Raw genomic sequence first — 144,179 nt, forward strand, 5'->3', positions numbered from 1 at the left:
TCGAACCAAACACAACCACAATCCTTAAACGCAGAAAACCGCACAAACTTCACTACACTGCAACAACAAAACAAACCGCACATAGTCTTGCACAACAGTACACAATGACTACCGACCATAAAACACCCCAATCCCAACCAACGGACCCACCGGGCTGAGGTTGCCAACAGCACATCACTGCAATCTTGCACTTTTCCAGCTCATTCACACTACCTCACCCCCCTCTCCCTTTTTCAGAGCCGCCAGAGCACCAGGGGACCACTTCGGTGGTGATAGTGCATGGTACAAATATCCTTTAACATTAACATTAACTAATTAACTACTCATCCCCCACAAGCATCCCCTACCCAATAGCTGCCATATGATACCACTACGTGCACAGTTGTTTGATGCATCCTTCATGTGGGTGACCCTGCTTTGCTAGACATGTGCATGTGTCCCAAATTCTTGTTACACTTCATGCCATGCAGGGTATTAAATCTTTTTTCACATGTGTACGTATGTGGTGCCATGCCATATAGACCATTGAAGCTGACGCACAACACGCCTTATGGCATGCCATTAGTGAGTGTGCACCCCAATGGCAATGACTCCAGATGCAAATTGTTGTGACGCCTGCTTCCAGTTACCCTCCCACACTCAGCCCATATTCCATGTGCCCACACACCTCTCCCTCTTGTAGGTCACTGTACCTTTGTCCTATCTATAACTACATTAACTTACTCGCTCCACTTCACAGACCTTGCAAAGGTGGTCTCCTTACAGCCATACATCAGCTGGGACTATTTGCTGTTTTGTTAGGGCAATGTCTGGTGGTCGGCAGAGCCACACCTGGGGTCCGTGGACCTCCACCCCTCGGAAGGCCCTAACTCCTTTTGCGTCCCAAAGAAGTAGAGGGGTCACACACGAGCAATTAGTTACTGTTGTTTATTAGAAGAAACAAGCAGGGACAGATACGTGGAGCGTAGGTTCCATGCAACTTCTCATCATACTCGGGCTCGCAGGCCCGTTTTGTACCTGAGTGACGTAACAGTTTGCGTCATCTGCGAATGCTCATTCCCAAAACTATCACCACTCCGGGTTGGTTCCCCGAGTGGTAGGGTCAGTATAGGACCATATAGTGAAAAGGGTTATTGGTGGAGTAGAGGTCAGGTGGTACGCTTGGTTCGTCACTAGAAATTGTTACTTCGAAAAGGATATATGGAGAGGGTTAGTGATTGGTGGCGTGGTAATGTCATCAGTGGTTAGCCACCCATGTCCTGATTGGTCCATCAGTAAGCCCCCAAGCCTGGGACCATCGTCGTTCCCAGCCCACGGTGTACCTGGTGCTGGCAACTATGTATGACTATGTATCCATGAAAGACAATGGACAGGTCGTGCTACTGCCATTAGAGCTCTCCTTTCCCATCGCCGCCTGTGTTTGAGTTGTTACGACTTTGTTGCAAGAGGGGCCCCAGATGTGGCACACCAGTGCTTATTCAGTCTTTGGGAACTTGGCATTGTATCAGGTCGGTCTGGTCATGGCTGAGGAAGAATTATGGGGGTTTGATTTGTATTTTGCTTCGGGTAGTCTCAGCAGTGGCCGGTGTCACCTTGGTTTGGAGAGCGCGGAATGTGGATTGCAACATCGCGACCTTGGCTGCGGTGGCTCCAGCCAGGGGCTGTTCTGCATGCTCAGCACCTTGTAGCTCCGTATGAGCTGCTTCTGGCCTGGCAGCTCTGGTTTGAGGCCTACTTTGACTTGGTTGCATGCTGTGGCATAAGGTCCATAGGGCAAGGGGGCGTGGGGTGCGGTGTGGCTCCTTGTAGATCGGTCCATCTATAGGGTCTTATCTCCAGGGTTAGTAGCATGCGGTTTCTGGCCTATGTGAAAAATAAGAACGGTGCACAGGTGCGTGGTCTGCTCAGTCATAGCACTGATCGTGTTCTTCGTGGGTTGGTGTGTGAATGATCCAGGTGCACGGCAGCACATGTGTTTCTGTCCATCGTGGCTATGTCGCCATGTCATCTCTAACAATGGCAGCTTAGGTTGCGGAGCGTTTAGTCATGCTGGTACATGCGATGGGACCCAGCCCTAACTTGGTTCCCGCCACGTGTCATGGGCTGGATGCAGCCTGGTTTCGCAGGTGGAGCATGGTCATTGTGTGCGCTGACACCCAGGGCCGTGGGCAAAGGTGCGAACTCGTGGGATCGGAGGTTCTTTGGTCGTGATGCCGTCTTCCACAGTTTGTAGGTGGGTCGAGGGAAGGGACCATCCCATTTTTCCTCTTCAGTTTCCATAACTTATGGCATTCTCTCTTTGTCTAGCGTCCCTGTACCAAGACAACACTGGTGTGGCATGTGATGCATGCAGCCTTGTATGTTCATATGTGTGGCTGCCTGTTGTCATGTAATATAATTGCACATCACAGAGACACATGTCCATGCCCATTTCACTGGCATTAGTCAACAGTGTGCGGTAATATGGCCCCTAATGTGTTTCTTAATGACCCTGTTGGTTGGCGGCAATGTGTCCAATGGCACCATGACACTGTGCAGGGAATTTGTTGGCAAGTCTGCATATGCCATGTTCACATTGCTTGTTGGCCATAGCATGTAGATGCTGTATTTCTTCTGACTACATGCCCTGCATTTAGTTGCATGACAGCTATGTGATACACATGTTTACTGTAGACATGGTGCAAATGTCTCCACATGCCTGTCCATGTGCAGGTGAGGATGCAACCGATGCAGAGGAGGAGGATGATGAAGAAGAATCTGTGGTGCTTCAGGCCACCAGTGGAAGGTGTGGCATGGCAGGCCGTGAGAAACCACTGGTGCTCGAGACCATCCTCAGCCGTGCAGCAGACTCTTCAGAATCTTTGGACTCAGCTGACTCTGATGCTGAACTGGATGTGCAGTCCTCAATGCTGGCAGAGGTGAGTGCACCAATGCATGGAACAGTTGTGGCCTGTGAGTCTGCAGGGGGGTCAGGTGCCTTCACAAGGCCAGTCAGTCGTGGCCCCCTGGTCTGCAGTGGTTACGGCTGCAAGGCCACCCTCCCACGTATTGGTTTCTGGTCCTGGGACAGATGTCCAAGGGAGTGTTGCAGACCTACAGCCAAGGACAGGGGCATCACAGAAAGGGCCATGTTCCCTTGTATCAGACAGGTGTGTGCCATGCACACGTGATGAACATGTGCAGCCTGGGCAGGCTGAGTGGGAGCATCAGATGTTGTGCTCTGCACACTGACAGGGTGCTGCCTTTGAGAGTTTGGCAGAGGGCAGGCAAAGGGTGGCCACTTCCATGACCCCCAGCAACACAGGTGGCGCAACAGTTGCAGGTCATACAGTTCACATGCCGCTCTCACAGACTGCATATGAAGGAGAACATCAGGGGCCGACGGGCAGATCTGCAGTATCTGCAGGCATACATGCTTGCAAAGGGTTGTGCACATGGGGATGCCCTGAGGTATGTGATATTGGCATATTGGATATGAGGACCATGCAGCCACCAGAAGACTGTTCCATCAGGAGGTGTTAGCATTGAGGGAGACAATGTCAGAGAAACTCTGTGCAACCCATGAGGTTGTGCATAGTGACTTTGCAGCCCTCACTCTGTTGGTATATTCGTCAGTGTCACGCATGGCGGCTGCCACTGAGGACCAGATCAGGGCATTGCCTGGTGATCCTCCAGCACCAATTCCACCTGAATATTCAATGCAGGATGGGGGTGCCAGCACAGACATGCCTCCCGGTCCGCCATAGCCATGAGGTCCACGATCCCATGGCGGTTTTTTTCTTTTTTAAATGGATGTCCCCCCATGTGGATGTTGTCATGCACCCTACCCCTTCCCCTCCTAGGTGGACCCCCCTGTCCATGATGGACATTTTTGATTTCTTTTTTTATTTTTGCCCCTTTTGTAGACCCCAGGCCTGGATGTTGGCATTTTATTTTTGAGTTGCTCGTTCCAGGGTATTTTTTAGGGGGGAAGCATATTTTTTACTTCAGTTGTGCAGTTGCCCTCTCAAGGCCATGACGTATACAGTGGTGGACATGCAGGCATGCAGAGTGATGTCAACTTGCATGTTTGCATGGTGGTTCTCAGGAGGACATGTGCAGGTAACTATGGGTTCAGTTTATCCTCAGGCGTCTGCTGTGTGAATGGTACTTAACTATGCCTGTTGTAATGTCTTGTCCCATGTTGTTTCAGTAATCTGTAATGAGGCAGTAACTGCTGTCCCAGGGGAGACACCCTGCACTCTTTGAAGTCCATGCTCCCCATGCCCTACGCCAAGCACTGGCCCTCCTGTCACTCATTCGGAGGCATAGTTCATGGTGAAGGTGATGTGGAATTCACACCATGCCGCCTCAGTCTGCAGGTAAGCATGAGCACTGTCTTGCATGTTCAGCATGCATCATTGTTCCCCGTGTTTTCTGCATGTGGAAGTTTCCTTATATGTACTTTGCATGCTGCCATGCCACTATGGTTTTTTAAGTGGTACTCATGTCACTGTCTTCCTCGGTCAACTTAGCTATGCCCGCACCTACTGTGGTGTAGTGCATGTCCTTGGCCATCTCTAATCCAGACAGTGTACTCTTTGATGTGTTTTTCACTTGGTGTTCCCTCTCACTGTCACTCTCTCTCTGTGGTGCTGTGCTGCACTCGTGTGCAGATCACAATCTATGTCCTGTCATCCTCTTGCACCCTGTGGTCCTTCTGCAGTGGATGGTCTCAACATATTTTCATGCTCCATTCATGTGTTGCCATGGATATGCAGGTTCTTTCTGTTGTTATTATGTACGTCATTGCATTTAGGGGATGTGTCTCCCGGTGGGTTGCATCGTATGCAAGGCAGGTGGGTACCCTGTGCAGGTAAATGAAGGCCATTGGCAGACACTTGTGTGGTGTTTGGCTGGGAGTCTTGAACTGTGCATGATCACTTTGGATTGACTTCTCTTGTGGGGCACCGGTACTACTTCATGGGTGCATGTGTCACATGGTGTGGTTCTGCTGATAGGTCTGGGCATGGTGTGGTTTCTATGGATTAATGGGCCACAGGGTTCAGATTCATAATTGTGGGAGTTCCAACTCTGTGGGCCTTTCTTGGGTGTTTGGGGGTGGTTGGCAGGGCCAGCTGTTTGTGGCCTGTGACAGGTGTTGGTGGTTGTGCTGGTATGTGTTTCATTGCACTTTGCACATGTGCACTAAGTGACACTTTGCATCCCATGCAATGTTTGTGGGGTCATGGTTCAACGGCACATGTGGCCTCTCTTGTTCAGGGTTCCACTTTGATGGTGAGCAGCCCCAGTTAAGATCCACAAACATGGAACCATTGATGCAAATTTTCGGGATGCTATGTTGTCAACAGGCACACAATGTTGTGCACTGTTTGTGTTTTAACATGCATGTCCCATGCATGCTGCAGCATGGTGTTTGCAGTTTCAAGTTGATTACAGCTGGGTGAATTTTGCTGATGCATTCAATTGATTGCACAATTGAACCAATTGTATGCTGTCACAATGAAGTCTGCATTGACCTTGCACCTTTCTCTTGCATCCTGCCTTTTGCATTCATTTATCCTTGCTTTGTCATGTCTGCTTACGTCTTGCATGGCAGTTTGACTCGGTGGCCAGCCTTCCAGTCTGACATCAGCCTCTGTGAAATCCTGCCTGGAGTGCAAGAGGTGAGTATTTGTGTACTGGCCTTCTTGTGCTTTGCATCATGGGCTCCCATGAATGGATTCCCAGCACTGTCCCAATTCTGCACTGGTGATGGCAAGCCTTATCATGTCATTACTTGTCTTCCAGGGGTGTCCCTGCGTTTTTGGGGGCTCAATTATTTGCATATCGGATGTCTTCTCATTTAAATGCAGCATGTTGCCTGATGTGTATGTTGTGTATGTGCCATGGACTTTTGAATGGGGATAGGTGACACGCACATGTGCTGCATGTCATTCAGGGGGTCAGGCAGTGTGGGAGTTGTTGTTTCTCAGTGTGTGTGTTTTGTGTTTGAATTGTATGCAGTGTGCTGGTCTTGCTGCATGTGTGCTGGGACAAATGTTGATGGATGTCTTGTGAGTTGTTGTTTGCATGTGTTGTATGTCACTGAGGGAGACACGTGGGTATTGACTTTTTGGGTGTATGTATGTGTTGGCTGCACTCTGTTTCATTTTTTTTCATTTTCTGCAGATCCTTCCATCAGGGAATAATGGCTGTTTCATGGGATGAATTTTGAGTGTCAACTGCATGCCCAGGTGAAACGTAAGATGTGAATTTATCTTGATCCTTATGGAACGGTTACGTTAATTGCAGCATGTCTGGATGTGGACATTCTGGTGTGTCGACCATTTTGTAACAATTGTCAATTACCTCTTGGTCATTGGTTCTTTTGGGATGGGGTTTATTGTGGTCATGTTGCCAGATTCTGTCACATGTGAATCCTTACTACACTGCTTTTCAACACCCCGCAATAGGGACATGTTTATGCGTATCATGCACATTTTCGGACATATGTGCAGCAATAAGCCACTGTGCTTCTTGTATTTTGTGACCATGTTACTTTTGAAGGCCATGCATGTCTTGCAGCTCAGACATGATGGTTGATGAGTTTCAGAGATGTATCGCTGCTTACACATTTGGCAGGTATATTAGTCATATGGGATGTTTTTGGTGCCAAAGGGGTGATTTAATTCAATAGTTGACATGATATGATATGATATGGCATTTGTAATGCGCCTATACACAAGTGTTTCGAGGCGAGACGAGGCAAGGAAGGGGGGACAGTGGGAGGAGAGAAAACAATCTTACTAGCCAAGTGACATTGAGATTGCGCAAGTGCACTGGAGGTGGGAGGGGAAAAGTGCCAGGGGAAGGGGCAGTGCTGTACATGGGATCAAAACAACAATAACAAGAAGTGCAGCCAGCAGGTGGCAGGTGCAAGGGTAAGTGCAGACAGCAGGTGTCCAAAAGTGCAGGTAGGGGGACTGTGGGGTTAGAGATACAGACCTAAGTACAAGGGTTGCTGGGAGGCAGTGCAGGTGTGCAACTGAGTGGGCAGGGTGGCAGTGGTGTCCTTCTTCTGCTATGTGTTTCTTTTGGAAACACAAAATGGAATGTCTTTTTAGTTCTAAGGGATGCACACAAATTTGCACTTCCAACAGCACTTTCTGAGGTGGTTTTGTGGGCACAATGGATTGGCCCTTTGTCATCATTGAATGGCACCTGGGATTTGGCAGTATTGTGTGCACTCCACAGGGGAAGGATTTTAGGTGAAAACAAATTGCACAAGATGGGGACGTGCAGCCTCTCCACATGCCTTCGCCCAGCAACCAGTGGGTGTGGAGGTGTGCTACCACCATGTCCGCCGGGACACCACACCATGTCGTAACCTTGTGCAGGACACATTCTGCCACAATGATCCTGCAGTCTACTGGTGGTGCATATAGCAACACACCACCAGAGTGGTCAAGGGAGCAGAAACATGACTTGAGCACTCGGAATGTGCTCTCCACTATGCCCCGAGTCGCAATATGGGCAGTGTTGTATCTTACCTCAGCAGGTGTGTTGAGGTTGCGTATGGGTGTTATCATGTATGTGCTCAGAGGGTAGGCACTGTGCCCTGTAGATGTGAGATTTGTTGCCTGTGCCATTTGTTGACAGTGTCTATGGGTCTGTGTGCAACATGCATGCATGTGTATGGCCATTCATACTCACCAATGAACCATGTGTGCCACACTTCCCAGATTGCAGGGGTCGGTGTAGCGGGGACATCCTGAAGATGTAACTATCATGTGTGCTACCAGGATAGTTGGCATACACTTCAGTAATGAGACCCTTGGCATCACACACAGCCTGAACATTGATGGAGTGCCAATGTTTCTGGTTGCGGTAGATGTGCCCTGTTGATCTAGGCGGACATAGAGCAACATGGGTGCAATCAATAGCACCTAGCACTTTTGGAAGGTGTGCCACCCCATAAAACTCCTGGACCACTGTGTGCCTTCCTGCCGGTGTTCTTGGCATATAGATATGCAGGCAGACAGAAGGATGTGCAGTTGTGATTGCCAACACCTGGTGTGAGAAGCAAGACTGTGTGGCCTGGGAGATACCAACTATGGCGGTGGTCCACTGGAATGACCCAATGGCCAAAAATGCAGAACAGTGAGTAACTTTTGCAAGGGCCTCAGTGCTTGGGAGTACATGGTGGGTGATGTGGGGTCATCTTCCCACTCCTTGAGCAGGTCTAGGATGAAATGGGGGGAACCTTTACCTGCCATAGACCTTGTCATCAGGCATCCCAAAAAGACTGGTATATGGGTGATATATCTGTGTCCTGGCCATCCTCCTCCTCTTGCGGTGTCCCTGGATGATTGCTGCAAAAAATGGTGCATTCATCGTGATTGTATCTGTGTGTTTGGTATTCGCACATGTTTTTATGCATTTGTTATAGTGCGCGTTGACGTTTACGCCTGCTATTGCATAGCGCAGGTGTTTTGGGATTTGTGTGTGCTTTTTCTCGACCCGGCATTCCCTGTTCATTTCCACAAATACGTTTTTCTGTGCGTTTATGGGTGGTGTGACTGTTTGACGGTGGAACACCCACATTTTTCTTGTTCTTCCTCATTCCGCATGTTGCACCCCCTTTGTAGGTTGCTGCGTACGCCGGGCACACCCTCTTCTTGGAGTCTCGCACAAGGCGTTCATCGAGTCGCAGTGACGTGCTGGACTGGCACAGATTCCTCGCAAGTCCCAGGTAAGCCCCATGCATTGTTTTCCATGAATCGACGAACAGCGATTTGGCATGCAAAGTCCCTATTTACCCTGCAACTAATTCCATGAATCGGGGCCACAAAGTTTGGAAGCTTTAGATTGTTCCCATCATGTATGAGCCATAACGGTGAAACTGTACAGTGTCAGACAACACGCGAGCCAGATAAAGGGAAGAAAATGGATACCACACAAAAAGTCTACCGCAAATGTCAGACGTTACAATCATTGTTTTAACATACCTATCACAAACACACCCATTCACTAACACACGTGCACACCCTGTGCGCAAACTTAAGTCACACACGGTGCTGCCATGCACGCTGACAACACACGCGCGCCCACACAGTGCACCAACTACCACACAAACACCACACGCACACTATACAACTCTTACACACGCGCGAAGGCAGATGCACAAATGCATACAGTCACATGTTAAAGAAAGAGCCCGCAAAGGAGCCAAGGAAGCAGTTTGGAAATGAAATCCTTTGATGGCTACAAAGTATGCACAGGAGAAAAAGTGTAATCTGTCTTTGTGGCATTCTCGAAACCCCCTCCCACCCCTGACCCATAAAACAATGTTTGGCCGCTTTCATAAGGTCTGTGATCCCTCATATACAAAAGGCAGTGCGATCAATAGCCAGGCCGATCGACAGCGAAGAGCGCCTCTGCTCGTGCGCATCGGGCTGCGAGGCTCTGCGCGCCTCGGAGAGAAGAGGGCTGCTTGAATAATTGAGAAAACAAAGTTAAGAGCAAGCAAACTCTCTTGCTGTCAAAAGGGCTTCGGCGCTTCTCCCGTTCCCCCATTCCCTGAAGCAGTTGATGTGGTAATTAAGAATTTGGTGAGAGCCCGGTCAGGTCACCTCGCTTCTCTGATCAGAGATGCTTTCAAGTGTCCTTCTGCGTCGCCAAAGATGACAACAGCGGATCGATAAGTGCTTGAAATGAAAGGGGAGGCGAGGCGAGCCCCCGAGGCGAGAGCTTTCACGCCGGCAGCCGGGCTCTGCTGCGGGGCTGAGCTCCGGGCGTGCATCTGTGCAGGGCACGGCGCCCCAGAGGTGCCTGCCGGCTGGAAAGCGCGCCCGGCTCTCGGGGGAGAGGTAAGTGTGCCGAGCCGGGGTGCAGTGCCTGCAGAAGCAGCACGGTGGTGGTGCGGGATGGCAGGTCGAGTTTAGGGGTCGACTTCTGCTCGGTGGGGGGAGGGCTCAACAATCGTCGCCTCGGTCGCCCTATAGTCATACAGCGCAACGACTAGTGCTGATATAGGGGTCCTATGATACCCCCCCCCAAAAAAAAAAACACTGGAGCTATACCCCACCACCCAGAGAGTAGAGAATGCACCTCCCTATACAGACGAACATAAGCTGTACTCGGCCCTTTGAATAAAAATCTTTTTGCACACCTCGGAGATGAAAGGCTGGGTCAGACCTGCCTAGATTCGAACTTTTGATCGGCCGATTATTCGCAGACTTCCCCTGCAGAAACCTTTACCTAAGCAGCGGCCATGAATGCACGGCAGGTGCAGAAACAGTGCTGCTGCTTCTAATAAAAGGGCTGATGGGCCTGGCATGGGCGCAGAGGCGTGTGAGTCTCGCGCAGACCATGTCCGCATTGGCCCTGCCCTGACCGACCCAGCAATCCGCCCACGTGAGACGAACTCCGCCGCTGAACTCCGCCTGTAAGGCCGCGTGTTCCGAAAGTCACGCCAGGCGTCGCTGCAAGTGGCAGGCGGGCGCCTTGGCGTGACCCCGAGGTTTAGTAGCTCTCGCCGCCTGTGCGCGCGCTTTACTTACGCGCCAGTAGCGATTGGTGGGGAGTGTGTGGAAGCGCTGCTCTCCCTGTCTCTGCAGGGGGCCTGCTGTGGTGCCGCAAACCAGTAGGGGGAGCCCCCACCCACTACCCCTTAGTCTCCCTCTGTTTTTCACCGGGCATCGGAGTTGCTTTACCGGCCAGGAGGGCGTGACTGGTGGGGTGGGGGGGTATAGCATCGCCCCGTGACTCTACGAGCGCGCCGGGTCATTCATTGATCTCCGCTCAATGACAATTTGTTTCTGGTTGTTTAACCAATTAGCTTTGCGTTGTTCGGTGAGAGGGCTGGTTAAAAAGAGATTTGTGTGGTGGTGGCGGGGAGGGGGTGCAGCCAGGCTGTGAGGGTAATAATTGTATCTTCCAAAAGAGCCTCCTTGTCAACAGATTTCGGGCCTGTGGGAGAAGGCGTGGTGTAAACAGCTGCGCATGGTTAGTGCCTGAGGGTGTCTCAGAGGGCGACTGGAAGGGAACCGGAAGTGGTCCGGCTTGCCCAATGACTTCCAGTGTCCAGGCGCTCCGGTTATTTTGGGGAAACGTATTTTCCTATGGGTGGCAATCGCCTTCACCACAGGCGTGTTCACAAAGCGGCTCCTGTCCCTACATGCAGAGTAGTGCCATATTACTCAGTAATGCCCAGGCTGGCACAGTGCTCCCTTGTGGAAATTCCAGGTACCCTCAGAGCCGGTGTGTAATGTCCGCATGTGTTTTGCTGGTGCTGTTACCTTTAGTAGTTGGTTTCCATCGGTGTACACGATTGGCCAGTCCCTTGGTTTGTTCAGTGAGGTCGTTGTGTAGCCGAACTCCATAACCCCCCGGAGAGAGTGTCCAACGAGCCGCCTAACATGTTTATTTGTTTAATTATTATTTTACCAAAGAGAGGACAGACGGAATAACGTCACATTACTCTTAACCTTGGAAAAATCTGACATGGAGTTCCGTTCACCCAGGTCACATGTTTAAAGCACTCATGGGCGCATTACGCCTTTAAGCTCTAGATTGAGAATTGGACAGAAAAGTAGCCCGGTTGGCTAACGTGCCAACATGCGACCAGATTCACTTGGGGACACCCAGGATACATACCGCTAAGTGGGGCGGTAACAACGCCTGTTACCCGCGCCTTCTGAGGGCCTCCCCTCCTCTGATAGTTGCGCACTATAACGGTGAACTACAGTGCCGGCTGCTCCCCCCCCGCCCCCGCCCCCTCCGCGTGTAGCTTTCATCCATCATACCCTCCCCAAGCGGCCCTCGAAGCATCACCCCCTGACCGTAGTGCAACAGCAATGGAAGACGGCACCGCTTAACTTTTCATTGACAAATTTTAAGAAAACAAAAACTACGCGTTCAGTCCATATAGGTAACCGTCAACCGGATTACAGACCTAAGAACGAATTGCATTAAAAGTGTAAAACAGGTGCCCTGTGTTTGGCAGCCGGTGCTTTCATTTTCAGGCGTCAGCCTGCCGCAGAATTTGCCAATCCGGGGGTATTACCTACACACGGTGACTCTCACAGTTGGGTGCGGTGCGGCAGGAAGTGCGAGGTGCTTTATGTTACCCCTGTTTAAGGCTACTGCTCAGTTTATAGCGCCCAATAGTGTGGGCCCCGGACTTGGCGTGTTTAGTGCTACTCCATGGTCACATAGGTGAAATCTGCCGCCTTGCACCCCACCCTGACCCCAGGTCACATCGTAGTATCTCGGGGTCGGTTTAGTAGTTATGGTACGATAGGTTGACGCCGATGAACAGCGCCTGCCGTTTCTCCTTATCTTATAAGTATACTTCTTGTATTTTTTTTGTATTAATAAAATATTTTTATTACTGGCGGCTTTAAGGATATTCACCGCCTGTTAGAATTACTGGGACTGCTTCATAAAGCGTGTTTCAATGGGTGCATCCCATTGGAAAATGTTGTGTGCATCACACCCATTGTTTTGTTTCTGTACCATGTTCATGTATCAAGCGCCCACTAGCTGGAATTCGCTCGCTTCTAAGCGCTGTTATTTTTGGCAGGCCGTTCGTTTCCGGCTCCTGCCCAATGGACTAGTGTGTAATGGGGCTGTTTGGGGTCCCCTGGTGGGATATTTCAACGTCCACAGGCAGCCAGGACTATTGTTGGTTTTTATAAATATTGCATGCATTCGTGTGGAGGGCATTAATCCCTCTTGCATTCAGGCTGCTCCCCACCCCCCACTCCGCAGCAGGCCTGCCTAGCGCCGTATTCCCCGGCGGCCCGGGCATTAATTAGTTGTGCGATGGGAGTATGACTCCAAATGCAAGAAGCGGATTAGGAGCGCGCGGGACGTGGGTCCAGCTCCGGCGAACTCTCGAGAAGCTTCGCCTCCTTCCTCCAGGAGGCTTGCGCCGCCGTCGCCAGCTGCTCGCTTCAGCTGCACCCGGCGCTGCCCGGCCAAATGCCCCGCAGAGGCCCCTGCCAGGGAGGACGCGGCTTCGCACACGCCACGCAGATTGTTGTCTTTTATTTTATTTGTACATGTGGTGTATTTCGTTTTCATTTCACTCAAAACTGATTGAACATCTCATGGGAGGGGGCGGGGTGACCTGGGCCTGTGTCCATCGGGGTGTCGCGGGGCCGAAACAGCGTCTGTGGCGCTCCATAATCAAAGCGAAATATCGCCAGGACGCAGGGCAGAAACTAATCATTCTTGCTTGGCAAACACCTGGACACATAAATCACTCCTAACGAGAAGCGGGGCATCGGGTAGAGATGGCCCTCTCTTCTGCGCGTGTCCAGTGAGAGGTCTGTCCGGCGCGCCGACCAGATAGCTCCGCAGGTCAAGTACTCGCCAATGGCACCCACCCGGCAAGGCAGGCTCAGCCTTTCATCCTTCCTAGGCACCGCGTAGCAATTGCACGGAACCTTGCGACCACTGCTGATTGCAGTCCTAAGCCTCCTTGCAAACATCAATAACTATGGAATGCTGGGAACAATAATGAAATTAATATTTTTAAAAATAATAATAATAAGCCCTGGTCATTTACTTAGCGAGGGAATCTGGATCAAGGGCGCTGCCATTTACAGATGTTTCTGTTTTCTTTGAAATAGCCTTTCTTAGTGGGCACACTCACGTATGGGTATCATCATAACACATAAAAAAAAAACATAAATACATATATATATATTTGGGTATCATCATAAAAGATGGGTGTATGGGGATCATATATATATATATATACATATATATATATATATATATATATATGTATATATATATATACACACCGATAAATCTCGTTGGCTCGGAGGAAACGAGGTGGTTCTCAGTGGGTGTATGTTCAGGGCCCGCACTGACACCACGGCGAGTGTCCCTTCACTTCGCAGGAATTGGACGCCCCCCCCCCCCCCCCCTCAGGCGCCCGTTCCAGACGCAGGTCGAGTGAGGTGAGGCCTGGGCACCGGGCACCATTTTTAAGCGAACACAGGACTCATCGTAACATGGCAGCCCCTCCCCACATATGCCCCCCGCCCCCACCCACGGGAGATACTCCCTTCGATAGAGGTGAGCCTATTTGATGGAGTTATTCATTTATTTGCTTTAATGCTTGCATTTTTTTCTTAAATACATTATGTATTTTGCTGCTGGCTTTTTTCATATGGAAACTTAAAAGAGCGCGAAGTCAACGTCAGTTCGTGAATTATAACTACACAGGAATACGAATAAGAACAGGAAAAATAAGTGTTTTTATTTTGAGCATACATTTGGAAAGTTGAATATAGAGAACGGTGTTGCGAGGTCTCTTGGTGGGACAGACGTGCGATTGCCGTGCCCGTGACCCCGTGCGTGGTGCCCAAACAGTCGCTGCTTGGCTGATTTTTGCGCTACGATGCCGTGCGCCATTCAGTGACACGCGAGCGTGAAATCATCAAAAAGACTATACAATCGCAACTATTCTAGCACCATTATCACTTCCTCCCCAGCGCTCCTTGCCAATCCTTGCACCATCATCACTTCCTCCCCAGCGCTCCTTGCCAATCCTAGCACCATCATCACTTCCTCCCCAGCGCTCCTTGCCAATCCTAGCACCATTATCACTTCCTCCCCAGCGCTCCTTGCCAATCCTAGCACCATTATCACTTCCACCCCAGCGCTCCTTGCCAATCCTTGCACCATCATCACTTCCTCCCCAGCGCTCCTTGCCAATCCTAGCACCATTATCACTTCCACCCCAGCTCTCCTTGGCAATCCTAGCACCATTATCACTTCCTCCCCAGCGCTCCTTGCCAATCCTTGCACCATCATCACTTCCTCCCCAGCGCTCCTTGCCAATCCTAGCACCATTATCACTTCCACCCCAGCTCTCCTTGGCAATCTTAGCACCATTATCACTTCCTCCCCAGCGCTCCTTGCCAATCCTTGCACCATCATCACTTCCTCCCCAGCGCTCCTTGCCAATCCTAGCACCATTATCACTTCCACCCCAGCTCTCCTTGCCAATCCTAGCACCATTATCACTTCCTCCCCAGCGCTCCTTGCCAATCCTAGCACCATTATCACTTCCTCCCCAGCGCTCCTTGCCAATCCTAGCACCATTATCACTTCCTCCCCAGCGCTCCTTGCCAATCCTAGCACCATTATCACTTCCTCCCCAGCGCTCCTTGCCAATCCTAGCACCATCATCACTTCCACCCCAGCTCTCCTTGCCAATCCTAGCACCATTATCACTTCCTCCCCAGCGCTCCTTGCCAATCCTTGCACCATCATCACTTCCTCCCCAGCGCTCCTTGCCAATCCTAGCACCATTATCACTTCCACCCCAGCTCTCCTTGGCAATCCTAGCACCATTATCACTTCCTCCCCAGCGCTCCTTGCCAATCCTTGCACCATCATCACTTCCTCCCCAGCGCTCCTTGCCAATCCTAGCACCATTATCACTTCCACCCCAGCTCTCCTTGGCAATCCTAGCACCATTATCACTTCCTCCCCAGCGCTCCTTGCCAATCCTAGCACCATTATCACTTCCACCCCAGCTCTCCTTGGCAATCCTAGCACCATTATCACTTCCTCCCCAGCGCTCCTTGCCAATTCTAGCACCATTATCACTTCCTCCCCAGCGCTCCTTGCCAATCCTAGCACCATTATCACTTCCACCCCAGCGCTCCTTGCCAATCCTTGCACCATCATCACTTCCTCCCCAGCGCTCCTTGCCAATCCTAGCACCATTATCACTTCCTCCCCAGCGCTCCTTGCCAATCCTAGCACCATCATCACTTCCTCCCCAGCGCTCCTTGTCAATCCTAGCACCATTATCACTTCCTACCCAGCGCTCCTTGCCAATCCTAGCACCATTATCACTTCCACCCTAGCGCTCCTTGGCAATCCTAGCACCATTATCACTTCCTCCCCAGCGCTCCTTGCCAATCCTAGCACCATTATCACTTCCTCCCCAGCGCTCCTTGCCAATCCTAGCACCATTATCACTTCCTCTCCAGCGCTCCTTGCCAATCCTAGCACCATTATCACTTCCACCCCAGCTCTCCTTGGCAATCCTAGCACCATTATCACTTCCTCCCCAGCGCTCCTTGCCAATCCTAGCACCATTATCACTTCCTCCCCAGCGCTCCTTGCCAATCCTAGTACCATTATCACTTCCTCTCCAGCGCTCCTTGCCAATCCTAGCACCATTATCACTTCCACCCCTCTCTCCTTGCCAAGTCTTGCGTTGTTATCACTTCTGCCACAGTTCTCCTTACCAAGACTTACACCATCATCACTACCACAGCATCTATCGTCATCGTCACTTCCTTCTAGCTCTCCTTACCAATCCTTCCATCATCATCATCATCTCCGCCCCAGCCCTCCCTGCCAAGCATTTCACCATGTTCTCTTCCACCAGAGCTATCCGTGCCAAGCCTTGCACCATTATCACTCCCACCACAGCTCGCCTAGCAAACCATGCACTAGAATCACTTCCACTGCAGTTATTCTTGCCAAGACACCACAGCTCCCTTTGAAGAGCCTCATACCATCATCACTTCCACCCCAGCACTCCTTGGCCAGACTTGCACCATAACCACTTCCAACCCAACGCTCCTTGCCAAGCATTGTATCAGCACCACTTACACCACCAGCCCTGAGGAACTTGGAGGTGGGGGGAGAGATAGCGCGCGAGAAGGAGAGTGGGAACGAGAGCACACATACCTAGGATGTGGAGAGTTCAAGCTTCAGTGGAGACCCACGTGTGGGCTTGAGGAACACTGCCCTGTGCCCGGACGGCTCACAACGTTGCCCTTCCCATGTCTCCCCTCTTGCCCCTTTCTTTTCTTCCCCCATTTCTCTCTCTAGGTTCCTCTTTGCTCTTTCATAACAATGAACCTCCCAGACCCAGCCTCGCGCGTTGCCACTATATATCTTTTACAAGCAATGTATGACTAGACATATACGTCTTTCTTTCTTTCTTTCTTTCTTTCTTTCTTTCTTTCTTTCTTTCTTTCTTTCTTTCTTTCTTTCTTTCTTTCTTTCTTTCTTTCTTTCTTTCTTTCCCTCCTCTTCAGTCAACCTTACCCCCTCAGCTCTCCACACACAACGTGCATATAAAATGCATGTACTATGCGTGAATGTATTCGTTCTTGATAGTGTTTCATTTACCCACTGCGTGGGATATCGCCTTCTGCAGCATCCATCTATCCACACATCTGTCTGTCACTTGGCACTTCTCCACTCGTCTGTGCCCCTCTCTCTGTGCATCCGTCTGCCACTGTGCTCTACTCCTGTACCTGTCCAACGCTCTGCCATCTGGCTGCCTACCCTTTCGGCCTGCCCGGCCACCTTTCTGTCTGCCTCCCCCTGCCTGCCTCTGCCCGTCCTGCAGCTCGCCCCCACCCTCCCTTCCTCGGCGGTGCAGAGCGAGTTCGGTGGAATCTCGGCCCGTGACGTCACGTGGCTCCCAGCGCAGAAAGAGAGAGCGACGGAGCGAGAGACCCAGAGTGCAGGAAGGGGACCGGCCGCCGGCGGGGGAAAGAGCTATCCCAGAGACCACGCGTCCAGCTAGACCCGGCTGCAGAGGGGCACTCGGCCGCCCGAGGAATCGCTGCTTTGACCGCAGCCTGCTGTGGGAAACCGGAGGACTGCCCCCACTCGCCGAGGAGCAGGCTGCACCGCAGAGCGCTTGGGCCACAGCCGGTAAGTAGCAGGCCCAGCCTCCCCACCAATCGCCCTCCTCCTCCCCTGAGATGGGAGATTAAGTGGCCGCCGGGATTCGTTCCACCGTGGGCTCAACCGCGGGGAGGTGTGTGGCTTTACTCCTCCTTTTCTCAACTCTGCCCTTTCACCGAGAAAGCTCAATCAGCACCGGGCAGCTGCAACCCCTGTATGCCTCCATGCAGCTGTGCCCCCCCCCCCCACGCAGCCTCCTGCGAGCCGTCCGCGGAACTTGTGCGGTCCGTGCGTGCCCCCAGAGCAGTCCCTTCGCATGCACTATTTACGCACATGCAGTGGGCTCCCACGGCTGCAGCATGCGTGCAGCCTGTCCGCCCACGTGCACCGCCGCGTGTGAACCACGTGCAATGGGAGCAGGACCATCTGTGGAGCCCATGCGCATCTTCCGCGCAGTTCCGGGGCCCCCAGTAGCCTACGCGCTGCCCACCAGCCACGGGGAGCACTGTGTGGCCCTGGGGGGCCTCCTTTCGCCCATAACCCCCTGGCACAATTTCAAACACAGAGTTTCCTGTCTGAGGAAGCGACGGCACCCCAGGCCACGAAAATCTGAGAATTGCTTTTAATGATGACGCAAGGCACCCACACATGGCACTATGGTCGGCCGTACCCCCTCCCCCAAGCACCCCTTGCGCCAATGCCCCTGCTTAGCGCGGATTACGCCGCGCGCGCATTATGTGCTTAGGCGCCTCAGCCGCTTCTAAATTGCTGCTAAATTAGCCAGGTGTTTATTTACTTTTCTGATGCCACGTTCGCCGCCCAGATAATGCTACGCTGGGGGGAGGGGGGGGCGCTGCGAAACAAGCACTGGTGCCCCTGACACGCCATCCCGCCAGGGGCTGGTGCGGGGCACGGCGAGCGTGCCTTGTGTTGCTGGGAACTCTGCAATTGAAGCCTCTTTGACATGTGAAGGGTCGACAGCAGCTGGAATACGAACATTGATATGAACGCCTCTCCCCGCCCGAAGGATTTCCTCACGCTTCACACTCATAAAGGCGGGTCTTCCCTGCCACAACGGCACTAGGCACGCTAACACATACACCAACCACAGCGTCGATTTATAATGTTTACATCTGTTATTGCCCTCTGTTCAGGTCAACATTCATTTCCAAATGCATGCTGCGAACTGATGGCAAGGAAGAGGCAAAGAGGCCGAACTCCAGCCGAATAGAAGTGGTTGCTGCAGGCCTCGTGCACAAGATACCATGACGCTTGGCACCCACGCAGCAAGGACACCCCTAATCACCGTTCACGCGTTCTGCCTTTGCCCCAAATATCGCCCGATAGGTATAATGCAGCAAGGATCAGTAACCCTGTCAGGTTTTTATGAAGCGCCTTGTAACGCTTCCTGTAGCTATCAAAGCCCAGTTTAATCGACCTCGCAAAAACAAAGGGCTGGGTCGGTTCTGACGGGTTTCGCTTTTTTGGGGAGTGAAGGCTGTCGGGGTCACGTCTTTGACGATTGCTTAACTCGTGGGCGCGCCCCCAGAATTTCCAGTCCCACAGTTTGTGGGAATATAATGTGCATATAGACAGGCGGCCCTGTAAAATTGTGTATCAAAGGCCCGGAAGCAACGGGTCGGGTAGGTTAGGAATATCGGAAGAGGACAAGGGGGATTATCGATTCAGCGCGTGTGCCCCCTGTGGAGCCAGGCCCATTGTTAATTAAACAAGGACAATTATTGTCTGACTGGTGGCCACGCGCGCGCGATCCATTATTAATTGAAACGATTCACATGAAATGATTGCTTTTAAACGGTGGGCTTCGCGCGCCCTGCATGCGAAATGCGCAACCTTCGCGCCGGCTACAGCTCGGGCACACACTTCACCGCAGAGATGGGCGAGGGCGGCACAGACTCGTCGCCACTGTAGATTGCACACAATGGTGTTCTGGTGGTTGTGGTACGCGAATGTTTCCACAACCACGTGGTTCTGTCAGCGTGCCACAGGGACCTGTTTTTTTTTTGCTTAAATAATGTGTTTATCTGAGCTGTAAAATAAATCTTATTACAGCCAATGCACCGCTGCTTGAGCCCTGCTCACACCCAGAGGAGATGGGCCGGCGCCCGGGGCCCTGCCAGGAAGTGTCCTTTGACATGGGCACATTTGCCATGGATCCACCAACACACCAAGTGGGGCAGAAGTGCGCAAGATAGAAACGTCTCTGCAGCCTGCGCTGCTCTGTGCTGTGGGATAGGCGTGCAGGATCCAATGTGGGCTTGTCGCGAATATTTTTAACAAGCCACCATTTTCTCAAAGGGCAAACTCGACACATTTTAAAAGAAAACAACAGCAAAAAATGCAAATTGTACGGTTTGAGTGAAACACGTAGGACTGGTAGTCGCCAGCCCTCTCCTCGCGAGCGGGTGGACTTTGCAGGCAGGAGGCATTTCTGACACCAGCTCAGATCCAGGAGGGGGGTGGGGGGAGGGAGAGGAGATTACTGGCGCGATGACATGCAAATTCCCCCGGAAATTATCATAAGTAAACAGTTGAAGCCCGGGCTAATAAAATGCCATCTGTGTTACTTCATATCGAGTTAGTCGAGGGCTGTGATAATGAATTTTGTAATATCTCACGAACAGACATCTCAATCAGCGGCTAATCCCGCGATTGTGCTGCGGCTCACTCAAACCTGCAGCCCGGCCGCCCCCTCGGGCAGGGGCGGGGGAGAGCGGGGGGAGGGGGGGGATCAGGGCGCTGGCCACAGCCAGACCCCACCGGCACGGAAGCGCCCCCGCCCGCAGCCACTACGGTGGGCCTGCCTGCCTGCGACCAGACGCAGAAGAGGGGGTACAAGTCCCACACCTCTCAAAGCCTTCACCACTCTGTCACCCATCCACATGCCAATCGCGCTATCGACTAATATTCAAGCTACGGCCGGCTTCCAGTTATTCGCCTTCCTTTGGATACATCTATCTAGAATTGCGCGTATCTGCCTATCTATCCATCCATCCATCCATCCATCTATCTATCTGTCTATCTATCTAATCTATCCATTTGAAAATACATAATTACAATGTTTTGATATCCTATCAACTCCCTGTGGAATCAGCTTTGTATAATTACAGTCATGTCACATCTACCCGTCTATATACCTACCTATCAATCCATCTGTTTATCTGTCTACTTCTAATCCATCTATCTGAAAATGCATAATTGCATTCATTTGCTTTTCTATCAATGTGCAGGCAGGTGGGCATATATATATATATATATATCATCTATCTGGAAATGCATAATCATATTTATTTGCTATTTGAACCATCTACCTTTGGGAACATCTCTCCATAGGTGCATGCATTCCATTTATTTTTTTCTATCCATGTTTCTGTATATATCCACAACCTAAGGCGTGCATAATTCGGGACTCTCTGGCCATGATTTATTTACAGAAGCCTTGTTCAATGGGAGAAACCCATTGAAAAGGGCTTTGTACATCAGACCCCGTGTATCTAACAAGCTACCGATAAATGTGTTCTTCGATTTCATTGTTTCTGTCAAATATAATCTTGTCTGTTTGTGAACGGACCATTGAAATCGCATGTCTGCCTGGCATTGTCCATTTTACACCCCATAACATAAAAGGCAAACTCTCTGTCATGGCTCCTATGACATTGCTAGGCGCGCTGGGGGCTGATTCTCAAAAGAACGACGGTATGCACAGCCCCACTTCATTTGGGTAATTTAAGCACGCACCTGATTCACAAAAGGAAACAGAAGAGCAACCAGCCGTCATTTCCACGGGTGGGGGGTGGATATGAGCACTATTTCACAAAGATGTCGTGGAATGTGAGCATTGTACTCAGGTGTAAATGGAACCTGTCCAGTGTTTGTGAAGTGTCTATAACGTTGCGTTCCTTTTTGTAGAGCAACCCTCTGCGCTGGAGCCGCTCCCCGGTCCCTAGTGTGCGAGTCATGCCGCAGTTGGGTCAGAGCGGTGCGTGTTTGTGTCACGCACCTCTCCCCTGCCCCACAGGACACTTGGTGCATAATGATCCGCAGACCAAACAGCACACTTACACAGCAAGTGGGGAATATGTTCATTCAAGGAGATGTCGCTCGGAAAGAAATCTGATTAAGTGAGCTTAGTTCTGGGTGGCATTTGGCGTTTTCTAATTATATCAAGATTGCTGAGCAGGTAATTGCATAGGCAGTGGCTGAAGCGGCTCGCGGTGTCTAATTACGTGGCACCGAATGGTGAGAATGAGGCACTGTACAGGGCTGCTCGAGGCGCTCCATACGTCATCAGCACCACGCGAAAACACAACAGGGCAATACATGGGTGTTTCATCACTCACAACGAGGACCGGCTCAATGGGGCGGGGGAGGGGGAGAGGGGGGTTCCTTGGAGAGTATGAAAGAAATACGACGATAGCGATAGTGTGTTTGGGAGTGGAATGAGATCCAAATTAAATTATTTTTTAAAACACTGTTTGGATTCGGTAACTTATTGGTTCCATGGGTCGTCCCATCTTTGGTTGGGGTTGGAACAAAAACTGGGGCATTCAAAAGAGGGTACCGTAGTATGAAACCAGTGTGGCATTTAGTGTAGGTGTTAAATATGTCAGGACACACACACACACCAAACACGCTTCTGGAAATTGAGGGCAACGAATGGCTCAATGTAAGGCCCTCGGCCAAATGTGTATTTATTTGCCTGAATGTGTACGAAGTGTGACTATTATAGAACCATGTAAACACAACGGGCTTAAGCGTGTGTCGTCTCTTCCAGGTGAAGGACGAAAGCGGGAGAATGGACCCTAACTGCCGGAAACTGGTCTCCTCTTGTGTCCAGCTGGGTAAGTCTGGGAGACGAGGCTCTGGTGGACGGACACCCTGAACAAGAGAAGGGTTTCTGGGGGCGCACCCGGCTCGCCATAACCCCCCACCCCCCAAACTCTCGCCATTTATTTTCTAATGCTGTGCGGCCCTCCACACCGACGCTGCCTGCACTGGGCTGAGTGATGCAAGGGTCGGTCGGGGGTGCTATGGAAGAAGGGTCAGCGGGTTGGGGTACCCAGGGCATGATTTTGGTGGTTGCTACTGACGACCCACAGTGGCCTGGCTCCGTGCACAGCACACCGGCCAGGGCTCGGGTCCCCTCTACCAGGGGACGGCGGGAGAAGGACTTCCCCTGCCGGGGTGCGGGAGGGAAGTGGGGCTCCAGCCTCTATCTGACCACTGCCCTTTCTCTCTCTCTCTCTCTCTTCCCGTCTTTAGGGGTGCAGCCCCCCTCCGTGGAGTGTCTCTTTCCCAAGGACTCGGAGCTGAAGAAGGCGCCGGGGTTCAGCCCCGTGGAGTCGCACGAGGCGGGCCGCAAGGAGGCGGCGGGGGCAAAGGCGCTGTTCGGCAGAGCGTCCCCGGCCCACGCGCACCAAGGCAGCGGTAAGCGGCGCGCGCTCAGGCCGCCGGGGTCACGGGGTGTGGAGGGGGCGGGGCTGCGCGCAGCGCGAGGTCAGGGCCGCTGGGCCCGCCTGCAGCTTCCAGCCGCGGTCCTCCGGCGCCCCCTGCTGGCCGGTCGGGGCAGAGCCGAGCTACTGGTGTCCGGCGGGAATACTGCTGACACTCGCATCCGCCGTGGTTTGTGCGAGTGGCTTTTCATTGTCGGTCTTCAGTTGTAAACCCGAAGGACGGGGCTTTGTTATTAAGTGGATGTGCCTGCCTGCCGCCAGGGTCGGACTGGCGCATGCAGATTGTCTTGGGAATCCATGAAAAAGTGGCCCACAGTTGCAAAAGGCAATTAATTCCCTTTGTGACAGACTGAGTAGTAGCCAAGGGGGAGGATTTTGAGTGGGTTTTGATAACATGTGATACTAATTGTGCATTTAAAAGACTATACATTGAGTAACACTGATCGAAACTACTAGTTGCATGGGGAAGTCATTTACCAAATTGGCCCACATGGGTCAGAAAAGTGGCCCTCTTGGACCCAAAAAACTAGCCCACACTAGCATTGAGCGGTTTTGGTTCTGGCACTGCCCTATTGCCATATAGGCCAGTCCGAGCTTGTCTGTCGTGTTGTGCGAGGGTGTGTATGTGCTTGTGTCTGTCAGTGGTTGTGACTGCGTGGTCGTCTTCCGTGTTGTTCGTTTAACCCGCCCTCAGTAGCACAACGTATACTGTTCTTTCTTGTCTGTCCTTCTCGCTGTGGTGTTACACGCTTTTCTCCTTGTCGTTTTTGTCTGTGGTAGGCCTGCGTGTTTATAGCTGGCTGCATACATGTTTGCGTATTTGCCTACAGCTGCATGTTGCTGCAGTTTTCAGGAATGTGCGTGTGTTTTGTTTGTGTATTTTTTCTCGTACTGCCCTCCCAGGTTTACTTGTGTGCAATGTGTCCACTGCCGACACAGGGACTGGCGGATAAATCACGCCCAGCGCATGTGAAGAAATACCTCGCCGTGTATTTTGGCGGGACACGTCGCAGTGGCAAACAGACGCCAGCGGGGATGTTTAATATTCCAAAGCGTCCTCGTTACTCTGTTAAAATATGGCACCTACCGACCCTTGAACCATAGCATGTAGCCGGTGCATGTTTCTTCCAAGGAGAGCTAGTGGAAGGGGGGTGGGTAGGGGGGCGAACATTCTTGCGGGAATAAAAAAAAATACATTATCCGTACATGTTCTATAATCTTGTAATCTTCGAGGAATTGAAAGGCACGAGACTCACTTAAACAAAAATTAAAGACTACCTCAATACTTGTATTATAATATGACCCACTTCACACGTGGTCGTTATTTTTTAAAAAAAAACAACGACAACAACGAGTATTAAAACAACATATTGTGTTAGCAGTGTTTTGGTTCAAATTGTAACCTTTTCACATTGAATCAACATTTTTAAAAAAGCATTATAAAATTCCTAGAAACATTTAATTTCCCTCAAATTATTTAAAAAGTGAAGAGAACAACACAAACATAATAAAATAAAAATTGATGAAAATAAAAAAGCCATATATCATTGAGTCGCACTTGCGTTGGGGATCATTCCAATATACTCCCCGACGCCCTGCCTTTGAAGCGATATTTCCAGGCAAAACTCATTTAGCAAAGGCATTCCTAGCCACTCAATGACACCAAATCGACCCTGGCCACAGCACACATCCACACCCTTTAAGCAGCCACGATCAGCAACATATTGCTGGCCTAGAACGCGAAACGGAGCCCTTCCTAACACCCCTTCAGTGCTTTGTCGCGAGGTTTTGTAAATGCGCGTGTATAATGGCAGTGAGACATTTTCGAACTTATTGTATGAACCAGATGAACCAGACCCAGTGTCTCAATAGTTTGTAATTTGGTGTTAATAATAACACCATCGATGGAGACACACACATTCAATCCAGCAAAGGTTTACCACCCTGCTCTAAAAGGTGGCTAGCACAGAAGCCCTTTGTGGGGTTTTTTTTGTTTTTTTTTGTGTGTGCAAACTATGTCAACGTTGAAAGCTCCACACTTTTAATGGACTCTCGCGACGGGGGTAAATGGGGCGAGGGGCTGCTGGTTGGGATGTCGGGTGAGTGCGCTTGGAGGGTTGTAAACAGCAGAGAAAGGTTTTTTTAAAACTTTTTTATCATATCTGTTTCAGGGGACAGGAGGCCCCCAGCTAAGGTTATTGCGATGTTGCTAGGAGAAGCAGGTCCCGTCCTCCCGCGAGAGTTCTGATGAAGTGGCCGGATCTTGCGGCGTTGGTTTATTGGGCAATGCACTGGCGGGAGTGTAGCCGCCCAGAAGCCTCGGCCCGCCAGACAATGCACGGTTTCCTTTATTTATCCTTTCGTTTTATCAAAAGTCCCGTTTCAAAAACTTTCCTCGACAGTCATGTGTAACATCCGCAAAAACGCACAGCATATACATCAATAAATACATAAATGGAACACAAGAAACATGGCAACACAAACAGCAAGGCCATGGCCTGCCATGGATTTGCAAACAGGACGGTGACCATTGCAATGCAGGCGCATTCAGATGGGTGGCGGCTCCCAGACTGAGTTTAACACCAGGGGAGGAATATCCGTGACAGATAAACACGTAAACTGGTCGTTCGCCGACTTAAGTGTGTCGGGCACTCCTGCGGCGTCTGGGATTTCCAAACAAGTGGAAAGTCTGCCTTTTAGTGCGCCTTAAATCATATCTCGCTATACTGCGGGTAATCCCTTAATCTGCTCTATCCCCTTGCACGTGGGGAATAAGGGGCGGCCGCGGCTCCACACCACCGTCGTGCGGACACTCCAGGGGGGGGCACAGGGAGCTGTATAAAGACGGCGCCGCGTGTGTCCCAGGGGACAGGATGGGTACCTGGACTCGGGGCGGGCTTAGGAACCGCCTCCTGTGCTTTGCAGAAATGCTGGACTGCGCCGGGGATAATGCGGGGGGGAGGAGAAAAGGAGTGATGAGGGACGTGGGGGGTTGGGGGGCAAAGGGAGAAAGCAGGGCTTTGAGAAAAGGGGTGAGAGAGAGCCGCGGAGAGGGGGTGAGTAAGGGTAACGAGCAGCGAGGAACGTTTGGTGGAGGGGGGCAGGTGGAGAAAAGAGGGTGCAGGGGGAGAAGGAGCTTTGGCAGAACCGGGCGGCAACGAAAGGAGGGAGGGTGGTCAAGAAGGCAAGAAAGGCGGAGAGGAGGGACGCCCGAGGAAGGAAGGGAAAGTTAGGAGGGGTGGGGGCAGACAAAGAGAAAGGTAAGGGTGACACAGAAGAGGGGGAGAGTAGAGAGACTTGGAAAGGGGGACACAGAGAGAGGCGAGAGAGATAGAAAGAGGACGGTGGAGCGAAGTGAGGGTTGGATGCATAGAGAGAGGCGAGAGAGATAGGGGGTGGACGGGAGAGAGACGCGAGGTGTGGAAACGGAAGGGAGAGAAACAGGCACACATAGAAGTAAGGCGCGGGGTGGCGTAGGAAGAAAGAGTGAACGAACGGGAACAAAGAGAGGGGAGAATACGGAGCAGGGGGAAAGAATGGAGAGAGGATGGGGAATGAGCTGTGGAGGGAAAAGGCCAAGAGAGACAGAGCACAGGGAGACAGGGCAGGGCGGGATGAAGCCGGAGCTGGACGAAGCAGTAACAAGAGGATAAGAGAGACAGGAGACGGAGGAGGTAAAAGAGACACCCTTTGGGAGAAGGGCAAGGAAGAGAGAGGCAGAGGGATGGAGAGAGGTGCCAGCGGGGCCATTGAGGGTATGAAAGAGGGGGAAGGAGGCCGATATAGAAAGACACGGAGCGGGACGGCGGCAACGAGGGTGGAAAGTTGGCAAAAGAATAGGGTGACCAGACGTCCCGGTTTTCCCGGGACAGTCCGGGGAAATCACCCTCCGTCCAGGGGTCCAGGTTGTTTTTCCATTTTAGAAACCCAGTCCGGGGTTTGCAGGGTTGGGTGGCTCCGGTAATTAAAATTGCAAATATTTTTTACAACACTATTAGAATTTTGAAGTTGAAGCATTGGCGCCAACCCACATCCTTCAGGCACAAGTCCCAACACTTACTGACTGTGCCACAGAGACTGGCTTGGAAATCAGTGTACAGCAAGCCATGCAATATCAATTATAGCAAACACTTGTTTTGAATTAACATGCTAAGATTCACAGACAAAACTGCACAAACGAGATCACATACAGTTTATAGAAAGGAGAACAGTTGGAAATATAATTGGGTGGTGCTTGTGGGGGAGGGGCAGTAATTGGTGGGCTGTGATGGTTAGTCCCTCTTTTATGTTGTTGGTCGTCCCGGTTTTTCGTTTTGGAAATCGGGTCACCCTACAAAAGAAGGGATATGATGGCATAGAGAACAGGACAAGAGTGGTGGACACTAGGACCCAGTTGTTCTTAAATCAGGGAGTGTGCCCACCAGGCCGGGCTGCCTCTCTTTCTTGTTCACAGGCCACTAGTTATTGCCTGTAACTAATCCACGCCCAGCCGGACCCGCGACCAGGTGGCCTATGCGTCTGTCTGCCCTCCCCATACGTGCCAGTGACTGGCTCGGTATTGCTGGGAGGGACGCAAAGGGGGGACGTTTACTATCGCCCTCCCAATAAGCATTTTCCTCTCAGAAGCTTAAGCAAGAATATTGCCAGGAAACTATAAAAGGTGCACACCTTTTAAACATAAAAATATCTCTTTAAATACTTCCAGAGTACAATCCATCCTAACAAGTGTTTGTGCAACACTCTTGATCAGATGTTGATCAGATGTTGAAGTGGTTTTGTGTCTTTGAATCCCAGCTTTGGCACAGAACCAATACACGAATTGAAGGTTGGACATGGACTTTTCCGGAACAGACATTTTCTGCTGATTCCGGATCCGGGAAATCTGGCCCCAAAGTCTATATTTTAAATAGGGGAGGCCCACGCAAACGCCTGTCTCCAGGAAGCCTCTCAGACATCAGCAAAAACCACAACACACACTTACCGACCTGGCAGTGGCTCGGGAGGCCTGATAGCGCCCCTGCCAGGGGCTCTATGACACCTGCAGGGCCTTGGGGCTGGAAGAGCGCCTCGTGCGTGGTCCCCAGAGCCGCTAGAAGCTCTAAAGCCCCCCGCCCCATTGTTTGTGGGAGAAAAGAGGCGCCGGGTGTGCTCTTCTCCCCCAGTCCGCTCATAATATATGCAGCAGTTGCGAGGCTCCCTCGCGGGAAAACTAAATGTATAACGAAGGCTCCTTCGTGAGCAGGAATATACTAATGGAAGAGTCTGATGGCTGCTTAATCCTATGTAAAAAGCGGTGTCGTCCCGCTAATATTGACTGACTGGATAATTAACGCAGCTTCAGCCAGAGAATGCCTGGCACAGCCCTGGGGTGCGGGGTGGATGTGGGGGTGGGGGGCTGTAGCATAAGCACGGGCTTACTCGTCTAGGAGGGCGTCCAGTGTACTTAACTGCCCTCCATGGGCATTGATGTGCCAAGGAGATAAACAGTGCACATTGAATCGCAGCGCACGTCACACTTGCTCTCTGTAGCATAGAATTCACAATTAAGATAGTGGCATGTAACCATAAAGTTGTGCCGAGTTTGCACGCCACCTCCCCGATCCCACACCATTCAAAACATGACAGTCTAGATAGTGCGCAATGACGCCTGTTCCTTCTTCTCTTTCCATTATCTCCACCCCCGGCCATCTTGCGCTTTCCTTCCTCCACTTGCCATATCCACCGACACAGCGCTCCCATCTCACCCACGGGGGAATTAAGCACTTCCCAAATATTGCATACTGTGACGTAACGTCACGTAATGTGACGTTATAAGATACGACTTAACAAGAATAGTCAGCGTCCCATCACCTCGAGTTTTAGTCACACCCACGTGGATCGAAGGCAAATACAAATGGCGGCTATGGCACGCGCTAGGAACCGTCCCACGTAGAATAGAAGTTTAAATCAACCGCGTGATTGCGTACCACCTGATCCGTCTCCAGTACCAGAAGTGTCCATGTTTTCGCTAGTTAAAAAACCTGTCCTGTTGACATGAGTCCATTTTTCTAACGTTAATAGCGCTGGAGTGGACTTTTATCAGGGCAAGTTCCTAGATTCGTACCGAACCTCTCAATTTTCCCAATGGTTTTTCTGATGAGAAAAATTCCTCAACACAAAATGTTTCCTACGTGCTGTATTACTGCATGGGTAATATCGCATCACCCCAATAGGGTGCCGTGGACTACAAAATCGCAGTTTATGCATCTCTCTAAATCTAGCAGACCCGTCCCGTTTCTGGTAACTGTGTTTGACAGTATTAAGAGAGGTCAAACGACCAAACTCGTTATGACCCAAACCCCGGCTAAAATGCTGGGCTCTGAGTACTCTGTCTTGGTACAAGACCAAGCCGACTCGCGGTGGGTAGTACCCACAGCGAATTCCTACACGCTCTTTAGGGTCCAGCTTTCCTAGGAACTTGCTAGAGGCTTAGAATGCATGGAAGCCTGCAACATGCGTACGCATGGCGACCTGTGCCTAATACTCGTATTGCAGCGCCGGACGTGTCATACGAATTAATTCCATGCCTACTCTTATCACAATCAAGTGGCGACATCAGAGTGGCTGCCGCCACAGCCCACGCCCCCCACCCCACACACTGGCTGAAAGGCAATGCCCAGTATGATTCCAACTGCTAGTAAAACCTCTCATTGCAAAGCCACAGCACGGTCTTCAGGGTCCTTTCTTTTCCATTTTATTTGTCAAGTCATATCCATCAGCTGATACACATGGAGATATTTGTTGGTATATTTATTTAGTGCACCCCGTGGATTTACCATTTTACCATAGGAAAGCAGGAATCTACAAAATGTGCATGGTACTGCTTATTAGGAACCAAACAGCCAGCTTTCAAATGGATTGTGTAGTAAGATGATCACACTATTTCTTTGTAACACGTGAAAAGTTGTGTGTAGGTGTGTTTTTCCAGATCGATGGATTGTACATGTGTCCAACATATCAACAATTGGACTATTTCTTACATTAGACCAGGTCTGATTTACAAAGCGTTTGTCAAAGGGGTTTTCACATTGAAAAAACGCATTTCTAAATAAGGCACCAAGGGCCAGATTACAGAAACTTTGCACCGGTGCAAGGGTAAAGTTGCACGGTGTTAGCACTGGGCCAAACTTTGCCCTATTTTTAAAAACACTAGGACGTGTTAGAAAACTATTGCACTATGACAAATGCACCTTGACATTGTATAAGCACCTGGGAAAAAATTGCCCTAGTGCAAGAAAGATACATTTTGGATGTGTTTTTTTCACCAGGGCAAAGTTTGCCCTAGTGCTAATACCATTCCGTATTAGCACCAGGGCAAACTTTGCCCTGTTGCAATCATGCAGTGAAAATCTATCTTTTTTGCCCAAGAACAATTTTTGCCCCATGCCTACACTATGCCAAATTGCACTTGTCATGGTGCAGTCGTTTCCCAATATGTCCTAGTGTTTTAAAAAATAGGGCAAACTTTGCCCTAGTGCTAATACCGTGCAACTTTGCACTTGCACCGGTGCAAAGCTTCTGTAATCTGTCCCCAAATATCAAAGGAGACAACGGTGTGATTATGTTTTCAAAGAAATAACGCGTCCTGTGGTGTAGATATAAGGATATTGCAAGTCTCCTATGGGTTTTGTGACCTTTTAAAGGAACTCAGATCTATAAGTCAAGGAACTCCTCGGTGACCTCCAATATCCTTACAATGTACAAGAGGGGACACTATATCCCATATATTTCTGTCCAGAGTGTCCTGGAGACGCTATCAGCAACTGCTATCGCTTGAGTGATATATTGGAGTAAGATACCCTTGTATTTTATTTTAAACCTAATTGTGAAATTTACTTTAAAGTCAATGAAGCTTTGCTATTTTTTGTCTACTTATTATTCATAGTTTTTATAAAGTGTACTGTGTGATATATTTCTATTAGTGAATGGGACGATTAAAAAAAAAAAATTGCTAAGACCCTTTTGATTTTTTGAGATTGCATCTTGTGTTACTGCAATTGGAGCCAGCCCACCTACCTTCAGCAGAGCACAGTTTGAGTGCTCCACCTTGCTACCAAATGGTGGACCATGTATTCCTGTAAATCCCTTATTCGAACTGTGACTAATGGCCCGATTCATAGAAAGATTTGTGCACCGCAAAGGCACATTGCGTGAAAAAGGGTACTTTGCGGCACGCAAATCTCATGTCGCCGATTAATGGATCGGTCTTTGCGCAGGTCTGCACTCACTGGTAGGCAAATTGTGAATAGGTATGGCTTGGTTTCAGATGACTTTTGCAGAATGTGTCCCTCTAATGAAAAGAGGAATTATTATAACAGATCAGCTTGTCTTGTACTGGATTGACAACATTGCGTACTCGTCTTCTGGGCAATCTTACTCAAGGTAGATATTCCCCTGAGGTAAACGTGATATGGGAATGGATCTTGCCACGTGAAAATAACTCCATGATGTTTGGAGTGATCCAGTTGTTGAAAGCAGCATTTGCATGGAAACCGAATGGGAATGGAAATATTAGCAGGAATGTGAGGATGTTGATTGAAGATGCTGAGAACAATGAGTGAGACTAACATTGGGCATCTAAAAGGAAAAAGGGATTTGTTGCGACTAGAGAAAGAGGTATGGGTTGGAAGAAAGTACAATGAATTGGATCTCTTTTATTATCTTATGTAGGAATCAAATGTGATGTGAGTTGCTTTTTTTATCATATAAACGTTTGTGATAAACCATACATTTTTTTAAAAAAAGAAATAGGTTATTGAACATGCATATTCCCCATTCTTTGTGCAAAATCAGGATGAACGAGGCATAACGTGGGAGTGTTGAGCGACATGCCACGTAAAAAAAAGAGCAAGCCCAAACCAGTGTAAAAATAACCCAATTCATTGATTACCAACCACAAATTCCCAGAGCGAAAAAAGGCACACGCAAACCTTGTGATCTCACCACTACATGATACGCGACGCAACATACAAAGCACAAAGGCCATGTATAAAAGCACGCACTGCATTACAAAATTGCACTTCCAGGATGAATCCCGCTGTAGTGGCAGCGATTGTACATGTTCATGGAAGTAGGAGGAGGAGGTTGGTGAGGGACAGGATTTTCCATCATTCTACAACGCTTTTTGGGATGCCAGATCACAAGGTGTATTCAAGGTAGTGATTCCCTCCCCATGTCATCCTAGGCATGGTCAGGGAGGAGGAAGACCTTTCATCACCCATCATCTGCTCCCATGCACTCACAACCCTGGAGATGGTGCTGACAGTCCTACGTTTTATGGCTACAGGCTCATTCCAGCCCATTTCTGCCATTGTTAGGGGCATATTGCAGGCCATACAAGCCCGGTGCCTACACCAGATCTTGCACTGCATAATATCACATGTGCATAGACACATTTACATGCCGCAGGTGAGGCAGAGACTGTGCTAGAAGTATAATGCCATAGCACACTTCCCACGGGTACTGGGAGCCATTGATTTTACGCATGTTGCGCTACTCCCCCCTCCCAAGCGACCAAACACCTGTACCGCAACCAGAAGTATTGTCATTAAATGAATCACAGGTCATCTGCGATGCAAAGGTAGTTATCATGCATGTGAATGCAAATTTACCGAAACCACACCTGATATCTTCAGTTACCGATGTTCTCCAGTATACTAGGCCCTTGCATCTGGAACCTTTGGCAACACCTACCTCATGGGTGTGTATCAACTATCACGCTCGTGCAAGCAGTCACATGACACATGGAAAAGCAGCCCATAACAATCAATGGTAGCTATAACCATGTCCACATTTGCAGGGGACAGTGCCTACACACTCTCACCATTCCTGCTCACACCATTCTGGAATCCTGCCACCCCAGCTGAGGTAAGGTATAATGGAGCATCCATAGCCACTAGGGGCATAGTGGAGCACACGTTCAGGGTGCTCAAGTCACCCTTCTGCTCCCTTGACCACTCTGGCAGCATATTGTTATATGCCCCACCACTAGTATTAACCATCATTGTGGCATCTGGTGTCCTGTACAATGTTGCCACACAGCATGGCATACCAGTACAGTTGCAGGAGGGACATCATTATCAGCCACTGGCACTATCCATCTCTTTGGCAGGCCGAATTGCACAGGGACAGGATGCATGCAATCAGGTTGTGCAAACCTACTCCACCTGAATAGCAGCCCTTGTGGAGCATAGTTTGCAAAGGTAGCGGGCGCCCCTCTCTCGACAGAACAAGGCCTGATAACCTGTTCAGTGGTTATTAACCACTTGAGAGTTCGCAGCCACTGCTTTTACTCACTGTGCCTTTCACAGATGGGAAATATCCATTTGCATATCAGTCTTTGTCCTGCCCAGGGGCAGTCCAGCACCGAAATGCAATGGCAATTCCAACCTGAACGAGAGTACCACCAGCAACCCCATACACGTGTTTCACCCTTGTTGGGGATCATCAGTGAGGTGAAGCTGATGCCTCTCTAAGCACAGTGAAGCCACATCCATGATGCCCTTCAATTCTGAATCAGGGCTAATCTGCCTCGCCCATAGCAACACCCTGAGAATGTGTGTCTGGGAGAGGCAAACGGTGCGTGTCCATAAGCATCAAATCAAGTGCACAAACCACTAACCCAGTCATAGCAAGTGAAAACAACAGTATCCTTGTCACTCACACAAAAGCACACAACACAATCAATGAAATCTCTTACCACTTTCACATGCTCTCCACCAATTGTGCACTCAGACCCCCAACAACACCCAGGAGAACCCAAGCATATCAAATAAATAGAAACAAACACGTGTGGTAACTGCTCTGGCCAGCCTATGCGTGTCTCACCCTAATATACAGGTGGAGTGGCTACTCCATTCCCTGCTAACAATACAGGCCATACAACAAATCTTCATACAAATAGCCATACAGACTGAGAAAAGTGCAAGTTCAGTACAAGAAAGATGCCCATCTCACCTCAGCGTTTTCCCTTGAAAGTATGTTCCAGCTGTCCTCAGTCATGTAGCAATGCACTGCTCCGTAGGTGCTGAAACCAGCCTAGACTGATGAGGGGGGGCATGAAGGTATTCCACAGCCCTCTGTCCTTGCATAGCATCAACTATCTGCACTAGCAGAATGGCTCAGAAGAAAGGAAAACACAAGGTCAGATCAGGTAACACGTCCCTGCACACAATGACACTGTACCATGTGTCCCCCTGTACCCCACTGAGTGCCATGCAACAACTGAAAGCAATGGCTCGCCAGCCTCCCATCTCCATGTCTCCCTCTGCACCCATGAACCTGGCCCTGCTCACCTCAGGCAAATGCACAGAAAACTTACAGTAAACAACAAGTGACTTGTATGTGTAACACAGGACAAGGTTGACAAGAGTCCACATGTACCACGCAACACAATTCTAGATGGTCCAAGTGCTCTAAATCGGTCATGTTGAGTGCAGGGAGACATATGGGCAGGCTGCCCTGCCATCCGTGTACAGGTGAACTGATGAACATCCTTTGGCCAGGCACTCTGCTGGCCAAAACAAACACAGCCATGGCATACAGTAGAACACTGCCATGGGCCAGCAGGGTGGGTCCAGCCAGGCATTCTTGGTTGGAACATTGCACGGGGTGTGGCCTTTGACTGGCTGGGCAAAGGAAGAGCCAGGTGTTTAGTGGCTTCTGGAAGGTAAGGTGGTCCTACACTTGGCAGATCCAGAGTGGAAGGGAATTTCAGAGTGTGAGTGCCTTGACAGAGAAAGTGGTACATACAATTTGAGTGGGATTGAGAGAAGGGAACACAAGGAGTGGTGCAGAGCCTGATGGGAGGTTTCTGTTGTGTTGGTAGTCTGTGAGTCAGTGTTGGAGGAAGAAAAGGCACATCTTGTGGGTAGCGCATTGGTGATGCGAATGGCCCTGAAGGCGGTGCGTCAGACAATGGGAAGCTAGTGGAGCACCCGGAGTGCAGGATTCATGTGTACCCTGGAGGTAAGTGCAAGGATGAGGCAGGCTGCATTGTACTGGAATTGTTTAGCTTTCTGACCTTATAGTCAGGAGCACCCTTGTAAATGGAATAGGAGCAGTCTAGGCAAGAGAGGATGATTGCCAACATTGCCATGACTCAGTGAGGGCAGAATGAAAAAGCAGAGGATCATCTGAGGATGTGGCGGTGTAGATGACAGGATCTGAAAGCAGCATCAAAGTGGTAAGCGAGTGATCTTTCAGAATCCACAGTGCATCCCAGGTTCTTAACTGAGCTGGATGCTGTGGGAGTCGGGTCTAGGGAGAACAGCCAGGGGGTGAGTTGGTGGAAGAATGGTGTATCATCTCAAATCATGATTCCGCTTCTACCAGGATTTTGGAGGAGGTGGTTAGCTGCCAGGCAGTTGTTTGAAATCTGTGTGGTCCAAGGTGAGGTCACAATGAGGAGTAGCCAAAGTCTTCGGGACCTAGGGAAGGATATGGGTGTCATCTGCATAGTTGTAGCAGGACTGCTCATGTGAGCAGATAAGGGTAGGGAAGGGTTGAAAAGTAAGTTGTTTAGGGAGTCCTCCTTCAGGGCCCTGTTGGAGACACGGCAAGGGGTGAGAGGAGAAGGGTGTTAGGAAGAAATTTGTGAATGGTCAGTGAGGTAAGAGGTGAACCTGCTTAATGCAGAGTCCTTGATGCCTAGATAGCGGAGTCTGATGATGAGGATGCCGTTGTTGGTGGTGTCAAAGAATGCCGATGGGTCAAGGAGGTTATATGCAGCACAGCATCCTGAGTTTGGTGTCCTTTATGGAAGTGCAACCAGAAAGCCAAAGCACAGGCATGGATGATCAAGGGGGCACCCACACCCACAGGCATGAAGACCAACTCACATCTTTAGTGACAGTCACCATCACCAAATCACATGATCCATGTAAACCCTATGTGTGCCACTCCATGCCACTATTGCAGTGCAAATGTCACCAGCCATGAACATGATTGACAGTGTACAACCCTACCTGTTGGCAGAGATGTTCTGCGGTGATTCCCTCACCACCGCCATCTAACACTGTGCCTCTGCATTAGTGAATGGAGGGTCAGTTTCTGTCAGATGGTATGGGACTAGGGTGGAAAAAGAGTGCTGGGTGAACCTCCCAGGGAGTGCAGGTACTGGATGGGGCAAGATACCTGCAACATAGGACATTGGATTGGACCAGCTAGAGGTGTAATTCATCAATGTAGATTGCTATCTGCACCTGTATGTTTGAGGCTGTTGCAGTCCACCTAACAATGGCAGTTGACTCCAATGCACATGGCTTCATGTCCAGTCCCCCACTCAGGAAGGCCTTGCAATGGGCAATGGCACATCACTCATGGTGAAAAAAAGATAAAAGAAAAAGAGTCTGTCTTGGATGGCGGTAAATCAAAACATGTCCACCCTCGCAGGGAGTGGTATGTCGACATAAGTGAACAAAAGAAGTCAACAGAAATAAAAATAAAATCCTACCTCCTCCATGGACTCATGGGCATCGGGGCACAGGTGGTAAAGGTGGGGCGGGTGGTCTGGGACTGCCATCCTGTGGTGGATACTGTGGTGATGGTGCATCCTGCCAATGCAGTACCAAAGCCTGATCTTCATTGGCTAGGGCCATTTGTTACAGATGCATACATGAGTAACCCATGGTGGAGAGGTCACAATGAACTTCCTCCCGAGTGGCCATAGAGTCTGCATGTGTGCTCCCTTGTGATGCATCAGCGTGCTGGGAGAGCGTCTGCCTCAAGGCATCCATCTCTGCGGAGGTGGGACCTTGTTGCCAAAAGCTCATAATGCAGTGAGCCCCTCCATCTCACCGTGACGGGAGGTCAACACACCAACATCTCCAGGTGCAGGCCTTTTCACTGTGGCACCGCATCTCAATGCAGGGAATCCCACAGAGATGCCAGATCAGCCTGCTGGCTTTTGATGTTGCCCTCAATGCCCAGTTTGTGGGATAACCTTGAGGACTGCATCCCAGCATGCAGTGTCTTCCTCAAGCTCACCAACCGCTGCTGGTGGTCCTTAGAGGCCGTTGATGTGCATACAGTGCAGCCGGTGAGGAGATGTTCTCAGCTAGGCGATTGATATCCCTGGCCACTTCCAACATGATCTCGCCATTTCAGATGGTCGTGCGCAGCATCTGCTCCCACTCTGACTGGCCGTCATGCACACGTGCACACGACCACCATGTGTGCAGGGCTGACAGATGTGTAATGCTGGGGTGCAGGCCCATCACAGTGTGACCCCTGTTGTTGACTGCAGATTCCAACACAGGTGAAGGTGATCTTGCAGCCCATACCACCATAGATGCTAGGCGTTCCACTGACCAGCCCTGGCTGACCTCCTCGGACTCAACAGCCCCATCCGGACTGCCCATTGGGAGCCCTCCATGTCCCTCAGTGGGTCCTCCATATCTGATTCAGCAGCTTCATGTGAAGAGTCTGAAGAGTCAGGAGAAGAGTCTTCAACCCTACCGAGGAGTGCCTGCAACACCTTGGGATTCTCACGGGGCACAACAACCCAGCCTTCACTGGTGACAGACAAACACATTCCGTGGTATGAGTACCTGGCAGAACATGCATATGTGCATTACAATGCATACAGACACAAAATGTCTGGCCACACATACATCGCACATTGTGGCTGAGCACACTGCGAGCTGTACAGCACATATCAATGGCATTCGGTGACCTGTGCAATCATAGCTGGCAGGGGTGTTGCTAGGTCTGGAAAAGATCCTGGGCTGCACTAATGCTAGGATTATCAGTACTCGGGGATAGCTAGCCTTTTGGTTGTAGACCCTGAGATTCTATCCAGGGCTACAACCAAAAGACCCGGGGCTATAGCCCCCTAACACTCCCTAGCAATGCCTCTGATGGCTGGGCATATTAGGCTGTGCAACATGGCATGGTTTGTGGAATCAAGAGTACATACATACACAAGGACATGATTGAGAGTGATTCCCACCAGTGGAAGGATGTAGGTCTGTGCATCATCACTGAGCCCCTACTCTACTCAGACCGTTTCTTGTTGCAAAATGAGGACCTGTAAATCTGCGTAACAAAATTTCATACATGCATATGTGTTGTCCCGATCTCCCCAACCACCAATGCAACATTGCCCCCTTCAAAATACGTGGCAGGTCATAATCACATGCATCGCAACCATGTGTGCAGCGTGTGCAACATGGAAATTACCAAGGCGCGCTCCATTGACACTACAAATGTGGAATGTACTACACTGAAAAAATGACACACAAAAAAAATATAGGCTATAGATGAGTTGTCCAGCAAGGCTCGAAGGCACCCAAAACCCCAAAAATGCTGTATGCAAAGCATTTACGGCCCCAAAAATATAAATGCATATGCAATGCCGTTCAGGTACCCCAAACCCAAATAATGCGGTACACAATGTGTAGAGGAAACCTCAACCAAATAAATGCATAAGCGATGCCATATGGCACACCAAACCCCCAAAATGCGGTACCCATAATTTGAAGGCAACGGCTTTATAAGCACTCCCAAATGTGTGTCAGCGATAGTAAAACCTCTGTCTCTGTACCTTCTCGTGCACAACTGGTAATCCATGCCACACCTCTTAAATCTCCTCTTCACTGCTGTGTGCAGCATATTCGTGCCATGTAGGTGTGCTGTGTGCAGCACATAGCACGTAATTTACGCCCCAAGGCCCTTTACTATGTTATCTGCTGCCTCAGATGGAACATGAACACATAACCTCCTCCTGCCCCTGTGCCATTATCTTTGCCTCCTCCTGCCCTGTATTGCTTCCAAAGCACACCATCTGCTGCTGCCTGGCAGAGTGTAAGTGCCTGCTGCCCACCAGAACTGACTTGGAGTGCCAGCTGTTCTGCCGTTTCCTGTTCTCCAGTGTTGTGACCACCTCATCTGGCTACTTGTGAATTCCAACTCTCTATAGCACCACCACAGCTCCACAGCAGATTGTCAGGACCCAGTCACTCACACCAGCCTCAGGAGTTGCCATGTCTGTGCCATTCTCCTCCTTGGCATCGAGCAGCATTCCCATGGCAGTGAGGCAGAGGGCTGCCAACTTCACCTGCACTGTAGTTGGCATCCTGGTGGATCAGGTCCTGGCTAATTATGATTCGGTCTACAATCCAGCAATGCATCACAGCTCAGGAAAGACAGACTTCTTCGGATATGGGATCAAATCACAGCTGCTATCAACATGGGGGAAGGAGGGTAGCAGTCCATTCCACCAAGACCATGAAGAAGCGCAGGGACCATGAAGAAGCTCAAGGACCGGAGCCATGATACGGCGAGGACAGCCCTTGAGGAAAGTACCACCGGGGAGGTGCACCATGTGGGCTGCCATCGGATGTCATCCATTCAACTCAGAGTGCTCGAGAGGTTCTACCCAGACCTCCACTGACTGGCAAGCACATCTGGAAGCTGCTGGTGAGTACCCATGGGGTGCACTTCAGTACATTGTATGTGTGTCGTGCATGGTTATGCATGATTGCAGTTTCTCCCTTCTGTACACAGCATGTGTATTGCACTGATCTACACGGCTTGCAGCCTCCTGCCTCTGCTGGGTGTGTGATGGCAGACATCTATGAAGTGGACACAAATAGGTATGCACACTGTCCGTTATTGGTGAGTTGGTGCACTTGTGCACATGCGATTTGAGTTGGTGACAACAAGTGCTCTAACAGGTACAGATGGCAGATTATGATGTTGGGGGAATGTGGGGGACACGCATGCACAACACCTCATTGGAATGCCCATTTGCAAGTGAAGATTTCATCATCCACAGACAGCAGCTGAGACTGACACATGTGTATGGATGTTTGGGAATGTCTTGTTGGTGCACTGACCTCTCATGGACAGGAATGTGATCTGTCAGTCCATTGCATGGAGAGCCAGAGATGACGTGTGATCATGGCATTTGTTTGGGGTGGGAACAACAGCATCGGTGCATGTACCTCAGCAATGTGTACTTGTATGTGTTGCATGCTTACAGGTCAAACTGTCAGGGATGCATGTTGCTAAATGTGATTGGGTGTACTGGTGCCCAAGCAGGTGTTGTGAGAACTCTCCTGCCACTTGCATGGCCATGCTGTGCATAATCAAATCATGCCCGGCTTGTGTGGTCTTGCATAGATCAGGGTGGTTTGACAACTAAGGTGTTCCTAGCAGTGCACCATGCATGCCCAGGTTGGTACCCAGTCCAGTTATGCTCCCACACATTCAGTGTTTACCCACCCTACCAAGGTACCCACTGGCCAACCCTCTGCACCTGTGTTGTGCCTCCTGGGGCCATACAGTGTGGGTGTGTGGTCTTTGCCTAGAGACCAGAGCCATTGGCCACATGTGCCCATCATGATCCTTTGGACTGCCCGGTCATCTGATGCTAGACTTGAGGAATGCATGTTATGTCCATAAGGCAAGCCGGCACTGGGAGTCCGGATGGGCTACTATCTGGAATGTGCTCCTGTTTTGTCCATGAGGAGGCATGACACTTTTAGCCAGTGCTCCTCCTCTGTCGTCACCTAGGATACACAGTTTGCAAGTAAGTATAGTCGCCTTCCTCTGGCCCATTGTTGAAAGTGTGTAAGGGTCCTGTGTGCCCTCCACTTGCAAATCACAGACACAACTAGGGTCTGCACCTCCCCAGGATGGACAAGGGCAATGCAACACCTAATGTGTGCACACAAATGTGCATGCTGGGGGGATTCTTTTGAGTTGGAGAGTACCCTTGAGGCACAGAAGGGTGCCTGGCCGTCAAATTACCCTCAAGGACTTGCACCGCAACAGCAGGACAGACTGCCTGTCTAGCTCCCTGAATTCCACTGGTTAATCTTGCACACTTGGTACATCTCAGGTTGGATGCTGTTCTGGCCATGGCCATTGAGACAAGCATTTACATGCCACCTGCGTTGGGACGGTGTTGACTCGAGGGCATGCCCCCTCTGGGAATGCCCCCTTTCATGGGTTCTCCCCTCCCCCCAAGTAGTACAGAGAAAGAGCAGGCCAGCCATTCCCCAATTCTCCAGTGCTCATGTGAGATTACAAGGATGGTGGTCTGACCACAGGGCCTGGCCAACACACAGTGAGTGTGTGCCCGCTTCTCTACTGAGTTTGGCTTCTGACTGCAGTCCCCTTCCCCACACCAATGGTGTGTCCATGGGCAGCAGCCATACCCTTCTTGCAAGGTTATTGCCTGGTCCCAGACTCTTCTTACCACCCATCCAGCTGGACGTTAGTACATGCGTGAAAAACAGATCTGCCACCCTGCAGCATTGGCCCATCCACTAACACTGAGGTCACACAGACAGGCATAAGGGTATGATCTCATCCCAGTCCACCCACCTAAGCTCCTATAACCTCGCTGCATACTCATATTATAGGTGGCAGCCTGCTACAGTAGGGCATAATACTTGAGTGGACCATTGTTAGATGTCCAGAAGACCATCAGTCATATAGAGTGATGTGTGAATTCCACAGTGCTCAGTGCCATTTCATCATCAGACAGCGGACACAGGGCATGTGACATTATGTGGCCATCTTACCTGCACCGCTCAGGGGTCACAAGTCATTTTGATGTGCATCAACCCACAGACAGTGTTTTGCCACTAGCAGACCATAGCACAGTGTTGGTGGATGAAGGCCACACCCTGGACGGTGATGGTATGGTTTGCATTGCCTCATGGCCACACATCCATCAGGTCCTTCGGTCAGTACCCTCGGCCAGGCTCACCTACCCATTTAGCAGGGCCATGCCCTCCAGATCGCCTGAGTCGCAGCAGGCTCAGCTGTGTGCCACAGTTGTCTGCATCCGTGCTCCACGGACCCCACTTTCTGCATGCATTGTAGTCTTGGGGGGCTCCTTTGTGCTTGTACCAGGGCAAAAGAGAAGGTGTGTGACTATAGACCTGGATGCTGTGAGTGGCTGAGCAAGGCCAGCAGATGAAGGTCCACGCTTAACACGGGCCCCAGTAGGTGTCCCAGGGAAGTTCTAGTGGGGCTCCATAAGGCAGTTGGGGTCCCCAGGAGGGCAGTGGTCTAATGCATCAATGCCACTGACCCAACTGGGCACATTGTGGCCACAAACGTTTGTGTCACTGTGTAGGCCAATGCTGTCAAGTTTCCCTGTACCATGCATGACTCCTCATGGCCGTCCTGTTTGTAGCCTTTCCCACTCAGAATTTGTGAGACATGCAAGGGTGTTTTGGTGAGACATAAGCCCAGGTGCCCTTCCCATGGCCCTGGCTTCGGGTTACGCTTGGGTCACTTTGGCATTGGTATTGTGCATTGTCATGATTTCTTGCAATGTGCTTGTGGCGACACATCAATGTTCCGATTTGACATGTGCGTGTGGCTTGACTGTGAGTCATTGTTGTCCCTACACTTGTGTGTCAGTATTCATGCTGATTGCATCGGTGTGTGTGTGGTAGTTGATCCGTGCCTAATTAATGGTACTGTTTATGTTTTGTACAACACGCATGCATTGTCACTGTTGACTTATGTCAATGATCTTTGTCCACTTTTTCCACAGTTGCTGCAGTTGGTCTAGATGGAGAAAGCAGTACTTTGGAGCAGAGAACCAGGAACAGGGCCTTCAGACCCAGCTGTAGACGCCAGCCGTTCACTCTTGACACCTCCTCTTCTTAGAGTGATTTGGCTGGGGGAGCACCAGTACCCTCAGGCAAGGTTGCTGAGGGTAAGTCCCAGGAGGGGCTTGTGGTGGGAGACACCTCAGCAGCTGTGGGACAGGGTGCTGCCACACAGGGGCCATCAAGGGTGGAAAACTCTCTGGAGTCATCAGGGTTGATGGAGGTGGAGGTGGAGGAGGAGACCATTGCAGGCCAGCCCACACGGTCAGGTGAGGGCCCCAAGGAGGGTGTTCAGGGTGCACCCCTGGCCTAGAGGCATGAGGATGTGCAATCCACTGTGGAGGGTTCTGTACAACCACCTTTCCCCGGGCCATCTGCTGCAGCAATGACCGCCTTCACAGATGCCTCCACCGAGACTGAGGCCCTGCTTGAGACCGAGCTGGCCATCCAAGTTGTGATGCAGCCCTTGCTGGCTGGTCTTGTGAGGTGGACCATATCTATTCATGATTCTGTTACAGTTTCTCACAAGGAGCTTGCTCAGCATCATAAGCAGATGAGGTGCTTCCATGGGCCAGCTTGCAACTGCACTGCTCTTGGGTGGCCCCATGCAATTGCCTCTTCTTCCACTTACTCCTCTGTGCCCCAGTCATCCACCAGGGAGCCCTCCATGCCACATAACAGCACAGCCCCCTGTGCACCAGTCCCACCAACACTGCCAAGTCTGATTGTGCCTACATCCCTGCCTGAGGTGGAAGCCCCAAGAACACCACATGAGGTGGTCACTGTGCCTGCCCAGGCACATACACAGGAACAGGCAGTGGAAGGACAGCTGGCACTTCAGGACAGTGCAGGTGCTTTACCCCCCTGCCCCACCCCCCCCCACTCCCTGACAAGTGTCATCAGTCGGAGGGGGTACCTACACAGCTTACACTCTGCCAGGTTTTCCATATGCTGAGATTTCACGCCAACTAGACTGGAGTTTTGACCATCAAGGTCAGTGCATCTTTTGCTTTATTGTATTAGTGTGAAGCATCACATTTTGATCATTGTGAACATTCTGGTTACTTTCATATTGGTTTTGGGCAGTTTTCTGTAATTTTCGGAGTTTGCTCAGTGGTTATACAAACATTTTTCTGGGCGTTTTTGCAAACTGGCGTATGGTCCCAGGGAGGGGTCCCAGCCCACAGGGACCATCCCCGGTATTTAAAACATTGTATCACTATGCATGAAGCATTTACATCTTGTAAAGTATGGTTTTCCATTTTGAGTTGCACCAAACTGATGTTTAATTTATTGACTGAAGCCACGCCTTATTCACATACTTTTTCTGTAGGCATTGTTTTGATGCCCATCTAGTCTTCTTTCTTTGCTGAGTCTGCACTTGCCCTGACAAAGGCTTGGCCCCTGAAGTTCCTGTGGCCATTTAAGCCAAAACTCGAATCTGCATTTCTTTTACTACACTCTGTTGTTTTGCCAACCTCTTTGAACATCAGCCTGCGCACATCACATAGCACCTTGGTGTGCAACGGGCCAACACACAAGTGTGGCCTCAGGTGTAAACTCGCCAGGTTTTATATATATTCTGATATTGTCCACAGTCACTCTTCGATGGGCACATTTATTTAGTGCACCGACTGCTGTCTTTTCTTTATTCTCACCTAGCCCTGGCAGCACAGTTTGGGCTTTTCTGTTTCTGCTTGTTTGCCACTCCTGTAGGGTACCATTTTCGTTTTCAACATTCACTTTAATGTTGCTTATTTGTTTACAATGTATTGTTTGTTTTGACACCTGATGGTGTAAAATTTGTCATACAATAAATATTCATTTGCATTTGTTTCTAAGCATTTGCCTTAAAATTAATTCATATTTGCTTCATTAAGTGCTCTATTTTGATGGTACCCCTTGCCTTTTTGTGTTTTAGTTTATTGAGCCCCCTTGTGACTTCAACTTTGCTTTAGCCCTTTAGGTGGGTTTCCTCCTGTGTTGTTGGTACACTCTGCCAGGCAGCAGCATATGAGGAATGTGAGGATGCAGTTACTGCAGGGCCATTCCAGCCAGAGGAGGCAAAGTGGCAGACAAATGGCTAACATCTGGCAGGAGGAACAGAGACAACTAAGAGCAATGCTGTGCGTACGTGCACAGTAAGAGAGGCAGCTGATGGTGGAGTAGCAGCGGGCTAGGGAGGCAGCCATTGCCAGGGCCGAGGTGGTGGGGAGGTGGACAAGGATGAGGGTAGCCGTTCTGGAGGACGCTTGCAGGGATGCGGAGGAGGAGGAGGAGAGGTGGATGGTTGAAGGCCTGCAAGCCCTCCAAGCAAGATCAAAGGCCCGCATACAGGCAGCGCATTAAGCGAGTGACTCATCCCTGGTCGAAGCATTTTTAGACGTTGGAGAGGAGTATCCCGCTGCCAGTGTATATAGTTTTATATTGTTAGGTTTCATTTTGGACTTTTATTTTATTTTCATCCTTGGACTGTTTGTTTGTATCAGTTTTTGTCCTACCCTGGGGCAGTCCAGCACCGAAATCCTAGGCAATTCTCCTCTGAACAAGAGTACCCACAGTAACCCCAGACATGTGTTTCAGTCTGGTTGGACCTCCTCAGTAGGGTGGAGCTGTGCCTCTCTAAGAATAGTGAACAAGGGGTCCACGTCTGGATTCCCCTGGTAACTTAGGGTGAGACCCAAAGTTACTTAAATTATGTAAATTAACGAAGGAGGTCCTGGGATTCCTTCTGCCAGACATTAGTCCTGTTTACGAGAGACTTACCCCGAGTCTTTAGCTCACTATCTTTCACAGAAGAGAAATATCCAAAATGAGTATGCCCAGACGTGGGCCCAGTGCCTGCTGGGCCCAGAGACCCAAGCTACCTGCTGAGGCCAAAAACGATATTCGGGAGGGTTGCCCAGAGCAATGTCAGAGGTTAAGATTCATTCTAAACCTTCCAATCATCCCCTGTATCATGATTGGGTTTGGGGTCTCTCATTGGTGATGAATACTGATTTGTTCATGTGTATTGCTACTTGATCCACATGGTTTAGTGGTGTTTTGTATGTGGTTACAGCTCATGAACCTCTGCACATTTTCTACTGAAGGTTGAGTTTACGGTATGTTGTGTTCCTATCTGGTCCACTGAAGTTTAGGTGTTCCTTTGGCACTTACCTAACCATGTGGATGTGACCACACTGCATCACTGGTATGGGTTTTTGGCATTGTGGGTGTTGAGGAGGGATGTTGCCTCACTGTGAATGTGTGGGCTACACTCATTTGTGCACTCGGTATTCGATAGCTGTATCCCTCCCAAAGCATGGCCACCTACCGCTCACACCTGCAATCACCCACTACCCCCTCTCATATCATGCTGCACATCTGCCACTGAAATGCTGCATATTCACATGATGGATTTTATCTATCTGGCTGTACACATTATCTGTCTCCTTGACTTACAAATTCTCTGACAGCCTTCCCATCACCTAACCATAAGCCTGTTCTACTTGTGTCACTTTCAGGGAATTTGCCACCGCAACCTCCCTCCCTCCCTTCCTTCCTTCCTTCCTTCCTTCCTTCCTTCCTTCCTTCCTTCCTTCCTTCCTTCCTTCCTTCCTTCCTTCCTTCCTTCCTTCCTTCCTTCCTTCCTTCCTTCCTTCCTTCCTTCCTTCCTTCCTTCCTTCCTTCCTTCCTTCCTTCCTTCCTTCCTTCCTTCCTTCCTTCCTTCCTTCCTTCCTTCCTTCCTTCCTTCCTTCCTTCCTTCCTTCCTTCCTTCCTTCCTTCCTTCCTTCCTTCCTTCCTTCCTTCCTTCCTTGTACAGGCTGCAATGCACACATTCATTTCAAATGATTCATAACAATTTCTGATAGCTCGGACTTGGGTCCTCCAAGGGCAGTCACCTACATTGCTTTGGGGCAATTGCAGTGTCACATGGGCTTAATGATGTGCAAGATTGCATTCCATTGCATTACCATTTCACAAGTACATGGAGTGGTCACATTGTAGCTGATGCTACATTATGCTGTCCTGTTGATGTGCAACTGAGTGTGATGCATAAGGGAGTCCTGTAAGGAGCAACAGACCTGGATTCAACAGCCACTCTCTCAGTTGTTCATAGTGGAGGAGGGTATGTGGTAGGTGTACTTCATGTTGGAGGCAGGCCAGAGGAGTTGAGGTAGGTTGTTGTTCAACATTGGACTGGTAGGGGTGTAAACTAGCAGGGTACTTGAGGGGCAACCTGGGGTAGTGGGCCGAGGTGAGCGGGATGGTGGGAGTTTTGAGGACTTGAGGGGCAGTCTGGGGTAGTGGGTGTAGGTGTGCGGGGTGGTGGGAGGTGTGAGGACTTGAGGGGGCAGCCTGGGGTACCGGGCTGAGGTCACTGGGAGTGGTGGTTGGAGGGCAAGCTAGCAGGGGGCTGCCCGGAGTAGCAGATGTAGGTGAGTGGGGGTTGTGGGGGTTGTGGGAGGTGTGAGGACTTGAGGTGGCAGCCTTGGGTAGTGGGCCTAGGTGAGCGGGGTTGCTGGGAGATGTGAGGACTTGAAAGGGCAGCCTGGGTTAGTGGGCCGAGCAGGGGTGGTGGAAGGACTTGAGTGGGCAGCCTGGGGTAGTAGGCCGAGGTGAGTGGGGGTGGTGGGAAGTGTGAGGACTTCAGGGGGTTGCTAAAACTTCAGGGTGAAGCCTGCAGTTTAGATGCCTTGAACTTTGATGTGACGGTTCATAGTTTCGTCTGGGTGCTGCTTTCAGTCATGGGGGCCGGTCTGCAGTTTTGGCGAGATGCTGGCTTGCATTGCAGGGGATGGTTCTGAGTTTCAGCAGAGTGCTAGTTTGCTTTGCCAGGGACGGTCCGCAGTATAGCCGGGGGCAGGGAGGCTGGACGGTGGATGGTGCTGCAATGTCAGGTGCAAAGGTTGTTTATTGGTGCTAGTTTTTGTGGTGGCGTGTTGTGAACATACTGTGCGCAACTCGTTGTTGTTTGCGCTGCGGGTTACTTTGTGTTTAGAATCCAGGAATCAGCGAACAGTGCGAAACCTTTCACATGCGCAAGTAGGCGCAATGTTATTTATTGCGCAAAGTATTTTGCAAAGAGTTAGCACTGTTTTAATGAATTTGGCCCTAAGAGTTATGTATTAGCGGGTATTAAAGAGATTTAGATCACCTTTCTACCCCCTTAGCATATAATTATAATAGTCTCTAAGCACGAGACTGGGCTTCACGCCTATGTTGCTATGGGTTATCTTGCTTCCAAGACAAACGTGTTGCCCCTGGGCTATCCTCCGGCCTATCAATTGCCTACAGCCCAACTCCTGGTTAAACAGCCCATTTAGAATAAACTGATTCGAATATGTGTGCTTGCCTTTTCAGAGCACAAGTGGTTCTTTTCTTAAATGTGATTTAGTGATTTATAAGATATTCCCATAAACTAATGCTGTGCCTAACTATATATTTGTATTACTGCATTACAAAAGCATACAAACACAGCATTTGAGAACACAGTCCTACCAGCAGAAGCCATAGGGTTGTGCAGCAAAACCTATCAAGATAGGCACGCCTAGCACAATAGTTGAGACCTTATATTTGCCAAATCGAAGGCTGGAATTAAGTAATCCCATTCACGTTGTTTAGGATATTCTTGAAAATGGTGTCGTGCCTACGAGTGCTTGTTCCCGTGTGGATATGTGTCTTACCTGAAAAGTAATCTTTCGGCTGCATTAGTCAAGAACAGTACACACTTCCGGCCTGGGCCGGCCGCTGATGATGCCGAGCAGCAGGGGTTCGATATCCGGTCCTGTGCTTAGAGGCTGCAGTCCAGCAGGAAGCATGTTCGGATAAATACAATTACCTTTTTTCTTTTAAATGTCTCCAGGCCTTAATATATGTTAGTGAACTAATCAGAAAAAAATATACAGAGGTGCTTCAGTGCATACGTTTTCAGACCCGCTCCACCTCAGAGAAGTGTAGCACACTTTCACTTCCGATTATTTCACTGTTTTTTTTAATGATGTTTTAAAGGGCCCCGTGAAACACATAAAGTGAGCAGCAGGCAGCTTGCCTAGAGACGAGAGAAGCAGGCCTGTAATGCGGGAGTATTTCCTCTAAATATGCAGTTATTAATGGTCACTTGAGATCTGAACATATTTGTGGAAGTGCTGCACAGTTAATGCCAGCTTACCACACACTGAAGCAAATGAATACGCATACTTTGGAGGGCTTATCGTCCTCCACATCACGCCTACAGAGAATAAGGGATGGCTGCGGAAGGGAGAAGTGTTTTAGTCGCCTTTTTCAACGGCGACTCTGGAAACGTAACATGCAATTCAAACCCAACTTGCGAATGAGAAACCAAAAGCCTCAGAAGCTTAGATTCATGCATAAATTATGCAAAACAGAAAGTGGCATTCTGGGTAAGAACCCATTTTAGAAGGACAGCCTTCCATAGTAAATATCATCTACACCATCGGCATGCCATACTTTACCACTCCCTTCTCTGTGCTGAGGCAAAGTCATGAAGCATTGGACTCATCAAGAAGCACCCAAGCTGGACCAGAAAGTGACATAAGCACACGAATTTCCATTTGCACATTTTTCTTAAATTGAATTTTGTCCACTAGTGCCAAGAAGGAGTTTATGCAACGGTGCACACTGCATAAAAATCCTTAATGCACACTCCCTCAATCACACGTTAAAGCTTAATTCAATGTGTTCACTTTCAAAAGCAGCAAAGGTCTGCGCCTTTGGAAAAGTTAGACAAGAATATTTCGTGAATTTGCACTGTCCCAGAAGTGGCCACACTTGGAGGTCAAAACCGAGGGTGACTAGGGAGCTGGACCAAGGCCCTCTGGCCTTGGACATATTTAAAAAGACGCAAGCTCCCCTCAGAAGTCTAGCGAAGAAAGAAGTAAACATGAAAACACGACTTTTTGCATTTTTGAAAGTTGCTTTTTATTAAAGGTTAGAAAATAAGTACACCTCTGTTACAGGCAAGGCGATACACAGCACATTGGGATCACACAAATTAATATTACACAACTTTCTTAACAAAGTGTACCTTCCATTTGAAGTTTGGTTCAATAGGAAATTAATCTAAGAGCTCCCACAAGCAAAACTTACAACAAAATAAATATATATTTATCCTAAAATCCTGCAATCGTAAAAGTAAATACACACGGCAAGTATAGCAACCCAGGTGACATTAATCAACTAACTCAGGCAAACACCTTGTACTATGCATTGTAAAGTACTGGTGGTTATACAGAGAGCTTCACCCAAGAAGTCTTTTTGACAGAAACAAATATCTAGCTTCTCTGGGTCTGATTTACAAGGCATTTTTCAAAGGGTAAATTCCACTGAAGAGGGCTTTGTAAATCAGTGCCAAAGTGTTACTTTCAGTCACTTTATCTAACATACATTTTGCAACAAAAGCCCCTGTACACCTACAAAAACTTAAAAACATGAAAGTCCATCTGCTGGCAGTTTACATGTGCAGACTATTTAGAAGTTAGATCATCTCTAGGGTGACCAGACGTCCCGTTTTTGGTGGGACTGGCCCAGTATTTAGTGCTCTGTCCCCCTTTCTCAAGATTAGGCTCCCAGTGGAAACAGTAGTGGTCCCGTTTTTTTGTAGTAGGTCTTCATAGCTTGCAAGCAGGAATGCACAATCTCGCACATAAGAAATGCTGCATTTTACAACGTAAGATAGTGTTAGTTGTGATACATTCATTATAATATGTGTTTCTTTGAATAATAACACTCAAACCGCTTTCTCCTCCAAATGCTACTGAAGTGTAATGCATTGACAGCCACTTTCAAGAGTTAGTCCTACTTTCATGTTAGTTGCCCTGTCCCGGTTTTTTACTTTTAAAATCTGGTCACCCTAATCATTCCCTCATGGTGACATGCTCTAACATGGGACATTTTCCTAGACTCAAGGTGCATGATGTCCCAGAGACGGGCAGCTGCTGCTCTTTGTGCAGTTAACTGGCATGGCTGGTCTGAACAGGCCCCGTGCCATCAGGCTCATCGCCCCGAGTCGCAGCGTAGGTTTTCGGCCTGGGAGACTGGCGATACAGAGAATTTAGTCTTGAACAACTCAAGGGGTTGCATCCTACTCACTAACATAACCTCTGTATAAATCCTAGGATTATTTGATACTAGCAAGGCAAGGAAGAAACTACACACCAAATGCCTGCTCGATGGCTTTTATACCCTGACTGTGAAACCTCAAGAGCGTAGCATCTAAAACATGCATGAAAGCCTGTTCATTGCTTGCCAAGGGCTGCTTCGATTGTGGGGTCAGTAGTGCTAGCCATGGTTTTAGCCTCAGGTGCTTCGCTGGGCCAGAGTGTGGGTGCCCCTCTAAGGGTCCTGACTAAAACAGCGACTTGCCTTTCTCTCGGGCTGTTTATCAGAACGCATATTAATCTCAGTTGACGTTCAACCGAAAATATCAAAGCAAACATAAGTAACACAGATAGTAAAAAGGGGCGGGAGGGGAAACCATAAAGGGGAAGAAAGATGCGGTTCATGATGGGGTTTCTCCAGTATAATTTAAAACCACTGACCACAGCCTGCGCCGGACATCAGCACGCTGCAAGTAAAAGATGGCTGCCATCAGAGGAGCTTTGAATAGTTCCTTTTGGGCGGAGAACGGTTGGGATTAGCCATAGGGAATAGCATAGCTAGGGGCAGGGAATGGGAGAGTTTATAGTCACTGAGAACCTTAGAGGGATGTTGCAAATCTAATATGGACCTCCGCCTACCCGCTGCCTCAACCTCTGACCCCATTACACGTGCAACTGATTGGGCGAGATACAGCGTGCATAACGAGACTGCTGCCACCGAGTGCAAAGGGACAGTCAGGGCACGGGTACCCTGTGCAGAAGTCTGATTCACAGTGGCATCTGCAGTAGGACTGAAGCCTACATCCATACATCTAGGACCCCCCCAAGAAGAGAAGACACCAAATAATTGGGGGACTGGACCGCCTGCATGTAAGGAAGCTATTTCTAGCCCTATAAACACCAACAGCAACATAAATGGTTAAGCTGTTTTCAGCCCTGATGAAAGTGGTCTCCTACCACTGAAACCGGTCGGCTCATCACAACACTGTACCTGCAGACTTGAACGCAATATGTCAGAATACAGTACGATCAACCCTAATGAAGATAAGGACTGATCAAGGATCATTGCTGTGTATAAAACACACAGAAATATAGGAAAAACTTTCTATATTAACAACAGCAAGACAAAAGAAAAAAACAAAACAGAAATAAAAATAAAAAAAGAAGCTGACGCGAGGACTGTAGGTCCCAGATATACGAAATATACCCACCTCCCAGAAAATACATTAATCAGGGATAAGTGGGGGTCTTTTAAAGCAAAAACCTGCCCTCAAGGGAAAACCTAATAAAGTCAATGTTGCTTCATCTTGAGGACAGCCTTTTATGACAAAACAATAGAAGTGTTTCCAAAACCTTTTTGTTTTTTAAGGAACTATCATGAATAAAATTGCCCAAATCCTAACGTGAAGACACAATATCCAAGGGAAGATTTGGGTATTTGACCACCCTTATGGTCCAGTATGTGGATACCCAGAGTTTATAGTCAAACAATACTAAGACAACACTGGATCTCTCCTCAAATGTCATTCCAGCGTGTGCCCGTCGTCAGAAGCCCTTCTCGCTATGTGTACATGAATCAGTACTTAAATGGAATAGTTTTAGGAATTATAGGTGTCGCTTGCCAACTCAAAAAAAGAAACAAGGAATAAGCGTTTCCCATACAGCACGAAACAGTAAACTATATATATGAAATATATATCATTGGTTATTTATAACGCACTTAATACCCAGAGGTTTCTAAGTGCAGACCCAGTGATTGAACCTGTGTTGCTCTGCGTCGTCTTGCTTCCAAGTCGGGCATGTTGCCCCTGAGCTATCCTCCCAAGACAACTACAAGGAAATGCTTCTGAAAAACTCTAGCTTGAAGGAAGTGCTGCAGGTCCAGCGCTGTCATGGTGTCCACCTGATAATTCCAAGGGCATCCCGGGTTCCATTCCCTGCCACCTTGCGCTTGAGCCAAAGGGCACACCGGTGGAGGAGAACGCTGAAGAGCAGCAGCTTCATCTCCACGTAGAAGGATGGCAGTCGCTCCCTGGAGGTTTAGCTGATTACCTGTGGAGGCCATGGGAGGCCAATTCCCAGTGGCACCAGCTGAAATGTCTTCAGACCACATCTAAGTGGTTAACCCTGTCCTGGGTGCAAGCTTGCCAGCCTGTCTGCGGACGTTGATCTGCAGGGCACCCGAAGGATTCAGAACTTCATCACACAACGCTATAGTGTGCCGATGGCTGACTAGGCTGCAGTCCAGCCAGCCTGTAGGACTGCAGTGCCCCACTGGACTTTATTTCAGATGACAAAGACTTGCACCTGTTTGAAGCTGTTGTCATATACACTTGCGCAATTTTCATTTACCCAGTTGTCTGGACCTTGAGTTATTTATCTCTTGACTGGTTTGTAATATGTTTTTTTTGTTTGTTTTGTTGTTTGCATAGCCCACCACCGCTGGTGAGCTTAAGCCCTGAGCTCGGTCAGAGGTACCAAAGGAGAGTCAAGGATATGCAAGGGCATCTTCATTCCCCTTTGTCATGCTGGATGGGGGTCGTTATGTAAGACACTACTGTATACCATTTTCACTCGTAATGGCTTCCCAAACACATCTCCTTGTGTATTAAGTGATATATGAAAATAAAATCCAACCTCACGCCTGTTTGCCTAACACAAAATAATACACAACTCCCATTTTTGTTACCCTTTGGTTGTGGTAATACTTGGTTTCATGTTCTACTCTGACGGGAGTCTGTAGGATTTGTTGTTGACTGTTGAAATGACGCCTCTCCACCCCTTTGAGTGACCAGTGTGGAGTTGTGCGCTGGACCTCCAGGCGCTGTTGTTCACCCCATTCAGCGTGGGGAGTAAAACCGAACATTGGAGTATTGATGTAGGCGGCACAATGAAGAATTAACCAAAAGGATTTAAGACTTAGTCCATAATGGTTGGCATGACTTTTAGGTGGTGCCCCGTTGCATGGTGAGTTTAAGGCCTGGCTTAAAGTGAATGCCAACGATGCTCGGGTTTCTTATTATGAGCGTCCCCTTCATTTAGTGTTTCTAACAGTGTCCACATTGTCACATTCACGGTCGTTTTGTTGAGGGGAGAGGCTAGTTTTGCAGGGCCACGCGCTTGCAGCGCTTGCGATGCCAAGGCATTCCATTGCGCCCCTGCCACGGTATGCTCAGAAGAGACTGGAAAATCGAAAAGAGTCATGTTTTCCATGGCGGCTGAATGACAGGGCCACATTAACTATGCCCTAAGAGTACGAGCATGCCAGCTGCATTCCAGGCCTGCCAGTTGCGATGGTCAAACCTTAATTGGGTACAAACTCTTCATGATATAGAAAGGTTGGCTCTCACAAAGGAACCCCTGGCATGTGCGAGGTCCCAATATCCCAAAATATTGCTTCGCGACAGCAGTTGTGGAGTGTGTTCATTTCCCTTAATCACACACAGTGAACGTCAGGTTATAGTTTTCTTTTTGAGACAGGGAAACTCAGTTATAACAAATACAAATAAGCCTGGTATTGCTTTCAAATAGGTTTCTTTTCTCTATTTCGCGTTTGGTGTGTGTGGGGGTGTTTATTCAGTGAAACAAACGTGAATTGAACTAATAATAATAAATAACTCAACAAAGCCCTGGAACTTTCGCAAATATTGGAAGCGATGCAACACTTGTCAAGTGTTGTGTGGCTGGCTGGGCCAAAGCATGGCCAAAAGGGGAGTGTGGCCATGGCCAGAGGTCCACCGCCCTGCTATCGATGGCCCCAGTGGCTACTTTAGGTGGCTTGGCAGGGGCTGGCTCATTGTTCCAGGCAATGGGGCAAAATTACATGGATGTAATCAGTGTATTCTAGTATCCAGTGATGTAATCGATAATGTCATCAGTGATTTCATCTGTGATGTCATCAGCAATGCTATCTATCATGTCATCCTGGGCTGCGCAATGGGGGAGGGGAGTTCAGAGTTATGGTGGCATAGCTTCCAACACTTGCCGAATATTAAGGGTTCACTTATGTGAAACCGTCGCATCCACGTCACTTCAACAAACATTTTTTTCACTGAATTTCAAGGGTTTCATTGCATTGAACTGTTTCCAGAGCTCTTTTTTGACTGAGGATTTTCACAGAATTTCAAGGGTTTTATTATGCTATATTTCACACCTCTTGCAGTATTAACGTTTTTTCTTTTCATATAATTGGAGATGTCATATTTATTATTATCAGTATGATTCTAAGCTGCACACCATGGAATTGTCCCCTGTTATGGCTGTGGCCAGTGGGCAATTTACGATAATGACTGGGAAGGGAATGAGGGCAATATGTGTTGTTTTGGCATTCATTTTGAAAAGAGTTTTTGTGATCACCCGCCCCCATTCTTGCAAGTTTTTACTACACATATTTCCCCCAAGAATTTACTGTGGAATTACTGCAAAAACTTACTAGAATTTCTCACAAGAATACACAAAGGTCTTATTCCAGTGGCACACTTCAAAAAGCAAAACTTATCCCTAGCCCACCACAAACCCTCAAACGTCCTAATTGCAGCTGTTTGAGACTCCCTGCTTCCACCCTGAGGTCAAACATCCCTTCAAAACCCTACTAAAATAATTTTCTGAAATTGAAATTGTCCATTCTCATGTGATTTTTCTCACAAGAAGGGCTAGCTTTGGTGAAAAAGATTGTAGCTTTTCATTTTTGAAAAGGCTCATTTTCTGAAATGCAGCATGGGAGACACATATAGGGCCATCCAAGGACCCCCGTTTACTGTCACATTTTTTAAAAAAAACTTGGTGGGTTTGCACCAAACCGCCAAAAGGCACATCTCAACTGCTTGTGCCTAACTTGTGTCTAATATGAGACAAATCTGTGCAGCGGTTTGGCCTTAATGCCTTTTCAATGATTGTGCATTTTTGCCTTTGAGAAAACCAACACAACAGGTACAAAATGCCCAGTTTTTCAATATTTTTGAATTTTGAAACCATTGTACAAATGTGCACCAAATGTTTCAAATTAGGGGGCCGGACCAGCATACATCTTTGGAAAATTGTATACAGATATGTCAAACGAGTGTAATATTATTAGTAAATTAATTTTTGCAATCAAAGGATTGTGGATTTCACCTTTATAGAGTGATGGCTGTTGACCTGTAACAAATATATCAAACTACAGAAGTTGAAACCCTTTATTATATTTTTCTTAATTTCTTGATTGTATGATGAGAATGGACAGTTTATGGAATTCTAGATTCACTGTAAATCTTTACCTTAAGTAGTGTTAAAGTTATGTGCTTCAGAATCTCAAAACTACCAGAAGGTATTTCGTAAGACATAAACTTCATCGGACTCCCCGATGCACTGCTTATATCCTCACCCACACAGCGGCACGTTCCTTTGGAGATGCCCCAGCGATGCCTAGTGTGAGGATATGAGCAGTGTATTGGGGTGAAGTTGAGGTTGCATAGCTACTCTCCCTGGTACATATTTAGCAGTTTGAGTATTTTCAGAGGGATCCGTAACATCTCTTACACAACGCTTTTTAAGTGAATTTTTCAGTGCTTTTGATTAATTCATAGTCTTGACTTCTATGCTGTATTTCCTTAACTTTACACTGCATCAAGTATTTTCAGTGAATGTCTTTGCTTTTTATTGCTGTTGGCACTGCCTACAGGGCATGCCTTTGGTAAATCAGCGGCATCTGCACTGCCGCAGAGCTGCTCTTGTTTAAGCTTTACTGATCAAGGGTAAGGTAGAGGGTACACATCTGAAATGCTCACAGGCATCTCCTGATTTGCTCCAATGCAAATAATGATACATCAGGACCAATGTAATTAAGGTGGCGATGCTGGCACAAGGCTGCCTTGACGGCGGCCTGAATCCCGAGAGCAGATGATCATGTTGGAATCCAGTCATATGGCAGGGGTATTTACTTGACTAGATTGAGAAAAGCACAGAAGTCAGGACCCTGGACCTGACAGGAACACAGTTTAGTTTGGATTTGTATGCCATGGAAAAGATTATTTTTTTCTCACAGGCAAACAGAAATATATTGAATGAAAAGTTGAACGGCGTTGAATCTTCTTTAGTAGCTTGTAGTGACAACGTCTACTTCATTTGTGTTAGTAGTCACATTTGAGGACAAAATGTATTTGTTTTCATTTCGAATCTGTGATTTTAAAATAATGTCCTCCTGCCGGTGCAGTTGGCTTTGACAGCCGCTGCTCTCTGTAGAGTGCAGCTAGCAATGGAAAGCATGTTGTCAGCAGCAAAACCTAGTTGGGTTTGTTTTTGTAAGCATCTGCCAGCATTACAGCACGGTGTCCGTTACATTGTTTGGGCCACACGAGTCCCTCGTTTTCTTGCAGCATGACCACCGCGCCCGCATGCACTTCCAGCCGTTCTATTCGCCCTTGAATGCACGCACTGCGTGCTGACATCTATGTGTGGGCGTGCGTTGGGTTCTTGCACAATTGGTTCATATTGTATAGCTCACCCAACATCTACCACGGAAGGTCACCTTTCCAGTCTCACTACTGCCTAAAATGTAACAGAGCCAGGGATGTACATGCTTCCGTTAATTCCGTTAGTTCCTGCAGGGCTAGCCAGTTGCCAGCAAGATCTGTGCCCACTCTCTCTGCTTCTGGGCCCCGAAACACATTATTATCTAAATGCCCCGCTTCTAATAATTGTACGTGTTCACTTTGCAAGGCTGTGCCAACATACCTCCTCTGTGTGGCCCCCGCCAGCTTTCCTTCTCGGGAAGGGCAGCGAAGACTGCGGGTCTCTGAGGTGGGATAGGGCCAGGCGAGCGCTCCCTCTCCCAACCAGGCAACATTTGTTTTTACTTTTTTATTTTTCGAGAGGAACTCAGCTCTAGTTTCAAGGGCAATGCCTTAAAACTCGAGTTAGCTACTAGGCCGAGGCGACCCTTGCCCCAATTGGCTCAACCAACTCTAGGGCGGAAGTAGGTTAAAACAATGGCTGTCACGTGACGTAAGGCCAAGAAGAGTGACACAACACATCATTCTTTTCAGATGACATTTGGACAGATTTCTTGTACAACATGTAACAGCAAATAAATGAATGACGAGAGGACATGCAATCATTGTTTATCCAAAAAGCAATGACTCAGCTGAATTTTTAGAAGGGCCGAATGGCACACTGTGGGCGACATACATGGTTCAGTAGCAGTACGAATGCAATGCTGGACTATGTGTATGGCATCGTGAGTTGTTTAAACTGTGCATGATAGACGCAATACAGCAACGATGCTGTGATACACATACACGTCCAGCTAGATATGACACCCAACGAAAAGCCAAAAATAGGCGACCTCGAGGTTGACAACAAAGGAAACACTGACAAGAACGCCAACGCGTTCAGTGCAGTGTTGACAGGGCAAAATAAGAATACTTCAGTAAGTTTACAAAATATGACCTGGTTCGGACTAGCTTATAGGGCAATAGGCCCATGGCCGAACCAAACACGCAAAATGCTTGTCTGGGCCAGTTTTTGGGTCAAAGTGGGGCCCTTTTTTGGCCAATGTGGGCCAGTTTGATGAGTTACTTCACTATGCGGCTAAATGTTCTGACCAGTGTTGCTGAATAAATATTCTTTAAAGTGTACAATTTGCATGACATTGTATCAAAAACCTCCCCATTGCGTAGTATTCAAACAGCGTCACAAAAGGATTGAATACCCTTTTGAAACTCTGGACCACTTTTTCGTTGATGCCTGAGACAATTCTATGCGCCACTCCGACCCTGAATAGGACATGCAAGGAAATTGTGCCATGGTTTCCGGCTATTGTTGAGTCTGCCGTATCCATGGTGGGGGTGTCTATTCCATAATGCAGGGGCGCGAACATACAGGTGCTTTTGACATAGAGATAAGAAATGACAAGCACACTTTACTGTAAAAAGAAAAATGTAAAAACAGATCTAATAACTGAACAAAAGAAGGCGCTATTCCATCAAAAACGCACAATGGCAAAAAACAAATGGGAAGCTTTGAGAAGTGGGGACAATAAAGAAGTATGGGGTCCTCTTAATAGTGCCAGAGGCAAAAAGGCCAGAATGGCTACCAACCCCAGTGGGGAGGAAACCTTGGTTAAGTTTAATGTATTTTGGTTGTTATGCTGTAAAGCGCTTTGGTGTAAAGCGCTATATAAATAATAAAATACAACTACAAATACAAGTATATATCGGGAACATACGAGACGAATAGGGGATAGTTAGATACGTCAACAGAACAGGCCACTGGTGGGCCAATCAGAATTCATTTTGACATTAAACGTGTGTCAATGGTCATACATGGGATTAAGAAATCCAGGGGTCCCGGGCCCGATGGTTTGGCTCATATTGTCTTGCTAAATTACTCTGTGACGTGGGAGGGAGAACATATTCTCAGTACTATTCAACAAGATCTGCCATGAAAGGTACACACCTGTGCCATGGACATGCACGTGATGACCCTAGCGCCTCCATTCTACTGTGCTTACTAGATGTGTCAGGCAAGGTTTTTGCCACATGTATATTAACAGAACTACAATGTTGGGCAGAAGCAAACCAAATTTTGAGTAGGTTTCAAAGAGTTTTTCGTGCAGGCTCGGCCACGGCACATAATATATTGACACTATACGTGCATCACAAAGAACGAGGAATCCTCCTTTGCATATACTGCACATAGATTTCAAAGCTGCCTTTGATTCAGTCAACACAGGCCTCCTGTGGAAACACTTGCATGGGTTGCAGCTGGATAATGGTTTGCTGGATTTGATCATCCCATTACATGAAGACAGTAGCATACAGGTCAGGTGGAGGCCTGCACCAGCGACATCCCCACTACTGTCGGTCTCGAAATCGGGTGTGTGTTGGCCCCCATGCTCTTCAACTTGTACTTGGCAGACTTATGGAAACGACTGGAAAGGATCAATAATGTACCCCCCAAAAATAGGAAAGACACACATATTGACTGTCATATGCCGATGACATAGTCCTACTCTTTCATACGTACGGGGGATTTAGGAGTTCTGCCATAGAATGCAGTACCTACGCCAAGGAGAACGATCCTGAGTTAAATCTGGACAGGACCAAGCTTATGTAATTTGGTCCAAATAGAAGGGAGCGGCAATGTCCCTGGCTGGGGGTCAAATAGATGTAATCCCTGAGTACAATTATTTGGGACACATTTTCTGTAACACAAAAAGTAAAAGTGGGAACCGGATCGCTAGCAAACAGGTGAAGGGCATGACTTTAATAACACTGATTGAAATATTTGCATAACGCATGGCAGGATATTCCTTAAAGGGTGTGATTTTGGCCTATAAACAGTCTGCAGTCCCTGCCATACTATATGGTCTGGAAGCCAGGTTTATTATTGATTGTAAGTGGCATAAAGCTTTAGAAGCCGAGATATGGCATCAGCTATTGGGGCTTGACCCCAGCATCTCGATGATGGCCATCAGACTAGAGTTGGGAAATATGTCCCTCGCTGGCACACTTAAATTAAGACATGGAGTTTTATGTATAAAAGCTCTAAAGAACCCAGTATGTCCTTTATTAAAAATATTGGGCTTAAATATGATGCGAGAGACGGGGTGTCCGCTAAATTAATTTTAAAAAATCAATATGAAAGGTTTCAATGAACTGGGAGCTGGATTATTGTACGAGCGGGAAAAAGACTGTGGGATTGGTAAAAGAACCACGTCCCCATTGCGAACCTGAAAACACTTTCGGTCTGATTCATGGAAAAGTACGGAGGGATCCTGCAAATCCTGCGTGCCGAGACCGACTCTGCACGAGCCTGTGAGCTGAAGGAAATCTGAGTGCTTTCTGTATTCATGGGATTGTTCCTGCAAAGTAGGCCTATCCGCAAGTCGCGCCCCCAAAACACGCCACGCAATGCCAAAACAGCCACATTCACCCCATGAAAACTGCGTGGGGTCCCCCACAACCAAGCCAGCCCCTCGGGGAGACTGTTCCGTTGTCCCCCGTAACTGCAACCGACACCCTGAGAAAATGTGTGCCGTTTCCCATAACTCATGTCATATTTTGATCAAACTACGTGCAAAACCCTGTAAACCGTCCCTGCACCCAACTATGCTGTGTACGTGCACCCATAAGTCTGATTGGAACCCCACTTGCGTGTACGCACCCCTAATTCTGACATGCAAACTCACATCCGCACTTCAAATCCTATGCACAAGTGTTTGTAAGCCTGCATTCAAGTGGCGGACAGATCGAGGGCTTTGCGTTGGCATTTCGCAGGTGAGATGTTGTGTGGTCACATCCATACGCTTTGTTTTGCGCATTTGTTTGCATGCTATGGACCACTTGCGGCCTGTCCCTCGTAACTCCCATGCTTTCCCCTGTTCTTCCTCTTTTTTTGAGGGTTTTGCCCCCTACTCAGGTCCCTGTGCAGGCCACACCCACCCCCTGCATGGAGTCTCAGGCAAGGCACTTGGCCTATCGCAGAGCCATGTTGAGCCTGCGCGAAGTCCACGCAAAGTACAGAGAAGTGTTGCGCAGACGATTCCATGAATCAAAAAGTCATTTTGTTCTGCAAAAATGACTTTGTACTGCAAAAATACACTTTGCACAGTTCCATGAACCCGGATTTATGTCGCCAATGCAAAGTCACTTTTCAGCAGTGCAAAGTCACTTTGAACCATGAAAAAAAATCCATAAATCGGGCCCATAATCCTTACAATTTGTAAGCACCTTTTCTTTCATTTTTTAAATAGTATCACTCGGTCAGACAAAGGTCACTAGGTTTGCAGCTTGCATGTATATAATATCACGCTGCATCTGTTGCGGATGACCTTCTTTGCTGCCTTTCTAGTTCCTGCAAATAGCAGTGTTACTCACCCATATGCCTAATCGTTCCAGAAATTGTATTTTCAGGGAGCTTGTAAAAGAACCATTTTAAAACGATAACTTCATTTTAGTGCAATCCTTCTAAAACCCTGCTAGCAGTAGGTGGGCTGCCAATCTCTTCGTACAGTACCCAAGATGGGGCATGGCTGCATTGAGGCCCTATTCCAGCACCCAACTGCTAGTCAAACATTTGCAGAAACAAAAGAGCTGTTGTTGGAAATAAATGAGAACCCAACTAGAGGTTTTCAGTGCTCACCCGGTTGCCCTTAACATGCAGTATACACGCCCCCCGGACCTCCTATGCCATGGGTTTATTTTGTCTGCTGGAGATTATTTGAAGAATGTCCGAGCACAACTGGTACAAAACTGCCGTTAAACATCAGTGTTTCTTTATGATCTTTTGTCCATGACGGTGAGTGGATGTGTGTGGGCATTGCAGGTGGTGAGGCCCAGGGGAGAACAAAGGCACGCAGACGCATTTATTAAACAAAATGCAACCGTTTTTCATAAATGACTTAAATGATATCGTGCAAAGTCCTGTCGTGCATTATCCAATGTCTGCAATGAATGCATTCATTTCTATGGGGAGGGGGACTGCTTGTGCCTGCCGCCCCCCCACACCAGAACGATCCTGAAGGAAATAAGGTGACCCCTGTGAACTTTCCAAATCCACCAGTCCCGTTTCCCAAGCCCATGTGCGCCCACCGGATCATCATGGTTTGGTGAGTGCCTGCATGGCACCTTCACTGTTCCGTGCTGAGCATCGGCCCACAATTAAGAGCGAAATCTCTGTGCCAATGTCCCAAATTCTTTAAGACCAGTATAGCATTCACTGCGACGTACTAGACATACTGCTCACTCTTGGGTGGGATGAACGCACCGCCAACTCTGCAATAAGGCATGGGTGGGTGGGTGGGTGACAATAATGAAAGACAGCCACGGTGCCATCAAGAGCACTCATTACTCAGGTGTGGCGATAAACAAAGAGGTGGAGCTCTATCTCCCTCCCTCTCCTATAACCCCGGGAATGCGCATACCTGGGCGTCTAGCAATGTTGGGGGGACTTCCGGCACTGCGCGTCATCCGGCATTGAGTGATGACCTTATCACGCCACCCAGCACCTGGACGTCCCCTTCTCTCCTCACCTTCTCCTTCCGTCTCACTGCCACGTCTCCCAAAGGTCCACCCTGGAATGCTGCCAGGTCTTGCTACCATATCAACCCACATCATTATGCAATTACATTGAATTCTCGATGGATGCTTTGTTGGCGATCCTATAGGTCCTGATTCACGGAGCGTTTCCCCATGGGATTGCGCCATAATAAAATGCTTCTGTGAATCAGGCCCATAATGTTTCCATTTGGAATATTATCTCGAGTCATGATGGAATTCTAAGTTTCATGAAGACCGCAGGAACCCGTGTAATTCGTCTCTTGGAATAATGGTTCTCCATATGGTCCTGACAAATCCCGTTACTTTGGGGACATATCGGGATTCTCGCCTTTGATGTTCCCACTGTCCTCCCAGTCTTTAGACAAACATCTTCTTAGCGTTATCCTTATTTCCAGGGTTTGTATGTAGCTTTCCACTAGCAGTTATTCAAAAGGTCTCGCAGAAATGAAGCCATCTTGATCTTTAGTGCATGTGCTTCTTGACTACCATGAAGATTCTATTCAGTGTATAGATGCATTCTGGTGTTGCCTCCCCAAAAATCATATTGTGTTAACACTTCAATTCTCACACCACGATTTCAAATTGCCTGGCAGAGGAACCTCAACATCAGTTTGGCACAAAATGTATGGCACCAGATTCAATTACGGAAGTTCATTGCAGACATGTTTGAACCATTGTGCATTTGTGTAGCCTCCATCCCTAGCCTGTTCACAATGTATTCTGTAATAACAACAATTGTTTAGGAAGTATGAACATCTCCACATTTAAGGATATTGTGGGCAAGTGTAGCACGCAGTACGTTGTTACCGGCTCTGAGTGAAAGCCAGAGATTGCCTTCAAGAAGTAACGTGTTCTACTACTGCTGAAAATGTCCAGCTTCACTCAAAATCAATCTCTCATTGCTTCAATGTCCCAAATTTTGGTTAAATGACGTTGCTGCGTTGCTTCCCTCATATTATTAAACTGGCTAACTAAGGTTTAAGTTAAGGGGAATTTTACTCCAAAATGCTAATATTTCTAATTGCCATTTCTAAGCTATTACAATTTGATATATGTGTGCTGCTTTTTGTGTATTTTGACAGAGTTGTTTCGCCAATCCTGTTGTAGTACCAGATACATTTGAAAAGAGAGAGGTTAATATAATATTGAGAAGAATCAAGCACCAGACAACTTTGCATATAAACAATGAGTCGCTCAACTCCATTTCAGAGGGTATCTCTTCCTTGCAGTTGGATTTAGAAAATGGATAGACCTGCTAATGTCCAAAGAGAACACAGCTGTGAAATGACTTGTCAAATAAATTATTTAAGCACCTTCAAATAAATGTGTATGTCTCCGTATTTTAGATGGCCACTTCTTTGAATGTCCATAACGAGATTCTTAAACTGGCTAATAGTACTCCTCAAAATCAAAGGCCAGACGTGGCTACTTACTTTTTATTATATTCGTCTCTCAATTCCTTGAAAATACTACCTTCCGATGATAATTCATGAACAAAACAAAGACTCAATCCTTTTCAATACACTTCATAGTCACATACATTTACTCACCAGAGAGAACACATTCCCCAGCAACAAAACGAGAACAATGTGTGAACAACTTATACAAAATATCCTGAAAAAATGTCATTTCTGTTGTGGATGATATACTGTGATCTACTTGCATATCAGGCATGATATCCCCAGGATGTGCAGTGATGATCCCCTGCAGCTCGCTGGTAACGTCCCATGCCCATTGTTAGTTGATGTCACTTGATATAAGTTGCAGACTATTGAGTTGTGATTCTAGGTAGGAAGAGAGTGGAAGGGGCACTGGAAGCTAATTGGCATCCTCCCACCATGAAACCTGTTCAAACTTAGATGTTATTGCATTTCACATTCTGAGCAGAGGAGTAGGTTGAAACACACAAGCGGGTTTGATAGGCCCAATGATGGAGGGGCATTGTTCCCTTTTCATTGGTTTGATTATGTATTTGCTTTGATGAATGTTTCACCAGCCATACTCCAGAAAACCTGTTTATGGAATTGTATGTGTTCATCTTGTGCCAGCCCTTTATGGACTTGTGTCCTCCTCAATCTAAAACTTTCAACTACTTTTGCATACTGAGGTCTTCATTTTAGCATGTAACTGTAGGTTTAAAAGTGCAAACCATGCCATTATTGGGGAGCTTTGAATGTTGGGAAGGACGCTCCTTTAAACATGGCAGATGGTTCTGTCATTGCATGACGGCTGCTCTGCAGAATGCCAGGTCTCTTAGGTGCAATAGCTCAAACCTTCATATGTAATGAGGCCTTTCCAATCAAGTTGACTGCTTGAGGGATCCTTGGGGACTGTTCACTGTTCTCAGCACCCAGTGAACTCTACTAGCACCACCATGGATGGGTCTATGTGTTTGGTGTTTCCTCTCCATGTTGGCTTGTATGTTCTGGGTGTCAAGATATGCCAGCCTCAGGAAGATATATATATTTTAAACATGGTATTTAAAAAAAAGGCACTTAATGCTGTTAATCGCTGAACGATATTGACAGAGGTTCATTGTCCTCACAGATATTTTGGGAGCCAGTGAAGTTTTGAGAGGATCAGAGTTGAAGTACGTACATCTCTTTGCCGTGACCTCCTTCACGGAGAGAGTGCAGTAGTCCGCTTGGCTCACACTTCTATTATATCTTAGTGAGGCGCATTGGCATATTCTTTAGTCGACACATCTGTATGTTGATTGTATCTTTTAGTCGTTTGCTTGATTGGTCATATAGTGTGGGTGTCTCATAGTCCCACTATACACCCTACTAGATCTCCGGGAGCAGTGTTTCATTGGACCATGCAGCCACATCAATGCACGGCTCTTCTTTTGGACTGTCCTTTTTGTTCCACGCAGTTACATCAGGTTTTCTTTGCTTGCTGTACCTGGAATGGCATGCACTGATCTAGGGGTATCTCTCTATCTCACTCTCTGCACTCTCTGCACTCTCTCTGTATAGATCTCTGCCTATCTGCCTCTACCTGACTCATTCTGTCTCTAGCTGTCTATCTCTCGCTCTCTGGATGGCAATCATGTTGTTAGGGCTCTGCACGCAGAACGCCACTTTCTGCCGAACACCGCTTGCAGAGTCACTTCCATTTATTTCTCATGATATAAATATTGCACACGGATGTCTTAAGAAATAATTACATGGCAATACAGTGAGACATTTTCATGCAACTTTCGACTGAAACCAGCACTACACACTTGATAACACACTTAAATGTTGGGATCCACCTGAATTAAAGATTTGTGCATGCATTGCACTAAAGAAGAGATACCCATGCCCAGAGAGGACTTCCTACTTTAGACAGCCACTAGCCAAGTAATTTGTCCATGGTTCTTCTGCACTTTTTCTAATTGAATCAACAGAAGACTCATGCATTTTTTGTCCTTGAGGAAGACCCCAAAGGTCGAAACACGTGTTGGCTGTAATTATGTTATCTTCTTGCTTAGCTAATGAATATTAGATTTCATGATGATATTTCTGAGACTTGGAAACTCAATTCATGTATGCATTACTAATTCATGGTTTCCTACATTGATGTTATGATAAATTGACAGACAGACTTAGCGCAATTGTGCTTAGGTACCTTTTGATCATTTACGCAATATTAGGTGCCGTACGGGCATCGCCACCCACTACTAGTGTACATGCAGCTAACTCAGCATTGAATGAATTCACAGCGATAAGGTGTGGAGTGATAAGCGTTACAATGCACGCTCAACTGATGCACGTTGTTAGGTTTGCATTCCACCCCATCCGATACTGATAGAAACACGACCAGAGAATAAAGTTCAGTGTTTATTTATGGTTAAAAGTAGCATGACAACAGCAGTGACAGAGGCAACCCCCAGGGTGGGGACTGGCCTTGTATTCGGAAACATACATTGTCTTTGTATGTGTCCTGCAGGAATGTCGTCTTCACACTGCAGGCACAGTATCTGTAGGCAGGGAGGAGAGGGGAATGTGGATAGGGAGCAGGTGTTCTGAGAGACCTGAAAACGGACCAGAGGACAGGGGTCCAGGGTCTACCAATGAAATTTGTTTTTTCTATATGTTTTTTGCATTATTAGTGTTGAGGTACTCTGTTGCAGTTATAGGCCAATTTCCAACTGACCGTTCTTTCTAAATATTCTGAACAAAGTAGCCTCGCTTCAGCTAAAAATGTATGTTGAGGAGTTCCAGCTTTCGGGGCACAGCGATGCTGCTCGACTTATCTGCAGCATTTGACGCAGCTGATCTTCACATTCTGCTAGATAGACCCACCACAGACTTAAGGCTTGATTGCAGGGATAGCAAAGGTTTTCATTCATTCCTCTGAGGTAGGTCATCAGCGGTTAAATTGGAGAGCTGTGCATCATTTTCACCAGTTTGAGCTGTGGCGATCCTCTTGTCCATACTGTTAAATATGCATGTAAAGCCACTTCCTGATCTTTAAACCCATTAGGAGTGTTTGTTCGCAACTACAGAGATAATACCCAGATTTGACGGCCGAGGTCTCTAGGAAACCCAGAGGGAAATCTGGAATGCATGCAGGTTCTCTTTACCTTTTCTAGAGATGAATGAGGGAAAGACATCCAAGTCTCAATCAAACAAGAACACAGTTTCTTCTTTTATTTACAGACCATTTAAAATCTAAGAACGCCACCATATATCACTTTACTCCTATGGCCCAGGTAATGATCCAAACGATGGATACAATCAAACAGCTTGACATCATTTTGGAAGCAACACCCTGTCAAGTTTGTCTCACGCTTACACCGTTATACATTTGTCATCTTATGACTTGATGCCTTTGACGCAAATTCGTCCTCGTTTATCAGAAGACAATTGTACATCCATCGCCTGTGCTATAATTGGCACTGGGCCATTTTATAGCAATGTGCTTTTTTGGGGGGAGGGCAAACAGAGTATTTTCCAATGGCTCCTGGTGCTTTGTTACACGGTGGGCAGAATTTTGACCAATGCCCCCAGGCCGTCCCACGTCCCACCTGTCCTTAGGCGACTTCATTTGTTACCAGTGGTGGCCAGGATCAAATTCAAGGCAATGCTATTAATGCATAAAGTACTCCTAAATCGCATGCTGATATATTTAAAGCACATTAAACCACAAATACATTTCTTGCTTCTTTTCCCCACTTCTGATAAAAAAAAGATAATGGGCAACTCCTTTAAAGTACTAACGGTGGTGCTTTGAAATTCCCAGCCATTAGTGATTCACAGGATTGACACCTTGATGGCCTTCCTTAAGCAATTAAAAGCATGTGCATTTCTGTAAACTCGTGTTCTTTCCCTAAATCACTTCATTATTTGAGTCTAAGCACTGTGCAAACTCTGTGGTCGTTAACGCAAGACAAATCCAAATCAAACCAATCAGTCAAATACAGTGTGCATATTCAACAGCACTACCAACCAATCAGTGGCCATTGTGCTCACGGAAGGAGTAATTCATTGGTTTTGGACTTAGCATGACGCTTTCCAAGAAGGAAGAACATTTTGAGAGACAAGATTGGGTGCATTCACTGCAAAATAAGCCATTAAAAAAGAAATCATTGTTGTTGTGCTAACATTGTAAATAACCACTTCGAGTGCATATTGTAGTCATTATTTCAACATTACACTTATCCTACTGAGCAAAGCACAGTATAAAAACCTAGAATAGCCATTCTAATTATTTTTTTGATTGACTTTTGCCATTCAATGATATACAGTCCGGTGCACTTCTGCTGTACTCTTTCAAACTATTCCTGTCAGAAAAAGGAATGAGACAGAAGGCACAAATGTTTGTTTTTTGATTGATTTGAGCATTTTGGAAACACAAGAAATGACAACAGTTCTTTATGCTTGACATCAATGTCTGTCAAAAAATTGTTTTATGCTTGAACCACTTAGTACATAATGGACACTGAGCTTGTTGCTCATTATATTTTTCACACAATCACCCTATATTTAAAGTCTTTGTAACCATGACCCATATATTCCAATTCAGGCAGCATCCCAATTTGGATGTGAGGATAAAATCGGTGTGCCATGTCATGTGATTGAGAGCTGAGGCTGAATTTTAGAAGAGGGTGCTGACAGGGGAAGCCGGTACAAAGGCATCCGTAGTAAATGATATATGTGATGTTTTTGGTATGCATACCATGCTCTGACATTTGCAGGCTCTCCTGGTGCTCTGGCTGCCCTGAAAGAGAGAGGTGAGAGTGAAGGAAAGGAAGGGGGAAATGGAAGATGGCTTTGCTGTTGATATGACCTCTGCCTGCGGGTCATTTCTAGGAGTTCTGTGTAAAGAACACAGAGGCATTTGTATCCAAAGGGAAGCCTTGGGTGTGGTATGTAAGTTGGTTGTTGAGGTATGGTATTCTGTTTGATGTTTGTTGGGTTGGAAGGGGTGTTCAATGGCATGTCTTTGTTGCAATGTGTATTGTGTGTTGAAATGTAGAATTTGAGCATGTTAGTGAGGGATACAGTCAGAGACCTCGATGGGCAGGTTGGTGAGGTGGGCAGACAAACCTGAAATTATATAGAGTAGATCATAAAAGTGCATAAAAGCCATCACAAAGCATTATAAATTATTGAAAAACAAGACAAGGGCATCACTAATGAATGTGTACAATATTTCAATTATGCACTTCTTTATAGATACATCACAATAGGCATTATCCATTGTTGAAGTAATCTGAAACGTACAACATTCAGGACAAGATTGAAGCCTTTATTTTGCTACTCTAGAGACGTTCGCTTGATGGTTTGGACTTGGTTTGGACTTCCACGCCAATCAGCCCTAACCAGCATAGATGCAGGTGTCAGTTGTAGTCCAAAGCATCTGGAGTCATTAAACATTAAAGTCGGTTATTGTATTGTGCTTCATGACAAAGTCCATCCTCTAAGCACCTGATTGGGATTCGAACCTGTGGTGCACAGCATTGTCTAGTTTCCAAGACAAGCACAATGCACCTCAGCTACCTTCCCTGCGCCTGAGGAGAGGGCTCTAGACCCTTTCTAGCACATATTTTCTGTTGTTAGATTTCAAGACTACAAAGTTCGCTTCCTGAGGCAGTTGCCATTCACCTCAAGTCAAAAACCTGCGCTCAACCATTGCTTCAAAAATCGCATTAAATGCATCAGAAAAGAATTTCTGCAAAAGATGCGGGGGACACATGTGCAAGAAGCGACTGAATCATCAGACCCCATGCATTGTGCATGCCATGCCAATAAATAGTAGTTCCCAGCTTTGTTTCAAGGCAACGGGTTTTGATACAAGATGCGGCTTAGGTTGTGTTGCCCACTGATGCTAATATCAGTCAATATAATATGTCATTTTGATATAAGTATATCACGATAATGAAATGCCGCTCCTTTTAACTTACATTTTCTTACTTTTGTCACTTAATTTTCAAACAAAGAATGACCCTTTTCCATTGAACCTACTTATCTTCTAATCCAAGCAAGCTTCTTAGGTACTGATTTGACTTGGCACCATTGAGGGAAGGAGAGATCCCTTGGCAAAGAATCTAAAAAGTGATATGATTGGGGGAGGGGCATGAACACTATTCCTCTAACACCCAAACATATTTTTTTTAAGAAATTGATACCGTGAATGGTACAGATGATCTTTTTCCACTAAATATGGTCTGGGTGTTTAGGAGCCCAGGCAAGTGCACGTGGCCCTTGTACATTAAGCTGCAATATCTTTCCAGCCAATGGCAGGCACTTCACTTATCAGGTGACCCGTGCATCATGCCCATGGAAGGGACACCACACTTACTGGAACAAAGATGCTTCTGCATGGGTTCCCAGAACCACACCAGAGCCACACGGCAGCCTCAAAACCTAGAAAACCTTCGGAAGAGGTAGGTTTTTTCGTGTTCCTACGTACTCCCCTCGTTCACAATATGCTTACTGCCTTGAAAGTTACCTCGCACTACTCCCTGTCTCCCATCCCCCGCACATGAATCCTGGGATGCGGCAGGGGATCCCCCAACAATAAATACAGCCCTTCATTCTTGGATGCTGTGGAAACGAATCCAACTCAACACAAACACAGTGCAGCTCAAAGGGGGGTGGCACCTCTCTGAGCAATGCCCGGGCCGGAGGCAGCACTCCCAACGTCCAAGCGCTCAGATGCTATCTATTCCGCAACTGAATTGTGGTAGGCACTTTGCTGCCTAAGTAACTGGGCCAGTTCTTATTATGTGGGGGTGTTTGCCGGTGCTCAGCCCTGGCACTTATTTCTGAGCCCCGGAACTTATTGTCTCAGACTCAGATTGATTATGAAGTAATGGTAGCCAGAGCATCCAGCAACCGCAATGAGCAGGTGCGAGCTGTAGTTTTCCCAAAACGTGCCAGCACCGTGCGGAGCAGCTGTGGGTTGTGGCATCAGGTATGGGGAACTGCCCACCCGCAGTGTCACAAGCATGCTAGAAAATACCTGGGTCCTGGCACTTATTTTATTACAAATAAAGCACTGGACTGCGTCATGGACCACACTGTCAATATCCATAAACTCTGAAACTAAACACCCTGCTTTCAGGCAAAGGACACCAAATGCTCCTGTTATGAAATCCTCTGTGCTCTGTGCTCCCACTCCTTCAAGCCTGCAGGTGAAATAATGGCCGAGTTGAGCTCTATATGTATATCTATGTGTGCCTTGAATCATCATTCATTCAAATGTGTATCAATTTTAAGTTTACTTTCCTGTTTGAATTAAGAATTTGGAAGCATTCAAATGCTTTCATTGAATTTCATATTCTATTTGATAGGGCTCTATGGTATAGAGGAAGGAATTTAAAATGCCAGAGGGATAGGCGGGATCACCCTCGCTTGCACCATTGTGCATCAATAAACACAAGTAACACAATAGTGGAAAGAACTGTGGCATTCACATGCCTTTAGTGTGGTGTGTATTAAATGACTGTCGGTTACCCCGGGTTTCAAATTTAGGGTACTGAATCAGTTGTCTTTCCCCTTTTAACAAACTCAATTTGTCTCTTTATATATTTCTAACCTATTGCAAAACACATTCAGAATCATTTGTGGTAAATTAGGGAATTGCGATCCATGCCTCCGCCCGAACTTGCATGGTTTCTATACCCCATGCGCTTCTGCCGCCACCATCAAAGTGACCTGCATAGACTTTCAAAACAAACTGCACATTATACTTAATTATATGGGATGTGCTGATTCCAAAAATATAATGATGTGCATGGTGAAAAGATGCACTTGGTGGCATGGTGCAGGCCGTTTTACTGCAATGCATAAATTAACCAATAAGCATAGTTTAAACATATTATTACAAAATGTGCAGAGATTTCAAACTATGTCAATATGGATGCAGCAAACTAGCCCTTTTGGGGCAAATCAACAGACTGACTTAGTTTGCAACGCTGCTCTAATGCGTAATCTTGCTGTCCCGCCAATCCACATTCCCTCCTGCCAAGTGTGAAAAGCATTTTCCTACCTTTAAGATTTTATTTAGCACGTATTTGATCATTTTCGATGCTACCAAGCATCGTTCACACAATCAATTTAAATATCAGTGAGTCATTTGAAAAAAACATTGGTCTGAATGTGATATAACATTTAGCAGTAATACATTCTGTTAAAATACCTAGAACCTTCATCAAGGTCTGGTTGCTTCTGTGTATTTCTTTTCTCCATTTCATCCAGTGAATACATGAAAGTTATTGCTCTAGTGATCACATTATATATCGGTCTAACTGTCCCTGCTCTAGACCATCAGCATAAAATGCATTGCGTTTCGACATAAGGTCCTCGATTGCATGTGGCTATGTCTTTGCTTATAGATGACTTTCTTAAAAATCCTAACCATGTTGGATAATCTACTCCAATTCATACACAATTCTCCATTGTAACCCATCTTCCTGCCAATACAAGCGTAATTGGTCTTGGCCCAAATCATACACTATATGACATTTGTAAGGGTGTATAAAGCACACAGTAAATACAGCAGTGGGACACTTCATATGGGATCTGGTCTCACTCTTGGGTGGGAGTAAGGCCCGTAGCTCATAAAGAGCGAAATCAGTTGACTTATGAAAACCCTTAGCCACCCACATTTGCGAAATGTAACCCCTATGGAAAGGTCTGCTGCTATAGGTGACTTCATGGGATACAGAGTGCAGAGCTCAGAGTGCAGAGCTGGATCCGAAGGAATCTGTAAAATGTGGTATTCCAATCCCTCGGATGTGTTTTGTGATTAATGAATTAAGGCCTCCTGGGGAATTAGATTGTATGGAACATTACGGCATTGAGAAGGAACGTATGGGCTGATGGTTGTCTAGACTTTGAGAATGTTTGTAAACATCTGACCTCGTACGCCTCCAGGAGATAGAGCTTGACATGATGCAGTGCCGTAATGGATTCAATATGTTTTACAAAAGCCCACCAAATCAGAAACCGGTCACCCAAAAGAGAATTTGCTACTTTTTTTAAGCAACACACTTATGATTGTTTGTTTTTTAAAGTGTGCTTTTGGCCGTAGTTTCAAACTGTTAAATAAAAAAACGGGTGCTATGGCTCCTCCACTTAATGATAATCAATGGGCGGACCTTGTTGGGATGAAGGCCTGCGTCCCCACCACTGGGATTTGTACCTTATGACCTGAAGGTTGAATGCGGATGTCATCAGGAAGCGTATGCCTCCCTGCGCTATCTGACAAGCTTCTGCAGCAGAGTCCTCATTATCCCAAGGATGGAGAAAGACTATTGTTGTGCGCCCGAAGCCGAGACTAGCGCTGCAGCGTTAGAACATCATACTTCCAAGTAGGCCCTCTAATAGGTGCAAACAAAGGGTGTAATTCACTCATTTGCAAAGCATCAAAGAAAATAAAACTCCTGACAAAGGAAGGTTCTGATTTGACCTTCAGAAAAAAAAGCTTTATTTGTTTTTTAGAAATGCAGCCACAAGAAGGTTAGAATGAATTGCAGATTAAAAGAAACAAGTATGAATCCCCTAAATAAAACATTGATGCTACCTTAAGCATTCATATAATATCGAGGAGCACCAGAAGTGGTAAAGGACAGGTCGGAAAGGGTTGGGGGGTATGCTAAAAAAAGGAGGAAGCAAACACATAGGGGGGAGAAACAGTGTACAACACTATCATTTTGCCCCTTGATGATTTAACAAGGGATTTTCATCCAAAACTGTCCATCTCATATGGTGATGATTATGAGGATGAGGATGATGATGAGGAGGAGGAGGAGGAGGCTAGAAAAGTGAGTAGTGCATAACAGCTTTTTAAAAAAAATATTAAGTGCATCTAGCTTTTCTATTCAAACTTTCGCACAATGATCAACATAGTATCTGAGAATAAGAGAACATATAAATTCATGACCATATAATATTCACACAAGACATCAACAGAACATTTCACATGTAGAGTGCAAGATATAATTGAGCTAAGATATTTAAATCTGTAAAATCATTACACATTAAGTTTCCGAAAAAAAACCTCTTTCCAAACATAAGTGTCTAGCGTACTGATTACTAATGATTGAGCAGAGTATATTGTACTGCAAAACTGATCCAAAAGTAAGCGATATGGGTGAGTAAATGCATTTTGATAGCTCTTGCAACGATGTTCCTTCATAATGCGACATTCAACAATAGGTGTCGACTGGTCTCAATATCCAGGCCGCATAAGCAACAAAGTCTACTTTCATGCTGGATTCCCTGCCAGGCACCGATAGTCAAAACTGGTCAAATATTCAAATGCAAATAAAGAATAAAACACCTGATAAGAGAGGCACAAGGTTTCGTACGTTACTGACACAGAGTATCCAGACTGAAACCAGTTGTACCATACTCGGAATATCGGTTTATTTGTAGATAGCTATGCAATATTCATGGTTCTGTCCTAATCTTTAGTTTTAACATTGAGTGAGCGAATGAAAGTGGTGGAATATTCATCCGAAAGCAACAACAGACCATTGGTGTCAAAGGGAGCCACTGCAGTATTCTTTAGATCACAATAACATTGATTTCGCCAATTACCTTTGACATTATGGGCCAATAAAGTTAGCAGATAAGTAGTTCCATTCTGGGCCCAACACAGCTTTGCATAGAACTGGCCTCACTGGATCAACCACAGTAGAGTGAGTGACGTCACACCTCGTTCACACCTCAGTGCTTCAGCCGGCACAGCTTGTGGTAACACCAGTATGGAGCGCATTCATTTTCCCTCCACACGATCAAGCCATTTAAAAAGATGGGATGGCAGTAATTCAGTTGCATATAGAGTTTCAGGAATAACACTAGTTTTTATAAATCTCAAGTTATCGTTTTACATTGTATCCACCCTTTCTTATTATAAGCTGTTTTACAATAGACCATTTTTTATATACCTTCTTGGAGATGAAAGTCTCGTAAAATATTAATGAAGGACGGTATGTTTCGTGCATTCCCAGGTACACATAGGTATTCACTACCTCAAGGCACTAATTTCCAAGTTTCCAAGTAAAACACCTTGTGCTGTTTGTTTCTTTACCAGCAATCATCATCTCTGTCTTATAATTGATATGCATTTTATTCCTGATGGAATACGCAGCAAGAGCCTGTAAAGAGTGTTGCAAGCCTATTGGCGTAAAATCTAATAAAATAGCGTCATCCGCGTATGACATCTAAGGAATGTATTCATCCCTGAAACCAGGTGGAAGGTTTCAGCACGATCGCACAGACCGGTCCATGCCCACCAAATAAAGTTTGAAAAGCATGGCTGCAAGAACGCACCCCTGCTTTAATCCTTCATCATTTGTGATAGAATTAGTGACATGGGGCCTCATTACGAGTCAGGCGTTAAGGGGTTAACAGCGCCGACCCTTAACGCCTGATTCCGAGGTCCCTTTGCGCCATGGTGAGTTTAACGCCTGCTTTTTGCAGGCGTTGAAATCCATGGTGCTAAAGGACCATGGTGCTAATTACGCCACCGTAATTTACGGTGGCGTAATTAGCGCCTTCCCCACTCCCATTATGCCCTATGGGGCAAAAATGGGAATGGTGAAGGGTACATGGGAAATGGGGATTTACCGCCCCACTCACCTTGGAATGGGGCGGTAAATGGGAATGGTGAAGGGTACATGGGAAATGGGGATTTACCGCCCCACTCACCTTGGAATGGGGCGGTAAATCCGCCATCCACCATGGTGTAAACATAGTTTACACCATGGTGGTAAGGGTACGACCCAGGCGGTAACTTACCGCCTGGGTCCTAATGAGGCCCATGGTCTGTGTGATCCATCCACACAACCACTGTGGTATCTGAGTACAAAGCTTTAATGAAATATAAAAATGTTGGGTAAATACCGTAACAAGTCAGTTTTTCCCATAACATAGGACGTTAGACACAGTCGAAGGCACCGGTATTGTCAACATAGCAGATGAACAGTCTCCCATCATGATATCTAAGAGCATCAACGTGTAGGAAATTCCGTTTTAGACCTTCTAAAAAAACACATAGACGGATAGACATGATGCTTCAGTAGTAAAATAATATTGTAAACTGATGCACTTTAGACTTCTAAATGTCGGCTTCCTGTAGAAAGCTGCACAAAACAGGAGTCCCCCACGCCACGTGAAATTGGGTTCACTGCAGTGTCAAAACGAGAGTTCCATGAATGATTTCAAAAGTATTTATGTATTCATTTTTAGTTGATGAAACCGACATACTATACAGTAATGGTACCAAGTGCGACCACCATACATAATCCATATATCATAAAACGTCACCATTCACAAATCTAATGCATACGCTCACAATCAAGCATTCGTCCTCTCAGACATCATCACCTACATACAAATGAACCGTAATGCAATTAACTGTGCAAATACAGGTATGTGTGCAACAACAGTGCAAAGACAATACAAACAACAATCATTATGGGTGCAAAGCAATGCAAATAAGGTGCAAATGGTTGATAATTAGTAGACTCTGTTGAATCTAATGAACCAGTCTACAATACAAAAGTGCAATGGTGCCGGTTACATTTCCTAAGCCAAACTTGCAGATTAAAGCTGCTCTCTGCCTGAAAGCAAATCGTAGATGTTCTTGAGTTGGCTTCAAATTAAGAGCTGGCCACAATACAAAAGTGCAAAGGTGGCTGTTACATTTCATAAGCCAAACTCACAGATTAACTCTGCGTGACTCTGGCTGAAAACAAATCGTAGATCTTCTTGAGTTGGCTTCAAATTAATAGATGGCCTACTTGAGTTGGCTGCATGGCTCCATATGTGTAAACGAGCCCAGCTTGCTTCATGGCAAGAACGTCGATTTGGAGTGAGGGTGATGAACATAGCCTGTTAAAATAGAAAATCTAAGGTCCAGGGGTAGTCGCTTCCACAAAAGGTCACACCGTGCCTGGGTAGGGCAGAGACCAATGCAATGGGCCGGAGGGAAGAAACACCTTAAATTAAGAAGACATAGATGTGCACTTGTTGGCTTCATTTTCAACCAGGTCGATGATTTGGGTGCTTGGATTCCCAAATCTCTACCACATCTTATTGGAAAAGCCCTCATGCGTGACTGAAACTAACAGGCTGGCAGCGAGAGTCGTGATCCACTCCTTCGTGCAATAAAACGGCTGGCCCCTGGGGTCACCCACGGTGCTGTGTTCTCTGGGCAGTTAAAGGACTGCACAACTGTGACTGTTCTACTATTGGTGGGCTCCGCAAAGACACCCAGCGGCAGTACGTTTATCGAGCTGACTCCAAGTCATAAGTGGCCAGTGAGTGGCCCGTGGGAGCGGTGTATCATGTAACAGTCCACTGTCTGCACGGTTCTGCTATTCAATTAATTACAGTCATCAGAGTGTAAGAATTAGCCACCATTTGAACCTTATTTGCATTTTTTTTCACCCATATTGATTGTTGTTTGTATTGTAATTGCACTGTTTTTACACATCTAGCTGTAGTTGCACCATTCATTGCATTAGGGTTCAGTTGTGTGTAGGTGGTGATGTCTGAGAAGACGAATGGATGATTGTGAGCGTATGCATTAGATTTGTGAAAGATATGTTATGATATATGAATTCATGCATGGTGGTCACAATTGGTACCATTACTGTAGCGTATGTCGGTTGCATTAACTAAAACATGAATAAATACATGCTTTTGAAATCATTCCTAGAACTGTTGTTTTGACACTGAAGTGAACAGCATTTAATGTGGCAAGGGAGATTCCTGTTTTGTGTTGCTTTCGGATGTCCACGTAGTCCTATGCCAATGAATGCATTTTGTGGAGGACCTCAGGTTTTTGTGTAGTCCTGAAGAAAGCCGAGCAGCACTCCCCACCATGCAGCCAGACCCAGATGACGCACTGCACAAGGATCTGCATCGAGCACTTCCAAAGCAATGCAAAGATTCAAGAATGTTCTGGAAGCATAATCAAGTAAAATGCACAGATGCTAGAGCAAAATTTTAGGACACATCCACCAAGTGACAGTGTCTCTGGGCATAAGGAGCAAGCACTCCCTTAGACGACAACCACTTCTTTAGTCAACTTCTGAAAAGGGAAATGGAAACTGGTTGACGATTCACTAACAAATAACTATTTGCCAATCTGCTAAGATGTGAATGGTACCAGATCAAGTCAATAGGGCCAATAACACAAATCGTTGCACTACAACGTCTGGTTGATCAAGAAGATAAAGTGCAAAGATTTAAAACCGCTTTTAGGATGAAACATCTATTAACAAATCTGTCCGGGTGAGAAACAAGGAAGTGGACTAGTAAGTTACAAAAGAGATGTGCAGAAGGCAACGATTGGAGAGATGCGTTCACATGATCGGAAAGGGAATTAATGATTGGCAGCTGCACATTGATGCTTACATCAACGAAGATGTCAGGGGAGGCTTTACAAAGGCTCAGAACTCCAAGTCAACGGTCCATTCTCTGACATAAGAGCAAATCCTCAATCACTTCTCTAAGTTTGCCCATATTTTTCAGAAAAGCATGTGGTCTGAGGCTCCATTGGACAGCAAAGTGACCCGACGTAGTGAGTGGCGGTTTACATGCGGTGCCACAACTGTTGCCTGCCCTGACTCCTGGAAAGGAAGTACGTCACAGCTGTCTTTAAGGGGCGGTAATTTACAAGCCCCACGTGTGTACAGGTGAAAGGTTTTCTGAATACAACAGATGGACGTTTTGGCGTTGCTTCTTAGCGCATGCTGGAGGGGCGTGGCCCAGCAATAGAAAGCAATCTGCTCCTTTAAAGGCTCGGGTCAGCTGATTTGAAAACAGTTCCTTCCCCTGTGTTTTGGCACACTTGTGCAAACATTTGCAATGCTGTACCAAAGACAAACTATTAATTGCCCTGTTTAAAAAAAAATGTTTTAAACAAAATGTAGTGCATTTAAATTCCATTGTTTAAATATTTTGCAAAAGCCTTCTTGTGATTTTGGTAAAGAGGGTGGAAAATGACATGTTAGTCCCTTTCGGACAGCCAATGGCTGCAAAAATGTTCCTGAAGCTGACCATTATGTACCACCGGCTTATCTCGCAAATATTGGCACCCATATGATCAAATGACTTTTGACAAAGAGCTGCATGGATCAAATGAAAGCAACTCCATATTAGATCTGCTTTGTTAGCTCTCTGCATAAAAGTCGATCGGGTCACCTGAGATGTGAGTGAAGGATTCACGGGGAGGATTGAAATAAGTACTCACTCTAATGCACTCCTTACCCTCCAGCCCTGCCAGCCCGCATCTCAGTGCAAGTAGCGTCGCACGGGACCTACACCGGCCTGATTCCCAAAATGGCACCGGTAATAACTCAGACTTAATTTCTTTTATAAATATGCTCGGGAGCAGTGGAGTGCTGCTGCACGTCACAGAGCAGAGTATTGCTAGCGGGAGTTGCACTTGCACGATCTGAACGTTCCATGCCTTGAAGATCGTCCTGTCTCCCCTCCTTACCTGGTGCCACCGCAATGCACTTGGAAAAACTGCAGAATCGTCGTCAGACCTATTTGCTGTTATCTCCATTGTTAATTGTATTCTATGCACTTACTCTGCCTGTGCAGACTTGTATCGTTTAGAAATTCAAGGGCTCTGAATGACTGTTGTTTTTTCCCCTTGTTTCCCCCCTTCTTGAGTGCTTTGAAACACTTGTATTTGCATTTATATTTTGTTTATTTGTAAAGCGCACCAAGCCCTGAGGCATCTTGTCTTGTGAATAGATGCTTTACAAATAAACATTACCATACCATACCAATTTAACAAGTCATCAAGTAAACAAAACTGATAATGATCACCGTGGAATGTAAGGCTGGGGTGTGTGCAAGATAGCCAGAATCTAGGTTACACCAAGGAGTTCTTGGAAGATCCAACACTTATTCCCTGGAACGAGAAGAGTAAGGCAGTATCCAATCACTGTCCATAACTTCCTGTAGAATAGCGTATTCTCTCTCCAGGTCAGTAACTGCTGGTCACGGAAAGGTCTCGGGGAATTTTCCCAAATGTGTATAATGCAATATCACAAACACACACAGAGAAACATAAAAAAAACACACACATGCACGCACACACACACTTTTCAAACCAGTAGATATGCACTAATAAAATATCATCCAACAAAGAGAAAATGATGACAATGGAAATGAAAGAAGGGCAAATGGGCCAAAAACTAGAATCAGCAACCGGACACTGCAATGCAGGCCTTAGGTTTACTTACAGGACTTATGACATTGTTATGTGATCTAGAAGCGTACAGTGTATGGAGGAAGACCCTAGCAACGGGTACCCTCCAACAGGAAGAGAGTCGGGAACACTGAAGCAGAAAATATACAGCGATAAGAGTAATATCAGCGCTCCCCTGCAGTGCCTTGGTATGGGGCAAAGTACTGCAAAGAGCTTTGAGGGAGTTGAAGTAAACTGCAGGCACATAACTGCGGCCTTAGGAAGAACAGCCGACCAGCACTTCTTCTAACGGATTCAAGACTCCTGGAAGATCTTAAAGCAATACAAAATATGATAGCTTTATGAAAAGGAAGAGAATAATTGAATAATAAATGTGTGTGGGGCAGGGAGTTTTCTTCACAAGTGTACGATATCCGGAACGATGACCAAAAGAGGTCCTGCTTCAAAAGAGGCAGGTATTAGCGATATTGCGAAAGGGCCCCGTCTTGACCAAACATCTTTTTTTTCTTTGTGGTATAGTGAGGCTAAACCAGCCTCCTTCAGGGGATTTCAGAAAGGTACCCCAGGGCAGAAACTAGATGCAGTTCTGAATTGCATTCCATTCCCAAGACAGTGTGCATGTTATGTCTGGCCTCCTCTACTGCACAAAAAAGCACTGCTTCCTGCAAAATCTACGGGGCCCGATTCACAAAGCATTTTTCAAGGGCTGCAGCCCTTGAGAACTGCTTTGTAAATCAGGCCCATTGTTTAAATCAGATGTTATAACCAAAAGAAAGGTGACAGGTTGGGAATGGAATCTTAACCACTGTCATATCTGTGGGCAACATTCCACACCCTGTCCGTGCCGCTGTAGCAGGTGACCACCCAGATGCCAATCAGCATTGGAACTTCCGCCATTGGCAGCACAGCAGCCTGAACTGCTAGGCCGCATGCCCCCTGCATGGAAACTTAAGCAACCACAGATACCTGTCAGCTTTGCTGCGCCTCACCATAGAAGGGAAGCTTATATCTGGATATTTGATAAGGGTTATGAACGAAAGGAAGACACCAATATTTCCCCTCATCGATGTAGGGTCAGATAGCAACACAAAATGGAAAATTGTTGGCACTCATAAATATATTTAGTCGGGAAAGGAGGTTACTACTATAAGTAGTTACATCCAGCAATAATTGCATTCATTCAGACTTTAATCTGAAAATGCATTTTCCACAATGATGAGTGTACACTGCGTAAGACTTTGTCGTCAGCATAAAGACAACTGATGAATATTATATTTACTTCATATTATTTTGGACCCATTGAAATCGAGGATGTTGTATTTTGTAAAGATTCAATTGGATTTCCTCTCATTTTCGGAGTGATAACAACAGCACCAAAAAACATGAAATCTCTGGAATAAATTTCCCCATTTACCGTCCCTATGCATTGCCGAATCAGCATAGATCATCAAATAGTGGCCGGAGAGTGCTCTATTCCATAGCACATATGTTTCAGTGCTCTAGAACTGAGAACTGCCAGGGAGTGGTGCATGTGGATTAACAGCTGGAATGAATGTTACACACTTGCAGGTCGCTTCTCTCTCTGCGGGGCCTTGAGGAACTCTAAACCCCTGGCCTGTCATTTTTGAATGAATCTGAGCTCCCCCCCTCTCCAAACATGGAGTTCCCATTGTGTTAAGAGCCGTAGGGCAGGAAACGCGTGTTTGCATCTTTTTCACCATAACACGTTTTTCGACTGCTCTCAAATTCCTTTTAGAGCCTTGTGCAGGCTCGGACTGGCCTATAGGATAACAGGCCCATGGCCGAACCAAAAACAAAATGCTGGTCTGGGCCAGTTTTTTTTGTCAAAGTGGGACACTTTTCTTGTCAATATGGACCAGTTTGATGAGTTACTTCACTATGCAGCTAATAGTTTTGACCACTGTTGCGGAATACAATTCTTTAAAATGCACAATTTGCATCACATTTTTATCAAAAAAAGTCCCCCTTGGGTACTAATCGAACAGTGTCACAAAAGGAATGAATTCCCATTTGCAACCGTGGCCACTTTTTCATTGATGCCTGAGACAATTGTATGGCCCAGTCCGACCCTGGCCTTGTGAGCATTTCGTTCCTGACCGAATTTTTATTTTTAAAAACCTGCATACATATGTATGACATAATAATATTGTGAACAATAGCATGCTTCCACAGGAAGGGTATGTTTACCTTGTGCCTTCGAAATGACTTCTAAATTACATCATTTTGCAGCAATAGTACAAAAGGACGCACTGCCTGTATTCGCATACACTTTTGACCCTTAGATGCAGTTTGGGGGTCATAGCCCTTTCCACAGTGTTCAGATGGGGTGTTATTTAACCATGCAAGTTAGGCACTGTGTGCTTTCCCCAACACATCTCCGAACATGGAACATATGCCTAGTTTACAGTTTGATTCCCTCCAGCCATGGTATGGATCTGTGAAAGGGAGCCTGGAATTTCTCGTCCCAGACTACACCTATTTGCGGGAGTGCGGCGGGCCTGCAAAAGCGCACTGACAAGCGCTGCTGGTTCTATGCGGCTTGACTTTGCAGTAGCACTCCACACTCTCAGCCTTCGGTGGTGTGGGGCCTGAAGGTAGGGCTGGCCTTAAGGGCAGCTGCACCCTGGGCAAACTGGCGCCCCCCCTTGCCCACCGCACCCCCCTGGTTAACAGGGGGCAGGGTGGAAGGGGGCGGGACCAGGATGGGCAACTTTTATTTTTTAATCTCCTCGCTCTAGCGAGGATTTTAAATAGGTGCCGTTAGCACCCAATTGTCATTGAATGAGCCCGCCATCGCGGGTTCAATCAATGACAATGAGGCGCCTGCCACACCTTCTGCCACCACGCCAGCTCAGGGGAGCGCTTGAAAGACTTCCGGGAGCTGGCGTGGTGGGGGGATAATGGTGCCTTTTCTTGTGAAAAGTGTCCACGGTGGAGGGGCACATTTAAATGCACCCACCGCCGCGTGCACCTTTTACAGTAAAAGGCAGCCTGCTGCGCCTTGTCCCACAACGTCAGCTCATGGAGCCCTTGAAAGACTCCCCCGAGCTGGCGTGGCAGGGACAAAGGGCACCCTGGGGGGGGCGTGACGCCCCGGGCGGTCGCCCGGCTCGCCCCCCCTAAGGCCGGCTCTGCCTGAAGGGTCCCTATGGGTGGGTGAACTCAGATTCTGCCTCTACTCAAAGGCACAGCATTCCTCAGAACCACATCAGAGAGTTTGGGGTCAGTGTGTATCTGCTCTCCTGACAGTGGTGCACACGCCATACTTGGGTGCACTGTTGGGTTCTGTGCTGGACAAAGGCTCATCTGTCCATTCCTGGCACAGGCTCTGCACAGTGTCCACACGAAATGGTTGGAGGTTGCACCATTTGCGAGCAGCGTGTGGCATGCAGTGATGCCCAGCATTGAGTTCAATGCCAGGTTTACCATATTTGCAAATGCTTCAGCCATCGGTGTGAAATGTAGCATTCTCGCCTTGCGTGACATGTGTGACAAAGTGGTGTAACAGAAGGATCTGTGCAACCCTACCACAGAGGCAGACCAGTGGCAGATAATGGTGTGATTTTAAAACGCACACAGCAATGCATCCCGGTCACACACAGTGAGGCGCATGGCAAGCATTACAGAAATGTCATGATGCATGGGCAGCAAGCTGACCATGCGTGTAGCATGCCGTGCTGCATTCGAATAAGCCTTTAGCATATTATCTGTGGCATGTCTTTACATCTTTATGCATTTGCATTTACATTGATTTTGCTCATTTTTCAGGGATACAGCTAATTAATGTAAAAATGGGGTACAGATAAAAATGGTAGGAGGGTACGAGAGCCTACTACCAGTTTTTTTTTTTAAAGGTGTGAATGCATCGATGCAAATGCAGTAGACGCAATACATGAATGCATAAATGCAGCCGATGAAAAGACGCGGGCCGCTGAATTAAATAGGGAATGACAAGCAAGGCTGAAGGAATCCATGTTATCATTACAAGTGGCCCCGATGGCCCCAGACTGGCCGCATGTAGAATATGGCTGCTTGAATTGGAAAGCTTCGAAGACGGGTAATAAATAGTTAAAGGGCTTGAAGGCTTCATGATGGGTCCATCAAGTCTGGGTGTTTCTTGTAATTAGAGGAATAGGGACCATTTTTCAATTGTGTTTTTTTGGGGAAGAAAAAGTTTGTTCAGATAAAAATGTCAATGATCTTGGTGAGGATAAAAGCGAATGAGATTAATCATATTATGTAACGGCTTGACAGATATCTTGTTTTTTTTTTTAGATGTGCTATCCAGTCTGCTTTCACCCACAGATCTTTACGATATCTTAAAGCGTATATTTTATTTTTCTATGAGTTTTTCGTTGTATTTTGATATGCTGATGTTAGGGATTGTATGAACACCCGAAGTGCCTAAAATACATTAAACAAAAGAGGTGTGAGAGAGAGAGAGAGAGAGAGAGGGAGAGAGAGAGAGAGAGAGAGAGAGAGAGCAGGGTCCTTAACAACGCATGTGATTATCCCACACAAAGACCACTTATCATATTAGAAGCAGCAATGCCTATTCGAAGAGCAATGGAGAGAACGTGTAGCCATCTACTAAATCAGTGGTCAGCAATCTTTGGTCAGAAAACTTTAGTCAGCAACCTTTGGCTCTGCGTGAGTTCTGGACTATGACTTTCATGATCTGTCACCTGTGACTATGCTGATGGGAGTTGAAGTCCTAAGCACCTGGAGAGCCAATGGTTACAGACTTGTATACTAAATCCTATTTCGGAAAGGATATGGCCAATCTCTGCTGTAGGAAAAGCTGTTCTTACAGGACGCATCTTCGTGCTATGGAATATGATCCCTTGAGAGAGTGCACTTGTACACCACTCACCCGCCAGCTCTCTGCCACACTTTTAAGTTCTAGTTGCATGAGTTTTTGGAGAGTCCTTGATTTTGCCTTTACAGGCAATATTAGAATCGATAAGGGAACAGAAGTAGCAACGTTGCGTCTTTGTCCTTTTCCAACACACGTGGTCTGTGTTTACCTTTAGGTTGTTTTTCCTTCCCAGGGAGCCAGTTGCATGCAGCTGGAAGAAAGTTGCACTCTATGGACGTGTGCCCTCTTTCAGCTATGCTAACCATTGACGTAGTTGTATATACTGGCGAATGCCAATCAATCGCTTCTACACCAGCAGGCCAGGGACAGGGGCGGTACGATGAACAAGTTAGCCTGTGCGAGGGCCTGTGTGAGCCTGAGTCGTGGTGATTGCGCACGGTTACCATTTACGTAATGTGAATAGCACTCTACGCCCACGGCGCCCCAAGTGCAAGCTACAGCAGAAAGGTTTTCTCCGTTTTAGAAAGAAAATATTTTTGCCCGAAGGACTTTTCACATACATTTTCTAATCAATGTCCGTTGATAGAAGTGATCAGAATTCCAAACCGTCAATGTACAAAGTATGTGAAGAGGAAACGTCGAACATTCTAAATGATTTTAAATGACAAATGTCATCAGTTAGCAGGATCAGCAAAACATCTACTTAAAAGATTGTGACTATTAACAGCAGAGCATTAATATTCGAATAATGTGGTAATAAAACACAAGGATGGACTATTTGTTATGTGACCAGGCTAATTGGTGTGCCTTGTGATGTGTAATGGAGAAGCAGGATAATAGTCGTTCAGCTCGTGGTAGGCCCTGCAGAGCAACAGGGAGACTGAGGAAGCGGTGGTCTGTCTGTGCTGCAGTAGAGGCAGTGCTAATGAGGGGGCAACTCTATTTCCATGGCGGATCCATTTCGCCATGCAGCACCAAATCGTACCCACGGAGGAGCTCAGGGGTCCTTCCTTTGTGACCAAAGACCCATGGTTGATCGAGACCGGCCCTCTAGATTATTGGAGCAGAAGTGCAGGGGCGGGTCCCTTCAGATGATGAGGAAGCCCTATGGGACAATGGAGAAAGAGTGGTACCAATATTCTGTCTACTTTCTTGTTCTCATTGCTCTCCGCCTGATATGCTTGCTCTGCTCATTTGCTCTCATTTTGTACAGCTTTGTTATTTAATAGGATGACCTTTTCTAATTGGACGCAGGTGGCAACCTGGGTGGTTGGTATGACTGGCACCAGTGGCCTTCAGGTACAGTTCTGCTTTCTTGCCCATGGTAAAAGCGGGGGCGGCTTGCACAGGAGCAATCCTCTGTATTACCAAATTTGGGAAATATCCCTCATTTGCAAAGGTCCCACTGCATATTTTTGTTTTTTTTGCTGTATGAATGTTGTCATTGTATAACAAAAACATATGTGAAGCGTTAATTCTTACAAAAAAGGTCTGCCATATATTTTTTGATTCTGTGCTGATGTTGTCCCATGAGCAGTTTCACTGTCGGCCATCTTGGATTTTGATGTGTGAAGATTAAACCTGTGTGTGGGATAGCATTTAGCCTGCCTTGTCGGGCCATGTCATTCTCCCACACGCCCGCTTCCGGATGCCTCAAATGAATGGCTAGCTTAAGTATCCCTTGTGGCACCGTGGGGTGTGAGAGGTGAAGATTGGAAGAAAAGACGGGCGGGCACAAAGGAATCAAGCAAGCAGGGACCAGTTGAGAGCCATACATACATAAAAATAAAGGAATCAACTAATCTGGGCCTCAACTTCCTTCTTCACTGTGCCTGGAGGCACATTGCATTTTGGCGACAAGCAACTTCCTGCGACGACTTGCTGAAGGGCTTCCTACTATGGCGCCAATAAGAGCACCACTGTCGAGTACACTAGATGGGAAATTCGACGAGAAAGGAAAGGACACAGCGCCACCTGCTGGACAAGTACGATTTTAAGTATTACAGGTCAGAAAGAAGTCATGTCATAGTTTCAAAATTGTGGGACCAACACAACATAATAAATTATATTGCACAAATACAATGTACCAATTTAAAGTACCAGTCACAAGAAGATATAGCAGTGGGCATTTAACCATGCAAAACGTGACAGTGCATTTGCCTCAAAGTTTTCAAAGCGCACCTGGTGAACGTCCAATTCCATGGGAGGAGTGGTGAGATTATTGGAAAAATGACATTGGTGCAGTGGACAATGTAAACGTCACTGCAGAAAAGAAGAGGTTCCTTTTATTGCATCTTCGAGCACCAGAAGGTCAGAAACAATTCAGCGAACTACCACTGCTAACAGCAGAAGGATTGGGAGGTGGAGACATGAACGTTTATGACATTGCCATAAACCAATTGGACATATATTACCTACCCATGGTGAATATTGGAATCAATAGGTTTCACTTCTACTCCAGGAATAAGAGACCCAATGATGGAGTGGAAAACGATGCATCTGCATTGCGAACGCCAGCTGTATCATGCACATTTGGAGCAGTAAGTGGACCTAATGACGAATTAAAGACCAGATAATAATGCATATCAACAACTCAATGGTGCAAAAACGAGTGTGGATGTGCGGGGCCCCATACTGGAGGAAACCATTGGCATAGCAGAATAGCAAAGAAAGTTGAACATACAGAGTTGTGAATTAAGTTGGTAAAAGAAGAAAATTGCAACAGAAGACCTTTGACAAACTGTATGACTTTCATGCTAAGAGATAGACAAGGACATTATACAAACATGCAGCAATGTCCTGCACTAAATCAAAAATGTGCCCATTGCAGAATGAAAGGACATTTTGCTGCAGTGTGTCGTAAGAAGAATATGATAACAGCATGCTTGAAGGGGAGTTCGGAGTTGGAACAAGTAACGATCATACAAAGCTACAGGCTTTATGACAAACTCAAATGACTGGTTAGAGATGATGGGTGGACAGTTGCTCACCCAATACCATAATAAATAACAGGTGAACAGTGGAAAGAACTGCAGCACAAAGGATGGAAAGCACAATTATGGAAGCATGACATAAGGATCCCTGGAGGATTTGAAGGTGCGAAGATTAAAATTCTAGGATTTTGTATAGCTGAGGTAGAATTTAAACATAGACTTGCGCCAATAAAAATGTACGTAGCCAAAAAGGGAGTCAATACGATTGGATGGAGAGATCAAGCAGCACTGTACTTAAAACTGTAGCCCAACAGCACCGAAAAAGTATTAAGAATTATTTTAGTCCTCAAACAAGAGGGATACCTATACAATTTCTGCAAAGCTATTAGAAAACTAGAAGGATTCACACTTAATATTTGCTTAAAGGAAGGAGCCAAACTAGCATGTCACAAAGTATGAATAATTTGATTGTCTGCCAGAGACCGTGTGGGGGAGGAACTGCAACTGCTAATGACACAAGAGATAATTGAACCTAAAGTATCCGCCCAGTGGTTAAGTTCAATAGTCAGAGCACAGAAGAAGAAAGAGAAATTGAGAGTTTGCATAGATTCAAGAGATTTCAACAAAAACATAGTGATTGGCAAATGTCATCTACCTATTATATCAGAAATGCTGAAATGTGTAAAGGGGCAAATTTGTTTACTAGTCTAGACTTATCGCCTGTGTATAGTAAGAGCCCGCTCAGCATGGACATCAGGCACCTAATATTGTTCATAACTCCATTTGGGATGCTAAGTTGCTGCAGAATAGCTTTGGACTGGCATCTGCACTTTTTCAAAGGTTTATGACACACCTTTTGAAAGGATACAGGTATCCTGATATTATGATATTTTGATGTATGGTAAAGATAAGGTTGAACATGATGAGAGATTAAACAAAGTGCTGCACCGTGTTATTAAAAGCGGGCTAACTATTGAGTTGAGTAAATGTGTTTTCCGAGAGTGTGAAGGGGAATACATAGGTCACATGATTAGTGGGTCAGGATATAGCCCCAAAATTGATACAGTTAAAGCAATTTACGAGAACCCAAAGCCTACCACTGTTCAAGAATGTTGTCCATATTTGAATTTAGCATTTTTTTGTAGCAAGTTTGGAAGAGTCTTCCAAAGAGATAAAATATCCATTGAGAGAATTGACATAAAAGGGACATTGCATAGGATCACAATGAGCTTTTCTCAAATTTAGGACAAAAAGGCGGAGCGTATCATCAAATCAGTCGCACGCGTAGATTTAATTCAGTGGTTCTGATAACAATACTTTGTTTATCATTAGAGCCACCTCGACCAACACTACCATTTCTGGTTGACCCACAATATAAGGGTCTGTGCCTTTTAGTTTAACAGAATGAAAAATACTTACCAAAAGAATATTATTACCAAGAGATTTCGGCATTCTTGAAATAGCACACATGACAATGTATGTATCATGTAGACGCATGGGTCATCTATAGGAAAGCACTTTTCTGGGAGTATTTCTACCCAGGCACAACAAAATCACATAAAGAACATTTTGTCACCAGACACACAAGCTTCGGTACATTCTATGTGGCCTCTTCCTATAGACAGCAAATGTGCTCTTAAAATGTGTTCTATGAGACTCCAGTCCTACTGGTTACATTGTTGTGTTATGGTATATCTTTTTTGTACAGTGCAAAGATTCCAGGGTGCATCTAAACTCTGTTGAAGTAAGAACAAAAATCCTGGCAGGAAAGAGATCTAGGATTATTGTAAACATGCCTTGGCGAGTGGGGAGGTGGCAGTGACACTAGGAAAGAAGACATGACAAATGTTTAGGGAAATTATCGATTTTGCAATATTACCCACAAGCTAGTACATGTATTATGTTACAAAGCTAAACTCTGTGTTCTTTTTCAATACCCTGAAATTACTTTTGAGAGGATGGATTTTATAAGACGCAATCAAGAATGTTGGCTTCTGGGCAGTGCATTTTTTCAGCAGTTTAAACTGAACCGACAAAGCATGACAATGTGGTATTGAACAATTGAGTCTTAAGGATGTTCTTGCAGACCCACCAGGCAGTAAAACCGTAGCCTGTTTAGAGAATGACCAAACACATGCAGGTATGGTCCATTCAAAATGTATAGAAACAATAGGAAAGGAGCAGGGAAATATTTCAAACTTGTAATTTAATTACTTTTCTAAGTGTTCTGTGAAACGGAATCTCCTATATCACAAATCGACACACTTAATGAGATTTCATATGACGAGATCTCAAAAGGTACATCTTCACACTGATCAGCCCCACATGTATTAAGTCTACAATTTTCAATACGAAAACAATGTACTCTTTTTTTTATATTTATGCTATACCTCTCAATCAAATATGTTAACAAAACGCTACGTAAACACAAAAAAGTGTGAAGTCAACACACAAAAGCGTAGCATTGTTATTCAATACACAATCAATGCAATGGCCATCACGTATTCTAGTAACAATAATTGAACTAGACTAAAAAAAGTTATTGTTTTAGATAGTTCTCCTTTATATAATCACAAAGGACCTGATTCGCAATGAGCTGTGTTCAAAGGGTGCATCCCATTAAAAAATGCTTTCTAAATTGGGCCTTCTGAGTTCATATAAGATCAGAGAACCTTCTCTCTGTGAGCTATGATCTCCGCAGAATTACTAAAATACAAACACAAATACGTGTGTGAGCTTTTCCCATGCCTGTTTATTGAGGATATTCGAAACTTGATCCGATGTGAAATTTTTTGTGTGTCCACGAATCCAGTTGTACTATATCTATAGTGGTCGGTGCAATGACCCTGTGGCATTTTTTTCTGAGGAACTGCGCAAGACAGAGCAGATTCTCATGATGTTGCTGACGGGTGGACAGCCTTCCGTAGTGCAGAGTCATGTGGCATAGGTGAAAAAGTGTACAATGCACTCTGTAAACAACATGAGCAGCAACATGAGCGTGAAATCAAAAGAAGTCACCCAAGCCCCAGCATGTTTTCACTTGTCATTTGGACTTCAGATGGTCCATTGTGAGGATCCTCACACCCGGTCCCTGCAGGATACGATAGGATCATTGGAGCGCCAGCATCAAACGCAGCATGGATGGCCCTGGAATCATTCGTGGCAACACCTTACATCCTACTGAGCTGTCATCAAAGCAATATTTTGGCAGATCAAGGAGACGCCTAGGATCAGTCCATGGTCCGGGCAGCTCCTACGAGGAGAAGGGGGAAAAGCTGTGAGCACATCAAGGGAAGCAGTTCTTTCAGATATGTAAAGGACACCACAATGGGTGTCTTATTTTGTTTGCATTTCATATTTGTTTTAACGAATAAGGATTAGTTTTGATCCATATGTGCACGAGGAGTTAAGAGCATAAATGCAAACAATTGCGGATAATTGACACTTGTCATGTTGTGCAAGTTATCTCAACAGAGCATTGCACGAATTTGCTTTGACTGTTTAATCTGCCCATGTCATTACAGAGTTTCTCTTCTTTCCCCCCCCCCAACACAATCATTTCTGCCATTGCATGCTTTCTATAGCACGTAAAGGGAACTCCTCTTCTGGTTACTATATTATGCAACATGCAGCGTGAAGTTACTATACAGCCAACTACATCTGCTGTTTTGCACTGCCGCCACCAGTCATGCTCAGAGATGTCTGTATGGGAGGGCAAAGGGGGCTCTTTCCCCGAGCCCCCACCTTGGAGGTGGGCCTCACAAGGCTGCCTGGTCAAAAGAAGTCAGGTTCCATTGTTCACCAAACATGAATGGCACACGCCAGTATATTTTATGGCATTCTGCTGAGGCTAAACCTATTCCCTCTCTGTTGTTGACACGTTTTGATCACTGGGAGGCATCATATCAAGTTATGGGTAGTGATCTTTGAATACCTTTGCTTTGGTGGAGGGGTACCCCAAAAGTGTTTAAGATGGCCCCGGTCATGCTTGAGCTAGTTTGAGAAAAATGTCTGACCAACCAATTTTTGGGTGGTTGGATCAGTCGAATATTCAGTCTTTTTCAGTAAATTAGCCAAAAGATGTTTGAGTGCTCATGCGGACAAGGACCACATGGAGGAGGACTGGCTGCCATCACCTACAGGGCCATGTAGCTTTCTGTTTATGATGTGTCTATTTTTAGTGTGAGTGCGACAAGCCACGCTGGAAATAGGAAATTCAAATCTATTACTCTCAATTGAGTGGTGGTGCATGCCAGCTATATAAGTGGAACTAAATAAATATTGGTTTATATTTCAAGCGGGAGTGGGCCTACTAGCACTAGAAATAGAAAAAGTAGTGTCTCTATTCGTAGCATGGCTGGTCCTACTCGTAACAGAAGTAGAAATCATAATTTTCCTATTTCTAGCACAATGTGGGCATGCATACTGCGAGATTAAAAGTGGGCAGGCAGCTCTCACACCCACTAATCTCGACAAGGCATAGAAAATATGTCAGTTAGGTGGGCTGTAGCGGGCAGCCCTCACACCCACTATTCTCGACAAGGGATAGAAAATATGTCAGTTAGTTGGGCTGTAGCGGGCAGCCCTCACACCCACTAATCTCGACAAGGGATAGAAAGTATGTCAGTTAGGTGGGCTGTAGCGGGCAGCCCTCACACCCACTATTCTCGACAAGGGATAGAAAGTATGTCAGTTAGGTGGGCTGTAGCGGGCAGCCCTCACACCCACTATTCTCGACAAGGGATAGAAAGTATGTCAGTTAGGTGGGCTGTAGCGGGCAGCCCTCACACCCACTAATCTCGACAAGGGATAGAAAGTATGTCAGTTAGGTGGGCTGTAGCGGGCAGCCCTCACACCCACTATTCTCGACAAGGGATAGAAAGTATGTCAGTTAGGTGGGCTGTAGCGTCAACCTGATGTATTATGGGTTCGGTGGGAATAAAGTGCACGCGGGTTAAGTCAGCCGCTGAATGACCCACAAATAGTCACAGGTCATGGAATTTTAGACATGGTGACTCTTGAGGCTTCATGCATCACATTCGGGGGAGGTTCAGACACTGTAAGCCACCACCCACTATGGCGCTCGGTTGTGCAAACACTGGATCCATGCCTATTTGATCTTCAGAATGCATGAATTATGGTGCCACTTGTTTGGGTACGGGCTACATTCCATTGTGTCTTCGCTGTATCCAAGCATGCTGCAATAATGTGTGCAGCCAGCTGTATACCCAGATCCTGCATTAGTCACAGGGATGTGGTGCGCAATGGCATATCCCATCTGCAGTCCGCATGTGCCCCTTTGCCATTCACGTTGTTGCGTATCGATCTGCACCTGGCAGCAGAGCAGGCATGCATCGCTTGAGAGCATCTTGAGCAGCAGTGAGTGAGTTTGAGGTCAGCATCATCTTGAGCAGCAGTGAGTGAGTATGAGGTCAGCGTCACAGGCCGTTCAACGCTTGTGAGTTTTTGCTTCCTCTTCCTTACGCTGTACTCTTATGTTTTTAGGTGGTATGGTGTTCACGTGAGTGCGCTCAATGAGTGCAATTGCATTTGCCCTTCGTAGGGTTCACTGCACCATAGCCCTTTTATTCATTTATTTGACTTTTTATAAAGCTCAGGCGTGTTGCCCGTAAGCCACTTCCCAGCACTAAGGTTCCTTGTTGGCATCTCCTGAGTGTAGGCTTGGGATGCAGATGGTCGGCAGTGTGGTATGTGTACATAAACACCTGTCTGATCTTAGCAACAAACACCTGTGGCGGTGGTGTGAGAAGGAAGGGAGGAAGATACCACCTCTTGAAATAGGTGCAGGGTCACGGCAAGGAATGTGACTAACCGTGGTATGGTTTCGGGTAACATGCTTCTATTGTGCCCATTCTTGTCGGGTTACGCTGGTAACAGATACTGTACAATTTCGCCTGGATTATTGCAGTGCTGTTAATTTTGGTTTACCTGCTTATTCTTTTGCACAGCTACAGATTATACGGTATGTGACAGCACATCGTCGCCCTTGCTTACAAAGCCTTTTTCAATGGGATTGCACCACCGTAAAATACCTTTGAGAATCAGGCCCCGTATTTGTTCTTTTTCTCGGCATACACTGACATCTCCTCTTCTGCCTCATCTTCACTGGCTGGCGATTAAATGACAAATCTCCTTAAAGATTATTTGACTAATTCATGCTGCCTGCATGAGGAAAGGGTTTCTTTCTTAGCCTCGCGCTTGTTGCCTTACGTGTCCATCAGGACTCTTGGCTCCTCACTCACATCTCTTCTGCGTGTTCCTCCACTTTGGAAAGCACGTCTTGGAGTTAGCTCTTTTCCTTTCCTGACTGCTTCCCTCTGGAATTCTTTGCCTATTTCTCTTTGTGCTCATCTTGACTTTTTGGCGCTGATTCATGGAAAAGAGCCTATTAATCCTGCAAGGGCCACACATCGAGAACAACACCGTGCGAGTCTGCACGCAGAATAAAAAATGCACACCACGCGCATTTACTGAATTTTCTGCACAAAATAACAGTATACGCAAGACGCAGGCAGACCGCCCCTGGCACACCCCCATAAAGTTAAAACAGCCAGTACAGCTACCTTTGCATGCTCCCGGGCGCAAATACCTGCACCCTTCAAACAGTAGCATGTTGTCCCAAACAAACAGGCCTGCATTTCAAGGACGCTGCATAGGGTCCCCCGTAACTGTTACCGGCATCCCAACAACATGCATAAAATGTATCGCAGAGACGTGCTGAATCTGTGAAAAGTTCACGCAAGTTAGGAAAAAGTGACATGCAGTCGATTTCATGAATCAACTAACATGGTTTTGCACGCAGAATGGCGCGCAAATCCCTGATTTACCGTGCAAAAGATTCCATGAATCGGCCCCTTTCTTTTTATCTCTGCATCTGAAAATGTGATTGTTCTCTACCCTTCGCTGACCCTTGGCTAGTCTTTACCCTTCCATAAGTCTCAGCTGTTCTACTGTTGTGTGTTTCCTTAGCACCAAGAAAATAATGTTTTGGTGTACATGCACTCTACAATTATGGCACATTACGTAATATCCCTCAGGAATGTGTGCATGTTTGCAGAGTTGTATCCTTGCCTGCCGAATGCCTACCCCTTATCATAATAATAAGCATTTTATATATGCCTACGAGTCTTGCTTCAATCCGAAATGCTACCTAGCTAGATATAGTTTAACAACTGCTATTGTGTATTTATGTATGCATTATATTGCATTTATATATACATCCACCTGGCATTCCTGCCCAGCCCCTGGCAAGCACTCATGCCGCCTCCCTCATTCGAGGCAGTATCAAGGCGGGGCCAGTGTGCATATAGACATGGCCAGAGAACGGCAGATTTTGGGGGCGTTGCCCGTGATGTTTCCGGATTTGGGAGTGCCCGCGGTCATCGGGTGTGTGCTAGCATCTTGCAGGAGCGAGAATGGAGGTGGCCATGGGTAGTGGCGTAGATTGGCAATGCCTTTAGACTGGCACGTGCCATCGCTTGCTGGTTTTCTGCCTTGGCACCCTGTAACACCTTTCCCGTCCATCCTGGCTCAAAGTGTCTCAGGTCTGAAAGGGTTTGTTTTGACCATGTGACGCAATTCGATTTTCTTCTACACCGTTTTGTATCCCTTTTGTGACCTTTTAGTAAACACTCAATTAAGCGGCAAACATCTTCCCTGTGTACATGAGAGACACCTAGTACACATGACGGATAAAGGAATCATTGTTGTAGATATTTCCGTCGGTCATAAATGGCAGTCGGGAACCGTGCTTCCTTTTAGTTGTTTTTTCATATACACATAGCATTACTGATCATTAATTCTATTGAAGGAGATTGCCCAGCTGTGCTGCGTCACGGCAGTTCCAGAAGGCTGTGTGTCACTATGGTACATGTTGCGTAGTGAATAGGCGGTATTGCGCCTGAGCGGCCCACAACGAGGCTCGCGCATGTGCGCATTGAATAAAGACGGTCCCGGCCGGCAGTTCGCGCCGGAGACCAGAGCAGCAACACGTCTCCGGTGTGTCTCTCTGTGTGAGTGCTGGATGCGTGTTTGTTTGTCAGCGTGTGGGGAATGACATCGCCCCACAGTATCACAGTGCATGAGGAGCCTGGTGTTACTGCATAAAATGGAAAATACATGTTCTAGCCGTGCTTGAGAGAGGGGGATGTCTCCACGTGTATTTCTACTAGTGTCAGGTGCAAAGTTGTCAATTGCAGACCCGTCGCTCAACTCAAGCCAAAGTCCGATTTGGATGAAATAAGTGTTCTTTAATGTATTTTATTGATTTTTGGCATTAAGCTGATATTAATCAGATCATTCTATCAAACGCCTTTTCCCAAGATGAGCTGTTCTACATGGAATGTGTCCTGCACTGACAATTGGTCCAAAGCTCTGCATGCATGGTTGAGTGTGTGTGGTTAGGGGCGTGAATGGGTGTGCAGATGGAGCGGCCATGCTCTGCTTCATTAGTAAGGATATAATTAAAGTTACTTAATAATGTCAATGGTACATCTGTTTCCACTTTTCTCATTACTTTACAAAAATAAATCAGTTTTCATGAAATTGAAACATATGCAAAAGTGTTTTCTTCAAAACAGTCTTAAAGAAGATTAATGTAGCAGTTACTAATATCTGGGAGAGTGTTGAGGAACCTTTCGTCAGTTACCGCCAGCACTCATCATTCTTAGCTAGCACTCTGCCATTGTGTCTTGTGAAATCAGCTCTAACCCAGAATTGCTTGGGTCCTACTAGTTATTCTTAGCTAGCACACTGCAATTGTGTCTTATGAAATCAGCTTTAACCCAGCATTGCATGGGTCCATCTAGTTCATTCTTAGCTAGCACACCGCCATTGTGTCTTGTGCAATCAGCTCTAACCCAGCATTGGGTGGGTCCTGCTAGTTCACTTTTAGTTAACCCACTGCCATTGTGTCTTGTGAAATCAGCTCTAGCCCAGCATTGTGTGGGTCCTACTAGTTCATTCTTAGCTAGCACACTGTCATTATGTCTTGTGAAATCAGCTCTACCTAGCACACTGCTATTGTGCCTTGTGTAATGAGCTGTAACCCAGCATTGCATGGCTCCTGCTAGTTCATACGTAGCTAGTACACTGCCATTGTGTCTTGTGAAATCAGCTTTAACCCAGCATTGTGTGGGTCCTGCTAGTTCATTCTTAGCAAGTACACTGCCATTGTGTCTTGTGAAATCAGCTCTAACCCAGCATTGTGTGTGTCCTGCTAGATAAAATGGGAGAGTGCTAGCTAAGAATGAACTAGAAGGAACCAAGCAATGATGGGCACACTTAGCTAGCACACCGCCATTGTGTCTTGTGAAATCAGCTCTAACCCAGCATTGCGTGGGTCCTTCTAATTCATTCTTAGCTGGCACACCATTGTGTTTTGTGAAATCAGCTCTAACCCAGCATTGCGTGGGTCCTTCTAGTTCATTCTTAGCTAGCACACTACCATTGTGTCTTGTGAAATCAGCTCTAACCCAGCATTGCGTGGGTCCTTCTAGTTCATTCTTAGCTAACACACCATTGTGTCTTGTGAAATCAGCTCTAACCCAGCATTGCGTGGGTCCTTCTAGTTCATTCTTAGCTAGCACACCGCCATTGTGTCTTGTGAAATCAGCTCTAACCCAGCATTGCGTGGGTCCTTCTAGTTCATTCTTAGCTAGCACACCGCCATTGTGTCTTGTGAAATCAGCTCTAACCCAGCATTGCGCGGGTCCTTCTAGTTCATTCTTAGCTAGCACACTGCCATTGTGTCTTGTGAAATCAGCTCTAACCCAGCATTGCGCGGGTCCTTCTAGTTCATTCTTAGCTAGCACACCGCCATTGTGTCTTGTGAAATCAGCTCTAACCCAGCATTGCGCGGGTCCTTCTAGTTCATTCTTAGCTAGCACACCGCCATTGTGTCTTGTGAAATCAGCTCTAACCCAGCATTGCGCGGGTCCTTCTAGTTCATTCTTAGCTAGCACACCGCCACTGTGTCTTGTGAAATCAGCTCTAACCCAGCATTGCGTGGGTCCTTCTAGTTCATTCTTAGCTAGCACACCGCCATTGTGTCTTGTGAAATCAGCTCTAACCCAGCATTGTGCGGGTCCTTCTAGTTCATTCTTAGCTAGCACACTGCCATTGTGTCTTGTGAAATCAGCTCTAACCCAGCATTGCGCGGGTCCTTCTAGTTCATTCTTAGCTAGCACACCGCCATTGTGTCTTGTGAAATCAGCTGTAACCCAGCATTGCGCAGGTCCTTCTAGTTCATTCTTAGCTCGCACACCGCCATTGTGTCTTGTGAAATCAGCTCTAACCCAGCATTGCGTGGGTCCTTCTAGTTCATTCTTAGCTAGCACACCATTGTGTCTTGTGAAATCAGCTCTAACCCAGCATTGCGCGGGTCCTCTAGTTCATTCTTAGCTAGCACACCATTGTGTCTTGTGAAATCAGCTCTAACCCAGCATTGCGTGGGTCCTTCTAGTTCATTCTTAGCTAGCACACCGGCATTGTGTCTTGTGAAATCAGCTCTAACCCAGCATTGCGTGGGTCCTTCTAGTTCATTCTTAGCTAGCACACCGCCATTGTGTCTTGTGAAATCAGCTCTAACCCAGCATTGCGTGGGTCCTTTTAGTTCATTCTTAGCTAGCACACCGCCATTGTGTCTTGTGAAATCAGCTCTAACCCAGCATTGCGTGGGTCCTTCTAGTTCATTCTTAGCTAGCACACCGCCATTGTGTCTTGTGAAATCAGCTCTAACCCAGCATTGCGCGGGTCCTTCTAGTTCATTCTTAGCTAGCACACCGCCACTGTGTCTTGTGAAATCAGCTCTAACCCAGCATTGCGTGGGTCCTTCTAGTTCATTCTTAGCTAGCACACCGCCATTGTGTCTTGTGAAATCAGCTCTAACCCAGCATTGTGCGGGTCCTTCTAGTTCATTCTTAGCTAGCACACTGCCATTGTGTCTTGTGAAATCAGCTCTAACCCAGCATTGCGCGGGTCCTTCTAGTTCATTCTTAGCTAGCACACCGCCATTGTGTCTTGTGAAATCAGCTGTAACCCAGCATTGCGCGGGTCCTTCTAGTTCATTCTTAGCTCGCACACCGCCATTGTGTCTTGTGAAATCAGCTCTAACCCAGCATTGCGTGGGTCCTTCTAGTTCATTCTTAGCTAGCACACCATTGTGTCTTGTGAAATCAGCTCTAACCCAGCATTGCGCGGGTCCTTCTAGTTCATTCTTAGCTAGCACACCGCCATTGTGTCTTGTGAAATCAGCTCTAACCCAGCATTGCGCGGGTCCTTCTAGTTCATTCTTAGCTAGCACACCGCCATTGTGTCTTGTGAAATCAGCTCTAACCCAGCATTGCGCGGGTCCTTCTAGTTCATTCTTAGCTAGCACACCGCCATTGTGTCTTGTGAAATCAGCTCTAACCCAGCATTGCGCGGGTCCTTCTAGTTCATTCTTAGCTAGCACACCGCCACTGTGTCTTGTGAAATCAGCTCTAACCCAGCATTGCGTGGGTCCTTCTAGTTCATTCTTAGCTAGCACACTGCCATTGTGTCTTGTGAAATCAGCTCTAACCCAGCATTGCGCGGGTCCTTCTAGTTCATTCTTAGCTAGCACACCATTGTGTCTTGTGAAATCAGCTCTAACCCAGCATTGCGTGAGTCCTTATAGTTCATTCTTAGCTAGCACACCGCCATTGTGTCTTGTGAAATCAGCTCTAACCCAGCATTGCATGGGTTCTTCTAGTTCATTCTTAGCTAGCACACCGCCATTGTGTCTTGTGAAATCAGCTCTAACCCAGCATTGCGCGGGTCCTTCTAGTTCATTCTTAGCTAGCACACCGCTATTATGTCTTGTGAAATCAGCTCTAACCCAGCATTGCGCGGGTCCTTCCAGTTCATTCTTAGCTAGCACACCGCCATTGTGTCTTGTGAAATCAGCTCTAACCCAGCATTGCGCGGGTCCTTCTAGTTCATTCTTAGCTAGCACACCGCCATTGTGTCTTGTGAAATCAGCTCTAACCCAGCATTGCGCGGGTCCTTCTAGTTCATTCTTAGCTAGCACACCGCCATTGTGTCTTGTGAAATCAGCTCTAACCCAGCATTGCGCGGGTCCTTCTAGTTCATTCTTAGCTAGCACACCATTGTGTCATGTGAAATCAATACATGAACGTGGGCTTATTTTAGGTACACAGTTGAAAATGTGGCTTTGTCTGCAATTTAGTTTTGTCAGTGAAAGACCCGACAAGCACTTGTAGACTAGCAGGTTATTGCCGTGTCCCTCTGCAGTATTTTCTACACGGCCCAGCGCCCAGGCATTGTGACAAAAATGCAAAAAGGGCAGTGGGTTGGGAGTGTGCATTCTTCTTTATTCACCATTATGTATGTCCAAAACTTAAAGAACAGCTGGAATGACCTTCTCAGCTTAACTGTCGCGGTTATATATCAACGGTGTGGTCTGTTTTCGCAGTGAATTGACCATAGATGGACTGCATGAAAGGGCGACGTTGCAAAATGGTGTCCGTCTAGAATCCAAGATGGAGGCTGGTGATACGTCATCAAAAACAGTAACACTGAATGCCTTGGGCGGCCTGTCAGCTAAGACCCATGCCTGTTGGCCCCATAAGTATAAGAGAGCTCTCTTTTATTCTCAGACTTTCCGATAACATATTCTCTAGTGATATTGAGGTGTAGAGGCTGGAATACCTTGCTACAATCCCATTCATGACCAGGTGACCAGACTGCCCGTTAAGCAACACACCTCTAATATATTGAAGAGGCAACATACACATACCGAGGGCCCGATTCACAACGTGTTTTCCAATGGGATTGCCCCATCATTAAAGGCTTCTGTGAATCAATCTTGTTGTGAGCCAGGTGCTGTGGTTGCTCGGGCGTAGTAAGGTTCGGTTTCTGCTTTAATGTCGACCACAGCACTGCATTCCGTTCAGCACCTCCTCAAGGAAGCCTAAACAAGGGGCGTGCGTGTTTGGTGTTATTAGAACCGGATGTTCACATGTAATGCGTAGCATTCTCCGTGGATGTGGGGGTTAGCTGGGCTTGGAACGGGATGAACCTAAATTCGAGGTAGTGCTCGGGTATTAGCTGAGGGCGTACGGACAAGAACCGGTTAGGATTGATCACTGTCTCGGGTTGGTTCTACACTGAAGTGTCTATGACTGGCTGGGTGCAGCGCTGGGCTTGCTTTCAAAGAAGGAGGGTGCCATACCTGTTGCACTGTGCATGTCCTTGCGCCATTTCTCGGCCAGGACGTCTCTACTCACTGCTTGGCCTGTTCGGTAACAGTGCTTTGCCTTGTAGGGCCGCGTTGCAAAACCCCCCAACATCAGGCTCGCACAGAAATTCTGCGGGTATTGCAAGGTTCTAATCAGAGAAGCCACGCACCACTTTACCCTCCAGCCCCCCTTTACCTCGTGGAGGAGGTTGATCCAGGGAGTTTCTCCCGACACGGTAAGATCCAGCCTCGTGTATGCGACGTGTTAAGGTGTGTAATCCTACCCAGAACGGCAGCAGTACGGCGTGATCTCACAGACGACCAACAAAACGATGGGATTCTAGCAAGGGGAATATCCAAAAGTGAATAAGTGCCACATCAAGCATGTCAATCAAGTCCACAATGCAACCCCCTGCAAGCCTTCCCGACTGATCTCGGGTATTACTAAAAGCCTGCGTCGCCCCCAGTCCGTTGCTGGCGGATGTGGCAGAAAAACATCCGGAAAGTCCACTTCGGGGTAATCCCGTGGCACTAAAAGTGGCTGCCCTGGAACCATTTATTCGTGCCACAATTCAGCGACCTGAACGACGCTATAACCTGGCGGGGCCCAGTGACCACTCTATTATCCGTTTTTGGAAATATAACCAGGGCGGCATTAGGTGGTCACGTGCCGCAAAATCAAGAGCACTGACTACTGCATGAACGGACAAGTCCGCGGTGCAAGTCTGCGGTGTTGTCCACACCTGTGACCCGGGGCTGCGCCCGTCACTCACGTACAGAGACTGCGGCCGGCCGTGCGCACTAAACCCCACTCGGGTCTGCGTGCTGACGCTTTGGTTTTGAAGTGGATTTTGGAAATCACATTTCAATTATAGTTTGTGAGCATGCTAGGCAGTGGATTTAAATGAGCATACTAGGGAGTGGATTTGAATGAGCATACTAGGGAGTGGATTTGATTGAGCATCAGTGGTATAACTTTGCTGAAAATGTTGGGGGGGGGATTGACATCTGAAGAAAAGGGGCCCCAGCCAAATAAATAGGGAGAAAATGGTGTGCCATGAAAGTTGGGGGGGGGGCAAACACTCCTGTCCCCCCTTAAAATTACGCCCATGATGAACATGCTAGAAAGTGGATTTGAATGAGCGTGCTTGGAAGTGGACTGGAATGAGCATGCTAGGAAGTGGATTTGAATGAGCGTGCTTGGAAGTGGACTGGAATGAGCGTGCTAGGGAGTGGATTAGAATGAGCGTGCTAGGGAGTGGATTTGAATGAGCATGCTAGGAAGTGGATTTGAATGAGCGTGCTAGGGAGTGGATTAGAATGAGCGTGCTAGGAAGTGTATTTGAATGAGCGTGCTAGAAAGTGGATTTGAATGAGCGTGTTAGGAAGTGGATTTGAATGAGCATGTTAGGAAGTGGATTTGAATGAGCATGTTAGGAAGTGGATTTGAATGAGCGTGCTTGGAAGTGGACTGGAATGAGCATGTTAGGAAGTGGATTTGAATGAGCGTGCTTGGAAGTGGACTGGAATGAGCATGTTAGGAAGTGGATTTGAATGAGCGTGCTTGGAAGTGGACTGGAATGAGCATGTTAGGAAGTGGATTTGAATGAGCATGTTAGGAAGTGGATTTGAATGAGCGTGCTAGGGAGTGGATTAGAATGAGCGTGCTAGGAAGTGTATTTGAATGAGTGTGCTAGAAAGTGGATTTGAATGAGCGTGTTAGGAAGTGGATTTGAATGAGCATGTTAGGAAGTGGATTTGAATGAGCGTGCTTGGAAGTGGACTGGAATGAGCATGTTAGGAAGTGGATTTGAATGAGCGTGCTTGGAAGTGGACTGGAATGAGCATGTTAGGAAGTGGATTTGAATGAGCGTGCTTGGAAGTGGACTGGAATGAGCATGTTAGGAAGTGGATTTGAATGAGCGTGCTTGGAAGTGGACTGGAATGAGCATGCTAGGAAGTGGATTTGAATGAGCGTGCTAGGGAGTGGATTAGAATGAGTGTGCTAGGAAGTGGATTTGAATGAGCATGCTAGGGAGTTGATTTGAATGAGCGTGCTAGGAAGTGGATTTAAATGAGCGTGCTAGGAAGTGGATTTCAATGAGCATGCTAGGGAGTGGATTTGAATGAGCGTGCTAGGAAGTGGATTTGAATGAGCGTGCTGGGAAGTGGATTTTAATTGGAACGTAACTGGCACAATGCATAACAGTTTTCCGAGGGCTGTAACTACCGTCTCTTTATAACAGGGTAAAATGTCCTTTCGGGGACACTTTGGGGCGGATTCATGGAATTTCTTGCACGATTCAAAGTGACTTTGCACTGCTGAAAAGTGACATTGCACTTCTGACACAAACAATGATTCATGGAACTGCGCAAAGTGTATTTTTGCCATGCAAAGTCATTTTTGAAGTACAAAATTATGTTGCACTGCAAAAATAAACTTTGCGCAGTTCCATGAATCATGGTTTGTGTCGGAAGTGCAAAGTTACTTTTCAGCAGTGCAAAGTCACTTTGAATCGTGCAAAAAATTCCATGAATTTTGTTTTAGCCAAAAGTTGTGACAGCTGCGCGCTTAAATGAAGAAAGCACAAACAACAATTCTAATTGTGACTAATTGCTGTTCGGTGCAGCAACTGTGAAAACTGAGGTAACCCCATTGCGCATCCAATAAGAATACGGCCCGATTCACAGAGCATTTTCCTATGAGACTGTGCCATCATAAAATGCTTCTGTGAATTTATATAACATTCCATGCCGGATTCCTCCTGCTTCTAAGCGCTGCACAGATAGGTTGTATTGCCACCGGGTTTAATGATACATAGTGTGTCGACCATAGAAGGGTGAAGGGCTGCGTCAGCCCTGTGAATGGAAATTGTGACAGGAGTCAAGCACTTAACTTGCTGAGCTGATTTACGGCAAGATATCTCAGTGTGTTTGTAAGAGGGTTGCCATAGAAGTTAGTCTACATGTTCTTTTTCTCAAACCAAGCAACATAATGGTCATCACATGATATATATTCAGAGAAACATCAACCACTACTGCAGAATAAAGGGGGGCTCGATTCATCGTAAGTAAAATGGCGCCTGGCTTTGCTAAGTGCGCGTTCATTTCAGGTGTGTTTACTGCACTGAACCTGGGCTATTCTCGCTAGGGGGCATTCTGTGCTGTTTCAATTCCTCGAGTGGGGGCGCTTATTATGCAGGTCGTTTTGGGCGTCGCTTTCAGGGAGAGCCTTCTTACTCTGGGGAGTTTGTTGGAACTTTCATACGTCAACCCGGAACTAAATGCGGCCCTTTTGATTCCTGGGTGGAATGCGGCCAATTTGCGCGCATATATGAGTTCGGGCGGTCATTGTGCTTGGTGACTTTCCAGTGAGAATACGACATATGTGTGAGGAAGGAGAGACTGGCGGGTTGTCGATAGAGCGACGTCGAGAGAAAGTAAGCGAGGGATGAACCGAAGCGGTGAGAAAAAAAAGGAAATGGGGGAGTGTGATGGAAAAGGAGTGATGGGACATGAGAGAGGAAGGTGGGGGGGGTGCGGTCGATCAAATGACCCCTTGGTCTCTGTCCAAACTGCCTGGCCTCGCACCACCGTAGGCAGAGCCTCCTCCTTTTAGGAGCCCGCGCAGACTCCTGCGGTCCTTTCAAAACCCACTCCCGGCACCGAGCCTCCTTTCCTTCGCAGAGAAGGCAGTTTTTTTTTCTATGTGGGTGCTCGGGGTGTGAAAGGACTGTGTGCGATACATCACACGAATCCCATTGTTAAATTATTGTTTCATTATCGCCAAGGCTCCGTAGGCACGCGTTGCATCGATTTTCAGAGCACGCGCCTCTGTGTTGCCAATAATTATAGCGGCACTCAATCCGTTATTCGATGTATCTCTCTAAAAGTGTTAAGCTGTACACACGCGCAGCACTTATAAAAATCAAGGATGCGGAGAGCGGCTGATGGGGAGCAGCGCACGGTACCACTGACGCGGCTCGGGGTCCCTGGAAGCTCGGGGTCTTTCGCTGTCGCGCCGTCGCCTGCCTGCGCAGCAATGCCCGGGGCTCACCCTCAAAGCTTTCACATGAACTAGCCTGGCTCATTAAGAAGGTCGGGGCTGTGCCACGGGGGCAGGCAGTGGGGTGTTATCTACACACCATGTTACACCTCCGCCCGCGCCTTCTCACAGGCGTCATCTTTGCCAGGCGCTTATAGCCGTATCCCCCAATATGCCTGGCAACACTGGGGTGCAATGTTCAGCACGCGCCCAGAAAGTGTCGCCGCTCCTTAGATTACAGACGTCCCCCCAACACCCTCTCGTCCCGCACTCTGGTAAGGTGCGCCCCCCCCCACCCCCCCGCCCGCAATGGACACAGCACTGTAATCGCGGCAACGTGCTTAGCTATATGGGTGGGTATATGAGTAGTCGCGCTGGATTCTTAGTGTCCAGGCGCTGTTATTACTCTCACTGTTATTATCCGCTCGTGGCAATCCGTGCACCGCAGGATCGGGGTCACCCCTCTCTGCCCCTCGCTATGGCATCGTCCTGTTCCCAAGTCCAGCCGGAGAGCGACCTCTTGATTCGACACTTATCCTATATTGACCGTATCACTGGCCAGTTATCGCACGCTTTACTGTTGAACTCATATCCCTCTCGGGGATTAAATAACAGCGGTGCCTTTATATTCAACTCCCCCCTGTACCCTCTGTGCATGCCACCTGTTTATGAAACGAGTGCACCCCTTTTAGGTTTACCTTTCAAACGAAAGCAGCTGCCGTGGCAGGGGTTTGAAGAAGCGCTGAAACTCTCAGCGCGGCCGCATGCCACTCGGTGCTGCCACACGGCACTCGGTGCTGCCACCCTGCCCTCTCTGCCAAAGAAGTGGCCCTCTGGTTGCCGAGGGCGGAGGGAGAACGGCGGTCCTTGCTTTAATAATGTCGCCCTGCGCTGATTCCACGGCCCTGGATTGTTTTCAAATGCACATGTTGGTTTCGCGGACAGCACAGCCTCTGGGGGTACAGGAGCGTGCATGCGGGTCGCCCAACGCACGTCCGATCAGTCAACACATCGCGAGCGTGCAGCCGCAGTCTGTTTGACATATTTATAGGTCATTTTCAGACAGTCAAAAGGGGAGGGGCTATTTACTTTCCACATATACTTTAGGGCCCGTGGGGAATTGGAGGAAATTCAATCAGAACACGGCGAGAAACCGCCTAAAGCCCCCTATTCCAAAACCTTAAGCAAATGAGAGTCTTATCAGATTAGGGAGCACTACAAGTGAGAGAGCCTCTCCTGCGTGGAAGCGCTGTGGGGTCTGAGGCCGAGAGAGAGAGCCCCTGCCAAATCGCCGGGATAAAGGGCGCCGTGGAAGCGCCGGATCATGCGCCGCAATGGCAATTCATTTAGCGTCTGCGCTAAAGAGTGCGCCGGCGCAAAACGGGGTATTTAGTAGCGCACGGCCGGGCGAGGTCACTCAGCGAGCCAGTCTTAGTGAATTTACTGAAATATAACGTTGTTGGTCATGGGGGCACAGGGAAAGAGGGGTTTCGGTATGAGTGGTAGTGCAGTAGGGGCTCGCAATATGTATGATCGCAATACACTGTTTGGGGCTCAGCCTTTTATCATCACTGAACGTCGCAAAATAATATAAGCCTATTGACCTTTTCACATAGAGGGCCTGATTTACAAACACGATTGACAATGGCGCAACCCATTGAAAAACGCTTTGTAAATCAGGCCCACAATCGTATTATGGTTAATATTAGGAATCACGACACGTGCGGATATTAGCGTACCCGCCATACAACTCCTGCGCCTGCACTCGCTGGAATGCTACTCCTTTCACCGTCCAGTTTAATTCGATGCATCATATTTTAAGAACATAAGAAGGGCGACCAACCTGCCGCTGAATTGCGTTGAAAGCTGTCGGTCGCATTTCGCAGGTGGCGAAACTAAACGTGAATCAGGCAACGTGTTTGTTTTGATGGCCTTTGACGTTGTGTTGCCGGTGCGCACACACGCTGAGTTGTGGAATACATGCACGGTGAAACACACCAGGAGAGTCACTGACAAGAGACGGAAAAGAGGAAGACGAAGAGACAGCTGGAAGAAAGAGACAGAAAGAGGGGCTCTCATTGAAAGCAAGGGATGCAAACAGCGACACTAGCTGGGAGAAAGAGACAGAAGGCGTATTCATGTCGCCGAGAGCACTGGAGACAGCTACCGAGGGGGAGCTAGAGAAGAGAGGGGCAGGTGAACACCTGGGAGAAAGAAAAAGAATGGCTCACCCTATCAATGAGAGCAGTAGGCCGAGAAAGAGAGGGGCAGAAGGGGAGACTCTGTCATTGAGAGCAGTTGAGGCAGTGGTTGAGAGTGTTTTGAGTGTGTGTGTGTGTGTGACAGGGCGGGGGCATGGCATTGCAAGTAGAGAAAGGAGGGACACTGACATGATGAGAGAGAAAAAGACACACAGGCTGGCCTAGACAAAGAAAGGGGGATGGGGCGGAGAAAGAGAAAAGAGAGAGAAAAAAGGGGGAGTGAGTGGAGGGGAGAGAGGGAAAGGGGGCAGAGAGAAAGAGAGAGGATAAGAGGGGGGAGAGAAAGAGGAGAGAGATGGAGCTAGAGAGAGATGGAAAGTGAGGGAGAGAGGGGGAGAGAGGGAAAAAGAGGGAGAGAGAGAGAGGATAAAGATGGAAAGAGAGAGGATAGGAGTGAGGGAAAGAGAGCGGTGAGAGAGAGAGGGAAAGACTAGGGAGAGAACGAGGAACGAGAGAGGGTGACAGAGAAAAGGGACAGAAAGGACGAGAGCGTGGAAGAGAGACGGAAAGAGAGGGGGGAACAGGGATGGAGAAAGAATGAAAGAGAGAGATGAGGGGATAGAGGGAAAGAGAGAGGGGAGAAAGCGAGGGAAAGAAAGTGGAAAGAGAAGGCAAAGAGAGAGGGGGAAGGGAGGGAAAGAGAGAGGGGAGAGGGAAATAGAGGGGAATAGAGTGAAAGAGAGGGGGGAGAGGGGAGAGAGGGAAAGAGAGCGGGGGCAGAGAGCGAAGGAGAGTGGGAGAGAGAGGGAAAGAGAGAGTGGGGGAGAGAGAGACTGGACATGCGGGCATCCACGGCGTGATTTAAACGCAGGACGGAGAAAGAGGGGCGAAGATGTTCCAGCGAAGTGGGTGGAAATAGATTGCAGAGAAAGGAAGGCAGCGAAAAATTACAACAGAAAGGATAGCTGCGAATGAGGAATGAAGAGCGAGGGGAAGTAAACGAATGAATGGAACGAGGTGTAAAAAAAGAAAAGAAAGGAGGGATAAGCCCCAATATGTATCTTGGAGTGGAAGGAAATGAGAGAGGTGATGGTCAGCGGCTGGGCGCGGGGTGAGACCGAAGCAGCGGCCATTTGAGCGAGACTTAAGGATGTCAGAGTAGAAAGGATTGGGCAGGGATGATGGCGAGAAGGTTGAGTAAGTAACGCCATGGCCCGCTTTGCGTTGGGGCCAATGTTACGGGCAGGGGCTGTGTGCACAGACACTGGCGGTTCACCGAGAACTATAATATAGGTGAACGGTGTGCAATGCCCTTCCCGAGTCTTCATTGATAATGAAATGCTACTTTGCACACGGGTGGGCTCGGGGTGTAGTGGGCGGCTCGGCCCAGAACGCAGGGTCTCTGAAAAAGAAAAGACGCCGCCGTTCCCCTCTGCAGAAACCTCCGACAACGCTTTCCACGGCTCCTCATACAGGTGCCGCCTTGTGATGGATGTGAAAGCGGTCACATTGAGCAAAGGCCACTCTTTCACGCATTTATAGTGCGTGTCTTATCTCGCTGTCAGAGTTATTCGAGCGCCATACAGTATCGCTTCTCTTAATGATAGCCAATGTCCCCACGGCCGCTTTCTACTCCTATGCCAATTCGTCTTGTCTTGCTTTGGTGCACTTTAGGTATCACATGAGTTATTGTAAACCCTGTCAAAATTGCAATATCACAGAAACAGTATTATTATTATTATTATTATATTATTATTAATAATAATAATAAAATAATATAGGGAACGGACGATCTGTATTAATAAAGCAGTGGCCCGAAAACGAATTCAGCCGTTTTCTATGCATGCCCTTTTGGTTTCATGTTAAACTAAGTGTGACATAATTAATTGTCATTTATTATTCGGGCACTGTAAAAACCCTGTCCTAAAGCAGGACCTCAATGGTGCATTTTTGAGGGCGACTTCAAAGCGCAATCGCCCGTGTCGTGCTCGCGGTTTAGGAACCGGGTTCTCACATAAATGCACTGTCTTTGTCACAGGCAGCGTCCCGCGTATACCTGTCTGCATGCCTGCTTATGTCTATTGGTGCATCCATAGCTTCTTGATATCATCTCACCGAGAAACACTATCTGATAGTAGTTCACGCTATGGTGTAAAATCAGTCTGCATTTCAAGGAGGTCCTCTTCCATTGGGGCATCCTAAACTATTCAATAATAACGGAATAAAGACGGATGCCCAGAGCGTTTCCTATTCGCCAGGCAGATAAAAGGGCGAATAGCTCCCGCACCTCCTCTGGCCATTGCCCGCACTGGACACAGTCGGTGCGGCGGCTTCCTCGCCCACTGTCCGACTCCTGCAGTCCGCCAAGCCCCGCCCTTCCGATGACGCGCTGCGGGTGCTGGGTTACCGCTGGTTTCCTTCCGCTCGCCCGCTGATTGGACGCGGCGCCACCCGCGGCCTGCCTCTGAGCGGAGGCGGGGCGGGGCGTGCCGCGTCACGCGCAGGCCGGGCCCGGCCGCCTCTCCTGCTGTCAGGGATGCGGCGGCTGTCAGTGTGCGCGCGCCGGGAAGGAGCACAGGGGCTGCTGCTGCTGCTGCTGACTGAGCGCCGTCTACCTGCCGCTCGCTCCGCCATCACACCTGAGGGCCCCGCGCGACAGGAAGGAGGAGGAGGAGGAGCACTACTCACGCTCCGGGACATGAACGAGGATTGCTAGCGCGGACCTCTGCCCTCCTGTGAGGGAGCCCGCGGGAGCACTGCCTGCGCACGCGCCGCGCCGGACGGCTGCACCCCCTGCGGCCAAGCTCCTGCACCGAACGAAGCCCGGTGACAACACAATAACCGGCGGCTCTGCGTGCGGCAGGACCCTCGCCGCCCCCGAGGCGGGCCCGGGGAGCCCCGCAGCAGCCTGGCTGCCTGTCACTGCCCAGATCCTCGTTCTGCATCCGATACTTTGGTTTTCTCTGTTTGCTTTCCTTGTCCTGTTTCGTTCTCCATTCGTGCTTGAACCCCGGCTACCTCGATGAACTTTATGAAAAGCCCGCTGCACTTGGAGCCGCACCCCCTGGCTGGGAGCAAGGGGGCTTCTTCTTCTTCCTCCTCCTCCTCCTCGCCGTCGTCCTCTCTGCATCGGCTGCACCCGCAGAGCCTGCTGAGCTCCATGGCGGCAGCCTCGTCCTCCCTGGCCAAGCAGCGGCTGGAGGTGCACACCATCTCCGACACCTCCAGCCCCGAGGCGGTGGCAGGTAAGGGCGCTATAGAAATAACCTCCCCCTTCCTAGAGCCCATCGTGTTCCCGAGTAGAGCTGAAAGCAGTGTGGCAAGAAATGGCTTAGTCTGGGGATTATTATATTTAATAATGTATCGCCCAGATGTATTATCATTAGTATTTATATACGCTTAACGCATATTTGTTCAATAAACTTGTCTCGCCCTCCGATCGACTAACATTGACAGCCTACACTGAATTGTATTATATGTACAGCGCCTAGATATCCATGGCAATGTGCGCTACTATCAATGCAAAAATGGGAACAATAAAATAAATACATATATGGTTCGGGCAAACCTACAACATATACTCCTTCGTCCGCGCAATTCTGCAATGTGTTCCCCTGCTCCTTCCTCGCCACAGGGGGCCTCCCTGGCACTCTCGGCCTGCCATGCCCCAAATGTATTTCCACTGAGTGGGGTTCACTCATCTGCTCCATTGACATCTGCTGTCATCGCATCCCAATGAGGCCTCGTTGCCTGCAAACGACGGGTCGCGGCTTCCCGAAAGCCGCCCAGCAATCCCGGCTGCAATCCTGCCCGCCTCGGCCATTGTAGAGTAGAAAGGGACGCCGCCTTCCAATCGCCCCACCGGGGATTATGCGGCTCGAGTTGCGCTCATTAAAAGGCGGATTTATCCCGAGCCAACGCGGCATTCCTGCCTGGAGATGGGTGGCCCGCGCATTCCTGCCGCCCCGGCGCAGGGGCTGGGCTGCGTCCTTGCGGGTATATTGCGAGGGGTATAGAAGACCAGCTTGATCTCGCGCCTTGAAACACTTAAGTATAGGCGCGTTATAAATGCTATATCATATATCACATCATTGCAAAGACCTCGAGCAGAATTGCACGCTGCTGGGGAAAGTCTGCAGCCAGCTAAGTTTAAGGAGGAGTTGCTTCATAGCTAATTCTATCGTGCATGGTTTGCATTCCAATGCAAGCAGCAATATGAACACACTCTCGAATGCGTTACACACCGAATAATGCATGCTTCACAGAAGAAGCTTTATTTTGCAAACAAATTATGCATATAGGATTCCTTTAAATAATCTAAAAGTGTATGATTAATTCCTCTAAATATATAACCCTCCTTTATATTTTCAAACATATGCGACAAACTACCATAGGCGAAATACCAGTGTACCACATCATGCTTTCTTATAGGATCGTGCCATTATAAGAAGCTTCTGTGAATCAGGTCCTTCATTTCTGGCAATATAGGCCCATATCGGGTTTGTTTGGTCTTGGTCTGCTAGTCCCCAGATCCATCTTGTAACATGTTGTTATTATGTAGTTCATCATATCTGTGTTCATTTATATGTTATGCGGGTTACAAGCTTATTGTGTGCACACCCTTGATATGGCATATGCGAGTAAATTATTAATTGGGTTATGCTGTTTCTCAGCGCATGCGCACAAAGGCTGTTTGAAATAATATTGACAGAACAGCAGACTGATTTTGTAATCTAATTGAGCAGCGCCTTGGAGGTAGTTTCTTCTATAGCACCTGAAGCGATGGCTGTCCCTCTCTTACGCAGTGCTTTGCTTTTCTTTCCAGAGAAGGACAAGGGGCAGCAGGGAAAGAATGACGACGCGGGGGCCGACGACCCGTCCAAGAAGAAGCGTCAGAGGCGCCAGAGGACGCACTTCACCAGCCAGCAGCTGCAGGAGCTGGAGGCCACCTTCCAGCGCAACCGCTACCCGGACATGTCCACCCGCGAGGAGATCGCCGTGTGGACTAACCTCACCGAGGCACGCGTGCGGGTAGGTGCCCCGCACACTCTTTCGCCAACCACGGCAGGTGCTCCAAACACGTGCAGCCTCTTTTCAAAGAGCTGCAAGACATACGTTATGACTGCAGTCGCAAACGTGGCTTTATTTGCAAATAAAGGTTTTAGGTTAGAGGTGTGAATATCCGGAATCTGTGTGCACATTTCAGGACAGCTCGTGAAAGATGCATTACGAATGACCCCCCCTTCGTGGCACGTTGCTTTGCAGTGTCCCAGGCGGCTGCAGCGCCGCCGTGTACACACACCGGCTTACACGCAATTACTGCACCACCCTAAACCCCCCTCCGTTCTCTGCCAGAATCTTTGCTTGGAAAATAAACAGGCATGTTCATAGTTGTGAGGGGACGATGGGCCTTGATAAAAAAAATAAAAAATAACCCAGGTAAAAAATAAAAATAACAAAAAAAAAGTGAAGTGAAGCGAAGGCCCAGACGCAGCGCAGGCCCTATTCACTGTGTTCCCGGATAAATGCAATCACGTGACCCTAAAACAACAAGACCGCGAGACTTGCCCTGGGCTTAAAAAATGTCTCCGATTTATGGTTTGTAAATATTAGCGTTGATAACAGGCAGTCAGTTGGAGTTTTATAGCCCCCGCCGCTCCTTTCTAGTCGTATAAGGGACGGGTCGCCGAGCAGGAAAAAAATAAAGCGACTTGTCTACATGTACAATTAAAAATATAAATATTTTTATTTAAAAAACCTTAGCAACGAAATCCGAATTATCTATCCTTCTTTCTAAATCAACAACAATTAAATCGGTGCAGCATGTTCTGCGTGCTTACTGAATATTTGCCAACGAAAGCACACAGTAGTAAATGGTTTATTGTTTAGACGTCGGTAGGACAATTCCCCTGTTATTTAAAGTGCATTCAATAATATTTATTTTTTTCATCTTGGGCGCTCTCACTGCGAGATCTTTCCCCTTCCTGGCGTCGAGCAAATGTTAGGGGAAAAGCTCAGAGCGGAGTTAACACTATCCAAAAAATAAGTCAACCATTTCTCTCGCGAGAGAACACGTCCTCGAACAAGACAATGAAAGGGACCTGGAGGTTTTTGCCTAATGGGCTAATTATAGGACCACTGGCGGCTTCGGGTCACTACATTGTGTGAAGCTAAGTGGGTCATGATGGCTCCGCTGTGTGTGTTTTCGCACAGCAGGGTGCTGCAAGAGGCTAATGGCGGCGCTGGAAGAAAGGCGATGTGTTATGGAAAGCATCGTCAGAGGGGCTCCAATACACAAACATAGCCCTGCAGGAGGGGGTGGGGGGAGTCGCCACAGCAGACGTCGGGATGTGGATTGGGATCCGGGGCTGATAGGCACAAGCCCGCGCCTTTGTCTGCAGGCAAAGCCCTTTCGCGATAATCATTTGCGAAGACACTACTTGTTGGTTTAGAAACCCCCACACGGGTGGGTGGAGACGGGCGCCCTTTAAATCGCCTATTGCATATTGTGCAAACTGGGGAGTTTCCACGGCGAAGAGGGGGTACTGGGGCAGCATGCGGGCTTGTATCGTTAAAGCGCTCTATTTTCTAGTCCGAGCTGCTTGGAAATCACATTGTTAGCCCGTAAAGCATGGCATGGCATGGCGACTTGCTTCTGCCAACAGCGAAGGGGGTGAACCTGCGTTAGATGTTTGGGTTGCTGTCATTGATGTAAAGTCATCGCCCTCATAACGTGAAGAGTAGGGACGAGCGGGCGTTAACTCATACCCCCCAAAAGTGATATTTTAATGACATTTGAGTCCAAGGAACACTTTTAAGTGGGACACACGGCCGTGCCTCTCCGTATCCGCCAGTCGCCTGTAGTAAAGAGCAGCCCTTCTAATAACACCTCTGCATGGCGAGCCCGCCGCTCTCCTTGGATAGAGACTGGAAGCCCGCCAGGGAACTCTGCTGTGGGACAGACAGGCGGTAAAGCGCAAACGCGAGCTATAGGGCCTGGCCACCCAGATCAGGCAGAGCTCTGCCCGGTGTGCACGTCTGCTGTGTCAAACACACCACGGTGTCCACGTATATATCATTTAAATAAATATATATGGGCCCAGTGACTCTACCCTGCTGAAAAGTGACTTTGCGCTGCGACACCCTAATTCATGGAACTACAGCAAATGCATGTTGTACTGCAAAAATGACTATGCACTAACTTTGCATGGCAAAAATATACTTTGCAAATCAGGCCCATGTATGTGTATGTGGTATTGTCAGCGTTTTAAGTGTGTTTCTAAGCTGTTTGTGCCTTCTGGACTCCCGCCCGCTTGTGTCTGTATATGTGGGGGCTGGGGGGTGCCACAGGTTAAGGCTGCGGTGTGGTGCCTGGGCGCGTCTCCAGTGAAGATGCGTGTGTCACACTCGGCTGGTGTGTCTACTCTCCCCAAGCTGCCTGCCTGCCAGTTAATGTCTCTTCTCTCCCCTTTCCAAGGTTTGGTTCAAGAACCGCAGGGCCAAGTGGAGGAAGCGGGAGCGGAACCAGCAGGCGGAGCTGTGCAAGAACGGCTTCGGCCCCCAGTTCAACGGCCTGATGCAGCCCTACGACGACATGTACCCGGGCTACTCGTACAACAACTGGGCGGCGAAGGGCCTGACCTCGGCCTCGCTCTCTTCCAAGAGCTTCCCCTTCTTCAACTCCATGAACGTCAGCCCCCTCTCGTCGCAGGCCATGTTCTCGCCGCCCAGCTCCATCTCGTCGATGAGCATGGCCTCGGGCATGGTGCCCGGCTCCGGGGTGCCCGGCTCCGGCCTCAACTCGCTCAATAACCTCAACAACCTGAGCAGCCCGTCGCTGAACTCGGCCGTGCCCAGCCCGGCCTGCCCCTACGCGCCCCCCACGCCACCCTACGTGTACAGGGACACGTGCAACTCCAGCCTGGCCAGCCTGAGACTGAAGGCCAAGCAGCACTCCAGCTTCGGGTACGGAGGGGTACAGAGCCCGGCCTCCAACCTGAGCGCCTGCCAGTACGCCGTGGACAGACCCGTGTGAGGGGGAGCACCGGAGGCGCCCTACCATCCCCCACACTCGAGAAACTGAGACCCCCCCTCATCAAAGAACCCGAGAGAGAGAAAAAAACAAAATACAAAAACAGGAGAGGGGGGGGAACCAACCACTGAAATCAAGGGGGTCCTTTCAGGTCACAGAGGAGCTTCTGCAAACTTTCAAAGTGTATGCCAACTTCCAAAACTCGCTACCACCTTTTAAGTCCCGGCCAGCTTTCAAATGTTCCTACAACTTTGAAAGCTTTTGCCAACTTTCTGCCAAGTTTCAACTACAGACACACACAAAAAAAGTATTCCCAACAGGTACAAGGACGTGTTTGACTGGATATAACATTTTCGTCGTTACTATAAGCTTGTTTTTTTTTTAAAGTTTTAACGTTGTTGACATTAAAAGGAAAAAATAAGGATATGTATATATATGTATATATATGGGGGAAAATGTCGAATTAATTTTATAAGAAGCCGTCGGTAGTAGTGTTACAGCAGTGTTTTCAAAGGGTTAAGCTTTAAAACTTAAAGCATGTCTCACACACAGAAGCAAGCGGGTGTACATACTAAAATGCAACACTGTACGTTTCTAACATATTAATAATATTATTAAAAGCAACATCGTGTGAATATCCGTTTTAGAAGTAGTACCTTTGGTGGATGCAATGATGTTCCAGACAAAAAAGCCCGTGTAAAACATGCCCTGTTTAGAACTTTTCCGTATGCATTTTACCGTTTCCCTTTTCAGCAAACATGGAAAATGTGTTTTATTTCATGGGAGTAAAGCATTCTGCATACACGCTGGCCTTGCTTCCTTTGTGTGTCCAGATATGCACACACACACACACACACACACACCACCACGCGTCTTGTGATCTGCTGCATCGTGTGAACATGTTTTCTTTGTTAAATTGAATGGGGGTTCCATGAATCAAAGCAACTCGTTTCAGGCACGCCGTCTGTAAACCCACCAGGCACGGTTTGCCCACCGTGTGTCCCGGAAAAGTATGCTTGACCCTAAAAAAGGGCACTCCCTTTCGTGCCTTTGTCTGCCTCCTTGCTGGGGCTCTTGGTAGAGGCTAGGGCTGTAAAATGGCTCCTGCCCTGTGTAACCCGCCACGCGTGGGCCGACAAAGAAGTGCTCGAAATAATATGCTCACCTACCGACAAAACATGACCTCAACTTGTATGCCACTGAAACTATAACACAGCAAAATCACCTCATCGCAGAAGTGGCAGCTCCTGGGCGTTGGGCGAACACCGCCTTTTATCGCATTGGCGCCTCTTTAAACTACAGTTCAGGGATCCGCGGAGGTGAGTTCGCGGACTGGGTTCCTAGTTCGCGGTCCTGCACAGTTGGGGGCGCGGGTCGCTGCTGTCTGCTTTGGTCTAACTATATATATATATATACATATTCCTCGATTTCCTAAATTAATACGGAGATTTTACCAGTGGCAAAGCTACAACACGCTCACGGTGTCGTTTCCACCCTTAGCAGTTGCAAGAGAATCACCCCCCCACACTCCTCCTAACCCCCAAGCACACACCGTGTTCAATCGGGATGGATGCACCGTGTTTCCGAACCGTGGCTTCGAAAAGGAACATCCCCTCCTTCGTGGGCGGTATTCAGGCGATGGCCGTGCGAGGCTGGGCTGCGACGAATACCTTGAAACGCACCCGCGTCTGGGAGCTGCGGCGTCCGCGCCGGGGCGTCCTCTGTCCGCTGGAACTTTGCAGCTGTGGCGGCGATTGTTCCTGCCCCCGGTATCAGGCGGGGAGAGGGGAGATAGCGAGCCGCGCTTTGCGAGTTTATGATGCGAGTTTGCACATTAACCACAGTGACCTACCCCGACCGTGGACGCCCTCCGCCATGTGGCCGGGCAGGAGCGGAGCGTGCGCCTCTGCGGCCCTTTGTTGTCGCTATTTATGGGGCGAGGGGACACGGGGGTCAGACAGGTTTGTGGATTGGGAGCAAATTACCGAGCATTTTCATCTGATTCGGGTGTCAGGGGGAGGGAAGAGAGGGAGGAGCGACTGGAATCCCTGCTAGCCGACCACAGATCCACTCCGCAGGGTTCGTCAAGGCTGGATTTTTTTAAACTGTATTTATCAAATGCACATGGTTTGGATCAAACCTTGCACGCGAAAATAGGCTGGATTAGGGGTGCAGCGATCGACTTTTCTGCATCATCTTGACATGGGTACGAATAACTCGTATCCCCCGAGGAGCAGCCGCTCACACATGTTGAAAGGCGGAACACGTCGCAGCGCGGGGAGGTGGCTTGTTAGCCTCGTGTCGAGGGGAAATGGCCCCCGGGACGAAAGGTGGCGGCTCCCGGGACGCACATGGCCCTGGGGCGAGCTCGGGTTTCTAAATTGATTTTTTCCAATATGTCAATAGTTGCGACGGTGTTATGGTATTACCAATAATGGGGCTTTAGGAGGGGGGGGGGGGTTTGCCCGGTTGCCGTTACTGCATTCCCAAGTAACATGTCTGTTATCCATAAAGTCGAAATGGCTGAGTGGCGGCTGAGGAGATAATTAGATAGATAGTTGTACCAAAAAGTCATGTTTTAGGTGCTTAGTAAACAGCAAGATTAATAACTCGACTTCCGGGGAGCGTGTGGTAAATCTTTCCGTTCCAATCCATGTTTCCCATTTTTCAAATGAAAGGCCTTTAAAGTAAACGTTGGTTTGGACTCCCCGTTTGCCCCCACTTCTTCCTGCGTGGGCACTCTAGAGAAAAGAATTGCCATTTACCGTGAAATAAAAATGTAATTGTTGGCAGGGGCCATAACCCCCTCCCCGTCCGCCATTCCAAATTTGACGCATGACGGCTCACTCTGGGACATTATCAAATAGTGAGTTTATAACGACGTGTGACCAAAAAAGCGCCCCCACCCCTTGCGAGGGCAAACAAACAAGGGTGTCTGGCTCCCAATACACATCTCGGGGCTGGGAGGGAGAGTAGACGTCGTCCCCCCCCCCCCCCCCACACACAAGCAGACCCACCCACTGAATAGAGGTTCAGGCGGGACCAGTCCCAGAGCACGAAGCAGATGACAGGGGTCAGGTCCCACAAAGAGACCACTGGACCTCCACCCACTGGGCCGCCACTGGGTACATCACCCAGAACAGCAGCAGCAACACGTCCTTGCCAGCATAGACCACAACAGAAGAGCCTGGCACAGCATGCAAGTCTGGGGTCTGGACCGTGCTTACACCCGGCCGCTATATGCCTACTGGTGAGGACGTCGAAGTGTGCCAGGTACGGGTGACAACGCAACCGAAAGAAGCACGGGCAACACCGCCAAGTTATGGGGTGGAATGCTCACCCCGCTCCGAGACAAGAAGGGCCGTGCCCCATTGTGTGGCTGGGTGCCACAGGGTACGGTTCTCACGAACTCTTGTTCTGCGGGCCGTTCGGGGATTCCCAGAGAAGAGTGGGGTTCCCGCTGTTCAGGGGGGAGCAGTGCACGGTGGGGGGTTGGGGGGCGGCGGCCTTGTGTACACACGGGCTTACTGGATATTGAACGGCTGGGTTAGATGTGGAAAGCCCATTTTAATTGCACCCGTGAAAGGTTTGTCAACAGTTTGGAACAACAGCACGCGAGGCCACACTGATAATGAACTGGAGAAGTGCGCAGATATGGGCCTGGATTCGGAACCTGTTTACCACGAACCGCCCTCCAACGCAAACGCACAGGACGCAGGAAAGCCTGCGTTGCTTTTGCCCTGCAGCTCCCCTTCCCCTCGTATGTAAAACATGCCTGATGTCCAAAACGCCTTTCAATGGGTCATATCCCACATGAAAATCAGGCGTCGCCGCGCGTTTGTATTATTTCCGCACGCGAAAGATCCCCAGTCCCACTGACGGACACGGGTCTTGCTCACAAGCAGAGAATGCGCACATCACGGGGAAAGAGTGCAGAAAAGGGCCTCCGACGTCGTGTAGCGCAATCCCCGCCCGCATAGGACAACAAGCAGTGCGAGGTCACAGCCACATTTCATTGTCTATTACAGCGTGCAAGTAAACATTGCACCGAGGCAGAGTGTACAATGTTATACACACTCTTCTAAACGTTTACAATTGCTCATAAAGAACGGCAGGGGACGCCGAGGCGACCCGCCACTGCAATTTACCCCCTGACGAATAGCTCTGTTTATATACGGAGCTAATTTAAGCTAAAGCGTGTACTTTTTTCCTTTACGGTGCTACATGTCCATGTATCTTCGGGAGGTTTCAAATTCTACATAATGATTGCACTGGTCCATCTTTCCTATTTTGCCTGATCACATTTTCTGTAGCGAATTATTTCGGATGTGAGGAGGGCAGTAGTGCTGTTAAAATAAAGAATTACCGGATTTCGCAGGCCAATCTGGTCTACCGGCAGATGAAAGCACGCGTTATTAAAGGGAGGCCGGCCGCCGCACACTGACACCTTCAGGTATCGGTGGGAACCGGCAGGGGAGCCAGGGCAGCTTTGCAGACGGCCGCCATTATAGGCCCGTCTTTGTGCCCAGCGTGAAAAACGCAGTCAGTTTACATCCCACTATGAATGCAAATGTCGGACCAGCCTCTACTGACAGCGTGTTCCGCGTTACAGGGAAACAATCTCGCGAGCTTGTGGCGAAGTGCCCACGCCTGTGCACACTCGTGGAGGTGTTGCAGTTGTAGGTGTACAGGGGTCGTTTTCTGAGAGTTTTCTTTGGCGAAGCCCTCATTTTGGCGGGCTTGGTCGTGCTGAGGGGTTGGCGGACAGGTCATGTCCAATACCTCCTATGAGTACAAAGAGGGCCAGAAAATAGTGCCTGGCAAACTTGGGAGATCAAAAGAGGCGTCAAATTTGGAAAGAAACGAGGGATAATACACATAAAATGATACGTCACAATACCACAACCTAAACAAAGATTCCCTTCGACTGTTCAGAGTGAAGCGATAGATGGTGATAAACGTGTGCTTCGTTTTTATTTGGTATCTTATGTGATTAATTGATTTGACTGGTTTTCAATGATACCCACACTGGGTTCATTTGGTATTATTTAAGTAAATAGTACATGTACCCTACTGTTTTTAAATGGCCACCATTTGACAAATGCTTATGAAAGCCGTGTTCATAAGCATTTGTCAAACAAACCCCAATGCTACAAACAGATCAATGAGACACGGCTGTGCAACTAGACAACCAGAATCCCCAATATGCAATGCATGATGATTTAAAAGGAAAGGATCATGACCCGACCCCTCCCCCTCCCCACCTTAATGTATAGCCCAATATACCCACTTCAAGTGTAACGGCGATATACTGCGATATATATTTTTTATCGTCAAATGAATGAACCTTCAATGTTATGTTTATGTTTATTAGGTTTATATAGCCCTTCAATCCAAAGCGCTTACAGTATAACAACAAGGTACAGTAATGAAGGAAGCATATTTACAGTCATGAAACAAACCAGTGAGACAGTGAGTTATGTAAATATTCATTGTGGCTATGGCGTGTTCCAGTATATGAGACTGTGTTAAGTTGAGGCACAGCTCTCCCAGAAAGAGGTGTCGATTTTAAATACAGTGTTCACTTCGGAGAGCAACGTAGAGAAGCAAGCGTGCTCCTGCTCCCCGTGCTCTGATTAAAACATGGCAAGTTTGAAGGTCCACGCCCCGGCCCACACACAGCTTGTTTAATGAACCCTCTTTTCCTTCATGGAATCTGGCGCCGGAGATTGAAGGCGTGAACGATGGCTTATTAACATTTCTGACCCGGATTAGACAACAGGAAACACGAGCCCGAGTGTCCACGGAGGGCGCAGGCCTCTCGGATTACTACCTGCCGCCCACCCCTGCCCTCTGCGGCTGCGCGCTAAATCCCGGTGACCCCGCAGGCCGCACCCTGCCTTCGGGGTCGGTTCCAGGCATGTGGCTGCCAATGGCCCGGCTCTGACGAGGCAGCAGGTCCCCTGTTTGCTTGTTTACCTTCCAAAGGGCGTTTTCAGGCAGGCAATAAATACATTGTATTTACAACAAACACTCTTGTTTTGAAGCACAAGTGCCGCCATGTTGTAACTCGTCACCCATTGTGAACGAGGAGAAGCCCAGGCGCTGATTGCCTCGAATTTCCTTGTATCGTTGAGAGTGGATAAACCTTTTCCTACACAGAAAGTCCTCCCCCCTTCACTTCATTGAAAACATAGCGTAGATGCTGCGCGATGCAGCTTTGGCACACCCATCTCTGACGGTCTGGTACATCCTCCATGCCAAGACAACAGCTGAAGCTCAAGAAAAATGGCCGCTGTGAAGGACTTGCAAACAATCTTCAATTTATTTTTGAAGGCTACTGCTTTGGCACTTTTCTATGGGGGGTCACCCTTCTGCGCAAACAGGACCGTTCAAAGTCCTGTTAGAAAGACAAGCAAACAGTTTCCCAAAAATCCGGGTTCACTGGAGTTCTTGCTTGATGACCAGGCATGCACGTCAGAAGGCAGAAGAGTGTGCACCATGGCAGGAGTGGGGGGGGGGGGGGCGAACAATGGAAAACTTCTGGTTACCCCGTTGTGAGGGGCCAAAAAAGGAGCAAGGCTCAACCAGACACCTTCTTGGGCTCCCAGGCCCACCCGCCCCCCCACTAGTACCACTACAGTCTCAGGAAGGGGGCGGGTGATGAATCTGTAAAGTCGGGAGCATACAGGATATCGCTGGAAGGGCCGCTCAAGCAACCCCCCAACCAACTAGGGTGGTTTTCAGTGTTCAGCGGTTGTTTCTCTGATAACATTTTCAGGCAGGATACCGAGTTCATTTTGTGCATCTTGCCACAGAAACTTAAGAAAATGATTCTAAAAAGCCATATAATTTGCTATAGATTCTTCAGTGCAAGAACGTGAATGCGTGGCTCTCAACCTTTTGTATCCAGGGCGGGAGAACAAAACGTATGTTGTGTATTAGCGGGTGACCCATTGAAGTGCACGGGCGGATAGAGGGCGTAACTGGCGAGTAAAATGATTACAGGGTGGGTGACATCTGCCGAAAGCGTGTGAGTTGAGAGGTATGCTAATATTCAAATAGACGCCCGTTAGCCACATTACATAAGAGCACTTGTGCAACACATTTTCACGCTGACTGGACCAATAGAAAAATCACAACGTTTATATCAAACATGTATGCCAGCACTGCCCCGCTTCCAAAGTGAGTTGAGTTCAAAGCAGCTCATGACGTCTGTTTGCCAAGCTGTTGTGCCTTAAGAAAGTCACGTGGCTTGTCTGAACAATATATCCTGGCATTGCTGCTGAAAAAAACATGTTCATAATGCTTGTGCCCAAAGCAGCTCACGAGGCCTTGTAATGTTTGCAATATCAAAAAAGTGCACCTTCCAACAGTGCAGTCTTAATGGTGGACCTCCCAATGCAGTGGTCGAAGTGAGCGGGAGCGGTCAGGAGCGGTGCTCCTATTTTTTTTTTTTAATTACCTTGTACAGCTCCTATACTTTTATTTTAAAAAGAAACCGTTCCGGAATGGTTTTGTTTTAAAATAAAAGTGTAGGAAGAAGTTGAAACCTTCACTTTCAGTGCACTGCACTGAACATTCCCTTAAACAGCAGGTGCAAGTGTTTGGGGGGGGGAGTGTATTGTGTGTGGGAGTGGTTGTGGCAATGGGGTTTGTGGGGAGCAGGGGCAGGCCAGCAGGGAACATAGTTCCACTACTTCTTTTCGAACACTTCGACCACTGTCCCAATGACACAAGACGGCATGCGGCTCTCTGAACTTCCGCCGTCTCTCATGATGGCACAATGCTGGCCTACTTCTTAGATAGCACATCCACGATGGCTGGCACTTCGCGGGGCAGCAGGCACGGGACCCAGTGGGAATGAGGGTAAGCGTCCAGGTCTGTACACACGTGCTCCCAGGCCCTGTGATGTCACTTTTCGATGCGGTGCTGATCCGGGCAGACAGGTGTGTGTGCTGCCTGCAGAGGGACAGGGCAAGCAGTGGCCCAGCAATACACAGTCAGAAAGGGATGGAAACACGAGGAGGTTCGTGTGCACTGGGGAGAGGGGGAGCCTGGGGGTCTTCCGGTGCAACCCATGAAGCACATTGGTTACATGGTGGTCTCCAGCGTGAAAATAATAATTGCAGACAATGTCTAGCTGTTTGGAAGCCTACTTTTTCTCTTGCACTCTTTTGAGGGTAGTCCTTTCCAGTTGAGCTACTTTGAGACTGACCCTCACACAATGTGCCAGCACTTTGCACTATCACCTTTGTTTACCAAAAGCAGAACGGGGGCTGTCAACTATATTTACCAGCATCGCCCCTTTTCATTCAGTTTGTGCCCAGAGCTGGCTGTGAGGCTTTCCTCAAAAATATATTCCAGCTGTGACACTTGAAATGATGATGCACTGCCCAACAGCGTATGCCTGTATTGCCTCTGCAAAACACATGTTCTTGCTGCCAGTGCCCAACGGGAAGACGAGGCTCATGGCAGGTATATATGCCGATCTTGGCCCCTCTTCATGGTAGCTGTGATCAAAATAACTCATCTGACTCCACAATATATTCCCTCATTGGTCCCCTTTGATTATGCGGGTCCCCACAGCAAATCAGGCCTTCAACAGCATATGGTTGTGCCACGCAGTGCTTTAAGTGAGATTAGAAATCGAGGGGGGTCTCTCCTTAGGGGGTGTCATCTAGGTACACCAATACTTATGCCACGCCCCCTAAGAAGAAACCACCCTCGCCAGTGGGGGTGGGGGAGTGGCTGGTAAAAGGAGTAGAGATGGGGCGCACTGGCATTATTATCTTTAATGCACCCAATCCCTCATTTAAAAAAAAAAGCAGGGGCTGAACACACCAAAGGTGTCACACCAATGTGCCCAAGCTCGCACACAGCATGGTGCAACACTTTAACCAAGGGCTCATTGAATAAAAGGGCTGCCTGCTGCTGATGGCTCTGTACTCAGAAACAGGACGAGGGCTGGGCTGCCCAGCTCTCCATTTGTTTTCGAGTAAAGTCATCACACAGCATGAGGCCCAGGTGCTTCATGCTGTGTGAGGAGTTTTTACTCAGAAACAAAAGGAGAGCTGGGGAGCCCAGCCCTCCTCCCGTTTCTGAGTACAGAGACATCAAGCAGCCCATGTAGACGAAGCGCTGTACGGTTACACAGGCTGGTTGAAGGTGTTAACACTCCGGTTTAGAAGAAAGAAAATACATTGGCCCTCATTGCGAGGCCGGCGGTAGCCGTGCTGGTAAAACCGTCAGGCTGCCGCTGGACCCGTAGGGATTTACTGGCTCCGGACTTGCCGAAATTACCGAGGCATTACAGCCCGGTGATCCGGTAATTCCGGAGCCAGCATTCTGTAAATCCCCATTCCCGTGGAGTCCACGGGAATGGGGAAGTGGAAACACGGCACCATGTGGTAATGGTGCCAGTGTTTCCTCGTCCATCTGCGGCTGGTGGCGTTATGCCCGTCGGGACAGACCTGGCGGGTGTTACACTACACGGCCACAGAACTCGTAGTTAGCCGGTCTGGAAAACGGTGCCGGTATGGTTTTACCGGCACCGTTATATCCAGACTGGCTAACATGTAATGAGGCCCAATGCCTTTTCTTTTTTCTAATCCGAAGTGCTGACACCTGCAGGCAGCTCGTGTATCCGCAGCGTTCGGCTGCATAGGCTGCCTCAGGTGGCAGCGTGGCTGGGGCTAGTTGGGAGTGGGCCCCGGCAGGTGCCCGGCTCGGGAGCCCTTTTTGGAGTCATTAGTGAATAGAGAAAGTCAGAACAAGTACAATCACTGGACGAGGCATGGATAGGGAGGAGAGGCAAGAGGGTGGTCTTCACATTATCAAGAGAGTCCTGAATGAAATTCCTCTTGGTTATTGAAGAGAAGAGACTAGGAGTACATGTTGGGGGGATTGTACCATTAAACTACACAATGGAGTGATCAAATAGGGAAGAGGTTGATGGAAGGATCGGAGGAGGAGAGTGAAATAGAGAGAAGGACAAGTTCAGGAGAGTTCTCACTAGAGCGGTTGTGGTGGGAAGGAGGGAGTGCTCATATAATAAGGAGTTAAGTTCCATGCAGGTAGCTACTGAGGGTTTGGGAAAGTTAAAGTCCCACAGCATTAAAATTGGGATGTCAGTGGGAAGTGGCTCAAGGAGCAGCTTCATTTCACAGAAGAAGGAGCTCACAGGGCTTGATAGAGAGCATGAAGAGGCGAAGGAGGGAGGAGTTGAATAGTGGCATATTCCACCAATAAATCAGTCTTTACTATTTGTTAATTGTAGCCAAATACTATACAAACAATAAAACAGAGGTAAAACAATATCATAAAAAACCATACATTATTATAAAAACATATACCAACCAACTAAACTCTTCTCCCATCCTCCGTCAGCAGCCTCTGTTCCCACTTCTGCCAAGCCATACTCAAACACTGTGAGGCGGCATATACAACAGTGCAGCTTGAAGCTGGGAGTGTGAAATGCAATGCATTTTGGAACCACCTCACGCAAGCGTCTCACAATACCAGGGGCACATCATGATACTCTAAGGCACGAGTAGCAGTGGCAATAAAACATTAAGTGTGCAATAGTCTCTACTTATCCCAACCCACATTTGCAGAGAGTCCATCAATGCAAGGCCCCTCCAGGCGCCCACCTTAGTTTGCAACATCAATTGCTCCATGTGAGTGCAGTTACGGATTGGCCTAAACTTAAATGTATGAACCCAAGACAAATTTGATTCCATCCCTTGCAGGGACATAAAGCCCAGATATTTTACATGGGTAGAGAGCTGTCCCACTTCCTCAACTCATGCCCCATACCTACGTTCTCAGTATTTGTTTTCCTTCAGAACAGGGGCATCCTTCCTCTTAATGGTCTTGGGCTTCAGTGAGCAATGTTCCAACCTCGGCACATAGGTTCTCCTTGTTATATCCCAGCCATTTTGTTTAACTACCTAGATTCAGCTTCCTAACATCATGAATTGTATCCCTGTCTAGTTAGGTTTTGGGATTGACTCAGATCCTGTGCCATATAAAATGAGGGTTTACCCTAATCCTATCACCTAGTGGGTGGATGCCCAATTTTGTATGGGCACACAACATGGCAGTACCTTTTTGCATACCAAGAAGGCCTTGAAGGAAATTGTTCACATCCCTAATCACATTGCAGCATTCCCCTAATCCATACACCTCCACCATACATAAGCCAACTGACACAGACCTGGTGTTGTAGAATTTCTCTGTTTGCAGGGGAAGGGTCCCCCAACCGTCTCGCAAACCTAAGCACACCATTGGCTGACACTGCTACTTCTCTGGCAGCCTTGCATTCCTGGCCACCCATGCCCCCATGGAAGAAAAGGAGGTGCTAAGATCATCAAAATGATCGCCTTCTACAAGACCCAACCCTCCCAGTCAGAATGATCGCTAATTTTTAGCTCTTTTGTTTGACTTTAGAAGCAAAAAGCAGAGGAGAAGCTATCTAGTCTGCCAGAATGTCTCCAAGCCATCCAGTAATCTGTGTAGGCCAGAACCAGTCCTGGCAATTGGGAATGTTTAATCGGCAATCATCTCGACCATAATCTCCATTCCCCCATTTTTAGTGAACGTCCTCAACCTCCTGCAAACCCCCTACCAGAGCACAGAGCATTGGTGTAGAGAATAAAGAGTAGTGGGGCCAAAACCATGCCTCATTCTTCTTAGATTGATGTGGGGGGGTAATTCTGGGTTGCTCCAAAATTTATTTTGGAAACACTATTAGCACCCGGGCGGGGGCAGAAACTAATCTGGTTGCTCGGAATGCAGGTTGAAACTGCTGCTCTAGGCCTTTGTTTCGAGCACTCTGATTAATGCTTCCCCTGCCCGCCATCTTCTCTGATTTCTGCTGCGGCAGCCCTCGCCGCTGCTGCCGCCTCCCATTGTCCGCACAGGCCACCATGGAATCGGATCGGATATGAATGCTTAACTATCCTTATAGTAGTCCCTGATGATTATGATGATGGGGGTGTCTAGATCATACTCCTTCAGCATTATCCACCGTCTTGCCCTATGTATAGTATCAAAGGCCTGCCTCATGGCAATGAAGGCGAGGTAAAATGCCCCTCTTTTTGCCTGTATATATTTTGCCCATATTAATTGGAGCAAAAGACATTGTTCCTCCGTTCCTGCTATGAAAACCGCCTGGAGTGGTGATAACACCCTCATGCTCCTAGTCCACTCGTTCAAACTTTCCAAAAGAACGTTCAATATTATTTTGATTGCTGCATCAATTATGGAATCGTCCGATAACAATCTGGGCCTGCCCTTGATTCCTTTTTAAGCAGTGGGCTACTTGTGCCACGGAATTCCCCATCATGTCCTGCTTCAGGTTTGGTTCTGAAGCTTTCACCAGCTAAATAATTCCTCCTCCCTCGCACCCTACCTGGCCACAGTTCAGGCCCTCTGTTATGAACTTTGAAGTGGCCATTCCCACTACTATCACTGTCTGAATCCCTTTCTTCAGGAGCCATACTACTAGCTTCCACAGATTAGGGGAGACCTTTCCATCTGCAGGAAACAAACCTTTAATGTGAGCAAGTTTGAGAGGAATTTCACATGTAATCTTTTCAAATGGATCTAGTGATCATTCGGCTTAAAGTTTGCCACATTCATTATCTTGTCTCTTCCCACTAACACCGCAAGACTCCCCCAAGAATATTATGCTGAGGGGTGTGGTGTTGCCGTCCCTGGGGCAGGTGACAGAGGTAGAGGCAAAGGAAGTAGGGCTGTCGGAGATAAAAATGTGAGCTGCACAGCATGAGGTGGGAGAGACAGCAGGCTGGAGATTGGAGCCGGCTGGAGCAAAGGAGGCCAGAGAAAGGCAGACTGGAGACACAAGAGCGGGAGACACGGCTGCTAGAAGCTGTGTCGAGCAAGGAAAAGGGACACCAGAGCCAAGGCTGGCTACGGAGAGGGTCTGGAAATCCTGCACGCCCTCCATGTCAGGTGCAAGCAGCTGGAGCTCTGGTGTGCCAAAGCACTCCAGTTGCCGCGGGCCTCCAGGAGAGTGAGCAGTGCTCTCACCGACCTCCACGAGAGAAGAGCGGAGGTGTTGGATCCTGAAAGAAGAACAAAGCCAATGGAAAGAAGTTGACAGGAGCTGCTGCGTGAAGCCAGTGTGTGGAAACAGGGAAAACTACCGGGGCACTCCAGGGACCTGAAAGAAATGCTTTTTGAATATCGAACAAACTGAACGTTTATATGAGCACTTTTGAATCCCGAAACAAGTGCTTTCAAATACCAAATAAACAAAAGTTGTTGCTAGCACTTTTTATTGATAAATCCAGTGCTTTTGAATACCGAACAAATTGAACGGACAATTGTTGAGGAAAAACAGATGAGAAGGGGTATTGGTTGTGTGACCTGCAATGGGTAGACTGGGTGGTCCGACAACTGCGTCTAGACCTAGTGGCCCCTTTATGGAAAAAGGCAATGAAGGTAACCATAAAGAAGCTTGTTTTTGCAACAGTCGCTTAAGTCATTTTGATGTCAAGAAACAGAAGTATTTATGTCAAGCAGTAAAAAGTAATGACGGTGAAAGGGCTGGGAAGTGTCCCAAAGGAAATGTGACTTGTTTTATAAAACTGGAATTTTTTCTAAATCTCGCAAGGGGATCCCTGATGCCTTGTGAACTGTTTTGAACTCTCGGGAAGGGAGCCCAATACCTTGTGAACTGTTTTGATCTTTATGAAAGGGAAAGCTGATTATGAGCCAAGAACTGGAAGAAGCTCTTAACTTTATTTTGAACACTATTCATTTTGATGCTGACATCCCAATACATTGCATACAGTTCGTTGTGAGGGCAAGTATAGGTTTTGGACACAGACTGACTTTTGATTTGGACTTTCCGACACAGACTATCCTTATTTTCATTTAGGTAGGGAAATCCCACCTTAGCATAGGGCAAGTTAGGCCTTACTCCATCCTGACATTTAAGTTAATAAGACTTTGTGAGTTAAAATGTTAAACTGTTGTCTGTGTCTACTTCATAATGCCTTCACACAGAGTAAAAGAAGTGTATGGAAATGACTTACACTGCAAGAAACTCTCCCCACCCATTTGCTTCATCCATAACAAGTAAGCTACCATCACGATAGAGCAGAAAGTGAGGACAACATAATTTCCTGTCTCCCCAATTTGCCGCCGGCTCACTACAAGTTCCTAGTTGTTCCTAGTTGTTAGGAAATGTGTTGGGTCGAGAATTCCTTCACACTGTGTATTAAGACAAAGTGGCTTTTGTTCATTAAGGATCTGGTATATTCTTGGAAAGATGAGAAAAAGGGGACACTTCTGTCAAGACAATGACATATGGTGTTGTAGTCAGTAGTAAATCAAGTCTTTATAGCATCTCTTACTTCTCTGGTGTTCTCCCCTTCACCCCCCACCATCCTTGATGAAAACTAGGTGGGTTGCATATCTCTGAGTATACCTCTCTCCCTGGAAATTCATCCCCCCATTGCACAGGGTCTCCATGGTTCCATGGGTGGAGTATTGCAAGACCAAGACCTGAGAAGTCTGGATGCCCATTGGTGTCATTGGAGCACAAATCGATTCAACATCCATGTTGTGACCTCATTTTGGGCTTAGGAGCTCTTTGTTCTAACCCTCTGACTCTCCATGGATTCCAAAATATCCACTATCTTCTGCAATGGCTGCACTGCATTCAACATTCTACCCAAATAATCTTTCAATAAATCTATCACAGCGTGCATTATAGTCAGCTCTTGAGAGCACAGTTCCCAACTCTCTCTGCAGCAGAGGCTAGTGTTTAGTTCACCTTCTCCCATTTGGGAAACTGTCACTCTCCTCTCTGCACACAATAGGTGTAAGGGTGGATCTGATACTGGTTGTGCATGGGCTCATTAGGCCTCTGCAACCAGGGGGAAATCGCCTTCCCTTTCCTCACAGGACTTGAATAAGTCCCACTCATGGGTGCATCATTCTCCAAGCCTAGGACCTGGGACTGTGCAGAGCCAGACCATGGTCTCTAGGTGCTCCCTACCATCGCATAGGTATTGGGTTATATGAAAGGGCATGGATGATATGGCAGCAACATTCTTGGCTTTCTCATGTCCATTGCCTGCATCACTTCCATTGCTTCCATTATTCAGGGAAGCATTCAGATGGATTTTCGTTTGAACCTAGACAATCCATGGATTAGTTTTGCCCTTTGCAAATACACACATAAGAGGGGCCTGCTGCAGTTTCCTGCAATTATGTTATTGCCACATAGTTACCAGCCAACCACGGGTCACGACCCCAGAGCAAAAATGACTATGTGGAAAGGGCATAGATGTGGTGTGGAGTAGAGAGGATCCACTGGCCCTGTGTCCCAGATATTGGTGGCCATTGGTTCCTCAGTACTACACAACCCCTCCATTCCTTCTCCACACCCTCCTTCTGGCTCTAACCCAGAGAGGGAATAGTGCTAGCTGTAAATACTCTAATTATGAATGCTATATAGGTGCAGATGGGTTTATGAAGGGTTAGTATGATGAGAGCCAGAGGCACCTTCTTATCCAAGCTCCAACTCTGATATCCAGTAGGCAGAAGTGCCTGCTCAGCCTACCACTATGCACCATCTCACATGCCTTGGTTTTTGTCAGCAGCCAGCAGATAATAAAAGTTCCTAACATCGGATGGATACTATGCAATCCCCTCTTTTAAATACTTTTAAAAACCTGATCACCCTTTTCTCCTCTGTAAAGCTCTGGCTCAGGACAGCTACCCAGGGATCCCCAGAGCCCCCACAGTGCCAAGATTCAACTCTCCAGCATTTTCTACCTGGAGTGTTCCAGTGGACTGGAAGGGGGAAGGAGACGATGAAAGTGGCAATACCCCCCTTCACTCTCAAACATTACGTGCAGAGAATTGCACTGTTGGCTGCTTATGAGCACTTTGGAATAGACTCTTCCCCCTAACTGATAAAGAACCACACTTTACTGCCCTTTCAACAGGTTGCAGAGAGTGGGAGAAGGTAGCCGAGTCAATGTGGAGAGCTACTAGTGTAGCAGAGTCATGAGGGAAGATCCGAGTTTCTGTGATAGCAAGAAGTGAAAGTTGAAGGTGATCAGAGTCAAAGTGGTTAGTGATGTAGGAAGACGTATTGCAGAGGAAATGTACATTCCAAAGGCTGAGTGAAAGAGTGATAGCAGGTGGGAGAGAAGAACAGGTGTGGAGCGGTAGGCAATGCAAATAGATGATATCGGAGATCCTGGGAGAATAGGAGCACCGGGCTTTGGGTGATGGGTGCAGTGAGAGAGGAGGGAGATTCGGAGTGGGAAGAGTGAGGTAGAAGTCAAGGTGCATTATGGAGTGTCAATGAAGAAGGCAAGTGAAGAAAGTAGCTTGAGCTCAGCCCAAGAGGGAGAGGGTAGGCTAGTGAGTGACATGTGAAGAGTGGAAGGTAAAAGGCTGGATGGAAAGCAGTAGGCGTAAGTTCGGAGTTGGACAAGAATGGGGCTATGGGAGGCCAAAAGACACTTTGCAGCCCAAAATAGGGATCTCCCTTATTTCCTCAAGCTAATAACACTTCCACTGTGAATCGAGAGTCACTTGGTCAAAGAATCCTTATGTGTGGAAGGAATCAGAAGAAGAATGAGCTTGTCAAGCGTTTGCTTGACCAGGGGCGTGGTCCGTTTACTTTTTCTGCCCCTAACAGCCTCAAACAGGACACTGCCCTTTCCTGCTTTTGGCAGTTTGCTGAAGATTCCTGGGTTGGACACACATTACCCAAAAAAAGGGAGCCAATCAGAGTCCTCAAGATCACTTTTACTCTTCCTGGCAAGATGAAGGCAGAGTTCTTGGTGTGGTAGGCACAGGGACCTTTAATTTTGTGGCAGAACTCTCAGTTGTAGTTCTGGGTAATCTGGGATGGCAGCAAGTGGCAACATTATTTTAAAATGGAATTCTAGTCAGATGATGTCATCACATAACTCTCTGGGAGCCAACCAGAATTCTCAAATGGGCTTCCTTGATTCCTGACAGGATGAAGACAGTGACTGCTTAATATGGTAGGCCCAGAGGACTGCCGTTTTGAGCCCGGGCCATCACATGTTGCCCTAGATACCCATGAGTGAAACTAGCTTCACAGCATTATAAGTAACAGATGTTACTAACACATCACTAAATGGTACTCTTGTTATCGAATGCATAACAGTGATTCTCAAATATAGATACAAGTTACATAAAGGTCCACAGAGATCTGCATGTGTGTACATGTCCTTATGCGAAGAATCCAATGAAGTGGCATATTAAAATATTTTATCCTGTACAACATAACAATAATTTGCATACAAAAACGGCTCAATATAAAATATATAATGTCTACTGAAAATAGTAATGAAGAAAAAAAACACTACCCACCCTTCTCACCTCTAAGTACCCATTCATACACTGTTGGTTTTTTAAAGATATAAGCAAGCATAGCTCAAAAATAATGTTCTGTAAATCCTGGTATTTGCGTGCCTCCCATTTTAAATAGTGGACTAAAAGTACAGAATGCAATATGGAATGAGCATAAATGCTAAAAATGATTGATTAGTTCACTCCTGACATTGAGCAATGTGATATCTTTGTGAACTGTTAGGTCTTACTATGTTGAACGGTCATGCACACACCACATAAGAGCCTTGCCATGAAGCTATCTGGTGTAATCACTTTTTGTCAAATGCATACATCTTGTTGTTAACATTAATGTTCACATAATATGCACAATAAACAATCAACATTAACACCTTACAAGAGCTCACACTTTTCCAGCACTGGGATTCTCCATTTGCTTTGTCTACGGCAGCACCAGTGCCCAACCCCCTGCTCAGACAGCAGGTAAGCATGCACCAACACGTGTTACTCCCTCTGTCCCCACGGGCCATCCCCAAACCCTTTGGTCCCCCTTGATGTTCCCTTGTGCCCCTACCATTCCCAAACACAGGTGTTGCCTGTTTTGCTTGATTATTCTACCCTGCTCCCCCCTGACCCCACTCAAGCCTAATTCTGCATGAGTCTGTCCTGATAAATTCTAGTTTCACCATCACCGTCTTGTGGCCAATGCTGGATTTTACTTTTATGGACTTAATTCATTCACGGTGCGTCACCCTTTCTCAACTCTCATGCTGGACTTCCTTTGCCTCTTGTACTCATGGTGGCCCTGAATCATGATGTTCCCATCTCCATCTTGTACCCTGACTTGCAGCATTATGTGTTACTACTGACTTCTGAAATTGTATTCACTCTCCCCTCTTGCTTCTCCACTCTTTTGACTGCTAACTCTCTGTTCTCTCCTCCTTTCCCTTCTCCCTTTTCCGATCTCCTCCCCTTACTTTTTTCTATGCACTTACTCTATCAGAATTGTCCCTGTACCTAGTATGATAGCAATCTCGTCTGTCTCCTCCCCCCACCCTTACTGTTTTTTTGTCCCCACCCCCTCTCCAGCACTATCTGAAATGTCGTCAGGCCTAGTATGATAGTCGCTTGTTTAGTTCCTCCCCTACCTTTCTGCACCCCTCTCCCTCACCTCTTGTTTTTCTCCGGTTCTACCAGAAATGTCGTCAGGCCTAGTACGGTAGTCGCCTGTCTGTTTCCATTTCCTTCCCACTCTCCCTCTCCCTTCCTTATCTATGTCTATAGCTCTTGCACTATCTGAAATGTCGTCAGGCCGAGTACGATAGTTAATTTTACATCTTTACTGTTCATGGCCTGTAAGAATGTCATTGGGCCTCATTACACGGAATGCGATAAGGGTTTACCGGTACCGGTAAGGGCACCGGTACCGGTAAACCCTTACTGCCTTACTACGAGGTCCCTTTGCCAGACCCGACCTCAACGGCTGGTTTTAGCAGCCGTTAAGGAACGGGCCCGCAAAGGGACCTTGGTACTAATTACGGTACCGCAATTTGCAGTACCGTAATTAGCTCCTTCCCCATTCCCATTGAGACCTATGGGGGCAAAAATGGGAATGGGGAAGTGCCTTGGTGAATGGGGAATTACCGCCCCCGCTCACCTTGGAGTAGGGCGGTAATTCCGCCATCCACCAAGGCGGACACAGTAAAATACCGGCGGCAACCATGGCGCTAAAAGCGCCATGGTTACTGCATACTGTGTAATGAGGCCCATTGCATTTTCCCTTGTTTCCTCCCTTGCTTTGAAGCGCTTTGGAGCACATTGTGTATAGGCGCTATATAAATAAACTATCAGATCATATCATATCAGCAATAAGTAAAACTTCTGCCCATTGGAATTGTATTTCTGGAAACATAGAGACAGTGTGAAAACTGTTTTTACTAATTAAAATATCTGCTGGGGGAGCACCCAGGGCATTTTCTATTACCTGTAGGACAGTTCTAATGTCCCACACAAAGGCTTCAGCTAGCCAAATTAGTTACAGACTCGTGCAAAATATTAAAGTCCATTTAATTGTGGAGTCTTTGGGGGGCAGGCCTTCACCCCTGACTCACAAAGAGCTAAAGTAGTACCACCAAAATCTTAAGGTCATTCCCAGATTCCCAAGCCAATCCACAAAAGGTATTATCTTGCAGATGCTCTGGAGGTCAACAATCCATCATCTGCATCATTCAGGGGCACACAACCATTGGTTTACCTACGCCACAACTCACATGCACAGTGATCAGCCATCGTGTCATGTGGGATTAGCAGAGGTCTTTTCCACACAATGTGTTTCACAGCCCCCAAAGTTAAGTGCCAACCAACTCCAACAGATGATTTTGCTTTTATCACCACACAACTGCTACTGTCAAACAAATATCTCACCACAATGCAGGGGGAGCTGTTCATAACAAAGGTCACCCACCTCCAACATTTGGGAAACTCGCAGCTCAAGCTGAAGCACAAGCACAGCCAGAAATGTTCCCCAAAGTAGTGGCAAACACAAGCTGATTTGTTTTTTTAATGTTCTTTATTTTATGTGTTGTTTACTATATAAATACAGACATAAAACTATGTGGGACCACCAGTGCAATTTAGGGGAACCATGAAACAAGGCACCACACAAGCAATATGCCAGAATTAGACTCAGACCATGAATACATGACAGCCAGATCCAAGTATGAAACTCGACGTAGCCCACTGGTGGCTCCACATATGGCTCATAAGTCGCCTCTTGACTTGGTCAACAGACATCCTCTCTTCCCACAGGAAATCCAGACAACTCATCCCACCCTCCAACTCCAGAATGAGTCCATACAGGAGGTTCTCTGGTGGTGCAGCCCACACACAGGCCTCAGATGTATCCAACATGCATCACCAGGTTCAGTTCATGTACAGCCCCCAGGGTTTTCTCAAACAACAGATGGCCTTCTAGACTCAGACCTATAGGTAGCTCCCAGGCTGGTAGTACATCAGCAGCCCAAGGAATCATATAAGCAGCCAGCCCCTATAACCCTTTTCTGCAGTTGGCCTGCATTAGCCAATCTCATAGATATCCCTCAGGACTCACTGCCAATCTTCTGAAACTTGTACACTATGACAATAGTAACCATCACAATCATAATGCTCATGAAAAGCTTCCCAGCAACCCAATAATCCTCCCATCTCTGTTCAAATGCAGACAACCAAGAGCAAATCTACCACCATGACAACCAACTCACGTACCTGCAACATCCGCAGATGCCTTTGCTAGGTATTGCCCATTGGCCACTTAAAACATCAGTTGAAGGTCAGGCATATTATTCTAGGATTATCAACATCTATATTCAGTATATTACATTATATTCTGGGTTTTTCGATTCCAGAAAATCTGATTTAATCTGATTTGTGCCCCGTGGAAATTATTTTAACTTCTGGGGGTTTATCCAAAAGTGTCAACTGGATTAAAGTGCTGCCTTGCTAAACATGGATTCCTGTATTAAATTGAAAATTAAAATCAAAGTTAGCACTGCTGACACAGCCAGCGTTCTGGTCGTAGTGACATGAAGCAAGAACCCTTGAGGAAATGGCATAAGAGGATTGCAGTCAATGCTTTTGGCAGAAGGAAATTAATGTTCTGAAGAAAAAATGTCAACTCCCTTCCCTTGCAGCATTCAAAGAGCAAGAACTCCTAAATCATATATGAGATGACCAGCCCCCTTCACCCATTCTAGTGCAAAAGATAGTAGTGATTTAATAGAGAAGATGCACTTTAAAACAGCTTGTCTGTAGCAAAGCCTTCAGAATTCAAGGAATGCCATATTGACAAGACAGATGCAAAACCCCAAGAAGACACCTGTCCAAAAACACATCACGACTAGTTTTCAACAGATTGCTCACTCTAATATAAAATGGGGAATCCCTGGGAGAGCACCAATCACAATTAGTATGGATACCTGACACACATCCAGCCTCAATAGTACTGTTCTACAAATAAGAGTCAGGTATTGGGTGATCTGTGACAATGTCATTGGAGGTGAGTCATTCATGAAACATCATCATTTAAAAATATAATGTATTAAGCATTGATACATAATATCACAATCTTTTAAAAATAAATTAAATCATGATCAGAGATAAAGCACAAAGACAGTGACCATAGTGCCAATCAAATGAATACATCTCCTTTCGAACTAGCACAGAGAAAATATCTTATTTCATCTATCCCAGGTGTTGACTATACAGGGTGATTAAGGCACAAATCGTATTATATCTATCCCTTCGAAAAAATGAAGGTGGTCAATCGATGTTCAATTTTTGGTTATTTGAGATATCTATAACCAATTGCTCTACATGTTTCTGTTTTAATGCATAATTGCTGAACATTCCCCAGGTGCTAGTTGCTTAGTCAAAAAAATAAAAATACACACTGAAAACATATAATCAGGTGTCTATACATTTTTCAAACAAATGATCTGTGCGCTCATTCTTTTTCTCTTTGGAAATGGCACATAACTCTTCCGACACTGCAATAAGATCACACACAAAAATAGCCGTTGGTGCTGTCTATATGTTGAGTAAATTCAACAATCCTCTGATGCTTCATTTGGTTGCATGTTCATAATCTTGCTACATTTATACAATGTGTCATGTTGTATCTCCATTGTGTACATAGTTAGTGACTGCTGGAATCTGGAGCCTTGCTGGTGAGGGTTCCAGACGTGTGAGTTGTACTGGCTGGTGGTCGCTGTGTATGCAGCTTACTCATTTCTTGTATACATGACAATAAAAGCGCCTCTTTGTCAATCAAGTCCCTGTGCGGCTGCTTCCAATCAACCTAACATTTTGATGACGAGGTAAAGAAATAAGAAGGGAGGCAAGGAGTGATGGCATAGTGAGAAAGAGGGCAGAGAGGCGGTACCGAAACCCAGCGGGCCGAGAAATCACTGGAAACCCCAGGTGAGATTTGCACTGGCAAGGAGGAATTGAGGGATTTGTGTGTGATCCATAGCCCCCATTTAAAGCGAATACCTGTCGAGTTGAAGCACAGCGGCTGCATCCCTCAGTGCGCACCGGTGCGATTCGAGCAGTGGCTGCATCCCCCAGCGCATGCCAGCACCATCGGAGTATCTGCAGTTAGCGGCCGCCTTCCCTCAGGGTGTGCTGATGTAAAAGCAAAAGAAAATATCAAGGATGAGTACCACAAAAGGAAATACACCAAACACGGGCTATAAAGATTCACAGATCTTTTATTCTGCGCAGTTTCACAAAGAAACATAGTAACAGATAGCTATCTGGCTCGCATCACCCCACAATGAGTACCAGCCCGTCAAAGAGAGGAGAGAGAGTGCTGGACATCCAGACATTCATGTTTTTATACAATTTCAGAAATATTGTCCAGCCCCTCTACAGGTTAATAATCTGTGGTCTAGATTTCGTGCCTAGTTCACATACAGCTTATACAATAATATGCATATGGATTACATGGGTTTACATTTCCATCAAGTTACAATGGCGATGTATATTCTTAGATCCCACGGTAAGCCTTAGCCTATATCCCTTCACAATGTAGTTCAGCTTGTGTCCACGCTTGAGGTTTACTCCGTATTGTCATAACGTTTACACAGGGATGAATCTTATCTGCGCGGACAATACTCAGATGGTAGTTCATACGGAGCACAAGGTTTCTTTACTCAGCCTAAACAGTCGGCTCTCAGACTACCTAAACATTAACAGAACTCAAAGGTTGGGAGGCTTGGTTGCAAGTTGTAAACACAGTCCACCATTTTAGAACACAGAATCATATGAACAGAAATCAAAATGGCAGATGAATCTAAAATGGCGGCAAAGTCGATCTAAAATCGTAACTTTGCAATGCGGTTTTCTCCATAGAGCTACTAGCCTAGGTCAATACAAATCAAAAGGAGGCACTATATGATTTTCGTTTAACAAGCCCTCCTTTTGGCCTAAGTCAAGTGCTAAACTTGAGATTTGTTTTTTTACGAGTAACTCCATGTTTCAATATCCATACACCTTAACTCACATTCATCAGATATATCAATTTTCATAAGATCGGCGGCGGAAATTTCCTTCATTACAAATTCCTTGGTCATTCTTTGCGGTGCGTGTACTTTTGGTTTTAACGTTCCCATAGTCTGTGCACAACATCCCCCTAACATTGAACATATGGCAGGAAGACATTGTATACAGCAACAGTAAAACAACAGAATACCCATAATTATCAATGAGACCGAGAGAAGCTTCCATCCCCAAGAACGAAAGAAGTCCCGGAACCAAGTACTAAGATCCCAATTCCCCTCGGGAACGTGTACTTCAGAACTTAGGACATGCAGATTTTGTATTGCTTTAAAGATGGTCAGGGAGAATTCTGGGCGAATACGCAGCAAGCAGACCCCACTAATTTGCATACTCCACCACGCTCAGCCAAGATGATGTCTAATACCATCCGGTTTTGTAGCGCCACTAATCTGATTGCTTTCTGCTCTACAGTCATGTTATAGAGTATGTCAGTGGTCCGGTTGATGGTTTTGTCCAGTACTCTCGCTAGTCTCCTTATATCTTCAGAATTCATAATTTGCCCCAAAAATGGTACAAAAGATTTTGCTACGTCACCCAGAATTTGTGGAGGAGTATCACTGCTCTCGTCCCGCTTTGGACGAGCCCTAGAGATTTCAGTGATACTAGCTATAAATACCCCTGGTAGCAGAATTCCTAAATAACAGGTTCCCTGCCAATCCCTCAGTAGCCATGGAAATGCTTCATTAGCACAAACAAAATAGACTGGTTCGCCTTCATACAAAGGTCTGTCCTCACTGGTCAAATTTGCAACATTGGTACAACCCTCGAAATCGCCCATTGACTGAGTACCATTCCTTTGTATGCAGAAAGAAACAGAGTTAGGGCTATGGTTGACAGTATAGTAAGGTGGCGTGGCATCCCTATTACCTATAGGAGCCATTTTAAAAGAAATCAAGGATTGAAAAGGACGGGACAATCTATCAGAAGGCCTAAAAGAAACAACATTAAGCTTGCTCCTCTGTGCAAAGAGTGAGCATCCCAGAGGCGCCAGAACTCGTCTTTCAAATTCATTCAAATTTGTCCCATCGAAATTCCCTGAGATACCATCATTCCACCGACCAAAGAATAATGCCCGTAGAGAAGCATAATATGCAGTAGTTAAAGGCAAAAGATTAATATACCAGCCCAACCCCTTTTCCCCATGTTGCGGTAAATGAAAGCATACCCAAAAATCTGTGTTATTCATAATGGCATGAGTTGCGTTCATTATTAACAGTAGTGTATTATTATGATAGCTCTGTCTATGTTGAGTGTCTCTAGGTGATAGAGTGTGCAGGTGCACGAAAGGTGTAGATACAGTAGGAACATTCTCAGTAGGCAAGAATGTTTCGAGTGGGCGTACTTCTTCCAAATACCAAAATCCCAAGGCAGCTAATATTGTGAGACTGGTTAACGTAATTACAAGAAAACACCACGAGCCTCATTCCGAGATTGGATGTAGTCATGGCGCTATTTGCGCCATGACTGCCTCCAATAACGGGTCCGGCACTGGTATGGTTCACTGGGGACTTACCAGTGTAGTATAACCTTTGTGGGGCCGGTAAGTCCCCATTGAAAAAGCCATTGCCCATTCCAATTTCAGCCCCCATAGGGCTCATTGGGAATGGGGAAGGTGCTAATAACGGTACTGTAAATTGCGGTACAGTTATTGGCTCTGAATTCCCTTAACTGGTCCCATCCATAACGCCTGGTCAGACCAGGCGTTAAAGAAGGGACCTGCTAAGGGAACTCGTAGTAGGGTGGTATGGGATTACCGGCACCGGTCTCCTTCCCGGTGCCTGGTATCCCTTACCACCCTACTCAGAATGAGGCCCCATGTTTTTGTATTTCATTGTCCATTGTCATTGATATGATATGATAAGATAAGGCATTTGTAACGCGCCTATACACAAGTGTTTCAAGGCGCGACAAGGCAGGGGGGGGAACAAGGGGAGACAGACAACGATCTTACTAGGCCAGGTGTCATTCAGATCGCGCAAGTGCAAGGGTAGAGGGGAAGGGAAAAGTGCATGGGGGAAAGGAAAGGGGAAAGTGCAGTACAGGGTTATTAGCATACAGCATACAGGATAAATAACAAGGGCCAGCTGATGGCAAGTGCGAGGTAAGTGCAGACAAATGCTGGGAAGGGGGCTGTATGGATACAGACACAGTCCCGTAGTGCAGGGGTTGCCGTGGGCCACACAGCCACTTGTTTGTTCCGTACGAGTAGGAGCGATAACAGGCATTGTTCCTTTAAAGCTGTTCTCTTTTTGTTCGAAAAGATTCCTGCGAAAACTCTGTAGTCCATTTGCTGGTGATCTCCTGATCATGTGGTTTCTTAGTCTTTCCCTATCCCCAGCCACCTAATTTCCTTCAGATGCAAAAGATGGGGTGAAGGACAAGCCCTATGATTACTCCCCTGTGAGCACAGCTGAACCGTGCAGTAAGTCTAGCTCCATGGACGCAGATTGTACCTTGTGACTCCTGGTACAGTGTGATCTGCGAACAGTGTGTCGTTGCTTCCTGATGGAAGTAATGAATTTGCATCAGACCCAGAAAAAGATTCAAAAGGATCTGTAGAGGAGTGTGGAGATGAAGCAGCAATTTCCCCAGGCCCCGCAGACTCAGGGAATGTCTCCAGAACACCCTCGATGTTGCTCAATGCTGATCGATCGTTGGGAACAGGGTGAATAAGTTTCTCCTTATCTTCTTCGTCCTGTGTCAAAGGGAAAGGTATCTTCTTGACATGTGAAGCGTGGATCCAGTAGCGCTTCCCTTCCACTCGTACAGCAGTCTGTGTGACCAGGAGGACCTGGTAGGGCCCTCTCCACCTCGGTGCGAGACAGGATTCTCTCTCAAATGCTTTGGTTAGCACCCAGTTACCAGGTCGGATGCTGTGACCTGGCCCCCCATATTTGGCTGGGAGGGCTTCTCGCACCTGTTGATGAATCAAATACACATATTTAGTTAACTGCTCACAGTATTCAGAAAGAAGTACATGCTCTATATCCCTCAAAGTCCTGGGTTTAGGAAGATTCCAAATGTTAGCTGGCCTACCCATCACCACCTCATATGGGGCGAGCCCAGTCCTAGTCTGTGGGGTGGTGCGCATTGAGAGTAACACTATCGGTGAGGCGTACGGCCATTTCAAATTGGTGCCGACACACGTCTTAGCGAGTTTATTCTTTAAAATTCCATTGTGCCTCTCTACCAATCCAGCACTCTGAGCATGTCTAGTCGAATGGAACCATTTATCGATCTGTAATCCCATGCATATTTGTAGGATCACAGCAGCGATAAAATGTGGACCATTATCCGACCAGATGACCCTCGACAAACCAAACCTAGGAAAATATTCGGTAAGCATGGTTTTCGCCGTCGTCATTGCTGTGGCATCTTTTACAGGGAAAGCTTCAACCCATTTGCTGAAAGCACAAATGACTACCAAGACGTATTTGAGGTTATTGCAATGCTCCATTTCAATAAAATTAAAGTGATTTACCTCAAAAGAAACAGAAAGTGGACCAAAACTACCCCTTGGTGTTGATGTACCCTTCCCCAGATTGTGTTGTATACAGACCATGGAACTCTGGACAAAACGCTCTGCAGTTTACGGGATGTTAACATTTACCCAAACAGTTTTTAACATTTTACACATTTTCCTAGCGCATATGTGGGTGGGACCATGAGCCATTGAAACCATCATAGTAATGTACGCATCTGGCAGCATCCATTTTCCCTCTAAGTTATCCACCCAACACCCATCATCATCCAACCTCGCCAAGCCCTCAGCCCATTGCTTAGTTTCCTTTAGATTGGCATCAGCTTGAATATTCTTTATGGAATCGATTCCCTCATCTATAGTACAGACGTTTGTGGCTTCCCTTGTAGTGTACATATCTGAATAGAGATCAGAAGCAGTCTGTTTGGCTATCTGGTCAGCGAAAGCGTTCCCTTTTCCTATATCATCTATGATTTTCTGATGTGCCACACATTTCATAATTGCTAGCTGAGTGGGAAGTGCAAGCGCTGAAAGTAGCTGAACTATCAAGGTGCCATATTGAATCTTCGTTCCATGTGAGGTCAAGAAACCTCGTTCTGCCCAAAGTTTACCGAAGTTGTGAACCACCCCAAAAGCATACTGACTATCAGTGTATATATTTACTCTAAGCCCTTTGGAAAGTTTGCAAGCTCGGGTCAATGCAATAATCTCTGCTGCCTGCGCAGAGTTATGCGAAATTCTTTTGGTTTCTACAATCGTGCTTAGTGTAGTGATGGCATAAGTAGCAGTGGATGTACCATCTGGAAGTTTGAAACAAGAGCCATCACAAAAGCTCTCCTTGTGGATCGTTTAGAGGTGTATCTTTCAAATCAATCCTGCCTTTAGTCTCTTGTTCTGGGGTATAAAGGCAGTCATGTGACATTTCGTCACTGCAAGCGATATATTGCGGAAGGGGTAACAGTTCAACCGGATTCAATACACAACACCTCTGAATTTTAATATGCGGTGCAAACAAGATTAATTCATATCTCGTTAATCGTGCAGAGGTAAGGTGTTGTGTTTGTGTTCTATTTAATAGAATGTCGGCAGAGTGAGGTACCAACAAGGTTAAAGCATGGCCTAGGACCATTCCCTCGCTCTGTTTTACAGACGAAGCAGCAGCAGCGACAGCTCTCAGACATCTCAGCAAAGCACATGCAACATGATCAATCAAGGGAAAAGTAACCGCACGGCCTATTCTTCCCCACATGTTCCTGCGTTAACACAGCCAAAGCACATCCATCACGTTCATGCATATACAACTCGAAGGCCTTTTCATAATTTGGTGTGCCCAAAATT

The 144,179-nt window shown here is 47.2% G+C and overlaps 1 protein-coding gene across 3 annotated transcripts; it reads left to right on the plus strand.

Moving 5' to 3' along the window:
- The first annotated feature begins 17,464 nt into the window (after window positions 1-17,464).
- On the plus strand, window positions 17,465-116,671 carry PITX2 (paired like homeodomain 2). Of its 3 annotated transcripts, XM_069630727.1 has the most exons (5): window positions 17,465-17,697; window positions 22,466-22,532; window positions 22,954-23,118; window positions 112,661-112,866; window positions 115,313-116,671. In XM_069630727.1, exons 2-5 carry the CDS (start codon window positions 22,487-22,489, stop codon window positions 115,868-115,870), a joined length of 975 nt encoding a protein of 324 aa, XP_069486828.1. In that variant the 5' UTR covers window positions 17,465-17,697; window positions 22,466-22,486; the 3' UTR covers window positions 115,871-116,671. The 3 variants fall into 3 exon arrangements, with proteins under 3 accessions (XP_069486828.1, XP_069486829.1, XP_069486827.1); XM_069630728.1 differs by lacking the exons at window positions 17,465-17,697; window positions 22,466-22,532; window positions 22,954-23,118 and adding an exon at window positions 104,980-105,053; XM_069630726.1 differs by lacking the exons at window positions 17,465-17,697; window positions 22,466-22,532; window positions 22,954-23,118 and adding an exon at window positions 110,368-111,080.
- The last annotated feature ends 27,508 nt before the right edge of the window (window positions 116,672-144,179 follow it).

This window comes from Ambystoma mexicanum, chromosome 6q (assembly GCF_040938575.1).
Source record: "Ambystoma mexicanum isolate Mex_15411 chromosome 6q, UKY_AmexF1_1, whole genome shotgun sequence".
Classification (NCBI taxonomy): domain Eukaryota; kingdom Metazoa; phylum Chordata; class Amphibia; order Caudata; family Ambystomatidae; genus Ambystoma; species Ambystoma mexicanum.

What these genes read in the sequence shown, in the direction of transcription:
- PITX2 (XM_069630726.1), top strand. Translation starts at nt 110,858, where the DNA reads ATGAACTTTATGAAAAGCCCGCTGCACTTGGAGCCGCACCCCCTGGCT. An exon ending in CAGCCCCGAGGCGGTGGCAG is followed by an intron (nt 111,081 to 112,660) that starts GTAAGGGCGCTA and finishes TTTTCTTTCCAG; the next exon opens with AGAAGGACAAGGGGCAGCAG. An exon ending in TCACCGAGGCACGCGTGCGG is followed by an intron (nt 112,867 to 115,312) that starts GTAGGTGCCCCG and finishes CCCCTTTCCAAG; the next exon opens with GTTTGGTTCAAGAACCGCAG.